The sequence below is a fragment of the Balearica regulorum genome, chromosome 7 (assembly GCF_011004875.1).
Source record: "Balearica regulorum gibbericeps isolate bBalReg1 chromosome 7, bBalReg1.pri, whole genome shotgun sequence".
NCBI classification, from domain to species: Eukaryota; Metazoa; Chordata; class Aves; order Gruiformes; family Gruidae; genus Balearica; species Balearica regulorum.
The window spans coordinates 9,720,457-9,853,168 of NC_046190.1; the positions used below are offsets into that span (position 1 = coordinate 9,720,457).

General features: G+C 39.7%; 3 protein-coding genes and 1 long non-coding RNA gene across 8 annotated transcripts; 2 read left to right on the forward strand and 2 right to left on the reverse strand.

The window, feature by feature from the left end:
- Nucleotides 1-3,901: 3,901 nt before the first annotated feature.
- Nucleotides 3,902-14,798, forward strand: LOC142602561 (uncharacterized). 2 transcript variants are annotated; one of them, XR_012836309.1, is made up of 3 exons: nucleotides 3,902-4,126; nucleotides 5,529-5,880; nucleotides 11,908-14,798. It is a non-coding gene; the product is annotated as an uncharacterized LOC142602561 (long non-coding RNA). The 2 variants fall into 2 exon arrangements; XR_012836310.1 differs by lacking the exon at nucleotides 11,908-14,798 and adding an exon at nucleotides 6,596-7,426.
- Nucleotides 14,799-40,639: 25,841 nt separating this feature from the next.
- Nucleotides 40,640-79,081, reverse strand: NHLRC2 (NHL repeat containing 2). 2 transcript variants are annotated; one of them, XM_075757858.1, is made up of 12 exons: nucleotides 79,067-79,081; nucleotides 78,749-78,960; nucleotides 77,997-78,149; nucleotides 70,734-71,189; nucleotides 67,984-68,105; nucleotides 64,929-65,058; nucleotides 55,783-55,882; nucleotides 55,076-55,307; nucleotides 54,494-54,616; nucleotides 53,214-53,423; nucleotides 51,857-52,082; nucleotides 40,640-49,008 (listed from the first exon to the last, which is right to left on the reverse strand). In XM_075757858.1, the coding sequence occupies exons 2-12, from the start codon at nucleotides 78,909-78,911 to the stop codon at nucleotides 48,743-48,745; spliced, it is 2,181 nt and encodes a 726-aa protein (XP_075613973.1). In that variant the 5' UTR covers nucleotides 78,912-78,960; nucleotides 79,067-79,081; the 3' UTR covers nucleotides 40,640-48,742. The 2 variants fall into 2 exon arrangements, with proteins under 2 accessions (XP_075613973.1, XP_075613971.1); XM_075757856.1 differs by lacking the exon at nucleotides 79,067-79,081 and having other exon boundaries at nucleotides 78,749-79,019.
- Nucleotides 79,082-79,411: 330 nt separating this feature from the next.
- DCLRE1A (DNA cross-link repair 1A) lies at nucleotides 79,412-99,449 on the forward strand. 2 transcript variants are annotated; one of them, XM_010311641.2, is made up of 9 exons: nucleotides 79,413-80,525; nucleotides 82,100-83,650; nucleotides 85,606-85,739; nucleotides 87,253-87,371; nucleotides 89,080-89,223; nucleotides 90,149-90,294; nucleotides 91,608-91,762; nucleotides 97,856-97,997; nucleotides 98,650-99,449. In XM_010311641.2, the coding sequence occupies exons 1-9, from the start codon at nucleotides 80,108-80,110 to the stop codon at nucleotides 98,814-98,816; spliced, it is 2,976 nt and encodes a 991-aa protein (XP_010309943.2). In that variant the 5' UTR covers nucleotides 79,413-80,107; the 3' UTR covers nucleotides 98,817-99,449. The 2 variants fall into 2 exon arrangements, with proteins under 2 accessions (XP_075613970.1, XP_010309943.2); XM_075757855.1 differs by lacking the exon at nucleotides 97,856-97,997 and having other exon boundaries at nucleotides 79,412-80,525.
- An 11,250-nt stretch (nucleotides 99,450-110,699) lies between these two features.
- On the reverse strand, nucleotides 110,700-131,831 carry PLEKHS1 (pleckstrin homology domain containing S1). 2 transcript variants are annotated; one of them, XM_075757864.1, is made up of 15 exons: nucleotides 131,743-131,831; nucleotides 129,351-129,486; nucleotides 128,017-128,108; nucleotides 127,805-127,911; nucleotides 126,300-126,434; nucleotides 124,860-124,935; nucleotides 124,065-124,172; nucleotides 123,288-123,383; nucleotides 119,628-119,738; nucleotides 118,346-118,461; nucleotides 116,859-117,068; nucleotides 116,646-116,747; nucleotides 114,652-114,787; nucleotides 113,694-113,783; nucleotides 110,700-110,839 (listed from the first exon to the last, which is right to left on the reverse strand). In XM_075757864.1, exons 2-14 carry the CDS (start codon nucleotides 129,379-129,381, stop codon nucleotides 113,715-113,717), a joined length of 1,389 nt encoding a protein of 462 aa, XP_075613979.1. In that variant the 5' UTR covers nucleotides 129,382-129,486; nucleotides 131,743-131,831; the 3' UTR covers nucleotides 110,700-110,839; nucleotides 113,694-113,714. The 2 variants fall into 2 exon arrangements, with proteins under 2 accessions (XP_075613979.1, XP_075613980.1); XM_075757865.1 differs by lacking the exon at nucleotides 131,743-131,831 and having other exon boundaries at nucleotides 129,351-129,512.
- Between the last annotated feature and the right edge of the window lie 881 nt (nucleotides 131,832-132,712).

Genomic DNA, 132,712 nt, shown 5'->3' on the forward strand with positions numbered 1-132,712 from the left:
AAGAGCGCTTTTCCAATGATTGATGGTTTTGTTTATTTTTAAAAATTATTAAAATCCCTCCAACTCCCCACCCCACAAGTTTCTGGAATTTGATGTAAAGAAAACATTTCATTTCAGATTCAAGCATTGTAGGATGTTCTAACATCTATTTTCTTGAATAATGGGGAATGAAATTTCTAAATTAAGAGCCATTTCCAACTGGAAACCAAATGTTCTGGCCGGACTTGCCAACATGAAAAATTTCAGCTTTCAGCATTTATTGTGGTTTGTTATTCATGGACATTTGAGCACAACTGAGACAAATTCACAGAACGTTTACATTGCTGGCAAGTCTCCTGATGCTCTGCTGAGTCCCATCATGAGGAGCTCCTCCCACATATGGCCTGCCAGAACAATCTGCTTAACCTACCATTTACCAGTTGGTACCTACCTTACCAATATTATTACCTGTGGGCTATATCACTTGATGTAGTAGCAGCAGAAGACAGGAGCCCCGGTATAGCACCTTTGTAGACCTGAGGGCTCTAGAAACCCAAAGGGTTGTCTGTGTGTGTTCAGTAGGTACGGTCACAGTGTGAGCTTGGGCTGCGGTGTATATACAAATGCAGGGTGCTACAGCATAAGAATGTGTGCACTGCTAGAGTGTCTCAGTCAGAGGTTGCTGTTGTAGGTGAAGCCGATTTGTGGCCAGCTGGAATGTGCAACTCAAGAAAGACCCAGTTTGCTTGACTGAATCATTCCAGGGGTGCCTGCAAGTTGGACGCCCCACAGGCTGGTTTAGCTATGCCAATAATTATTCAGTAGCCAGTGAATCTCTCCTAGGCATTCAAGAAGCCTTCAGCTTCCCTATCCCGGGGAAGGGGAGATTAAACTCTCAGTAACCCATATCTTTATTAGCAAGTTCACGCTCACCTGATTTTTAAAACCGTTTTCATAGATTCATTAGTTAAAGAGAACCTGATTCTTTTTGTCATAGAAATATCACCATAGTGCTAACAGAAGCTTATTAAACTGGATATTTGAGTGGAAAAAATGTTTAGCAGCTGTTTGCAGATGCATGTGGCTTGACAGATATTAAAATGACATAAAACTGTCTCCTCCTTCAGACAAATCTTAAAGCTATTTATAACTATTAGCTATTTATCTATTATGTGTTAGCTCTTCGTAGCTGTTTTCATCATCCTGTAGTGCACCACAGGGACACAGGACTTCAGCACCGCTGGGAGTTACCATGGTGTTTGCAGGGAACAGAACACGAGGACCCGAATTTTGGTACTGTTTTCATTTTGCAACACACGCACACGCACACACGTGCACACACACACGCTTCTGGTGCCAGTTACTTGCTTGTACAAAAGAATGAGGCTCCCTGGTGTGCCTAGAACAGCACCCGTTTATATTAGCAGGGAATTTGGCCTGTGTGTTTTATGTTGTGCTGCCGCAGGCAAGTACTGGTAAGGTATCTGCTGAAGATGGGAATGAAAAAATTTACATGACTCGCAGCAGCTGCAAGAAGATGTAACTAGAGCGCACTAAAGTTTGTATGACTGTTTGAACAGCTTCGCTGTTGAATGGTGCTCTGTACATGCTCCTGGGATTTGTGTCACAAAGAACATCAGAAAATGATGAAACAGAAACCTCCATCTCTGCGTAGAGACCACAAAATCTTGAAAAGAGTGAAAATAAGTTGTATGTCCAAAGTTCAAGCTGCTCTCTGTTCAAGAAGACGAGAAACACAGACTTACGCTTTTTAAACATGGACATTTCCTTTGCTAATGCTTTTTTTTTTCTTTTTCTTTTTTTCCCAAACGCACAAGGACCTCAAAACAGAGAGATTTAACCTGCAATGGTGTCCACTGTTGTTTTCCATCTCAGACCATTTTGGGTAATGACACAGATAAACAGAAGTCACTGGAGCCTGGGTTTAATCTCCTGGCTCGTGTTCACAGGACTGTTGCCAGCTTCATGAACTTTGCCCCAAGTTCTGTTTGGATTTTCACCCACAGTTTGACAAAAAGTGAAAGGTATTAATGATCTGATGATTTAGTGCTTTTCATCTAAGATGCCAATGTTGCATCATAAAGCTTCATAAACAAAGGGCCAGATTCTTATTTATAGTCACGATGCTTTGTGCACAAGTCAGCATGTCATACACAGAAACTGCATGAAGATTGCTGCCGTATTCCTCTGATTTTGTTCCTGCTTAGCACAGGCTAGTTCACCTGTGGTGTCTTTGAACTGTCAGAGCTGCTCCATCTTATATTACCCTTCAATGGCAATAAAAGGCGAGAAACAATTCAGTTGATGAGCGAGCAGAGGAATACTGGACACAGAGTTCCCATAGCCTCCCATAGAATAGAAACACTTGTTTTACCCCTACACAGCTGGGAGATCATCCTTGTCCTGAAGCCTACACCAGGCTGGAATGTTGTGCAGAGAGACTGTGCCTAGCAGTGAGAAACCATGGCTTTGCACAGGAAAATCTAATCCTTGTTCACTGGGCTAATTAAAAAATATATTGATATTTCTATTAAAACTCATAGGGTTTGGTTAAGAAATTAGGCTCATTATTTCTCAGCTTTATGGAAAAGATCATAGGATTGGTTAACCCAAGGAGTAAGCAATCTTGAGTTTACATCTCCTCTGAAATGTGCTATATGTGAGCACTCTTAGAGACTTGTTTTCATGGAGAATACCATGGTCATTTGCCACTTGCTAGAAAAAATTCTCTGTTAACATATAACCAAGAGGGCAAAATCCAGGTTCGTTTCTCTTATAAGGGATGCAGTCACGTTAACTTATTTTTATTGCCCAGTCAGGTAAGGAGTTGGCTTTCTCCTGAACACTAGTCAGAGCTACTTGGGTAACTGTTTTTATTCCCAGACACACTCCTTGGATAATATTGCTATCATTCTTAATAATTAAATACTCTCAAAACTTCTCCTGAGACATGTAACACAGTCACATCCTGCTGTCTGCAATTGTGGATAAAGCTAGGACACATGGAGTTAAAACCTCCTAAATATCTGGAAATTACCACCATAAAACCTTGTCCTACCTTTTGAGTCCAAGGAAATAGGATCAGTAATGGTTAGCAATCTACTCAGGCCATTCAAATCAAAGAGCCTAGCAGGAATGGCACTGCTCTTTCTAAGCAGCAGTGGCATTACAATGACCCAGACATTTATTTTTTACTTTCTTTAGGGTAAGATGATTCAAAGATACCGTGATGTGTGAGACATAGCTGAGAGAAGTGATGGGCCTTCTGTGACATATTGTGGGTGGATGCGAGGAAATTGAAACGCCTAAAATCAGCAAAAGTTGGTGTGACACAAAGCCCGTGCTCCCAGCAAGACTTCCAGCAGCCACGGCAAGCTCTGTGATGGCGATGTCTCTGCGGAGCCCTGGGGACTGATGCTGTCTGCTGCTGCGGGACACGGCTGGAAAGGGAACTGCTGGGAGCCCTTGATGACAGATCATTGATTTCCTGTTTTTTTCCCCAGCTTATCTGAACCTCTGGACTTGCTTGTGTGGAGAAGAAGGGGAAAAAATAGAGTTGGCACTTTCTATTGTGTTTTCCCAGCTTTTTTTTTCAACTGACCTGTGACCAAAAAAAAAAAAAAAAATCCATTTCAGCTTAGAATAGCATAAATGGTATCAGAGAGTTTACAGACAAAAGGAACTATCTGGTTTAGGTGCCATTATATTTAAATGGATTGTTTTCCCTAAAGGAATTCATCCTCCATGTTTCCTTCAAGCTATCTCACAGCAGTAAGTGGAGGTGTTTCCCCTGTGTAACACACGGAGCAGAGGATGCTGAGGCTATGTTAGCCCTAAGTGCCACGTAGCTACCCATCCATCAGTGTGCCAGGTGCTTTTAGTAGAACAACAAAGGAGAAACTAGCAAGTATTCAGAAGGTGAAAAGATAAGGCATTAAATTGGGAGCTGGAATAGGACACAAATGCTTACAGATATAAAGAGGTACAACAGAGATTTGTAGTGTTGGTGAGGACTTTGGTATAGTGTCTCTTTTCACTGTGAAATGGCGCTGTTGTACCTACTGCTCTCTGTGTTGTATGGCGATGTGGACTGCCTGGATGTACCTGCCTTCTTACTGCAGACATGGTAAATTCCATCTTTCAGCACCTTTGCTTCACCTCCGACCTGGGGTCTTGGTAAGCACTCTGAGAATGGCTTGGAAGGTTCTTCCTATTACAAGTCTTCATAGAGCCCAGAAAAATCGAACCACAAGCCCCAGCTGGAGACTGGTGTTGCTAACGTAACTCTTCCAACATATAAAATACAGGGTTTCAAGATTCTTTGTCAATGAGTTATTTCACCTCCAGTCACGCTGTCTTTATGCATACAGCACTTTATGTAAGCAGAGAAGTGTGTGCTTTTATTAATGATTATGTGGGTAGTAGAATTTTCACTAGCACCAAACATCCAAGTCACAAATTCCTCTTTCACAGTTGGTTTCTGCTGCTGGTATCTTAAAATGGTTTTTCACATAACATGAAGCCTTTAATTTCTTTCAAGAACAAAAATTATCCAAATCGATGTTTATGTAGCATCAGCAATTGCAAAGGAGTTAAAGTTTAAAAAGCAGAACTTGGCAGAGAGCTGTGCTTGGTAACCTCCACATCTACCTATATAGATGTCCTATGCAGGCACATATGCTCATACACGTATGTATTTTCCATTCATACAGCATTTTCCATTGAATGCTAAACTTTGTATGACTTCATTCTCTTAATGAAGCATTAATTCCATGCACATATTTAGATTCATATAAGGAAGTTAAAAATAACGAGTAACAGTCAGGCATAGAGACATTAAGCTACATTAGCAAAGGAATAAGACGTTGAGGTCTGTGTTTCTATGCAGGAGGAGTATAATCCCTGACTCTTCTTCTATAGCTCTAGATCCAAGCACCTATAAAGCACCATGGATATTCTTTTGGTTGGTATTTTCCATGGAGAGGAAACAGGTATCACAGTTGCTGGGGGGCTGATGGTTGAGAAGTAGCAGCCTCAGTCTGCATTTTTATTATTAACTGTGCAGTGGAGAACATGCAAGACATTGTTAGCACACCAGAATTAAGAAAAAGTCTGTCCCAAAGAATTTTCTGCCTTAATTCAACTTATAAACAGGAGGAGGAGAGTGAATCGAATTCAGTTGTCACTTTTAGCAAAGTGTAGCTGGCACATGACATCTGGGAACCTTTGGCGTTAAGGATCACAACATTCATTAAAAATTAAGCAATCAGCCCCCTTTCCCACAAGACCATTTATCTAACTTTTGTGATTGCAAAGAAACTTGAAAACATTATCTATGAAGGCAAAATATATAGGTTTTAAAATACTTTTTGATTTTAGTCAAATTTTTGACCTGGAGAAAATATGAGGGAGAATGAATGATGTTCTGTCTGCATGATGTCTGTATACTTATTGTGAAAGTAGGGTTTTTTTTGTGAGAGGAGAATACGAGTCTACATTTTCGTGATTTCTGTTGATATTTTTTTCAGCAGGACTGTGAATTGCGCAATAGAAACTGAGTCCTGTCAACCAGCAGGATCTTTGAAAAGAAGTGTGTTTCTCCTATCCAGTTCTATTTATAAAAATACCCAGCAGCTGGTGAAAAATGAAGCCTGTGTATCTCACACTGCCCCAGAAGTTGCGAACAGCAGCTAAATGCAATCCTGACAGGCCTGGGAGATGCTGTGAGCCCAGAGCTGCATCTGTTCGGTTCCACCCTGGGAAATAGATGAGTATGAAGGCAGAGAGTGGGAAACCTCTTCTGGCCCTTTCTTCACTGCTTGTTCCAAAGAAGGGATGGAGGAAAACACATTTCCTAAAACTTAAGAGGACAATTTGAAGGTAGGATTCCCTACCTTCTAGCTGAGGATTTTGAGATTTTGGAACGCTGCTGCAGTTAGTCCAGGAAGCTAAATTATTTCCACCCTTGCAACACAGAAACAAAATTAGAACATAATTCAGAAGCCTTAATTAGGACCCCAGCTGGCTGTTGCCAGCACAGCTTCTTTGAATTGGCAAAATTCTTAGAAGAGAACAGAAACACAAAGCAACACAGGAAAGCCCGTGAGGTGTCAGGAAGACGCCTCTGGTCTTTGCCTCACCTCCTCCCACTGCAAAAAAAAGAAAGTTAATTTGCAGTTTTACTTTTCATTAGGTAGTCATTATTTACTACACCTAATCTGTAATCGATGGCATAGATTTTGCATTCTGCAAAGTTAAAATATCACTTATTTTCCTAATAACTGGTTTTGTAAAGCTTTATATTGTCACTGCATGTCATTTAAAATATATACAGGATTCCTGAATGCTCCTGCAAACGGAAATCAGAACGCCCGTGTAAAGTAATGTGCTATCACACCTACGTTGCATAATAATATTGCAAACATGATGCTCAAACTGCAAGTCAGAAGCACTAAGTTAGAACCAAAGAATGATGTCCTTCTCCACTTCTAAAAAGTGTTAATCTGAGTATGTCAAATTCTCACGTGCCTTACTGAAGTACAGGGCAAAAATTATATCCTGTGGACAGAATATAACAGAATTCATAATACTGCAGGGAGCTATTTCCATCACATTGATTCTTCTCACCACCTGGGACCCTTTCTGCTGACTTCTGCATTCAAACAGAAGCTTGGGAGCTTGGCACGCTGTCGGTCCGTAGCTGGCTGGGTCCCACAGCCCAGCACGTGGGCACGACGCCCGCCGTGCACCTCGGCTCTCCTGCTGCAGGGGCGCGAAGCTGAAGATCCAAGTCTGAAAGGCAGAGTACCACACAGGAAACACAACTCTCTGTTTCTAGCTTTGAACGTATCTGTTCTTGCGGGACTTTAGCCAGGTCTACAGTGCATCAGGAGGTGCAGTTAGAAGGCTAATTAAATAAATATTAGAAAACTATTACAACTGACACTGTGGTCTTGCTGTATTGTACGGTCCTCATGCCAAATCCCTAGACCACCGTTTTCTTCTCAGTCACCACCACTCAGATAAGTTTTTTATTAACTCACCTCAGCTGTGGATCTAACGCTGACAACTGCTGTGCCAGCTGCAAAGGTTAGAAAAGGCATTTTTAATATCTAGTGCTGGCTAATGCACACAGCACTCGCTGTGCAGCAGTAAAACATCACAGGAGGGTGATATGAAGCCACTCTCTTACGGTTCAAAGCTGTACCGGGGGAGGTTCAGACTGGACATTAGGAAGCATTTCTTTACTGAGAGGGTGGTCAAACACTGGAACAGGCTTCCTAGAGAGGTGGTCGATGCCTCAAGCCTGTCGGTGTTTAAGAGGCATTTGGACAATGCCCTTAACAACATGCTTTAACTTTTGGTCAGCCCTGGAGTGGTCAGGCAGTTGGACTAGATGATCTTTGTAGGTCCCTTTCAATTGAAATAGTCTATTCCTCTTCTCTTCTCTTCTCTTCTCTTCTCTTCTCTTCTCTTCTCTTCTCTTCTCTTCTCTTCTCTTCTCTTCTCTTCTCTTCTCTTCTCTTCTCTTCTCTTCTCTTCTCTTCTCTTCTCTTCTCTTCTCTTCTAATGTCCATAAGCCAATTACAGCTAAAAAAATATAGGCTGTGAATGCACAATTAAATATATGTGGAAAATATGGTTTTACTCATCTACTTACGTCATGTGTGTTGAATAGAGAATTTTCCTCTCATCCCTGGCTACCTGACATCCAAAGTATTCATTTTCCATTTTTCGTTTGCAACATGGAGACTCCCTTCTCTTTCCTTTAATTGTTGTTGGCTTCATGGTGTCTTTTGGCTACCATTACCACAACTGAAACCACATGAAGGTGCACAGCACAATCCTTTCAGCCGACATAAGCTTTTGACAGCTTGTCCCCAAAACACATTTATTACTGAGTCATGCTGTCATGTCATATGACTTCTGCTCTTCAAAGGCATAGACCTCAAGCAACTTCAACATAGATTTTCACACGCATTTCTGATGCATTTAATAGGTGAGAATTCATCACCACAAGCTGTAATTTCAGCCAAGGGTGAGATACGGGACCTGTGATGGATAAACACCACCACCTCAGGCTATACCAATCCTGTACAGCCCCAAGATGCTAGAGGAAATATCAGCTTTCACATTGAGGCAGTGTCACCTCAGATTGTGCCTGAGAGACCTTACCAGAAGGCAGAAGTAACTTCTTCCTAACTTCTGTACTACTGAAAGATCAGTACCAAGTCAGACTGACAGGGTGTTAAGCCTTATGATTTAAGGCTCTGTTTTAAAAAAACGTGCAAATACACTTGTTTTATACACACAAATCCCTAGGAACAAAGAGTCAAATCATCCTCTTCTCCAATGTAAACCTTGCACTATCTGAGGTGCCAGAAGTCCAGTTTCTTCGGATTTGCTGGGTGTTTTCTGCCTGAGATTTATTTCTTTCTCCTGTTTGGTCCATCTCTGATGAGAGTTTAATACAATAAACTGAATTAAAAAAAAAGAAAAATAGCTGCTGCCCAAACTACTCTAAAAACACCAACTTTCCCACTTCACCATCTCACTTACTGTTCCTTGTATGGTAATATTAATAAGGGCAAACTTCTGCAGCCAAGGTTTTAAAAGGCAATCACCTCTATCCAGTTAAAAGAAAATTGTCAAGCAGGCTGACTAGTCAACCCAAGCAGCTGTGTAATCCTACAAGGGCAAGTTCCCAGATCCGTGGCAGCACTAGTAATGTATCTGCTGAGTTGATTACATTTTCTGATATGTCAGACTTAACTAAAGAAGGAAAAGAGAATAGAAATTTATGTTGACATCTGCCTGCTGCAAAGATCAGCGGTAGAGCTTAGGCGTTAAGGAGTAGAAAAGAATAGCAAATAACCCCAAATTGATATTGCCTGGATTGCTCATTATAATTTAAGAAGCTCCCTCTGGTCTCCTTCATCCTCTCCGTAAAAAACCCTACATTGACACATAAAAAGTAACACACCCTTACGGCTACAGATATTAATCTTCTGGCACTGCATTTTACTCCAGAATAAGAAGGAATCAGAGATTGAAGCTTTCTTTGGTATTTAAGTAGGCATTTGAATCATCATGGGACTATCTGTAGATGGCCTTTCTGAGGGCTGCAGCTGAACTTGCTTCTTTAAGGACCTTTTTTAAGGTTTTCTGGACACTTCTTTTGGGTGAGAGTGTCAGTAGACAGTCCTCCTGTGATAAACATCTGAACTCCTCCTATAGTTATTCTCTGATCCCTCTCAGAATTTTTCTCTTTATCCTTCAAGGAGAGTTAAGGCATAGAGGAATGAAGTTACTGCTCTGGATGACCCAAGGAATCCAGGTAGGGGTGGGAATGGACCCCACAATTCACCATTCAGTCCTCTGGTCTGGATATTACTGATTTTTCTGGGACAAACTTTTTTTCATGGTGCAGCAATGGCATCCAAAGGCAGTCCATCACAAATCAGCTACATGACTTGTCTTGGAAGGGAAAGATAGGATTCTTACCTTTGATGACTCTGCCATACATCTAGGTTATTGTTTATATCTTTTCAACATATGTGCCTCAGCCCATGATACTATTTTCAGCCGCAGGAATTTTCTTACCTGAAAGAAAAATTACTTTGAAACTGTACAAAAGTAACCCACCTATAACTAGAAGATACATCACAGAAATTACTTTATTAATATGAGAACCAGATAGGTTCAACAAGAGTTCTAGTATTTCAGCCCTCCACAGAAGATGTCTTGCTTTTAAGAGAAAATTTTACATGTTGTGTTTAAGAGACAATTTACAGCAAGCTTGTGATTTAGTCCTCCCACAGCATTGCATATAACCAGCTGCACATGGGAAAATTCTCCAAAGGGTGACAAATCTTTTCTTGCAGTACCTGGGAAACCTTTAGCTTCTTAGCATTAGAAGCATGGAGAAAAGATCACACAGCAATTAGCTTACTGCTGAAAATTCAACACCTCCTTGATATTTGATGCAATTTTTTGCTTGTCGCTGGATGTTTTGGATGTGGGGAAAAAAAATCACTCCAGAAGCACTACCTAATGTCAATGGGCATATAAAAAGTATTTCAGAACCCTGTTAAGTTTCGGTAGTGCTATATTTCCTGGATGAAGACAATATGTGCAGTGCTGAAGATGATCTATGAGAAGAAACAGAGCCCAAAGAGATCTGAAGATACAAGGCAGAAAGCTTTGGAAGAACAGAAAAGCAGGTATCAAAGCAACCGGCCTTGGAACAGAGAGTCTCATGCTGAACAACTCTTTTATCTGCTTGACTGGCACTGGGGATGTAATCATGCTGTAGCTATACTGACAGTGGCAGTGAACAGAGAAAGGCTTGATATTCATTTTCCTTTAGTGGGAAGGGATACGATGTAAAAATATGGTAAAAAATAAGACTCTAGACAGAAAAGAACAAGCCAAATCCTGAAATATTAAAAACTGTTTCCTACTGAAATTGAAAAAATGTGTACTATAACTGGAAAAATAAGAAAACAACCCTCAACTGATCCAATGAATGATTGAGAGGTAAAGAACTGCAGAGATACCATTAATTTTCCTCCTATGTTTTTTTTAAATATAATTTAAAAATTCACCCATATCTTCAGCATTTGTTGATGAAAGAGATTATAAGTATATCTGATACAGCAATCTTGCTACTTTTAATCATGCTAGAATAAATGCAAGGCTTTGATTCTTGGGGGAAGGTGGACTTCACAAAATCACAGAATGGTTGAGGTTGGAAAGGACCACTGGAGGTCATCTTGTCCAATCCTGCTTAAGCAGAGTCAATTAGTGCAGGTTGTCCAAGACCACATCTAGTAGATAATGTCCACTTCAAATACCATGTGAATTGCTACAATGGGGATCAACACTGGTGTAAGAGTTTTCATCTTGTTTCTCACTTGAGCCTTGTGGTCCATTTGTGTATAAACAGTGCTGAGATAACCAGATATTCTAGATCAGCAGAAGGAACAGGAATGACAACATAAGTGAATGAAGTTCTAGGGCACGAAAGAAAACACAAATCAGCTTTTGAAGTCATTACCTCTGAATTTTCAGCATGTAAAGCAGAGCATGCCAACCCTCAGATAATTTGTTAATTTGTCCTTATAAAAGCATGCAGTACTCTTTATACTGCGTCAGCCAGTCCGGTATGCTCCATTTACAGCATCAAAGGGACGTGAACTTGAACCTCAGCTGAAACAGAGACCATTCTAGATAGTGCCCCAAGATTAAGCAATGTTTTGAAATCAAGTTCAACGTAAGTCTTCTGTCCTCTGTGGAGTAAGTTATCAGTACTTCTGCAAGCAGAAAGAATATCTTATTTTCCCAGAGTAAAAGGGACCCCACAGACTGAGAATCTAGCCAAAATCAGAACAACCTCACTGTATATCATGTTTATTTTAGCTGTATATCTTGGGCTAATGAAGTAATCACTTTTGCAGTGGGCAAAAGGACAATATTTCTAAAGGTTCAGGCAACCAAGCATTTATGATTTTACTGTTGACGCAGTCGAGGCAACAAGCATACAGCAGACTGAATATTTTTTCCCACTTGAAATAGGAGGAAAGCTGAAGAGGCTGAAGAGCCGTTGTGTTTTAAATACTTTGAAATGGATGGCTGCTTTTCATATCTATATTTAGTAATGATAAACATTGCATACACAGATTCATAAACCTAAAGAGGGTATTGAAATGCTCTTGTGCTCTTGTAAGAAATATAGCGATACCTGTTCTCTTAGTGAGGAAAAATGCAGCAACTGTTTAACATGGAGAAGGAGACATAACAGTTCCCCAGGAAACTATCCTGTGGTTAACGCAGGTATTAAAAGACCTTTAATTCATAAATCCTTTTGGAATCATACACCATTCTTCCTTCTTTTTATTCGAAAAGGTGTTGATGGGAGTCAAAGTCACTTCACATTCTCACTCAATCTGAAGAGCCCAGTTGTCTGAAAATTGTGCGTCAGAGGCCCAGGGAAGACGGACCACAAAGCTGCCTACCTCTGACACCTAGCCCAAACCAGATCATTCAAAGTCCTGTGACAAAGTGTGCCATTTACATGACAGCATATTATCTAGGATGCCACATTTCCCACAAACCTCAAAAGGCGGGTGTCCGAAATGTCTCTGTTCTGCATGGGTGCAGATGAGGCACTTCCTTGCATGCCCAAATTGGTTAAAGAATATAGAGTCATACAGGTAAATCAGCACTGGCAGGTGCGGTCACTTGTTTTGCACCTGCAGGTATTCAAGCATGCCACAAAAGACTGGACGTGCCTCCCAACATTGCTGTCAAAGTAAAGGAGTCGATCTGAGTAACAGCCTGAAGTAAAACCTTTTACTAAATTTAACCATGCACGTTATTCAGTATTCTGTCTCCTTTGCCTTTGTACGCATACAGAGGTATGACCAATGTGCCTGGTGACTCATACCAAAAGACAAGAATAGCATCAATGAATTACTTGAGTGTTTACGGCAGGACTTGCCAGAAAGGTGCCTCGTTCACAATTTTAGATAAGACTCCAGCTGCAGTTTGTCATACGAAGTCCAATTGCTCTGAAACCTGAAAAACTGTGACTTTATTAAGCTTGTCTCAGCTAAAAGTTGCTATTACCCTATCTTACATTAGCTGAACTTCCACATGGGTCTTATATTATTGCAAGGCTGTCAGATATCTCTCTCTGGGAGCAGTAAATGCCAGTGAACTGTAAAAGTGAACCATCCATTTCTAATGCCATACTGAAGGAGGGTGATAACTTGTTGAGTAGATTATCAGGAAACTCTTACGTGATAAATCTCTTCAGTCATTCAAAAATACGGAGAGACTGAAAAAAGGTCTGGAGAAAACAACTTATGTAATGCAGATTTTCTCAGAACCATCAGACATTTCAGCAGGATTTTTCCTCAATCCTAGCTTTATTACCAAAGCGTTGCTACAACTCTCCAGTGAAGACTGTGCACACAGTATCTGTGAATAGTGTACTTGTGAAACAAGGGTATCAGGTCAAATGTTTTGCTGTTGTTCCTGGTACTGGAACAGTAAGTTTTCTGCAGAGAATATTCTAGTCAGATGCAAAGACACTTTGATTAAACTTTAATTTTAAAAATGTTTTAAAACAAGTTAAGTTTGGTGGTAATAATCCTCTAAAAAGAAAATGGGTTGCAAATTATTTCATCTGTGTGTATACAACTATGTACAGAGCTTTATCTTTAGGTTGTTTCTTAAGGAGGTAGCACCTGGATCCCTTTTAGAAGGAGAACTAAAACCACAGATGAAAAAGAACCATTGAATTCCTCCAGAAATCTCCAGGAAAAGAGCAAAATATCTATCTGACATTTTAGTGGGTTTAAAATATACAAGCTGCCCTTCTCTTTTTTACTTCCTGTGGGTTATTATGAGAAATAATTCACTTTGAATAAACACTTATGTGTTAGAAAACTCTGAGAACTGCAAAAAGGCTGCTCTGGGACTCTGTTTACAGGCATCTTCATTCAAGGATCTCTAATGTCTCCATGCTCCCACGATCTGAATTGCTCTACACTATTATCTCTACAGACAGAAAAAATTGTTCAGACATAACTATACTGGCTTGTCTATGTCTGCCACGTATAGCTGAGCTCTTCTTTTTCCTTTACCTTTTCTGGTAAGGCCACTGTGGAGTTGCTGTTCCTCGTGACCATTGCATGACTCTTCTGAGGTGGTAGCAAAGCCTACTCATCTGTGAGTCTGCTGTGGAACTTGTGGTTTCATAACTTAGCAACTTCAAACAGAAACAGGTATGATACTGCTCTTCTACCTCTAGAAAAGTAAATATCTACCTCTAGCAAAGTAAATAGCAAGTGCCTGAATGTGCTGTGACTGGGTTGACACAATCGGGTGTTGTGGCAAAAAATAGCCTCTTTGCAGCCTTTCATTTCATTCTTTTATTTCCCAATCCCATCCACTCTTCTATGCTTGTCCAACATCTGATCAGTTTGTTAAAGACAATATTTTAGTTCTTGTGGGTAAACATCTCAGAAAACATGTTTTTTCAGTGCTGTGCAGAATAAGGGTATGGAACAATAGACTCAACATTCCTCACCTTCAGACAGTCCCTAGCTACTTCTTGTCTTTCTAATGTTCCTGTCTGAATACTGGCTTTTAAATCACTTTAATGAAGCTAAAACTCAACTGTCCATGTATTTTCCAGTACTTCACCATTCTTAAATGCACAATCTCTTTTTGCTCACTTTATCTCCTTACTCCTCAGTCACTCCAGGATTATTACTAGACTAGTGAAGACCAGAACCCACTGCAGTGGTACCACACTTACAGCTGTTCAACTGCCCCTTGGAGTTCTTAGCATCTACATACACCAGGGCAGATAAAGGAAAAGAAGTGGACAAACGGTGGGATCCTACTTCTTCCTCTAAAATCCCTTTCCTTTTCCTTTCATGCATCATGTATCTGGAAAGGCTTTATTTAGCTCTGAAGTTTTCAGGTGACAGTAGCTCACTTTGAGTGTCTTTGCAGTAAATTCATCTCAGTTGAGCAAGTGGGAAGATCTAGGCTGAGCTGGGAGAAAACTGTCACCAATGTCTGTGAATCACAGAAACATAATTTGCATTTCAAGCTGACCTGGTTCATCTAGCTGTTTCCTAATGAGAAATTTAGTGAAATGATGCTGTGTTTGCCTACACAGCCCCCCATAGCAAGGCACTGATTGCATTGGGGATCGGAGTGAGCAGCTTTCATCAGCATTTTAAGACACTTGCCAGTTAAAAACGAAAAAGAAAACAAGTTTGGGGGGTTTTTAACTGAAAAATTGTTCCTCAGAGGAAAAGAAGCAGTGTTGCTGATCCTCAGAGTACATTTTGCAATGATACTTACTTATCCTTATCCTGCCCCTCCAGCAACAGTGAAGCAGCAGGTGCTTTTAGTTATGTTAAGAAGGATGGCATTTGGTGGCCATAAAGTCATTATGTATGGGAAACAAGACTCACATTACCCAAAGACTGTGCTGTCAGGGCAGCAGTTTGAATGCCATGCCACTTCCTTATGGTCAACAGTTGTTTTCATCTGAGGCTGCAAACCGGTCATTGAGACTTTTTTGAATTTACACTAATTCTTAATGACCATCTGTCTGTTTTACAGAACATTTTAAACAGGGTTTACTTTTAGCAGAGGGGCTGAAGGAAGAACGGGCAGGAAAACTAAACTGCCCCGTCACCTCCTATAAGCGCTCCCCTCGGCAGACAGAGCTACAAACAGATGAGTGAAGTTTGCACTGATGAGTGGTCCTAGCCAGGTCTAACAGCAACAGACTTGTGCCTCCATGACTGTTAATACAACACTCTTCCATTAACTACAGCCAACCAATTTCCTTCTTCACGCTACAACCCACCGGGGGTGTGAGACGCTGAATTTGCACGTCTGAGCCCTGGTGGCAAAGAGACATGCTAAGTGATGGCAGATGCTTGCTCTGAGTGCACACGTGCAGTGCTTACAAAGGTGTACGAGGAGGGGAAAAAAGAAGAAATAGCACTGGGTGCAGGGATACAGCCTGCCCTTACTTTTGATTTAAAGTTGGGAAAGATATAGAACAAGGTAGCTGGAAAACTTCAGGGGGATGGTGACTGAGGTATCAGTCAGCACCTATTTCTGGATTAGATGACTTTTAGGGGGACTGTAACTTGTGTTGAATTAGATTATACCTTATGGCTGAAAAAGCTGATTGAGGATTTTTTTCTTAAATGTAAACACATTTTCCTTTGACAGTTTTTTAAATGAAATGTTTCCTCTTGGAAACAGTGAAACATTTTTTATTTTGATGTTTTCCAAATGAAACTTACCCTTTGGAAAAGGCACATTTTGCTAAAACTGTATTTAAAACTAAATGTCTCAAAAAAGAGCATGAAATTAAATGAATTCTTCAAAAAGTAGAGCTTGAAAGGGAATGAAATAAAATGTTTGTGTCCCTGAAACATTCCTGCTTTGTTTTGTCCAGAATTAAACCACTTTCCTCTGACTTTTTTTTAGAGTCACTGGGATACCCTGGGTGAAACCCCCCCTATATTTTCCTACAGGAAAGGACATCAATGTTACAGAACATGAGTGGAGGTTAAGCTCTGCAAAGGTTGAGCAGAGACAGATGGCAGCAATAAACCTGTCCAGAGACTACTGCAGAAACATGCCCTTGCCACTCTTAGATCATTTAGTTTGAAGAAACCAAAGTAAAATGGCTTGGAAAGATGATACGTTGTGTGTCATTGGCAGTAGGAGCACGCAGAAGATCAGCGATGGAAAACATTCCCACAGAAGATCTTGTGTCTGCTAGGGCTCTTTTCTCCTCACAAGCTAAGTGTTAATCAACACAGCCAGTGGTAAAGGCTTGACTTTGGGGGTTTCACATAGTTGAAAAACTTATTGTAGCTGTAAAGCTGACTTTGCCTGCATTCTTGATGTACAGTATTTGTGGGGCGATGCAAAAAGCTGCATGTTGTGTTTAGACTTACTGACTAAACAGAAGCTTTCTCCCAGATTTAACTGTGCATTCAGATAGTTGGACCTAAACAGACTTTTTCTTTTAATTAACTCTCATTGGCAATAAATAATATGAACAGAAAACTGGTGTTGCTCTTAAGTTATAGTACACTGCTTGCAAACTCACTGCACTAAGTACACACTAACTTACTATGTTTCGTATGAATTCCCACTCTGCAGAAAAATAAAGCAAGGACGGGGCATGGTGGCTCCCTCGAGATCATTGGAGAAAAGTTCTGGGGTCCCACACTGACACTTTCTGCTTTTTAGCATCTATACCATTAAATGAGAACACTGCATTGGTGTATATCTCCTACATCTGTCTACGTCTTTAGCACAATTCAATCTCTAAGCTGTGTTGCCAGTAAACAAACCACACAACTGATCCACATTCAGGCACCAGGAGTTGTCTGTGGTGTCATTGAATCTGTCCTTCGCTGTGTGTCATGGAACTCCGTGACAAAACAGGTCAATGTCCATCTCTAAGCTAGACAAGCTCTTACACCTCTTAGAAGGCTGTCCCAGTCTCACAGAGCTCTCCTGTGATAGCAGCTGAGGTACCTACACCACTTCTGGTTGTGCTGCGTTATGGAGTATGACTGTCCTGAGACCTTTATGGACAAAGTGATCAACTTTGTAATTTTTACCACCTTATGTGGGGATTTGGAGAACATATGTATAGATGTTAAATGGAGATCAGAAGGTCCTTTTCCTGTCTTGGCTTTTATTGTATAACACAGAGTGGTTTCTCTACATTCCGCTCACCCAATAGTTAAAAGACCACAACATGACATCTATAATATCAATACATTTCTACCTGTCACGAAGCAGAAAAGGTACTTGTTTCTATCAGTCCTCCCTGTACAGACTAGATATCTACAGTTCACCTTAGTAACTTTTTATGCAGCTGAGAAACACAATGCATAAAGAAGTCACAACAGCTTACTCAGCAAATGAGTCAGTGTGGTATTATTTAATATAGATACAGGGGGATCAGGCCATATCTAGAATGCATTGCATTTCATTTTTATTCATCAATCTGAAAACAATTCTAAAACAACACAAAAGCATCTCTGTTTGTTTGTTAGAAGTCTAAAGGAGTACTGAAAAATGTCAGGAGAGTGGTGGTTTTACTAGCAACCTCATATAGTATTTCACAGGTTTATAATTGAGGAGACTGCATATAGTGTTTGTATGTGTGTGTATATGAACACTTAACCTTCTTCCCCATATGCTTAGTGGACAAGCAGTGTAGTAGGATTCTGGAAATCAGTGGCTTTAATTTTTAGCCTCACCGTTGGCCTGGCAGGTTGATTTTGACCAAATCAATTGTCTTCCAGTGCACAGCCCTCAAGTACTTTGATTAAGTTTCAACCTGATTAGGATTTAGATTACCGATAGTGTTGTTGAGTTGTTATGAACACCTGATCTAACTAGTTTAGCATAAAACCTGGAGGAAGCTTGTCTCTGTTTTCTGGGTCCAGCGGAGGTTGGGTTGGGCCAGCTTTGTCATTTGACCCTAGGTCGGTCTGACGCCCCAGTCCTGGGTGTGCACTACAGCACAAACCAGTTCCAGGCAGTGGAGGGGACCTGAGCACGGCCAGGGAAATCCTCAGGAGACAGTCAGCCTGGCTGTGCCATAGCAGTGGGCTGGCTATGCGGGTCACATTTTAGCAAGAACAGTAAGTGATAGACCAGGAAACCTGGGATGGTCCTATAATTAATAGCTTGTGTTTAAAATAAAAAATTAAGCATGGCCAGTGTCCATTATTGTAGGAATATGGATGGTTTAAAACTGTTTGTTTTTCTAAGCAAAGGAATTAAATCACAGTGAGTTGAGCAGTTTGTGGTTACTTGACAGTGTGGTTTTCTCCAACAGAAACCAAAGTCTCTAACTGATGTCTTCCTTCCAGAGAAGAGAGTGCTCTCTCCTAACGCTTGGATCACAGACAGGTCTGAACCAGACCACCAAGCAGCATAAACTTTGGCTGGTGGCTGATGTAAAAGGAGACTCAAATCCAGAAATAGGTCCCACCTCTGTCATTCGTCAAATTCTAGCAATTTGGGAGTGCACATGCTCCAAAACTTGTGAAATCCCATGATTTTCTCTAAAAGGCTTAACAAGAACCTGGAATTCAAACACTGTTCCATGTATATAGACTAATGCAGGAGCAAACTTAGATTTCAGGAAGGTATCTCAGATTGATCCTGAGACAATATAAGGACTTACAGTCCTTATATTGATCTTCTTTGCAACTTGCTTTCTGTAATGGAGGAGAAAAAGAGGGAAAACCTGCCTCTTCTGATCTGAGAACTTCTTTGGAACATAAATGGGGATATAAATGGGGAGATGGGCACAGGTCCATCCTAGCTTGGTTTCTGACATAAATAGTCTGTTCTGCAGCATGTTCGTCAACATGCTAAGTCTTCTGAAATACAATGTCTTCTTTATGCCCCAAATTTCTATTTAGCGGTCAAAATGCAAGGTATTGTATTAAATCAACAGAGGTATATCATGGTCACTGGATAGTATAGACAGTCCTTTCCACCTGTCTCTGAATATGTGGGGAAAAAGCAAGCAGGTTTAGCGAAGCTGCTATTTCTGCAGATCTCCAGCTGTTTCATGAAATAGTCTATCAAAAGGTTGTAAAAAGGAGACTTCTGTCTCTGGTTCCTAAGTCACTGCTGGACACCAACTGTTCCCAGACTTACTGTACAACCTGCCTCCAGCTTGAAAATGAAAAAACCCAGCTTTTTATCACATGAATTTTTATCACATACATCAATTCTAGGCTATTGCTTGGTTTAGAATAACATTATATTATGTTAGATGTTTAATATTAGCATGGCATTAAATCACAGATACAGAGCTGAACCCACAGCAAACATTTTCCAGCCGGGGCAGTCAGGCCAGCAGCTTTGTGAACCTGCATCTTGCTTGACAGCTCTCAGCAGTTCCCTGGCGTGGAGAGTGCTGCGGGGGGCGGGAGGGACAGGCGAGGAGCACCACAAATTCCAGCAGTGGCACTTAGCTACTGGCTGGGGCTAAACCACGTCAAGAGTGAAGGGCAGGAGAAAGGCAGTGGCAGAGGCAGCATGGAAAAAGCCCTACAGAAATCAAGCTAATTCTTACATGAGGTGGAACTTGAGCATTTCTTTCAGCCTCACGCTTTAGAAGTATTATTGTTGGTTATACAATTTTTTTTTGCCAGATAAAAATGGCAAAGAAAACACAGATGATGATCAGATGAGCTCTTCAGCTTTGAAAACACAGGCCCCCAACCCTAGAGCGAGGAGAAGGTCCCACACGTCTGTGGCCAGCACAGTACCCACACACAAAGATGAGTTTTAGCTAGGCTGCTGAATCTGTGCCTGACTGAGATGGAGCGGGACAGTTCATGCTTCTCAAGCTCTGTTTCTTCCTGGCAGAGCTGGAGAAAAGCCATATGAATCCTACACTCTCCAGTGTTTCCACTTAGCTAAAAGCTTGGGGAGAAGGAACCCCCTCCCTTATATTCAAGTTGTCTTTGCAACACAAAAGGATGTGAATAATTACTTCAGTTTTAGACTCTTTGGAAAGTGATTGAGTCACTGGAGAAACTTTGGTAGGAAAGTATCACTTTGATCCAACATGCACACACTGAACACAAATTACCAAAACGAAGTTTAAGCGCCATTTTAAGAGAAAGTTCAGAGAGAACATCAGAGGTGTCACTTCCACAGCAGCTTGAACAAACCTTCAGGCTTAATTGAACTCTCATGTAACAAAGTTCTTGCTAATGCACTTCAACGCCCACAGCCCAGATACTGCATGTGCTTCCTATCCATGTCACTTAGTCTCTTCCCCTTGATTAAAGACAATAGATATTTTTAGAGCCCATTACTTCTTTTCATGCTTGGGGCCCATGTAATTGGTGATGTTGGTTGCGAAGGAGGTGTGAACAGGTTGGTCTCCTGGGACACTCCTTCTTGACTGGGCTTTTTTCCTCAAAACAAAAAAAGGAACAAAAAGATTGCTGAGCACTCACCTAATTATCACAAATATGCACGGCTTATCAGGGTGTTTAAATGTAAGGAACAGTAAAGGGGAATAAGACCTGGCTTTTCAAAAGGATTTAATTCAGCCTGTAATGGTTTGCAGACATATCCAGCAAATCTCCAGATAATTAGGCCTGTTTCTGGCATACCAAAGCAAGTTGTTTAGATATTTTTCCCTTTAAAATCGCATTATCTGGAATGCCCTCATTGATAGCAGAAGGATGAAGCTGAGAGGCATAAAATACTTTGTGCAAGACAACATAGCTGTAATAGTCTTTTCCATTAACTTCCACGAACTTCATTGTTTTTCTTGGACATACTGCCACAAGACAATCAATCAGGCAGCTTTCAGAGCATGTGCTTTACCTACCACTGCCGAACTGGTAACCTGGAGTAACAAGGGGCAGCAGCATCTCCGATGAATGCACAAAGAGCAGCTCAAATGCAACAGTACTGACAGATCTCTGCTCTCTCCCTCTGCCTTCTCAAAGCCCTCTAATGTATTGCCACTTCCATTACTACTGAAATGAAAATGCACAGGGCTTTCCTGCCTATGGAAAATGAATGTATTCCCATCTATCGCATACATGTGAAGCCAAGCCAAAATTAGTAAGAACTTCATTTCAGTACTGTGCTGAGAAGGTTTTATTCACTGAGTCTCCTTGCCTCAAGACATGCTGCTGCCTTAGAGCAGAACTCCCACACGTTCTGGTTAGTTACCAAAGCTCACAATTTATAGGCAATTGTTATTCCTCATGCTATTTTGTTACTCAGACAAATTTATCTAAATCTATCTGCAAATTTTTGCAAATACAGACTGCTGTCTGAGGATGAAGGAGTCTGGGACTAGCTGCATAAGGGAATACAAACATAATGGTTTTCATTTGCTTAGAAGCTGTAAGCCAGGAAGCTCAGCTCCCCTTTGCTGCACTCATAGAGGCAAATGCTGGCAAAACGAGGTGTACGAACCCCACCCCAGTCTAGGAAGTGCTCTAAACTTACAAAAAGGGACTCCTGATGTCTCTTCCCAACCATCACTTTTTAATTTGGGGGGGGGAACTCTGAAAATTCTTTATAACTGATTTTATTATATCTAAAATGATAGATCAATATGCATCTTCACCCTGTACATTGACCTCCTCAGATTGACAGTTGAGTGTATGATTTAGATCTGCTCTTGATATCAGTATCGAATTCTGGCTGATTTTCTCAGTTTACCACAGCTGAGGATCTGCCCAAATAAGTGTCAAAGTTTTTTCATAATAGTTCTTCCTTCACCAGCAATGCATAATTTAAGTGTGTCCTTCTGTTGTCCCTTAAAAAGGTCAAAAATCCTATGCTTCATGGATTCAGAAGGATGTAGGAAAGGGGGTTTTCAAGAACAGATTTGATTTGTTAGCATGCATTTAAAAACTACCTAGAGGTTCTTTGGGGTCTGTCAGAAAGGTTGAAAACTCTGTCAAAGCTTATACAAATATTTTAAGTGGAAGGGTTTCCAACCTAAAGCTAAATAAAATAAAATAGAATATGCAGTGGAGAAAAAGAGAACTAAACCTTTGTTTCACATATTTTTTCTATTTGTGTATTTGTAAAACATTTTCCAATGGATGCATAGATCCATTTATTGCAAATTGAAGCTGACCCACATGAGGCTTAACACTTTCAGAACCCCACATAATGTTCCACCAAACCAAAGGGACCCACGGGTCATTAGGTGGAAACAATTCAACTAGATTTCCAAATATTTCATTATACTCTCACAGATATATTCATCAATCCATTGCACATCCTGCTACAACATAAAGAAATGGACCTGTAATATCCCCTAGTTTACACAGTTTGCATGCTATAATTCAGCGTGGTAGAGAAGAGTGTGATTGGTAGGACAACTCAAGACATCGGGTACTTACTACTTGCCACGAGCAATGGGAAAGAACCAGCTCCCCAGCCGAGTTCTGATTTCAGTCATTCAATGTCAACCTGAAGCAGCTGCTCTGAAATGAATGGATTTGCATCTGCATGGTTGAGAGCAGAATCTAATTCTCAATCTATAATTTAGAGGGGGATCGCCCTGGTACCTTGCTATTTTCCACATTTTGGATTGCTCTAAAGTGCTTGCTGAATCTTTAATGTGCATCATTGATTTGTGGAAAAGGCATCATCATTAAACTAATTTGCTGTAGACAATTCTGTTCACCTGGAAGTTTCTATTCATTCTATTCAATGGAAAGAACAGAAAAGAAAGCAAAAGGAAAGGACAGTCTCTGGAAAAGCAGGGACTTGACTTTAGCCATCACTTAATTATAGTGTTGAACTAAACCATTAGCTTTCCATTTCAGGCTTGTTCAACATTGAAGTTGTAGAACAGTGCTAGGTAGCAGTTATGGTGAGAATTTGGATCTATACTGCAGATACTGTCTTGTAAAGATGTTAAAAAAAACACTTAAGACATGGATTTGTATATAAACTATTAAAAACTGCATAGGGGAAATCTCAGCACTAAGTAAATGACAACACTCTGGGCTCCGAAACGCTCTGAGAGGTATGGCTAGGCTTACAGGAAAGTAAACTTCATTAATTTTCAAATGTGAGACACAGAGGTTAATCAAATGCTGCAGCTTTTAATTTTCCCCTTTTAAATCTCTCTCCAGTACTTGTGATTTGATATTTCATCTCTAACAGTCTGGCAGCTGAGAATGCTGATGCATAATGGGAGGTTGGTTTCTCATTTTCAAACTTTGGAGTAACCAAACATGTACACAGCAAAAAAGCTGTAAAAGGAGAAATAGAATCCATTTGGTGCTGCTGAAGGTTTCCCATTGAAAACTCTATAGAGATGTAGCAAGAATAAAAATAGCATGTAATAACTAGTCCAGACTTTTTAGTGGAAAGAAGGGAGAAAGGCCATGTGAGTACTTGCACTTCTAAAGCCTCAGGGTGAATTGTGATAAACTAGGAACATGCAATTTAACCAACTTCAGTTGAAGTGTGATGGAGAGAGAGGATGCTCTCCTTCCTCCTATTGAACTCTGCTTGCTAGCTTGTCCATTTTGCTGTTGATTTTAGAGATGCATCTTAGTCATAAAATCTTTTGAGCAATCTCCATCTATGAATGCCACAAAGGGTAGCATTTTCCTCACGTGGATTCTTACATTTCTGTTAAGAAGACTGATGTGGCAAAAACATAGAGTCAAGTTGTTCCTAAATATTAGATTATCCTTAACTCTTTTATTTACTGCATGTTGTTCAATGATGGCAACAGAGGGGTTGCTCCTTGAGATGAAGTCTGCCATCCACTTAAACATACAGAGGATGAGCCAAGGAGCCTTGGTGTGGGCATGTGCTGGATGTGCTTCCAGAAAAAGATAAGTAAATTCTGGAAAGTTACAGATGGTTTGAAGATTGAAAACCCATGGAGTGGGTCTGTCCAACTTCCAGAATGAATGTCAATGTTAGGTCTTATAACTGCTGATATTCTCAAATGCTGCTCTAAATTCTGATCTATGTGGAGCGTCTGCGTGTTCTTGTTGGAGCCTCAGTGAGTGCTGGACCACCACCAGTGGCTGGGTACCACCTCCCAGCTGGCCGCTGGAGTGTACCAGCTCCCAGCAATGAAGAGGAGAAAGTATTTTTATTAACAGAAAATAATAAACATGGGGAAAGAGTTCTGTGCAAACAGGCTTCTGGATGCAGCTCTGTAAATGAGCAGATCAGAAGAGCAAACAACCCTTGACACTACTAGTAAGTCACTCCCACTGTGTAAAGGACAGTGATTTTGTGGAGCTGCTATTTCACAGCTACTCTACAGAAGATAAAATCTGCATTAGGCTATATTTCTTTTGTTCCATGATTCAGGAAAACAGAAGGTCCTGCGATAAAAGCACGGGCTGGAAAGGAGATGAGGATTACATTCTGAATTCTGTTAAATTCTTTCTTTTTGTGAGCTGGTTATTTTCTCTCTCCGTATCTCAGTACCTGAGGTACATCCTTCTGAGACAGCTATACCCGTGATACAGCTGAAGTTTGATACATTAATGTTTGAAGAGATATGTTGATAGATATGAAATATAGATCTGAATTTAAATGAAGTTATATCCACATCATTACCACACTGGTTACTATTTTTCATATAGAAACTTCTAATAACACCATTGTGTTTAGTGGGACTATTTTGGACTGTCACTGTCATAAATAAGATTGAGATTCCACCTTGATTAAGAAATGACTAAGTATGAAAGGGTTGGGCAGTCTAATTCTGGTTTACTTGGTAAAGGGATATAGATAAAGCTATGCCTATAGATTAATATCATGAGCAGGAAACCTTTCAAATGCATGGTGCTGGGAGATTTGAACTTCCCTTTGTAGCCATATGAAAGTGTATGATGTCATTCTTTTGGGGGTTTATTAGGAACATAGGTCAGCAACAGGACATGTACATAAAAAGTCTATAGAAATGTTGCTGCTCTTCACGTGACCTGTAGAACTTCAGGTCAAGCCTTAAAGCAGAAATTAATACAGCCAGCTTGCTTTCTTCAGCTCAGTTTCTACTTCTTTAGAAAGCTACTTTAGCTTATTTTTCCTCCCAAGAAAAGTTTAAAGTTTAGGGTTTTTTTTTTGTTTGCTTTGGCTTCCCTTATTTATATTGAAAAAAAATTTGAGAAGAAATCATGGCAAGTTCAAGAAAAGAGGGTAAATTTTGCTCTCTGGGCTGGAGAACCATGGCTTCTGTAGAATTGCTAGCAACAAGCCAGAAAATCCAGAAGCCAGAGAAAAGGCAGCAATTTTAAAATTTCTAAGCATCTCTGACTATCCCTGTGTCGTGGTTTTACCCCAGCCGGCAGCTGAGCACCACGCAGCCGCTCGTTCACTCCCCCCCCATCAGGATGGGGAACAGAATTGGAAGAGTTAAAGTGAGAAAACTCGTGGGTTGAGATAAAGACAGTTTAATAGGTAAAGCAAAAGCCGCGTGCACAAGCAAAGCAAAACAAGGAATTCATTCACCACTTCCCATGGGCAGGCAGGTGTTCAGCCATCTCCAGGAAAGCAGGGCTCTGTCACGTGTAACGGTTACTTGGGAAGACGAACGCCATCGCTCCGAACGCCGCCGCCCCCCCTCCTCTTCCCCCAAGCTCCTTATAAACTGAGCATGACGTCATATAGTATGGAATATCCCTTTGGTCAGTTTGGGTCACCTGTCCTGTCTGTGTCTCCTCCCAACTTCTCGTCCACCCCCAGCCATCCCGCTGGCAGGGCAGTGCAAGAAGCAGAAAAGGCCTTGGCCCCGTGTAAACACTGCTCAACAATAAGTCCATAGAACAAAAACATCTCTATATTATCAATGCTGTCTCCAGCACAAATCCAAAACATATCCCCACACTAGCTACTATGAAGAAAATCAATCCTCTCAGCTGAAACCAGGACACCCTGGTACTCAGCATTGCTCTCAATCAGCTGAGGATGGAGAATAGAGTGACAATTCAACCTGCCTTTTCCCATGGCATTCCAGGCTCCTCTCAAGATGGTAATGACCTCCAAGTAAAGTAAGGATGTAATATTTCAAATGTTACAGCAAGCAGCAAATAGGGCTTTTTAAAGTGCTGATATCATCACTGTGAGGTCCAGATGAGAAAGGAAAGGGAACAAATTGACTGTATAAATATTTCCTTTGTAATTCTAAACAATGCACTGTTAACTTTGATGTGAACTGACTCCTAAAATGTGCACTGATAAATCTTCATTCTTTGAAATACACTGTTATTCAGTGTTTGAACTAAGATCTACCTGGAGAAAAACTAATTTCAGAGGTGCTAGAATTACAGAACTCAGCAATGGAAATGAAGAAGATGTCCCTGCATTGATCAGGATCATATAGGCTCTTGTACCTTTTCCACTCTCTGTTTAGCCTCATTTGAGCAAAGTGAATTTCCACATTACATTCATTCCCCTACACCTCAGAAACAAAATAATTTAAAAGCATGTTCCAATGACAGACAGAAAGAAACATGTAAGTGAAAATGGCTCCAGTGTCTAGAATATTTAAGTAAAATGGCTACATTAGAGAAGTTAGTAAGGTGGTGCTTTCCTGTGCTCAACTATTGTAATGGAAAGTACATTTTAAGGCAGAAAAGAAGGGGGAGATAGATAAAAAAAAAAGGCACAGAGAGAAATAGAAAGCCAAACAGTCATTAAAAAAAAAAAAAAAAATCTATAACTGAGCTGGCAAAGCTACATGCCAAGTTTCAGCTAAGGACATTGAATTTCAGCTGACAGGTTCATCTAATTTACTGCTTTGTTTTGGACATCAGGTTAAAACTCTTTAAAGAAAAGCTGGACCAACACAGCTATATCCTGAGTTTTCCAAGCATGATGAGCTCAGCTTGGAGAAGGAACTGAGTATTTGACCTTACTGTGCAGGACTTGGGTTCTCAATTTTCTTTCTTACTAACTATTTTTTAAAAGGGTTATTAAATCATGTATCTTATCAAGAGAATATGTTTTCAGGGCAAGGATTTAAAAGCTCAAGAAGGACCTCAGACAACACTGGAATAAGGACTTGTGCTTACGGGTGAAATTCAGACTGCTTACTCAGGTGGTGTGTAAGTCTGGTCTTGGAAAGCAATCAGATTGCTGCACTCCACCAGTGCCCAACCCCAGAAGAACCTAACCACCATCTCCATACCTGACTGCTGAAATCTCTACGTTAAGTTTAGGCACCCACATGTGTTTAGGAGGTGCTAGCACTTCCCTTCCCCTGGGACAGCAGTGGCCCAACAGCCCACCCCTGTTCGAGCACTCCTGCCCCATTGCAGGTTTCGTGCGGAGGAGCCCTGGCCGAGTCCATGCTCAGTTAGATGGCTGTCATTTGAGTAAAACCCACTCGTGCTCTGAACCTCAGGTGGACAAATGGATAATGACCGGTCCTGACTGGTGTTCATGGACAAGAGAAGAAAGGGATGTTAGAAAGACTTCCCATGCCAGACATTTTTAAGCACCTAATGTTCCTGTACACTCTGCGAGGAGAGACAAGTGTCCCCCTTAGGTACCGTTGGCCTTTACTACAATTGTATAGAGAAGACCTGGCATTTTGTTTAGGCATTCTCAATCATTTACAGGTGTAGGTATCAGTTACCAGTTCTGGGAAGAGGCATCTCTACAGTTTAGGGATTACTGGTCCCTAAAGTGGGGCGTGTGACAGAACAACTCATGCAATTGAGTCTTCTCAGAGGTCAATTTTGAGCACATGCCTAGCATCTAACCTAACACTGTTACATTAATTATTCCTTTGTCAAATGATACTCCAGTACAAGGCTCTGCTCTTCTGTAGTCATTAAAAAGCCCTTACAATAGGAGTATTATCTCCAGATTCCAGCTAAGGCAGCTACTTTCATTGTACCTGTATTTTCCATGCGATAGTATGTGCAATGATGCACATTGGCAGGGAGCAACACCTTTTAAGTTGTTATGGTTGTCAGATGTATGTATGATGTGCCATAGGATTGTGTTTCCATATGATAAAAATGGTATGTTAATATGCTGGTCTGTATTCGTGTGGCCCTTAAGTGACTTCTCAGATGAAGAGTGCTATGTAAATTCAAGTATACCTTAAAAACCAGCAGACTTGCTTCCACAAAGCCTGGTCTCAGTCAGCTCTGTTCAAAGTTTAGCTTGAAAGTTTAGCTCACAATTGCAATTATTAGTGTCTTACCTCACTTTCCAGACCCTAACAGTAGGAGATACACTTGACATACAGACAAAATTTCCTCTCCCACTTTGCGGTAGATAGGAGAAGTTGCCGCCATTGTGTACTGTGCCTCAAATGAAAATCAGAAGCCCAGGTTGTTACCTCTCTGCTGCTCATTCCCTATCACAGTAGCCAAGATTTTCAGCTTCAAAGGGCGTGCCTGAGCCATAACGAGCTGCAGAACCTTGCAGCTCCCAATGACTTCTCTTTGCAACTGGTGTGCATCTAGCACTGGTTTCTCATTGCATCCTCATTCTAACTTCAAGAGCAGACCACAAAGGCAAATGAAGTTGCTCATCCAATTATATTCTTTGTAGGCACATACCCTTCTTATAAAAAAATTGCCAAACAAAAAACCCAGATGAAAGGTTTTGGAATGCTGCATCATGACTGAAGTGCTCAACCCCAAGGATGTCTAGTAACCAAATAGCAAGCGACGCTGCAGATGATGACTTAGATGAGCTGGCAGAACAGCCTAAGGTCTGTACACTCTGTTGCCTAGCCCATTTTTAAATCATTCTAATTACAAAAATAGTCTAGAAAGTCTGCTCTGTCATTCACCTTCCCAACATAAATAAAGTCATGAACATGTTGGCTGGATTTAATCTGTGTATCTTTGCTTTCTGCACATTCTTTCTGGTTTGGGATAGAGAGGTATAGTCCTCTCATCCACAGAACAGGCCCAGTCCTGGCAGCAACTATCCAAGATTAACCACATCTGTGGATGAAATGTTCTGTGTAAAAATGGCTGTTATTATCTCTTCAGCACTGTGCTTTAGCTCAGTTCTGGAAGGACCTGCTTAAAGGCACTTCTCTTTCCCATTTTTCTCAGTATTTCACCTTTTTGCAGTCAGCCTAATGCCAGCTAGCTGTGATGATATATTTATTCTTGGAGGGTGGCTGCATGACCACTGAGAGTTGACTGACACCACCAATAATAGCTATTACATAGGTGTGAGGTGGGCAACGCTTATTCACTTCCTACTTGGAAGTTCTGGTTTCTCACACGAACAACCAGAATTTTCGTAGATGTAACCTGACTGAAAATTTTACCTATATGAATGAAACCAGCAATATTATGGGTGCCTTCCAACTTGAGCTATTCTATGATTCTAAAATTCTCTGGGTGCTTCTGTCCTCCTTAACACCACATGAACTATCAGAAATCTTGGGTTTACTGTTCATGGATATTGTTGCTTATCTGCTGCATGCTCTTCTGCAAATTTTGCTTGCGTTCCTTCTCTCAGAATTTTAAATCAACTTTACAGGGTCTAAGGATTTGCAAATGTGGTGATTTAATCAGCTCCAGAATGACATGCCCAGGTATGTATTTTCCTACAGTTTCAAAATAAGTCTTTCATAGCTGGATGATTCATTTGCTTTCTCGTCTGATGTATAATTTTAGCAGTGTTACTTGTTGAAGAAGAAAAGCAGCAAAGGTCAAGCTTTAGCTGGAAAGCAATACGCAGTTTTGAGGCACTTGTCATTGTCAGGGGAAGCAATGTCAAAAGAGACAGGGAAGGGAAAATATTTTTTTGGATTCCAAGGTTGTGGAAGCTTTTGTTAAGTATTTGCATTGTGCAAGGTTCATAAAAGTGGCATTCTTCTAGCATTTTTTTTTTTTCCAATGGAAATGAAATGAAAAACAGTTAAATTGCTTAAAATTTCCCAGTGAGTGTCTAGAATTTCCAATACCGTTCAGGTGACTTTGCTTCTGTTATTGCTGCCACCTTGAAGCTGCGGTCTTCAAGTCCACAGCAATTGCAAACTAATCTAAGTTACTGTAGCTTTCACAGTATGGGCTCACTCAAATGACCCTGCTGGTGACATAGGCCATAAATGTCCAACTGATCTTCTTAAGTTGCTGTAACTTGGGGTAAGACATAAAAATATTTAATTTTTTTCAAAACACCCTGATGCCCTGATGTGCCAAGGGCTCCCAGTTAAAGCTTGATCCCCGTGACACTGAGTGAGCAACTTTCTCAACACGCACAAAGCTCCCACTGTCACCTCCAGCACTTCAGTGAGGTTTAGGTGTGACGCCAAGACCCTCATTTGGGGTGGTGACTTCCAGCAGCTCCTGGCACGTTGGTGCTCACTGGAAGATATTTCATTACTGTTGGTGCCCCTTAGTTTGAGTCCGAGCTCTCCAAGGATCCCCCCCCCAAACTGCTGACTTACGGATGTGGAAAGCTGCAGCCATATCCATTCTGGAAAATGTCATCCTGGCTGCCTAAGCAGATTTAAGAAAATCACTGATAATAAATCTTCCAGTAATTCCTCTGTATATAAATTGGTATCTCCATTTCCCATTTTTCCTGATACATTTTATTCTGTGATTTATATCGCACAGAAGCAAAGCTTTTTAAATATAGAAGACCTAATGATGCACAGCTGTTACAAATGTTTTGCAGTTAAATTAAACATATCAAAAATGTGTTCTACACTTTAAAAAAAATGAGTGATCTCTGTTGCCTCAGTTTATAGGTACCAGAAGAAAACCAGCCTGCTGTTCAGAAAGCGTTGAACAGCCATCCTTTGAAAATTAGATCCATTTGAGGGAACATTAAGTTGGGAGTCCCAGAATTGAATGCTTAAGTGCTTAAACCACTTAATATTATTTAGACCAGAGAGCTCACCTGACAGTCTGAGAACACTAGAGTGCTCCCAGGATTTGCAAAGATGAAAGAGTTTATGGTAGACTAGCACTGCATTGCCAGATTCCTGCTTGATATGTAACTTAATTTTGAACTTAAAGCTGCTTAGGTTATTTGATTTTTTATTGTGTTTTTTGAAGGATGTGCTCTGTGAAAGTGTTCGTAGATTTTAAAATCAAAGGAAAAGAAGGATTCCAGGAGATTAAAGATGAGAGTGTGTTAATCCCTCAGATTTAGGATGACAGAGCATTGTACAGTGGACACTATCTTGCTTACAGGATGGAGAATGTGTACTACTGAACTGGCATGCATAAAAAATTTGACAATAGATATTAACCACCTGGCCATACCACCGAAAGAATCTGTTTTAAGAAGTTGTGTAAATAAACCTTCATAGTTTGCATAATAACATGTTCTTATCATCTCTGAAGCTGATGAGTTCAAACAGCAGGACACAGGAGATTAGCGACATGAGCCTTTCTTTGGAAGTGAGATTCAAATTCATCTGTACTTTGAACAGACTGGAACATTTTTTGCCACCACAAGAAACTCTTATGGAAGCATTACAGATTTTTTGGGGTGTTTTTACATAATTATTTTGTATGGTAAATGGTACCTACAGGCTTAATTCAGGGCTTTTAACTCCTTGTTCACACTTCAGAAGGATTTCATTAAGAATGCAGAAAATGCAATGCATCCTTTCAAATATCAGGCTAGGAAAAAAAAACAACCTAGGAAATGCTTTTTATGACAGGGCTATTTAAATATAATCACATATCTGTCATCATACAGGCCTGCTTATAACAGGTTGTCAGTTCTCCTGGAGAGGGGGTGATCTGCAGTCAAAGGTTTTAAGTAAGTAAGAGTGTAGGATTTTAAAAAAGCCTATAATGGGCATCTAAGAAAGAATCCGTAATTTTCATCATTTATTTCTATTAAAGCAACATTCAGCAATCTCAAGTTAGGGCTAGAGCCCCACTGTGCTAAGCACGTGAAAAAATTAGTGTGTGCTTATGTGTTTATTTATGGGCAGACCTCTACTACAGTGAATAAGTCGTCGCCATCAGCAGCAATGTGCCGGGACAATGAAGCATGTACACAGTTTTGAAAAACTGGGAGCCAACAAGTATAGTCTACAAAGATCACAGTCTTCCCAAACAAATCTTTTGTAGAATTTGTCTTCTAGTTGGTCACAGAGACTATGTCAACACTAGCAAATTAAAGCTGTGTGGAACCTTGCCTTGGCACTGAGAGGACCTGGCGTGGAAGAGCACAGATGCTACTAGACTCTCTGCTCGTGAGCTGCCTGGGCCCACCATCAGATCAACCCTACCCTGGAAATTTTGAGAGTGGTGGTACTTGTAGGCATCACGCAGGCCAAGGACTACTCTAACAACTTGCTCTTGCTTAGCGTGCTGATCTGAAATGTCCCACTTTTTTATTTTGTTGCACTCCCTCTGCATGTAATGTCCAGCTCCTGCTTCTTAGTTTATTCTCAGATTGTTGGTTCTTCCGGGCAGGCAGCTCCTGCTATGCACAGTCCTTTGCTGGGCTGAGCTCTGGTGCAGCACCTCTATGTCTGCCACATACAGTTCATCAGGACACACAATTCTGTCTCTGGGGAAATGCTGACACTTAAAAATGAGTTTTCTTTCTCAGCAGGAAAAATAACATGAAAATGGTTTTACTCTGATTTGGAAGTGATTTCATATGTCAAAACTGAGAACACCCCCCAAAACCCCAGATATTTTCAACTGAAGTTAAACATTCGGGGGCAGGGGAAAGAGAAAGTATTCTAGAAAGCCAGCTTAAACACCTTGTTTACATTCTTCTAACTAAAAAAATTGAAATGCCGTTAAAATTGTCAGTTTTGCACATAAATTTGTAGTTTGATGAAACAGTAAGTAGAAAAACTTGTAAAAAATATTAATAAGCTAGTACCAACAAGAACAGTGTTTAATTATGGTCTAGGGGATTATGAAACTGATATATAACCACAGAGAATGGAGTACTCTCAACTCCCACTGCTGTAATGGACAAGAGCCGACTTGGGCTCTGCTGTGTTTTATGACATTTTTGGTTATGCAGCTTTACCTTCTTGACTAAAATATTAATTGCATTAGCTATAAGTTTTTTTAATCTTAAAAGGTATATGTGCGACTCTCTTAGGACAGTAAAATAAATAAACAATGTTAGGGAATTTGGAAAAAAAAAAAGTTCCTAAGATAGTATCTTAGAATTTTTGCTGAATTTTATGTGTCTTAGACACTTATTTCCCAATGTTAATGTCATGTATGAGGTGCTTCACACGTCAAGTCACTCCATTTTACAGAAAAGGGAAAACAGCACATTGTTCCTTCCAATATTTCCCTTAGATACTGTATTATCTTAAAAGGAAAATCAACTACGGGAAAGTGTGAAAGAGTTAAAAAGGCAGCTTTTAGTGAAAAACTAAGCTCAGGATCCCACGCATACCGGAATGAGGCCTTGCAAGTTAGTTCTAATAAAACATGAGAAAATAAGGTTAGAATATCAGACAGGAATTCTTCAGGATTAAAGGTAAAAATAAACCAGGCCAGGCCAGAAGATTTATGTACGATTGCAGAAGTTCCCCCAGAAAAGGCTTCCTGACCATCTATCTGGCCGGGTATTCTCACTGCACCTGGAGCACTCTGGGATTCCTCACTGACACTGAGGTCTTGCACAACTCCATCTCAGGGCAGGGCTTCCTACCTTCTCCGGCTGACCAGGAGATGTTGATCCCATCAGACTACTGGCCTCACTCATAAATGCCTTTCATTACCTCTTGCCGGGAGTGTAGCTGTGTAATACTGAAGATGAAATCATCATTGTTTCATAAACTACAGCAAAGTCACGGTCCAGCAGTATGTCCCAACAGCAAATGAGAGATCATTACATGTCTCCCTCCTCTACTGAGATAGGCTTCCCATGGAAAAGTGCCATCTAACCTGCATTAACAAGACTTAGACCACTGCCTTTCCTCAGAAGAAGTGACTTATGGTCCAAACAGCCAAAAGCCTCCTCCTTGCAGAGGGAACTGACAGCTGCTTAGGAGGATCCACTCCATCCTGTACCACTCTGCAAGTGGCAGTGTGTGTCCCCTAAAGGATACAGGAGTGATGGGAAGTAGCTTCTGATGCTGAGTGTGGAGACGTATGGAGAGAACAGCTTATACAGAAGAGTAGACCTGTGGCTGAGAAGACTGAATCCTTCTGCTCAAAATATCAAGTAAAACCCATGAACTTGTTCACGATCTTCCAGATGCTCAGAAAAAGTCAGGTAGCTGTTAAGAAAGAACATTGATCAGTCACTCAGATCTCTGTTATAAGGGCAACAACCAGCAGTTCAGGAGACATCCTTGTGGCTTGTCCAAAGCTACAGAGTGAACTCCTATGGGAATTAAACTTAGTCACAAACCTCACCTCCTACAGACACTCCAAACACACCTTTTGCAACAGCCCACAATGGGAAGGCCCATCCCTTCACCCACATGTGTGTAGGATCTGTTGTACTTTGGTGGAAGACAGAGGTACTACAGTGCAGGATCAACCCCTATGTCCGATTCTCTTTTGTTTTCCATCCATTCCAATCAATTGTCTTTTTATCCACTAGAAAAAACTGAAAAGGTCAATAAATATTGTGAAGACAGACGCATCTCTAGCCAATTTCAACATTTTTTCAGCATGTGATCAAACATCCCTATAAAAAGTGTGATAAAATCTTTGGACCCTGTAAGACTTGAACTCCATGCACCCTTCCAGAATTCCTGGACTAAGGACATAATCCCCCCCAGTTTAGGAAGGTTTTTAATATATTTGCTTGTACATTGCTGAAGCTTCACTGGGACAAGCAATGGAAGATTTGTCTACAAACAGATAGGCAAGAGCGAGATGTTGGAATGATGGAAGCAGAACGCCAAATTTTGTAGAAGTGATTTATTTTATTTCTCTGGCTTCTGAATATATTTTAATAGCTGTTTTTCTAAGATTAAGAACTGCAAGGGAAATAAACCTGTCATACCAACTGGTATTATAATTTATATTACCATAGTGTCTAGGAGTTTTTTCTCGGGAAAAACGCCATGGCATTAGGTGTTGTGTAAACACATTGGGAGAACAAAGTCCTGTATCCGCTGAGAGCTTACAACCGACGTACAACACCAGGCACCAAACAATACAGTGCAGCCAACAGACAGAGCCTGACAGCGAACAATGAGATATCGTTGGTTTAAGAGTGAGTGATCTTAGTCCAGGAGAGCCTAAATGTTGACAGTATTTCAGTGTTTTAAGAAAGGCTTTGCCAGTGCGGATGAGGAAATCCTTTTGAAAATTAAGGGAAGCCTCAGAGGTACTTTTTTGCAAGATTAATAGTGGATAATGGTGCAGAAAAATGAAAAAAACAGAGGCAGGAGTTGATATCTTGAAAAATTAATAAAACCTCATGGATAGGATAGGACTATGCTGTGAATGGCATATTGAAAGATGCAGAGGTGCAGCATAAGCTTGATAGTAGCAAGTAGGGAGAGCTGGCACTTGGATTCAAGAAAGTAATGTTTCAGTCATCACCCTTCGGGCTACAAACCCAACGCTTAAAATCGCATTTTGGATAGGTAAGAGCAGGACAAGATTCTGTTAACTAACATGGTGTGTTGTAATGATTGAGACATGAGGTAGATAACCCCGAACAAATGTTCAGACTAGAGCGAAGACAAAAGATGGAAAAAAAAATCTTCAAGAATTCAGATACTGTCCAAATGCAATGACCTAGTGAAATGCCAAAATCTGAACGAATGCGAAAGTTCCAAGGCTTGTCTGTAATCAGCAGGACTGCTTGATACAAGAAAGGGGTAACATGAAGAAATAGCAAAGAGATGATTAGGAGTTTTCAGCTATATTAAATTTTATACAGTCAAAGGAAGATAAAGGATGAGACTTAAGTTTGACAGACAGATACCATTCTGGAGGAGAGAGGCAGGACTGTGACTCCTCAGCACAAGCGGTTGCTGAACTTTGTACCATCTGGAGGCAAAGTGTGCAACGGGAAGAAGGAAGGAAGAGTGGCAATCCAGGGGAATTCCAGGGGAAGCTGGAGATGAAGACGACAAGAACTATGCAACCAAGGATATGATGAAGGAGCAGCTTCCAAAGTATGCAGAGAGCTGGAATAAAGGGAAGTACAGAAGCAAACAAAGTAACACTTTCAAAACTGACAGACTGGTTGTATACATTGAAGGCAACTGGAAGGCTGAGAAGATTGAAGAGATTTGGCTAGCAACAGATGATTAGAAACCTTGCTGAGAGCAATTTCAATGGTCAGCATGGGGACAGGCAAATTAGTGGGATGTAACATAGAAGTAAAATAAAGGAAGCAGGAACTCTTGCTAATAGCACATTTCATGAGCATAAAAAGGGAAAGGGATGTACAGGTTAGGAATATTTTTTTCCAGTATGAGAGAAACTAAATTACTTTTCTTTCATGAGTGGAAAGAGCTACAAGCAGATAGTCAATGGGCTGCAAGCTTTGGGACAACAAATTAGACAGATGAAGGTAGAGTGAAAAGGATCAAGTCATAGTCATTAAGAAGAAACTCAGTGGAGATTAACGAGAGGAGTGCAGCAATGTAGGGACAAGGGCATCTATTTGCTGCCTGGGAGAAATGTATAAACTCCACTGTCCAGTTAGAAGCAGGAAAATTTATTCCACCTAAGGGTTCAGCCTTCACATGGCTTATATCATAGAGTCAAACTTACTCCTGAATCTGAGTCTTCTCAAATTGAGGAGAATTCAGCAGACTTTAATGCTGAGATGTACTATTGAAGTGCTGCACTGGAACATAATACAATCCTGATTTCCTTGGCTGACCAAAAAATGGATAGGATATACGATTACTTACAATAGTCCTCAAGTTTGTTAAGCTGACAGGTCAGAATTGCTTCAGAATAACTTGATCAATTTTTCTGAAAATTTCTTTACTTGACTGTAAGCATTTCTCAGTTTAAAATATACACGTTTTCTAGGCTAGCAACATAAACTCATTGGGATTTTTTGCAAATAGCAAATTACCTCTTTTCTGAGACCACTTTAATTATAAATATGAATTTCCTTCAAGACTGCGAGAAGCTTGAACATGGAGTAAATCCAAAAGAATCCCGATCATTTTTTGCTTGCTGCTGTGCAAGATACTCCACAAGCTCTCTGCATGTTAGGAGAAGGTAGAAAACAATTACTCCGACAGGTTCATCTGCACGCTTGCTAGCAGGTACCTATAATAAGGTAGTTTCTCCTACTGTCGAGACCAGAACTGTGATATGAAGAGTCCCAGAGGGCGTCACGGTGATTAGGCTACCACAGGACGTGAAAGCAGGAGGGACCCTGAACTGAGCATGTAAGAAAAATCGATAACCATATGAAAGGGAATACACATACACAGACCAGAAGCAGGTCACAACGTTGCTGAGAATCTCCATCCACTAACATTTAAAAACATGTATTTTTAAAATCAGCAAGCTTACTGTATATTAGAAAAAAAACATGCTTACACTTCTGTATAAAATATAGCATCCATCCTACTTCACTTCTGTTGGTAGTTCTGTGTTTTTCGTGTATTTTATGCATTCCCATGTAACTTAAGCCTATTGGAAAGAGGATCGTTCTGTTCAGCATCCTCAAGTAAATAAAAAATTTTAATCCCCTGCTAGTTTAAATTCGTAACTAATCCTCTTATGATTCAGTAAATGTTTCATTTTACACCAGTGAATTTGTGAGGCAAATTTTGTCACTCTTTATGAGGGACTCCATTTTTGAGTGTCCCAGTACATCCTCTGCACTTTCCTCCATACAGTCTAAGAAGTTCTGCCACATGCACCTCCTTTGATTCGAGTCTGCGGTAACGGCAGCACTTTATAGCACTTCCACTGCTAAGAGCACAGCAAAAAAGCTAATTAAATCCATCTTCTTCACTCAACTGCATAAAGGAGAGAAAAATTTAAATGATGGCTTTCTGAGTAACCCCCAGCAAATTTCTCTTGGATTTAACTACCATTTAGGCATTGATACTCCTACGCGCCGTTTGGTGCATTTCAATTTTATATTCTCTCCTGTGATTCCATTTGCTGAATGTATTAAGATCCTGAAAAAAACCCCAGTTATCTCTCATTCTTAGCAATCTCTGTATTTTAGTATCAACCTCAGACAACAACGTGGAAAACATCAGAGCTTTAGCTCAGTCATGAGTGTGTCAGTGTGCAGAAGGAGAGGGAGGGAAGGTGCAGAGGCCTTGATGTCACGACTGCCGATGCTTGCTGCTGACCACTGAACTGCTGATTCCGCTTTGCTTTGCTTAAGCCACGTCACACGCATGTGCCGTCATCTCAGATGCAGGGTTCAGACCTCTGCTAGGGAAGGGATGTGCTTTCCCAAGCCCTGCTGTATAAAGAAGATACTAAACCTGATGTGCTGCCTTCTCGTTACTAAATAAAGGTGGCGTTAGAACAAATTGGCAGTCCCAAGGACAAGAATTGCAACGATAGCTTCAAAGATGAAAAATAACATTGCGATTCCATGGTGGATGGAATTCACAAGTACAGCACAGGAGTAAAATTGACTAAATATTTGATTTTACTGAAGCAACTTCTTAATATCTAACTACTTAATATTGCAGCTTTGTTCGGTGTTTGGAAAATACACCCACCAATTACAGCCTGTTGTTAGGAGCTCTGAGCACTGGTGAGCCCACATACTCTGCTTATGGGAATGCCTGAGACAGGAAAAATACGGAGAGATTTAACTAAGGTTACAACTTGCTAATGCTTTTCCAAAAAATGAAACAACACGTGCTCCAGTAGCAATACTTTGGAAAGCTATTCTTTTATACTTGAAGGCTGAAATCCTCACTTCTGCTTTGACTTCTGTGCTTAAGAGGACAAAGGAGAAAAAAACAGCTCTAGAAAGCCCAGCTACAGTGGGGATAGAATTTTGCTACAGGCAACAGCACACAAAATAGCCATCAGGTATCATATGCAGTTTCTGGTGGGATTGCGTATGTGAAATACCAGGGTGACAGGCACAAAAGGAAGAAAAAAAAAATCAGATGAGGCAGCAGGGTCATGATTTTGATCAGCCACAGGAAACTACTTCAGATGGGAAGGACAGGGCAGGGAGAGAAGCATTTTAAAGCCCCATCTACCCCATCTCTGGACAAGTTCCTCTTGGCAGGAGACTGCAGAATCCCTTGCCACAAGAAAATATCTTGGCCCCATTGGGGAATGTCAAATGAAAGGCTCCTTTCCTTTGCTTTTAGAAACAACCTAATTGTTTCTTAGAGCAACGACTTTACAAGCACAGAAATCTCTACCGGGCAGTGCCTTCCTGGCTCCTGGCAAAATGCGCAAGTCCAACTCAGTCACACAAATGCCATTATAGACACAGGCATTTCTAAGTTTGCACAGAGAACGTACAAGTCTGTGGACATACAGGCTTATTGTTTTAAGAATACTTAGATAAAAGCAGGGGGTGAAAGTGTCATTTCAGAGATGACGACTGACGGCAAGTAAATTTTGAGCTTTACGGTCTGAGGCAAATGCTCACTAAGATGCTGAGATGATGTGACCCTGCCTAAGAGCTGAGTTAGGCTTGGCAGAAACTTTAGATGCACGTTATAACAAAACATAAAAATTGCAAATAAATTTGTTTAAATGTTTGTCAGATTCAGACTTATTGCAGCAGGCTAAGCTGAATATATTTAATCTGGATGGAAATCAAAGTAAGTTAGCTGAGTTTCATAAGTAGTATGTCTAAATGTTTTAAACATTTGAACAGATGAATAGTCATGAGGAACAATCTCTAGCAAGAGGGGGGAAAAATCCACATAGCTACACTACTGTTGCTAGGGCTCACCTACAGTTAATACGCCAGAATTTTTGGCATACAATGCTTTCATGAACGATAAATCATTGTATCAATAAAAACATGATGAGCAGCATAAATAAGGGATTATCTTTGTAGGTATGTTGGTATTGGTCCTCTGTTGTACTGGTGCACATGAGAAGCCTGTGTTAGTACTCTTCATCCATAGGTTCTGAGTCAAAGCCGCAAAACCGTTATCCAAGAAACACAATTATAACAAAACATATTTTTTTAGATGCTGTTAAAATATGGTTCAACCATAATTACTAAACAGGCACCCACATACTGCAGACTGTGGCACAGTTCAGCCACAGTAATATGGCTAAAGGTGTGTCAAAGCGGAGCTCAATGCAGCAAGATCTGTTCCAGTAGCTAAGCTTGCTCTGGGATCTCTGCAATAAACTGGAGGCTACAAAACAGTCGGTCTCTGACTCATGCAGTACACCATTGCTCATCCTCATCTCTCTTATGTGCAGAAATGGAGTAAAAACAGATCTCCTGTTTCCAGACCGCTGCGTAACATTGAAACTGGGGAGTCCTCATGACTGCACAGTTTTACCAGCCCTTGGGACGCGGAACAGCCGGCTGACACCCGTGACTGCAGAGCCCTGAGGGAGAGAGTGAAACTAATAGCACTTGTTAATGAAAGGATTTAAATCAAGCTGTAACCCCCTACGGCAGACACATTTCATAACTTCCACATCTATGGTGATGTAAAGATTGACAGACAAACCAAGCCTTGAAAGAAAAGATAAAATTTTTAATGTTTATTTTTCCATGAAGAAGCTTTACAAGGAGAAAGAGGTTTAACAGAAGAAAGAGTACATTCTTTAATCACTGTTTATTTGTTGAATTGATATCTGAGGCTGACATTTCTTCTACAGTGTATTTACTTGTATTTGTAATATTACAGGACATTTACCTTTTATTTAAAAAAGATCATAAGGCATGAATATTTCTTAAAATGTTATTAGGCAATGCTGTATGTGAAGAATTTACACAATCTGCATCAGCTGTAGATGAAGTGCCTTCAGTTTTAATTCTTCACATATTTTGTAGCAACAAATATAAAACACACCTTTTAAATGCTCAGATATTTGAAAGGCTTTGCATCACATGTAATGGAAAAACAGGTTTAGTATCTCAAAGAGCAGATAAAAATATTCCAATGTCCACAAAGCAACACTGACATTCTCAAGGAAGAAAAAAAAAATCCCCGTCTTTCCCCTTAAACCATATTTATTAAGGTGTTAAGCACTTGTATGTGACTTTCTTCACTAGTATTATACTGCTGGGATTTTTAGACATCCCAACATCAGAACCTAAATGAAGTTATATGGTTTCACAGTGAGATAACCTGACCCTTCATAGCTGCCTCTACACACAACCCTCTGCCATTTAAAGAATCTTTGCTGACCTGTAGAACAGGAAAAAGCACTCAAACCAAAACCAAACACCAGCCTTCCACATCTCCCAATACCAAGAAGCATCATCCTCACCCTTTTAGATCAATGAATGCTTTGCCCTCCATCCCACTCACAATTTTAGCAAAATGTTTGAAATCTCCTTGCGAAATTTGTTTTGAAATGTACAAGAGGTAACAATAGTTTCAGAAGTGGGTTCACAACATTGAGAAAAAAAAACATTTTAAAGTACTTTGTAAGAAGAGCAGCTGGAAAAAAAAGCACCTTGATGTCAACTTAATTCAAAAACACGAAGGAGAAAGAAAACTCTTCACAGTTTCAGAATTAGTATAGATTTAAAAAAACCCTGAAACTTGCAAATCATGAAGGTCAAATACCTTATTTCAATCAGTACTCCAACATTTCTGTAAAGATACACTTTCAAGTATTTTTATGCAAGGCACTGGTTTTTTCCTTCAGCCATGATGATGTAATGAAAATGCAGAATTTCAGTCACACTGGGCTGAACTACCGGCCCTAAAGATATTTGCTGCTAACCTTGGAGCACCTGGTTTTCACCCAGTAGCAGTTTTACAGCTACTTTATTTTTCTTTAATATTTTTTTTTTATAAAAACACACAGATCCATCACAGGTTTTAATGATACAATGATTAATGGTACACAAATGGTAATGATTTACAGAAGAGACAGTTTTAATTGCACTAATTTTCCTTTAAAAGTGAAATTGGATAGTTTTCAAGTTAAATATTCAAAATATAAAAACATTTAGCAATTCTTCTAGTTCCTCTACTATCAATTCTAAATTTTTAGAATCTGGAAGTCAACTACCTGATACAGGGAACTCTCAGGACAGATTCCTTGAACGTATCGTTCAAAACTAAGTATTAAAATTCAATCAAAAGTTTGAAAAACAAGCTCTTATTTTTAAAAAAAACCATGATTGTAAAATCAAATTGGGAATCTCTATCTTGCTTTCTATGAAGTCTGATAACGGACAGATGGGTTGAGTTCCTACACAGTTAGTCAAAATGGGAAATATGCAGCGTGGAATATTGCTCTTCTTAGGCATGCTGAGTACAGAGCATTAAACGAAAGCAGACATCAACAGGTTTTTACAAGAGGGATTTCTTTAGTTCAAAATTGTCAGTGTTTCAAAGGAACTAGGCAAGACTTGAAAAATACTTGTAATTCTTTTGCTTAGACCTAGGGCCTGCAATTCTCTAGAATACTTGAAAGCAATGGACCAACAAAGAGGTACACTAAGCAATAAGTAATTAAAACTGCACAAACACTCCTCAATTTATATCTAAGGTTTCTAGTTTTTCAGCTGTGACAAAATGTGTTACTCTCTGAAAATAATTAAGAACAATCTGCAACAAGATAGCAAACTGAAGTATCTTTCAAATCACCTAATAGCCAAAGTATTTAATTTGTAGTATCAAAGTTTTCTGAAACTAAGAGCCATCAAAATCCCTGCATAAGCTACTCAAGTTTGATGGGATGCTCTGGGAGATCTAGAAGTGACTTCAGGACCTCACTGGACAGAGCCAGAGGTAAAAGTAAAAATTCTGACAGTAGCTGCATCAGTGTAAAGCTTGATGAAGCTGACCTGAGGACATAATCTTATTCTAATGCTACCGAGAATCATGGGAGAGGGTACAGACAGGTCCTAGAATCCAGTAATTATTATCAGGTTATTTTAAGAGTAATAATGAACCAATTGATTGAAGATTTTTGCAGCAATAACAAGGGCAAAATTCTTGCCTTCTTTACAGAGCAAGATTTTACAGGCCATAAAGAGAAGCAGACCTAGGAAGCAGGAAACCCCAGAAAGCCAGTATGCACTAGGCCTATGCATTTTGAGAATCAGTGTCGTGGTGCAACTTATCCTGTAATCCTCACCTCATCTGCACCCTTTTGGAGTGAGCTGCCACGTAACATTATCGTTATACGTGACAGACCTATTGCACTCGCTGTTTATATCCCTATCCCTAAAGCAGAAGAAGGGCAAGGGGCTGCTGGAGGGAATTATCCTACTTGGATCCCTCCACGGTAACATGATAGTGTCTGCGTTTCATTCTTGGGGAAACTACAGGAGGAAAAGGTAGCCCCAAAAACCTAACCGAAATCCCCCATAATATTACAACAAAGAAACTAAGATAAACCATGGAAACTCAATCATAGGTGTGCTGAATCCTTAGCAAGAATGAATCCTAATCCTTAACAAGAGTAAGTGATTTTACATATGATAATACAAAAACTGTAAGATGTAAAAACAGCTGCTTCTGATGGAAGACAGTAGTCTCATTTGGTTATATGAACATAATGGCATATAAAATATTAGAAATACCATTTCTAAATTCATGATCTGTTGTAGAATACAAAGACAGATATAGTGGTTTAATTAAAAAAATAACCAGGTCTCACATTTCCAACAACTGTCTCCAACTGTCACCATTCCTATACTTTCCCTGCTTGGGAGAGAAGCTCCTCTAATCCCTGACAAACTGATTTCAATGAAAATTATAATGATTAATTCTAAATACTAAATCTTTGCTAACACAAATCAGTAATTTTAACTGATTATACGAACTGAGCTGGCAAATTTGAGTGGAGAGTTACTGTGGGTGGTTGATAAGCTGCTGTGCATGCTAAATTCTCCTCAGGTAGCACAACCGCAGCCTGGAGGACACATATAGACATGTCACAGCAACTCTCACACGTTATACAAGGAAGAAAACTTATTTTTGAGTTGCAATACAAAGTTTATGAACACATTTCTGTGGAATTTTAGCTGCAATGTGTCATTGAGGTAAGTCTTAATGAATAACAGTGATTTTAAAAAACTACAGATCATAAGAATGTACATAAATCTCTGCTATTGTCTGCTAAACCATAAACCATTTTCAACTAGATATATCACTCATAACACTAAAACGTCAGACATTTAAGGCTTCCATGTATGTAGAAAACCTTGTTAGGAATCAAAAACTCAAAGAGAATTTGTGGTTAATAATACAACACTCTTTGCTAAAAGAAATAGTCAATAATTAAAGGAACAGAAGGACATGGCCCTGTACAAGAAGGGAAGTCTCTTCATTCTGATCATCCCCCTCCTCTGAGCAAGAGATATGGAATATGTTTTTCTTGACATTCTCAGGAAAAATAGTTTTACCCATGGTTTGAGCTACAAGATTTGCCCACTGGAATAAAAAAAAGTGCATTAAGAATATATACAATGTACTGGAAGCCATATGCACCGTTTCTGAGGCTAAGCAGATAAAGCATTTACATGATGCTATAAAACTCCTTTCTCATGCGTTACTCATCTGGTCTGTATTTACATTGTATCATGACATTACCACAACATTATACAAACATAATGCTCTACAAGTGGAACACACGAGGGGCAAAACATGTACGATGAAGTGCATTCAGTACAAAAGCCCCAAATGACACGTGAGAACCTAACACAAAAAGGAATCAACTAAAACCATATACATATGTGCCCATCAATAGATTCAAACAGCCAAAATCCCTACCCTTCCTTCAATAGAAGGGAACAAACTATAGAAAGATAATACTGAATCCAAAGAACATGAAAAAGCTATTAAAACATATTACACCCCCTCTTCGAGACCACATTATCTTTTTCCTAGTCTAATGAAGAATATTGTACTGTAATCAAATAAAATTTCTAAAACCATCTCATAGAACTATTAATATATTCATTCAATACCAAAAGCTGTTCCAGAAAAGCAAACACTACAACTAAAAACTGCAAATGCCACTGAACCTGTTTCCTTTATACAATACAATCATGACCAATATTCTTTATAGAGATTTTCTACAGTAATTTATTATTTCATTAAGGTCTGATGCAAAACCTGTTAAAATCAGTAGGGAGACATGTTTTGAAAAGGCCTTGAATTATATACTTTTACTGTAACATACAAATCTGGGAGTGCTGAGCCATACCAACCTGCTCAGAATTTTTATATCAGGAAACACTAACAAACTAAATCACCATACAAAGAGAGAGCAGTCACCGATATAGCTGATTTTTCAGTATTTAGAGTAGTAACATTTTCTATTTTTCTGAATCATATTTTGAAGATGCTTTCTGGTACTTAACTGAAATAAATTTCTGTAGCTTGTACATGCTCTTCTGTTCACCTGTCTGGTTACATTTATGGCACTTGTTACTTTACTGTAAGAGCATCTTGTAAAACCTGGAGGAAGCAATGGAAATAGTATCCCTAAACAGCATAAGCTTTTAAAAGCCATGTTTTTCTAATTATAGAACATTCACATGTCTGTATACCACAAGCGAAACAGAAGGAGTGACTCTGGGAATGTGTGCGCTATTCCTTGGACAAACAAAACGTAGCCTTAGGCTACACGATTAAAGGCCAGTCGCAGTGAACACAGACTGAGTGAGCAAGGAGCTGAAGAACCCCAGTAACCTCATCAGCGAGAACTGGAGCACACTGAGGATCAGCTGCTCCTAAGATGAAGGAGAACAACTACAGCAGCATCCCTGTGTGAAACCCACTAAGATGAGTCAGGAAAAGCAGCTCTCCATTGCAAACTATAAAGGGGTTATTAACTAAAAGGGTTTAGGACTTACAGATTTGGGGGGAAAGCACTTTGGGATGTACAGATTTTCTTTGTAAATAGTGGGTTGTGTGTCTTTTTGAGATGGTATCACATCTTCTGCCTCTCCTCTAGCATAAAGCCATTACAGTGCAGTAGCAAGGAATGCTCTGAGGCTTTGTAGAAAGAGTAATAGTAGGATGGATACAGCATACCAGCCCTCACTCCCCTAGTTTATATAAGATTCAGTCATCTGCCGCAAGACATGGACTTAAGAGATAAAGAAAAAACTGGTTCAAACAGATATATTCCTGTTCTCCACTAGTAAAGCTGTAGCTGTTTTCCTTGAAATACTATTGCTTGAAATTTGGCTACAACTAAATATTTAAAGGTCCTTTACAGTTTGATCCTGGACTTCAGCTTGATGTTTATGCAACAGTTTTCCTACTACCTACTATCACCCTTTCCCAGAAAGCTTATAGTGGTGCTGAGTATTTCTACATGCAATGACTAAAAGTCAAAACTTGAAAAGAAAAAGGATATGACACTTAAACACACATTTATATTTGTACATTTAGATAGAAAACATATCTATATTGATAATACTATATTGAAACATTACACACTATAGTTAAATCGAGTTAGGAATACACAGACTTCTCTCTACAGCAATGCATTAATTAAAAAGTGTCAATAAGAAATACATTTGTTGACCTTTTCTTTTCTTTTGAAGACTGGAATACAGGCAGTATTTGATGATCTCATCCCATTGAAACAGACAAATATAATGTCATTCTAGTTGAAAATGAGAGGAAAAAAAAAATCCATCTGCTGAATTATATGTTCAAGATAACTGTAACAGTTTGGTTCATTATTCTGAACTTCTGAAACTAATGCTTGTTTTTTTCAGTAAGCAACATAAAATTTGTGGGCTGGCTGGAAGCTGATCTAAGGTTTCCTGGCTACTATCCAAAAACAAACGAACAAAAAATTCTGAAGGAGTTGTACTAAAGTGTAAAAAAATGATAAATGCCCAAATCAGTTTCTCCACCTTCATCCTTCCACTAGCACTTGCAATCTGTGAACAAAGTAGCAAAGCCTTCTTCTCCTCCTTCGAAATGGCATGTGAGAATTGAGAGGCTTAACCAAAGGAGCTGAAATACTGAATTAGAAAAGTTGCTTAAAAAACAAACACAAGAAAAATAATAGTTCAGCCCTTGCCTTGCTGACAGGTGACAATAACCATTTCTTGTACTACAGAGAACTTGCAGATAGACTGGCATTTCAATGGACGGAAAAACCACACCAGTCCGGATGGTTCCCTTAAAACAAAAGCTTCTTGGGTTCATGACCAACATTTCAGTCAGCTTTGAAGAAAGAAAGAGCAACAACAAATCATAATGGGGATTTACTGACAGGTGTCAGGAACAATGGTGATTATTTTAGAAAAGACTATATAAAAATTCTTTTACTACTGTACTTTATAATATATGTAAAAATACTATCTTCAAACTTAAACCAAAATCATCTTCTCAGAACTGATTCTCATGACCAGAGCACAGAACCTAATCCAATTATCACGTAAGCACTGTGGAAACTCGTCCAGTTCAAGTAAAAATCTTGCACCCCCTCCTGTATTCCTACTACTTGTTATGGCAAATTGAAGGAATTTTACTTGCAAAACACTTAACTAAAGGCAGAGTTTTGTAATACAGTTTTAAAGCACCTTACTCAAAGATTAGGTTACCATTTTTCTAGCAAAAGCTCAGAACCTCTGCACATGAATGCAAATAATCCATTATTAAATATATTGTTCTGGTTCAGTGGCCACTACTACAAATCGTGGGACTAACAGTGGCTTCAAAAGACTCTGAATCAGACTTCAAGAGTATAATATTCTTCTTAATATTATGTATTTGCAAGATAGAAGTCTTCATACATGTCTTTACAGAAAAATCATAAAGATAGGAAAGTGATTCACTCTGCTTGAAATTGTTGACATTTAATTTTTGCAGTTTAGATATTCAACCATTACCTACCACTTACTATAAAATGTAAATTGGTATGTATCAGAAAAACCTCCAGCATGGTTTTATGTTTGTTTTTTTTCTTTATATATACACACACACAGATTAGAGAGAGGCACATTCTTTGTTAGAAATCAGCATGAAATTCTTCTGTAGGAACTTGAACACTTCCTTTCACAGAAATTTTTCCATGAAACTATGCTCTTCATGTAAGGCAGTCATACCTAGTTAAGCAAAACACTCAGTTTGCATAAAATTAGAGCTGCACCTAGTTTAAGATGTATTTTCAAAATACATGTGTCATAAAAGCTATTACAAAAAAATAAGCAAGATATTTCTTTTACAGCCTAGAGAAAGAAACTTAGTTTTGACATTCCATTAAAATTTAATAAGGGCACAAAAGGAATTTGTAACTGTTAGCCCAAAATGATCTAGCTATTTTAACAGTGTGTACAGTGCAAAGAACTTCTTACAGTAACATCACAAAGTAACACCAGCTCTTTCAAAAGGACTCTAAAAATTGTTGCTCATTGCTTAGAATGGCATACATCCAATATATTCACAATTGGCAGCAGAATCTAGAGTATTACAATATTATTGCTGCTACTGTAATGAAAAGAAATGAGGTCGTGATGATAAATTTTCATGTTAAGCTGTAGGGAACTACTTCATTTTACCAAGTATATTATTTATTAGCTTTGTCATAAGCTCCAGGAAAATGAACAACGGAGAAAGGTTTTTCTCCTTCAGAAATTGTGGAGAGTAAAATCAAGTATGAAATTAGCTGGCTTTGGGTTAGTTAGTTAAAAATGCATGTATCAGTTCAACTTGAGTCGAGCTGCCTTGGTTTGTGCTAGCTATCTGCAGAGGCTGACTGAATGAGATTCCTTTCATCATACAGGCACTGCTACCTTTGCTGCAATAGTAGAGGCATGCTTTGACAGCCAGGATAGCTTCAGTGGACAGACAGCTCCTGGGTAACTGAAAGGGAATGATAGTTTGACATGAAACATCCTTTATTTCTCCAGACAGACACTGTCCTTGAAGCAACCAGGTATTATCTGTAAAATACGAACAAATGTTATCATTAGGATATTTAACACCATGCCTGAAACCTACAGAAAACACTATTTTTTCCTATAGCACAACATGAGGGAAAATTTCCTTCCTGACTTTTCCAGTCGGGGGGCGGGGGAGAAGCCATTTACAAATGCTTCTTTAGCAGTCATTTAAAGAAGAAGCAATCCATGGCTTTGCTTTAGAACTATAGGTATATATACAGTGTATATATATACACACATCTTATTTAAATGAAATGGATCTGCAATCCTATACACCCTTAAGAAGGGTGTTGTGGTTTTTTCCTGAGACACACTAGCAAAACTCCCTAAATTAATGGGCTGCCACACATTTGTATCAGAGGTCTAATACTCCAAGTAAGATATCTGCCGTAAATGCATAAAACTTCAGGTAAATTATGGCATTTCCAAACAGAAGTATTGGCTTTACAAGTGGGTTGCTGCAATTTAACAATGATCAGGCTGACTGCTACAACAGAATTTGAGTTTCATATTTAAATAAATGTTTAAGAGTATGTGAACGAAAAAATGAACTGCACAATAAACGTACATAGCTCACTGCATTCTACTCTGCGTTGCAGTGAGATGGATGAAGTGCTCCTTCTGGCATTTTTCAGAGAATATCTAAAAGTTGGCTCTAGAATTCATGAGCTTGAAATGACTTATTGAGTTTAGGTTGCTTACATTCTCCAATTTTACTAACCCTTGAAGCTATCACATATATCTTTACTTCGACAACATTTGGAGATTCTGTAGGCCAAGAAGTGTGCTGACTCTCCTGGAAATAGTCTATTTGTACTCCAAAAGCACAAACCGGAATGAGAAACTACTTTAAATCATGAGGTATATAAACAAATTGCAGTGCCTGTACAGTATTTGTTGACTGCTTTTAAAAAGCAATCAATTTAATTAAGCTACCACATGGACACTTTGAAAGCTGGCCAACAAAAGAGGATTCTAAAGATAAGGAGATAGTTACTTTCAGCTCAGTTTAACTGCATCTACAAGCAGGGATAACTATTAACAAGTATTTATCATTAAAAAAGCCAATATGGCATGTAAATTCAGCCAGAAAACAATTACTAAAAGTTAGCATAATTTTAAAATCCAGCAGCATTTCTAAAAATAAATGTTTTCCAATGCAGTGCAATAACTGAGTGAACATAACTGAAATATAAATATTCTATTGCTTTCAAAAAAATCTATCAAAGGTGCAAATGATGCAATATCAACATCAAAAACTTAACACAAAAACTAAAGAAAATGACATTCTAGGACATTCTAGCTTTTTTTTTTTTTTTTAAACTGTTCAGCAACTCATTAAACAACCAGTTAAACTTTCCTCTGCTCTAGACTGGCTTTGTAGATAGATAGCTTTTTCACTTCCTCCAAAAGCTAACAGTTCTCTGTACCGTTCATCACTTACTTTGGGGTGCCTAGAGTCTAACAGAAAATGTGTTTTAAAGTTCAGAAGATTTTCAGAGAGCCTGAATGCTAAGTGTCCTCCCTTCACCTTCAAGAACACTAGTTTATGGTAGCAGTTTTACTTAGGCACACAGCACCTACTATAGGATACTTTTTAGAAGTATTGATGTTCCCCTGAGATAAAAGATTTTCTTCTACACTGTGAATGTATTAAACCGAAAGCAAATGAGTCACACCTGAGTAACTCAAAACCAAGGTAAAACTGTTTCAATACACAATGAATGTGAAAACATATGGGTTAATTTTTATATTGGCTTTCATATAGTACTTCCAAGGGCAGGGATAGATTCTCCCTTTTGGGTACAGCTAGACCACTGGAAAGTACTGTCCCCGAACACCCACTAATGGTCAGCCTGTGCAAGAAGGCATTTCAGATAACCTTGCTATTTTTGTACTGAAGAGAATTTTAGGGAACACTCACACGTTCTATGCTACCAGTCATGTTATGGGCATAGTAATCTCCAGCGTAAGGATGGCGACAATGGCTAGAATTAAACCACTCCAGTTGCACATCACACACCACATGAACATGTTCCATGTGCTCTTTTAAAATACTTAAGAGTTGAGAGAGATTAATTTAAGCTCAGGAAACTGACATAACATGAAATAATATTTCCATTAATCCAATATAATAATAACATTCCCATTTCACAGTAACCAAGGTACATAGCAACTGTAAGATTTGTCCAAGGTCACCCAGGAAGTCAGCAAAAGAACTTGCAAGAAAGGCCAATTATTTCTGCTGCCTTGACATACCATAATTTACCTGTTACATAAGAAAGTGTGTGTTATTATAAAAATATTCAAGCAGAAATATGCAAATATTAATTATAACAAAGTAGTTCAAAGCAGTTAAGTATAAATGTACCTCAAATACTTTTTGGAAGAGATAAAAGGAGAAAAAAAAAAAAAAAAGGAATCTCTTTCAGGAATATGCTTCAGCTTCATGGTGAGCTTTCTCCCAGAAATGAATGGTACGGCTGGGATGAGCTGTTCAGACAGAGTGGAGGGCGCTAAGCATCTAAGGGGCATCAGTACCTCTGCAAGCCCTCACTAGCAGCTTGTCCCAAGAAAGTTAAAAATTATATAAATAATGCAGCATATACTAATTCAAGCAAAAAGCAGCCTACCAGGTGGGTTTTTTTTAAATGTTCGCACTCCAACTGTTAAATGCATCAACTCTAAATAACACGTATTGCATCACAAGGTCAAATGGAAACAGGACTGGGAGGGACATTTTGACTCATCAGACTGAGATCCCTTGTATTGCAGGCATGTCATGATATAACCCACTTTGTACCTTATCTGCTCCTGTTCAACTGATAAAACAACTTAGGCACTTTACCTTCTGCTGTGATAAACCAGGAATTGGGTGCTTCTTCGTTCAGTTTTGAATCTGGAGGAAGAGTCAACTTTAATAAAAACTGAATTGTCTCGCCAGGAGCTACAGTTAGTGAAGGAAGCTGAACATTTGGTGCAGATTTAGGCAGTTTTGGAAGGTTTATTGTTTTATCCTTTTGCACAGGCAGGTTATCTGGAACGTCGCATGTTTCTGGATTCAGGATAGGCAACTACGAGTAGAAATGGAACAAAATATTTATTTTTATTTGTACTGAAAGCAAATAGGCTTTCACAATACAATCACAGTTTCAAAGCTGACATGGACAAGGAAAACTAACACATGATAATATGGCTATTGTATTCAAACTTTCTGACAGAGTGCAACAATACTACAGTGACAAATGAAAAGGGAAGGACAAAATTATTTTTTAAAATGAAACAGATAAAACTGATTAATCCACATAAAAAAAATGTTTGCTATTAAAATCATAAAATACGCAACTAATTTAGAGTATCCACTACTTAAAGTGTACTTTAATTTAAAATTTTAACAGTTGCATTATATTTTTACTTTAAATAAAATTTATAGGTATTTTCTTCTAAGCTGGTGGTAAACTGCATACTTTGGTAATAAAATCTAAGATTGTAATAATTCAGATTGCACAGTAAAGGATAATTTCCCAGAAAAGCCACCAACATGTTATATGACATGAGAATTTAAACACACATTAAGATCATGTACTACTGAAATGAAGAAACATACAAGAAGACAGTTGGACCATTATGTCACATATATAGATATGTATATACATATGAAAACATTAAGACATAGTGCCATTGTAGGATGGACAGGAGCATGAATTTGCTTTGCCTTCATGTTTATAAGCAAATACAGCAGTGCTCAATTGACCGTGGTTTTGATTTGACAACCTGGAAGCCTGCTATGTATCCTACTTTAAGCCACTGACCTCCCCAAATCATCTCTTACGGCTTAAGTACAAGACTTGGTAAAATATTTTGACTTCTACTTGTTACAAAGGGAGTTGGCAAGCGTTCATGAAATGCTTTTCATACTGAAAAACTGGGCTGTATTTTTTAATAACTTACATTTCTGTATTGTTCTTTTCTAGAGGATCACAATTTTCTGTTTTCATGCAAAAGTTGCCTTTCCAAAGACTTTTCAGCAACTGTGCTCACAGGCAATGCTTATTTGCCAGATCATCACAAAACATTCTGTGAATATAGCTACTGTACCCAAAAAGTTTATTAGCTATATGATTTTCATATCACTTGCCAAAGTCTGTAATAGTAATTTATATCAAAAAACACCACTATCAGCCTGTTTAATAAGTATTACTTGCCATGGAAAGAATTTTTGTTTCCAAATCCAGCACTTTAATCTGATGATTATTTGTGTCTGCAACATACATCAAGCGACCATTTTCTTCAACACACAGACCTCCTGGTTCATTAAAAGTTGATTGTGTAAAGCTGGAACCAATAACATTGCTGGCTTCTCCTGTGCCTGCCAGGGTAGCACAGTTCTTCATCTTGGGATCTACAACCTTAATCTAATACAAACAAAGACACAAAAAAATTTCTCTGAAAAAAACCCCACCAGGATTTTGAAGTTCTGCATTATCTTATGCCCCACATTTTCAGAAGCCAGCGCTAACTTCAAGCACCTTCTATGTGTGTCATAGAAGCTACGTTATCATACTTTACCAAATGACACCTCCCATCTTTCCCTCCCCCATTCCCTGCTGGACTTTACTTCTCCCTTTGGTCTTCATTCAGTGTTCGCTTTCATAATTTTGAAGGCACCTACCTCTCTGGTATAAAAATATGCTGAGTGGCTTCTTTTTCTAATGTTTGGTGCCCTTCTGGAAACATTTGCAAAATTGTAAGAGCATAACAAAACTGGCAGGCAAACTTCTATCTTTTTTTTCTTTTCTAAAAATAGAGGAGGTGGTTTTTTTCTTAAAGCAATAGCAGAAAACTTTATAGTGTTTTATACAATACCTGAAACAAAATTTCATTTGCCACAGAAATTTCAATAAACATGTAGTGTTATACGCTTTATTCCTAAATTAAAACATATTACTTTTCTTTTAATGCATTTAACCCATGTTAACATCCTTCTAGACATGAAAGCTTACACGACATCACATAAGAACAATCATGCAGAAGAATCTATCTTATCTCAGCATTCTATGCAGACAACCCACAATACTTCTCAAAGCCTGGGTAGATTTTTTAAAGTAAAAGCAAGTCCTCTTGTTCTCCCAGTTTTATCAAACCGGCAGAATTCTAGATGAAGCAATCCTTGCTTTTTTGCTCTAGCTCAGCATCTTTGGAAAGATATAAGGAAAGGGTCTTTACTCTGAACTGTAACTTGGCACTCTGAATTCACCTTCCCCAATGGACCATCATATCAACACAGCAGCATGTGACAACTAAACAATGGCAAGAGAAGGACCCATAAGAGAAGGAAGGAAAGAAAAAGAACCCACAAAGGAACTCATATCATTTGTTTACTCAGCTTAACCGAACTAAGCACAATCTTTGTATGTTCCTAAAATAATTCTTCATAGTAGTAAAGATTACAAAGCCTGTATATAAAAAGCTACTATATGCTTACCTTATGATTATAGGAATCTGCCACATAGAGCAGTTTTCTTTTCTTGTCCCATGTTACTCCTAAGGGATGCTGCAGCTTTGCATTTATGCCCGCTCCATCCACATCACCAAAGGCAAACAAATTCTGAAAAAGTATTTCATTAAATTAATACATTTGATTATTCAATGTTGGCATGAATTTAAATGATTGTAATTAAATGGAAATTCACTGACTTAAAAAAAAAAAAAATCGAGACACCTTCAAAACAAGGATACTGAAAACTGGGAAGTGTGGATGCTAACCATGGAAATGGAAACTCTCACATTTAAGTTATCAATATGAATCCAGCTGGCTTTAATGACCAGACAATGCTGAATCAAGTTGGCTATTTTAAAAATAATGTGAAGTAATTTGTTATCAAAGGAGCAACAATCTGCACTACAACCTGAGAGTCACAACTGGCACACATTTGCATTCCAAGCAGTGAAGTTAAGAAATTGATGGCCACGGAAACTGATTTACCCTCTCACCCCAAAAGTGGTTCCTCCACGTCAGGCTTGAGGAATATTAGTAGGGCAGTGTGGGGAAGTTTGAAGTGATTACCAATGGATCTCTCTCTCCTCCTACAACGTGCTTCACTGCTCCGTCTTTCAGAGAGATGGTTCGCACAGTGCTGCTCTCGCTATCCGCTACAAAAAGGCAGTTCCATGGTTCCTCGGAAGCCAGAGAGAGACCTGAAGGCTGTGCAAAGCCTGCCTTATGTGGGTATGCATTGTTTCTGTTCTCTTCATTTCCACTCCCAGCAAATCGAAGGCAGACTCCTTTCTTTAAATCACTAAAGAGAAATGGTACCCAGGTTCAAAAATGGGTTTGAAATACTTCAGACATTATGCATAAACTGAAGCTACAGGACAAGCACTTTTGAGTTATAAAACCAACTGTACTGCAGCACAAGGAATTATTCAATGCCTTTGTGCTAACTTTTATTTCACATCAGTTTATCATTCATCACTAGATAATTCAGCAAATGCAATGAAAAGTAACATTCAATTATACAAATGTACCATACCAAGTCATAGTTTTATAGCAAAAGTAGCATCTTTCATTTAATCTAACAGTTGTGGGAAAAAGCAGGCAGACTTTAAAGGACACACGCCTTTTAAGTCTGAACAGAAGCAGCAAGCCTCAAGCTAAGTACAGGTTGAGAAAAATTATTTTTAGTGTAATTTGATTATATCTCTCTTTGAGGTTTGAAAGCTCTTTATCAAGATAAACAGCAATATCACATGTCTCTTATTACAGCTGCTTACCTTCCCTTTGGTAGTTTTCCACCTTCCAACATCAGTGCCCATACCTGATGAGTGCCTGCCATTGCTATCCATAAAACATCGTCTTCCTGAGTCCCTGAAACTTTAAAAAATGGATGTGTAAAAACAGATTAAAAAAAATATCTTTGGGAATGTTTTATAAAAGAAAGAAATCAACAAACCAACCCTGCTCCTGCTCACCTTTTGCCATGTGGAAAAAAAACCCCAAACCCACAATGAAAAAACAGAGAAAAAGGAGAGAGAATGTCTATCATCTACCAAGAACTCTGCTATTTTTTCTTCTGTACTCTTCCCAAGAATATAAAATTGTGGTTTTAATATCCCTACCTGGTAGAGGCAATACTTCAAATGGGATTTACTCTTTGCAACACTTTGTATTGGGTCCATGCTACACCTGTTATTTTTGGATTCATACTGGCCAGCAAATATGTACATATCTTTGCTAAGCATGTTTTTTTTGGGCGTAGGGCTTTTTTTACTAAGCTAGTGACAAAATTAGATATTCCAAAAAACTACTGGCAATTGTATACAGGTTTTGAGGGAAATAATAATGGCAGTACCTTTGTTACATTATGTACAGAGTACATAATGTTTTTAAGATAAGGGTAACTGATGCTTGGGTATCATGTAGATTTACTCTCTGGAGAGCAACAACTGCTGTTTATTCAAAGATTAGATGTGATGTGGGCAGCTACTAATTTTCCCCTGTACTAATAATCCATTTTTGAAGTTGTACTCCTTGTGCACATGTACATGTGGTATCACAAATGTGTCATCTCAAAGTGTAACACTGCAATTCACCGAACCAAATCTGTAAAATTACACACTTGCCCAGATAATACTTCACAAATAAAGTGATACAAATGGAAAGAAAAAAAAAAATATAAATGCTCTATAGCTTTAAACGCATCACAGCATAAGAAAGAACACATGAAGACAAGCAGTGAAAGACCATTAAAAAACCCCAAACCAAACCCAATCAAAATTTACTTATCTTAGTCTTTTTGGAAAATGTTAAGGAACAGAAAGTTGACATTTAAAAACTGCATTAAAATAGGGACACTATTATCTTTCTAATTCTGTACTAGTCTATACATAGAATTGTATACAACTGTCCTGTCTAGTCAGAGACAATATTAAAATGTTTTTCTAAATGAATGTATCAGGTATTGGAATCACTATTAGCCAGTCAACAGAAAAATACCTTCAAATTGCTCACAGAAACCTTTTATTCACATGAACTTATAAAACACTACGCAGCTCATAGCTGTTTCTGCAAACAATCTAATTGATACCTCTCCCTTCCTGGCCCTTTTTTGGAGTTCCATAATAAAGCAATTATATACAAAATACTTGCAAGCATTTTACACCTGAGAAGTTAGTCCAAATCAATCTTCCTAAAATGAAACTACCACTAGTCCCCCAACTGAGATCCTGCTGCTGCTGTTTTAATCCTAAACCTGCACACTGAGAGAGGGAAAAAGTAGCATCCTTCTGTCTCCAGAATCAATTTCCTCATATTGTGAGCTCTCTTCAGAGTAGTACAGGTATGATTTTAATGTCATTTATCTTCAGCCTTTTCTGTTTCTTGGATCAAGACAGAAGTTTCCAAGACTGCGATCAAAGGAAGTCTGCTGACTCTCTCCTGCACCTCAACGTGGCTCCATGTTTCGACGCAAACTAGAGCTCCAAGAATAAAAATCAAACTTCCAAAGCACCTAGAAGCTTCTCATTGAGCAGGAAGGTTTGCAAAATGAGTTGGAATACACGTTTTATGAGTCACCAGAGACGTTCCCAAAGTACTGGCCATGCCAAAAACATCCCAATAAAAAAAACCCCAACCAAACCAAACCAAAAAACAACAATCCACAGAATCACCTTTGGTTAGAGCTTGTTTCTGAGAGATTTAAATTGAAAAATGGCCTACAAATTAGTTTCACTGCTTCTGATATAGCATATCTTCAACTTCAGGACTTTATGTTTCTATGATGCCTATCTTGCACTTTTCAGATGCCACTATTCTGAGTGCCCCTGAACAAACAATGCTAAAATCACTGGTTAATTCAGAAAGTGAGCTTATTATCTTGCTATGCTGTGAAGTTCATTCTGAGGGATCTAAGAAGTGCTTTGGATTTAATATTCACTTCATCCACCAATGAAACGAAGGCGTAAGACTAGAACCAAGCACTTTAGAAAAATCTATTCCATTCTTCATCTGTCCAATGCTCTAATTCCATTCACTGAAAACTCCCTTGTGACAGCTCTACATTGAAAAAGTTTCTTACTCTAATTCTACACACTGAAAGGTTTATCAAATATGAGACATAGGAGGAAAGTATCAGTATTAATTTCAAATTATGCTGATTATGTAAGATCAATAGAAAGAAGATCCTCTCCAACTAGAGAACAAGACAGAAAAAATATGCAAGAGCTCCATAACCATCATAAATTTTAATGCAACTTAAATGTTTTCTACTGGATGGCAATTAGAACAAAGAGGATGGACGCAAGCAGTGACACAGCATAAGCATACTGAATTGTGGAAAATACACCAGAACTTTAATAAAAAAAAATTATACAAAACCAGAAAAATAAAAACAATGTCTATAGTTGCACAGCTAAGGTTTTTTAATCACACAATGGTCCTGACACTACAGAGTTTAATGCTTTATGTTCTGAAACACAAGACAGAAAAACCTCTTCTTTAAGGAATGAACAGTTTGAGGACATGTCACCATTGTCATCCTTGTACTGTTCTCGCAGGAGGAGGGCAGCCAGGGAGAACCAGCATGCTAAAATTACGGTAATGCCATCATTATCGTAACTCCTTATCACCCTTGAATGGAAAGAATTTATTTTTAAAGAATTTATTATAAAACAACATAAAAGAACAAAGCAATTCTTTTACATTTATTCAATTAAGCACCACATTCCAACCTATCTTGAGCTGTTTTAAAAATCCAGTGTAGTTTCTCCTTATTAGGGTATGTGCTTTCTTATCTTTAGTGCTGCCTATATCAAAGCAAAGTATGGATTGCAAATGTGATATGCTTATGTTATAAAGCTTCACTAATAATGAACTGGAGCTCTGAATGCACTGGCATTCTGTATTATATGATGCTTCAGTGCTTTTCAAGTTCCTGAATGTGCCTCTGCTGTATATCTGTGTTTTAAGAATTCTCTTTGAACATCTACACAACTTTAAACAGTTCAGTAATACTGCTGACCATTAACTGTGAGTCAATCTGAATGCACAGGAATGACTTTATTTTGTACCAGTCAACAGCAGTATCTGCCTGAAGAGATTCCATTCCCAGGACTACCCACACTTGCAGCTTCCCTGTCTGGGGACCACATGCTTCCAGTCTGGGAATTAAAAGCCTGGGAATCAAAGTTACATTTTATGGCTGGCACCACTGACATTTTCTAAATAGATTGAAGTTTGAAAATATTATTCCTGTCTACTAATTTTATCTTTAAAAAAAGAAATAACAAGGAAGAAGTCTGTTGGTACACTCATCCTCTGCAAAAACACAAGGCAAAATGGGCTATATAAAACGTCCTCCGATTTACAGACAGCACGCTGCTTATGTGCACATGTGAACGCAAGTCTCGTCTTAAGTCAGTGGAAGTTTAGCAAATTAAATCCAAACCTGACTGATGAAACAACTACAATCATTGTTCTTCAGTGAGACAGAGATAGCAAAGCCTCAAAGGAATGCTTTAGCACCCTAAGTCTGGACTGTTACAAGTACACATCATCCTTTTTGGAGGAGTAAAAATTAATTTTCTTCTTTTTTTTTTCTCCCATGCTACCTTCTTTTTTTTTTTCCTGTCACTCTTTCACATAGCGTTGCATCATGCAAACAGCATAACCCTTTATGAAACAAAATGCTTCCGGAATTTTCCTCCTTAGTTAACATACCTGCCCTCTCAAGTGAAATAAATCCTTGGACATAGATACCAATGGGAGATAAACGGGAGCTAAAAATGATGACTATAATCATTTCCCAAGTTTTCTAACTCAGGCCTTGCAACTGTAATGGCAGTAAATACTTAAAAATATCCAAGGTAGAAATGCTAGTGTTTGTTAATATGGAACAACTAATTTAGATTATTTAGTGTTGGGATACATCATTATAGCTATAGAAAAAGTTAAGTCTGGTTATGTGTTTCATTCGTTCCAATTTAGGCACAGCGAATGAATGCACTTGAGGGTATTTCGCACTGCAATCTCCCCTGACCCTGAACACCCACGTTCCATATTCAAAAGCACTTTCAGTGTCAAATGAGAACAGTTAAAAACTATGTCTCATTCTAACCGTAGCATGCCTGACGAAGTCTCTGTAAGACTTGTTAAGGATGTTTATTTTCAGCAATGCTGCATCTGGAATTTTGCATTAAAAACAGTATCTGATACCTGAACCAGTATTTAGAAATCTGTTTTTTAGTTTTAACTTCTTTATCATGAGCATGCATTTAATTCATAGAACAAGACTATAAATTGTGGAACAAAGAGAATAAGAAATTATCATTCTAGGTACAAATACCATATTTTTTTACAGAGGGCATTTCAAGTCATGGATTTCAAAATGTTTAAGTTTGACATCTGTTAAGATGGTAATTCTGCTAATCCAAATGTTTCTTTTTATTGCAGAAAGTCATCATCATCTTCCATTTTGTTAAGATGTAGAGAAGTCCAATTTACTAGAAACGTAGTTTGTCAGACTAAATTGTGTGGGATTACTGTTGGATATTCAGTCACAACTCCCATTACATCCTTATGTTAAGACATGCAGTCATATTACATATGCAACATATGTTTAGAGTAATTCAAGTTTTGAGTTGTCCAGAAAAATGATTCCAAATAAATCTCTGATGATCACAAAAGCAGGCCTTTTATTTTCAGCTATTACTAAGGAAAATTCCTTTCACAGGACAGTGAAGGCCTCAATGCCAGAATGAGACCAGATTAGAAGGAAAAAGAAAAATGACATGTAGAAAGCATACTTTCAAGATACAGACAGTTAAGACATAAACAGTTCAGATATGGTCTGAGCTCACCAGGAAGTACTAATTGCTTATTGCTGAAGTTATTATTGCTTTATTTTTTTGTAAAATTAGGGAAGAATCACCATGAGTGATTCAGAAGAAAAGTGTTTCCTCTGGAATGCAGTGGTACTAAATAATCCTCTACCAGAAACATGGAGAGAGAAAAAAATATTACATATCTTTGCCTTTTAAGGCCTATAAAAATTGTACCAGTATGATAAGGTACTGTACTTTCATTTAAATAATATCTATGTAAGACCTAAATTGACGTACAAATTTCCAACTAGTTTACCAAAAGCATGGTCAATACTGTACTTTGGACTTTCTATAAATAGATTACAATCATGCAATTTAAGACCAGATTTTGGAATGTGAAACACAGAGTTATGTCACCAAGCACAGGTCATTGTCCTGTTCCTTCCTGCAAGAATGCAGCTATCAAGAACATTTCACGCTCAGATCAACTGTGCATTTAAGTACCACTTGCTTTCAACACTCACTGAATAAAAATAGAAGGGGACAACAGAGAAAGCTAAAAAAGCACACAGTAATTTAATAATGTATTTTTAAACTGCTGGCCCTCCCCCTGTATTTCCTGCACAATCTATGTCAATGCAAATTTCAGCACCAACTTCGAGGAAGCCAGAATTTAATCCATGGAGTTCATTCAAGAATTTTAAATGGGGAGGGTAAAATGCAAGCTCAGTGGCCACAACTAAAGAAATAAAAAAGATGACAAGGAAGAATACTGTCTGTCTGAACTCTAGCATATGTTTTGTCTCCATTAACTCCCCTACTTTAAAGGGAGACATTTGTGCCAACTTTCTTTTAAATGGTATTTCACGGTCACTTAATCTCTTTGCCTCAGACTTCAGCATCTGTATAAAATGGGGAAATAAAAGCCTATTGTCTCACGGAAATACTATGAGGATGCTTAAAAGCATGCCACTTAGTAGTATCTGTTCTGAGTATTAACTTATCTGCACCCTCATTAACTTTTTTCCTCAAGATTTTTAATTTCACAACAAACTGTACATGAAAATTTTAAATTAAAATTAATATGTACTCTTTACGTAGGAGTAATCTCAAGAAATATAATCGATAGAGGAAAATTTTTCTCTCAAGAGGTAACGTTTTCCTTGAGACTCTGAAAAAAGTCAGCATAAGCTGTTCAATACTATCTAGTGTAAACAGCTTAAACATTTAAACTTTTTTTCTCCCTTTCATGTTCTGGTTAGCATGGCTTTGGACATTAAGATGAAACTCACAGAAGCATCACTTGTTTAAAAACTACAAAATCCATAAATCTATCTTCTGAAAAGAAAAAATGCCTCTTGTATACAGTTTAAGCTACATAGATCTAAGGAAAAATAGAAAGTACGATGTTATTTCCCATATGCCATGCAACAACACAAAAGTCAAACTTACAAGTTTTGTAATAATGACCCTAAGTTGTTGAAGTGTTCATTACCTCCTGCAACTTGCACAGAGATACATATAAGCATACGTAAAAAATGGGCACTGCTGTATGGATGCAAACAGAAGTAATTTTTGAAACTCTCATCAATTATTTCATCCCTCCAAATGCACAAAGAGACATTGGCATACTAGTTTTAGTATACTGACAAATGAGTATCAACTTGTAGGACAGCACACCGGGAATCACCAACAGAAGGTTGAGTCTCACCGAGGCCAGTGAAGATTTCCTACAAAACCGTGCTTTGCATGCATTTACTGAATCAGAAATGCATCCTATGATATACTGGATAGTAACACAAAATCCTACTAGGCTCAAACAATTTGCAGTAACAGTACAACTTTGTCAAACTCAGCTGCAGTGTTGACAAACTATTTTGATGTCTGGCAACAAACTTAAAGAAGTCACTGCAGCTCGTGACAGTATCTATGCTGTAAGACAAATGCATTACAGACTACAAGACGCGGTCCTGGTTCCTCATGCTCTGGGACAGACTCCTGTCAGCACTCCACTCAATATAACCCCCCCTTTTGACAACTCTCTCTGGTTATAGCTTTCTAAAGAATTTTATATAGCTATTATAGTTATTTAAATTTTTCCTAGCTTACTTTACTCGCACAAAACCGTAGAAAAACATCTTAAGAAGAAACTGAAAGCACTCCCCCCTTCATTTTATCTATTTTGCCCATTACACTCTCAAAGAAGGAATTGAAATTGATTTAATATCTTCTTAACTGACAGGTTATATTCTATTTTGTAGAGAACTAAATAGATAATTGACTAGTAGGTTCTAATTGAATATGAAAAAATCTATACCCATCTGTACAGAGTGCATTCAGAAGATCTGATTTTTATGTAAACACTTATAAAAATTCAACAGTCAGTGTTGAAGAGTGCAGATGACTAATCCTCTACAGGTGACTAATTCAGTGATTACTACGTTCATGTTGATAACAATGATATCAATTAACATTTAACAAGCAGAGCTTTCAAAATTAAGAACTATCAATAGATACTCAACTACTGGCAGAAACAGAAAGCATCATGAAAAATGAAAAGTAAAATTATAGGATATTTTGAATAGTTCTGTTAACCAGCTTAAGTTTCTGAAGCACTGATGATTTGTTGGTCTCCTTTGCTGATCTGTGAAACAGCTCTGCAATAACATCCCACGGAGATCAGCTTGCTGGTTCAAGATACCTTGAAAACTATACCATCTAGTCACACAACAGTCTACACGTTCACAAAAGGAAAATCAGATTGGATTAAATTCAGCAAAACTCGCCTTCATTAATAGCAACCCACATCCAGTAAGATTCTCTTTCTGATACTCCTCCTTTCTCTTGCAAGTAGGATTCCATATGCTTAACACAGATTGTAAGGGTTATTGACAAAGCCTTTGAAAAAAGTGTTTTGTTTTGGTTGTGGGTTTTTTTTTGTAAAAGACATGTTACTAAAAGCGTTAAATCTAAAAATTTATGCCAGTTGCTTATTTAAATAGTCAACGCTGCTGGTGGTATGCTGCCTATACTGACAATATATTTGTACTAGAAAACTTCTATACAATCAACATTTATGAACTAGCTTCATGTTCCCTCAAAGTTAATTTGAGTGTCTCTTCCTCCCTTGTAACTGTCCTAAGGTGGTAACAAATGCTTCCAGGTCAGTAAAATGTTCTAATTCAGTAATCTTGCAAAGCACCTCTATTTTAAAAATATTAGACTTAAATCATGATACTTCCCCACCCCATTCATCTGCAGATTCAAGAAGTCCCAATATTGGAAGTCAATTTTTACGCTTGAAATACTGACCTAAGGGGTTTATGCCACATTAAAGTGTTGTTCTGTCATTGTTAACAAACTGGTACCTTCAACTTCTAAATTATATTGCAATGGAAACATGAGAAAATAGAGTATCAGCTCAGTTAATAACACCTGAAAACATGGCAGTTATGTGATGTCAAGCTCAGGTGTGTTTTAAGTGAATCAGGAAAGAAAGCTACTTAAATCCTCAGAAGCTGACTCTTGCATCCTATTATGCAAAGATTTGACTTTTACCCTCTGATGCTTGCAAGTTTTTTTTCCTGAGGTATTCATCTCCTACCTGATTGACACTACCATGATCTTGAGTCTAATGATTTTATGTCACCTAAACAGGAATAAACAGAGGTCCTCAACTAAAATTATTTTTATTTCTTAAACTCAAATATTTACAAGTGGTCAGACATGTCTGTATAGTCAAGGAAAGGAACTTCTAGACCATGTTCACTTCCTGCAAAATGTAGCTGCTTCTGAAGTGATTCTGGCATAAAGCACTGGCCTAACCAAAGCAATTGCAATTTCCTTCTGTATTTGGACCCAGTAACTATATAACTTGTACAAAAAAATTTTTCTTCCATCAAGTAACAGTTCACTTTTTTTCAGGATCCAAAGCAGAACTGTGCTTATCATTTGCAAATGAAACCACTGTTTTTTAGACTCAGTTGTAAAGTAACTTTTTACTTTTTCATATCTCAGATTATTACCAAAAGAGGGAAACATTTAGCAAAGAGTCACGCATGTGTAAATATGAGATGCTAAAAGCTTAGCTGATATAATACTTGAATTTCCGAAGATGACATCCCATGGAGAGCTGATAGGCTGTTCTTCTCCTTTTGCTCCACCTTCCTTATCAACACCTTGTATTCCAATGCCTGCTACAGTGCTCACCATCTCTAATTCCAGGTCAATCTACAAGAAGCATAATTATACACACTGAACGTACAAAATTAACTTGACCGAAGTTACAAATAATTTGAGCTAGATGTCAAAAACAGAGAGCTTTTGCTGACAAAAAAAAAAAAATCCTAACAAATTTCAGGTATTTGTTTATGTAGGAAAATAATTAATTTTACCACAATGCTTGCTGATGCAGGGGAGGGGAGAAAGGGACGCAGCAGCAGGCAAGCCACACACCTAGTATTCTCCTCCACATGCAATAAAAATTATCACTGCTCTGTCAAGGTTTGCTCAGCAGTTGTAGAAAAAAGCATCAAAGTTTTCTAGAGAAATACTCACACAATGAATGTGGATGTTTTATTTTAAACTTCTATAGGAATATGACATAAAAATTCAGATACTTTAACAGCATCTCCCATCTCTATATAAAATAATCTGTACAAAGCAAGTTATTTTTACAGTTTATTTCATGCCCTAGAGCAAAGAATGTTTTTATTTTATTTCATTTCTGCAACCTAAATACCTTTTTCCTTCACCTTTTGCTTGTTTTCTAAGTGACTTCCAATACCTCTCATGAATTTATCGTGATGATCATGTAAAAAGGGAGTCTTTCACACATAAAGTCTTCTAACTTTTGTAGCAGTAAAGGCACTCTTTTTGCAAGGCCCATGGACTGCACAAACATTTGAAAGCATGTCAGTAGTCGTTGTTTTACTTAAATTCTTGGATACCCTCATGGCACATTTAGATGAAAGGGAACAGCTAATTATAATGAAAAATGCTGAAGCAGTATGATCCAGATCTTCAGATGTTTCTGTGCTGTCTTTGCTACCTGCAACACTTAATTTCCTGTGGTCACCAGGCTACAGTGATGAGGACCCTGGAGCAAATTACTAACTTTTAGTTACAATGTTTATTTACCAACAGCGAGCCTTGGTCCTTTCCAGAATAAAACCTGGTAGCCAACTACAATGAATGCAGGGAGTTTGTGGACTAGTGCTTTGAAATGAAACATAGAGTGAACCTACTTAACAGTACAAAGGCACCCCAAACTAAATAAGGAAGTACCTTCTCTGATCACGAATCAGATGTATTGGTGAGCATCTGAGTACAAGATCTTCCAAGATACACAAAATACTTTTAATAATAAGGTAATATTATACTGCTGCAAACAACTTAACTTCTGATTATTCTAAGTTTGACCTAACCAAATGTAAGATCCAATGGCAATATATGTAAAGAGTAACTCTTACGTGCTTAAAACCTTGTAGGCATTTAATAAAAAAAAAAAATACATATGCAGACAATTCTGATATTAAAACAGTTACCTGTACTTTAGACACCCAAACAGCTAACAGAAGTATAGATATTCACTGAACCATAGTAGTGCAATAACTTTAGATGATCATAGGATCCTTTAGATGATCATAGGATCATAGAATGGTTTGGATTGGAAGGACCTTAAAGATCATCTAGTTCCACCCCCCTCCCACAGGCAGGGACACCCTCCACTAGATCAGGTTGCTCAAAGCCCCGTCCAACCTGGCCTTGAAATAGTCCCTTTCCAGCTTTCCTGTAGGCCCCTTCAGGTCTGGAAGGCTGCTATAAGGTTTCCCTGGAGCTTTCTCTTCTCCAGGCTGAACAATCCCAACTTTCTCAGCCTTTCTCCATAGGAGAGGTGCTCCAGCCCTCTGATCAGCTTCATGGCCTCCTCTGGACTCGCTCCAGCAGCTCCATGTCTGTCTGGTACTGGGGACCCCAGAGCTGGACACAGTACTGCAGGTGGGGTCTCACAAGAGTGGAGTAGAGGGGAGAATCACTTCCCTCGACCTGCTGGTAATGGTGTTTTTGATGCAGCCAGGATCTGGTTGGCTTTCTGGCCTCAAGCACACACTGCCAGCTCATGTTGAGCTTCTCATCAACTAACACTCCCAAGTCATTCTCCTCAGGCCTGCCTTCAATCCATCCTCTATCCACCAGCCTGTATTTATGCTTGGAATTGCCCCGACACACATGCAGGACCTTGCACTTGGCCTTGTTGAACTTCACACGGTTTGCACAGGCCCACAGCTCAAGTCTGTCAAGGTCCCTCTAGATGGCATCCCTTCCCTCCTGCACGTTGACTGCACCACACAGTCCCTCCAACAGATGTCAGAGTGGTTGAAGTCCCCCATGAGGACCAGGGCCTGTGAATGTGAGGTTGCTCCTATCTATCTATAGAGGGCCTCATCCGCTTGGTCTTCCTGGTTGGGTGGCCTTATAGCAGACCACTATAATGTCCCCTGTCCCACCCTCCCTTTAATCCTGACCCATAAGCTGTCCATCAGCTCCTCACCCATCCCCAGGCAGAGGTCCATGCACTCCAGCTGGTCACTGGCATAGAGGCTGACAACCCCTCCTCGTCTCCCCTGCCTGTCCTTCCTAAAGAGCCTGTATGCTTCCATTCCAACACTCCAGTCATAGGAGCCATCCCACCATGTCTCCATGATGCCAATGAGATCATAGCCCTGCAGGCATGCACATTTCCAACTCCTCTCGTTTATTCCCCATACTATGTGTTTGCATAGAGGCATTTAAGTTGGGCCTTAAGAATCTGATAATACTGGAAGTGAAAAAAAGCATTTTTGCTTCCAGCACTAAGAATAGCTGTTTCTCATAATAGGAAAGTAAAAGTCACTAGAAAAAAAAAAAAAAAAAAATCAGCTATGCTAGAACAAGCAGTGCATATCATCTTCATTTGAAAGGAAGCACAAAAGTGTATGTAGCCCTTTAAAAAAACAAAGTGCACAACAGCATTTATTTATAAGATATTGGGTCAAATTTTCTTCCTGATGTCGAGGGTACTCAAGGAGTAATTTGTTTGGTGTAAATTTTCACCTATGTAAGTAGAACAGGGTGTAAGAGATTAAATTTTAAATTTACTTATGGAAAATTTACCTTTCTAATTAGGTGATTTTCTGTATCAGCTACATAAATAACATTATTTTTTATAGCGATCCCTTGTGGTGAGTTGAAAGCTGCCTCTGAAAATCTTCCATCTCTCCTTCCACTGTTTGGACCTATAAATGAAACAAAGCAAACTAAAAAGTAATCTTAGGAAAAAAAACCACCCAAAACCCAACACTTAAAAATAAAGTGTATACATTTAAACCTGTAAGAGAATTACATATGCTAAGAGATGATTTCACAGCACCTGGTACAGTTTACATTATTAATAATTGTGTGGTCTCATTTTAGTCACTGTGCTATGTAATTACAATATCTTGGTGCTATTAAGTTTTGAACTCATTCTCCACAAGTTGTCTGATTCTTTAAGCTCATCTTCCAAACAGAAGTCTTAATAGCGGTCGAAATTGTTCCTGTTCCCTTGCACCAAAGGACAACAGCAACAACAGAAGACAGATATAAAAAACTACATGTTTTTTTATTCCTGATACATCAAAGCAAGCCAACAAGAAAAATTTTATTTTGATAACTCAACTCCTTTTCAATGGTTTAGATTTTGGTGTAATCACGAATGAAACTAATATCTGATTAGCAGCATTTTCTCATTAATAATAATAATTAGGAAGATGATGACACGGAACTAATTACACAAAAGAACAGTGAGAATGATGGAGTGACAGTCTTCTGCAACAATCAATCAACAAATAGAAAGGAACATGACCTGAATATAACAGTATGAAGGTAAGCATCGTGTTTCAGAGGGAGTAACATTTAAAGAGCGTTAGCAGTATGTGTCAGCGGAAGACATTTAATATGAGTTATGTGTGCATCATGATTTATGATGCAAATATAGTAATTTCAACCTTTGTGCATGCCCACATTTATTACTGTATATCAACTTCATTACATTATTTTCTGCCCACTGAATCATTTAACTGAGTCACCAAAATACACAAACTTTTACAACCTACAGTCAGAAGACAATTTAGACCTTAACAGACACAAAGCACCGAGGTGCTGGTGTGTCAGACTCGAGCAGTTCCCCTTGTAAGCGTCAGGTGCACACCCTCAGGAAGGGAATAGCACTGAGTACTGCAGGAAGAAGGGGTACCAGTTCAGAGGTTAGGACACTTCCCTCTGACTTGCAGTTTAATGCAGGTGATCCTGCCCCTCTAATCTGCTCTTGTGAGACCCCACCTGGAGTATCGTGTCCAGCTCTGGGGACCCCAGTACAAGACAGGCATGGAGCTGTTGGAGCGAGTCCAGAGGAGGCCACAAAGCTGACCAGAGGGCTGGAGCACCTCTCCTGTGAGGACAGGCTGAGAGAGTTGGGATTGTTCAGCCTGGAGAAGAGAAGGCTCCAGGGAGACCTTATAGCAGCCTTCCAGTACCTGAAGGGGCCTACAGGAAAGATGGTGAGGGGCTGTTTATCAGGGAGTGTAGTGACAGGACAAGGGGTAATGGGTTTAAGCTGAAGGAGGGTCGATTTAGATTAGATGTTAGAAAGAAATTCATTATTGTTAGAGTGGTGAGGCACTGGAACAGGTTGCCCAGAGAGGTTGTGGACGGCCCCCTCCCTGGAAGTGTTTAAGGCCAGGTTGGATGGGGCTTTGGGCAACGTGGTCTAGTGGGGGGTGTCCCTGCCCATGGCAGGGGGGCTGGTACTAGATGATCTTTGAGGTCTCTTCCAACCCAAACCTTTCTATAATTCTATGACTATCCCAGAGCACTGAAGGGTAGCTTGTGGGCAGAGATCTCATCTCACGTATCAAACAGAAACCCAATTCTCTCACTGTCATCACATGAAATCCTGTTTGTACTTCCCATAGGAGAAGGGTGTTAAGACTACTTTACCTGGCCTTTACCAGGTTAACTTGGATAATTAGTCTGTCTGTCCAATGCTCTGTCACTTCAAATAGCAAGAGATTTTCTTCCTTTCTTTAAACAGCAAGTGCCACTGGTATTTTTATGAGGTTTGTAGGATCAATCCTGCTATGGGACCTGCATTACTCAATACCAGACTAGTAATACAGGACATATCAGCATACAGCATTGAAAACCACCGTTTTCAATGATTTGGGGATTCAACCACTTCCTAAATTTGTCTGTTATGGTTGCTCATAGAAGAACTGTCCTAACAGCTATGTACTTGGTGCATTAAAATGTAACTTTGATCACTGTAACAGATTAAAAAAAAGAACAAGTCTGAATGTTTCATTTATGAAAGAGCAAAGCATACAAAGAGTGTGCAAGTTTTCTTGATTTACAATGTAAAGCAGATAGTAATTTTACAAAAATGGTTACAGAGATTAGTTTTTAAAGGTGAAAAGTTACTAATAAAAACTTTGTAACAAATGTAACTAAAGTTAAAAAACTTAACTTGCACTATTTTCATAGCTCTACCCTCCTCTAAAAACCAGAAGGGGATCCTGTATGGAAATGCTCTTCATTTAAAAAAAGAACCACCACCAAACAAAAAACATCACATGAAAATAAAAACTTTAGTTAATGGAACAAAGAAAAAAGATTAGACATCTCAACCAATTGCATTAACTGACTCTCCCATTGATGGTACTATACTATATCACCCACATCCAGTAAAAGTGATTTTAGTAGAAAAAAAAATTTTGGCAATGCTTATAAACTGCTAGGTCCTCTAAGAAAAGAATCAGTCTAGCAGGCCCTGCAAACATACTCTACTCCTAAACTAAAATTACTGTAATAAACTTATATAGTCTTACCTCCTATAGTGTGTAGAATTTGTCCATTTTTTTGAGTAACCAAAATCCTATGATGTCCAGTGTCTGCTATTACCAGCCTCTCTCCTGAATTATCTACGGTCACTTTGCCAGGAAACAGCAGAGGAGAAGGTGGAAGGGAGTCTCTGTATAGCTTTATTCCAATGTTGTTATCTTTGATTTGTCCTCTCTCCTTGTAGAATTTCAGTGTTATAGAAGTAAATAAAAACAACTTCTCTCTGTGTCCCTCTCCAACAAGTGAAAACAGCATATTTCCACGAGGACCAAGAATGACCAGAGTTGGCCAGCAGGACACTTCTAGTTCATGCCACAGTGTTGCATCTGCATCATTTACTACAGGGTGGACAATATTATACCTCAGAATGGCACTTTTAATGTTATCCAGAACTTTTTCGTTTGGGAATTTCGCTGAATGGACACCAACAATAATAAGACCATCTGAAAGGAAAAATAAAGTCATGCACTGAAACATATTCATATTTGAATAAAAAAAGCAAAAAAGCAGTTATCTCACAACGTGACTGACTGCTTTCCAGAATGAAAGAGGATTTGAACAAACTAAAAGCAATTACATCTCAGTAGGAATATAGATAGCTATGTATACAAAATACTGAAACTCAGAAATAACATTTCAGTAAAATTACTGAACTTTAGGACCATTACTTCTCCAGCTGGTTGACATTTAATATGCCATAAATTGTTCTTAGTTCCTGAACCTCTACATACTAAAGCAGAAATTACTTTCAAAATAATTATGGTTAAGTTGTATCAGTTCAACTGATACTTTGGTTTTTTTCAGATGTTTACAATACCTCTTTGTCTTTGCATTCCCATACATAACTATGGTGTTTTAGAAAATGAATCCATTTCCAGTTACCTAGTAATCACAAATATAACACTGAACTCTGGAAGTCCAAAGTTGCCTTGGCATATCTAATCCTAGATGAACAGCAAAAATAAAAATATGTAAAGACTTCTGAAATCAATACAGTATTCTGTATTTCAAATAAAACCGGTAGCACTGACAACTATGACAAAATGACAAATAGCACTTGTTACAAACCAGGCAGGTTGCCTTAAAAAAAGGGAGAGCGGGGGGGAGGAGGGCAGGGAAGATGATTAAATCATTGATTGTCTCCTTAAAAGGTTTAATTTCTATATTTGGTTAAAATAGACAATGAAGAGTTTAGGTTTTCCCATAACAGGGATAAGTGCACTTGAAATCCTAGCATGAAGGTGCTGCATAAGCATAAAATTATATAATTCAGCTTATATACACTACATACATAATACCAACCCTAAAATCAATCAAAAGCACACAATTAGGAGCTTCCTTGAATTGTTTACTTATTTTCTTAATGAAATTCAAACACAGAAATAAAAATCTATGGCTCAGCCTTCAGCTGCTTTTCCCTGGTGATAAGAAATACACACACTTCCACCCTATTCAGACAATTATGTAAGCAGCCTCAAATTTTCCACTCCCCCTTCCTACCCAACAGAAAAAGAATGAAGAGCCTTCCTTCAGGCAAGTCACTTTTCAGGGAGCAAGAAAAGAGGGGGGGAAAAAAAAAAAAAAAAGACAAAAAAAAAAGACTACATCCTTTTTAAGGGCTCTCAGTTATGTTTTACTAGCATAATCTCTACCAAATGAAGTAAACTGTGTATGTATCAATACCATACTTTGTCTCACTTTGTACTGAAAGAATGCTATTAGCCATAAGCATAATCTTGTTATAATCAAAGTAACTTGTCAATTCTAATTGAAGGATGATGACCACAGTAACCATGCAGTTGTAGAAAATTGTAATATAATAATTTTAAACTGGAACTGTTAATCTAATGGAAATCCTTAGACATTACCCTTACCACTTATCCAAAAATCATTTGTATTTCTGGATAGCGCAAGCATTTTGTAACCACAAATAAAAATTGGGATTTTTCTACTTTTTTGCCCAAGTAAAATTTTAAATTTTCATCTGATCTTTTGAGTTATTTTGAAGAGAGGAGTGAAATCAAATGGGAAAGAAAAATACCTTTAGAGCTGACACCCAACTTGAGTTAATTTTACCACAGTATTAGAAATTATTTTGACAACAACAACAAAAATTACTTCCCCTCCCCACTTAGTCAGGTCTATAAAAACATTTAGCATTTATAAACCCTTTTATCAGTAACATTCAAATATCTGTGGAGTTTCCTTCCTTCCTACAGTCAACAACATCTATAGGTGGATTGTAGTATCATATTTTTTTCAGTAATACAACACCAAAAAGCAAAGAAGACTTGAAGTCTATACAGAGTGGCATGGAGGAAGAACAGCCATTATCCAATCTAATCCAGTTCTGATGATGCTTATACTCTGAAATACAATGACTGTAGATCCTTGAAGGACTTCATAAGGTTCTTAAATCAGACAAAACCATGATCATACAAATATTACAATTGAAAATGCTGTACTGTGCTAGTGCAGACAAAATAGGTATGGTTGAACAGCTATTAAATTTAGATAAGCAGGATACAATTTAACTATACAGGATAGAGGCAGATGTGCAATGTGAATCTCTAAGTAAGCAAGTGCTCTTACTTGGTGTTTACTCCAATATTGTTATGCTTTATCCTAAACAACAGTCAATGGAAATAACCCTCCTGAAAGGACACTCACTTGGAAAAGACAATTTTTTAAATAAATGTTTTCTCAGCAAAGCGCTAAGACGACTTGAGAGTATGAACTGTTTCAGTTACTTGTAGTAGCAGATACTTAATTTTTAGAAGGCAATTTTTTCTCATTCAAATATGACCATTTGTTAGAACAGGAAAGGACTGCATCAGTTTATCAGGAATCTAATCAAAACATAACCTAAATATATTCAATCACCTTGTTAACAAATTTATTTCTCATCTTCTAGCTTCGCATAGTTGCTAGATCAGTACCCCTCTTTTCCCTAGTTTTTCTCTCTTCACTCTTCCAGTTACCAAAATCCAGAGTTAGCTCTCTGAGAAGGAAAACCACACACAAAATAACTTTTCGCAGCTTGCATAATGCACCTTTCTCCTTAAAATAAAAATATTTTCATAAATAAAATTATTTTTCCAAATATTTATTTAGCATTCTAGCATTTTAATTTTTAATCCACAAAAAGTGTACTTTTTTCCCCACAATAACTCACCTATCTTATAGATTTTATTTCATTTAGCATCAATTGTTAAGCATCACACAACAATTCATTCTAAACTGGAAATTTACATATCAGATCATTATTGTTATTTGGCATTTACTACCTAATCCATTAAAGGGCTTCACTATTTGTATTTCACTTCATGCAAATGCATAAAAATAAAATGCTTTTGTAAAACAGTCCTCCAAAAGCCCTGCAGTTACAGCCAGTGGAGTCTGCCCTCTGATCAGAGAGACCCTGAACCAGGGCCCAAAAAGTAATGGCTGTAAACAACTGCATGCAACGACATGGTTTGGAATGAAATGTAGTATTTACTTTTATGCTTTTCTTCTACCTTTACAGTAGAGGTGCAATCTGGCTAGCTAGACATCTTTGTTCTACCCTCACCTCTGGTTTTGTGGTAGAAACGTAAGAAAGGCAATTATTTCAGATCTTAAATAGTTGTATTGAGCTCAGACAAGTTTGCTTCCTTCTAAAAAAACCCTAATTTAATGTCAGGTTGGCTTTTTATTCGGCTTACAGAGAATAGCTCTTCTCCTCAACCATAAAACAACGTTAATGGAGAAGAGCAGCATCTGCAGGAATGGCAATATTTCAATGTGACAACAGGAAAGGGTAAAGTGCTGCACAATAAAAAACTTAGTTGAATATCACAATTTCACAGATACAGAATTAAAATCACTATGACTGATAGTCTTTATCAATCCTATACACACAGCATATTGCAATATCAGACAGCTGAAGTTGTAGTATCATTAACTGCTGAACTCCAAAGTGCAGGTCAAACATTTTAACTGTAATAGGATCAGCAGCAGTGCTTTTATTTGTCCTTCAAAATTATCATTAAAGCTAGAGAGAAAATTCTACACTGAATACCTGAACAGTGCAAGTAAGTTATAACATCCCCTGATGACGAAAATTCTTGCAGAAACTGCCGGACGCTATGCTAAGATATAAGAATATGCCCACCATTTAAAATGCTTTATCTGAAGAATTACACTGCAGTACAATGCTGGACTTATGCCAAGCTATTTCTGAATTAAAAAGTACTCCCTCTTATAGAAGTCATTTCTGGACTGCTGATAACATGAACTGAATATGCACTGGGTTTAAAATAACTTTCTGAATGCCACTTGAAAAACAGAAATAGCACCACTGAAGATAGCAGTGAGAACATATCAGATAAAGATGCTAGTCGACATTTAATCCTATGGAAAGCAGTCTTCATTTTGAAACACATCTCCTGAAGTTCCAGACAACAGAAGCATGTGCATATGTACAATGATATATATAATGGTTTAGGATCACCTTAAACCTACAGCTTCTTGTGTTCAGATTTCTCATGCCTGATGACTACACTGCTGAAGTTTCAACATACTCCACATAAGAGGGCATCTGAACCACATTTAAAAAATTAAAATATCAGAGTATCAAAAATGTATGTACACAACATACAATCAAAAAATACATTGCTGTAAATAACAATATTGAGGTTTGTTCTCAGTTACACAGAAAAATATAGGCAACATTCCTTCAAATATTCAAACAATAGACTAAAGATCCAAATGCATTATGAGATACATGCTTTGTCAGAGTAAGAGGCTGTTTTCATTCTGACTAATACTGTCTGCTATGTCAGTACCCTCTGCCACTTCTATAGCATGGTAAACATATACAGGAGATGTGCAAATAAATGCTATGTTTACAAATCTAAAGTTTAGTAAAGCTATAGTTTCACTACATATTTAATCTCACTTGCTGCTGCCAAAAGAAATCGTGCCACTCATCTTTTGCACCAAAATCAGTTTTTGCAATAACAAGCTGAAAGATTTTGCAACCAACCCAACCCAAAGTGAACCTGTCCCCCATCTCCTGAAGGGAGAAGGGACTTCCATTAACTAAAAAGCAGATTAAAATAGAATGAAACTCCAGAATAAGGCTGAATACCAAAATACCTGCAATAATATATCCAGACATTCTTCAAGCACTTTTGGTATGTCCGACATCCCTTCTACTTTAGTTTTATTCTTCCAACTTTTATCTTTCTCAAGTTTCTCAAATCAACGATTCTCCCCTCCTCTTTCTCCTAGTGATCAGTAAATCATGTTTGCCTTTGTTGAAGAAGATGCACACTGATATAAAACCATCTACTGAAGTATTTCTCTATGGTTTAAAAACCCACAACCCTTACTGCCTCGATATACGTCTTACTATAATGCTAAAATTTACACACTTAGCACAACAAAGATTAAACAATCCTGAAAAGGCTGACAATCAAAACATGAAAACAGCAGAAAACAACCAAAAGGGAGATCTATAGTGAAAAAAAAAAAAAAAATTTGTTTTGAACCATGAAGCACCCTAATCTCTTCCTGAATTCAACTGCTACCCTCTGTTTCCTAACAGGTTAAATTTAAGATTAATGTTCCACACACCCGGTCGTCTTTCCTTTTACCTCTACTTTCATCCCAAGCATCTTTTTTCTCACTCCAGTTCCTGTAGGAACAAGATAGTTCAAATCCAAAAAGAACTTAGTAGGATAGCTCAAATGCAAAAAGAATTTATCACCTATCAAAGTACTTTCTCAAGTAATAACTCCTATGACAGGAAGCTTAATACAAGTCAAACAAAAAAATATGTCTCCAAGTGGACCTCCAGTTCAGTTCAGTTCAGAGTGCTGCAGCCTCTCCTACACCAGTACAGAGATGTTAAAATAAAGAGAAAGCTCGGGGGGGGGGGAGAGGTTGTTAAACTGAGTATTTTGTTATCAACTGATTTAATAGCTTGGTCTTAAAAAACAGATTAAGAATATGACAGCTATATTAATACCATAATCCTATACTACAAAATATTTATCATTTAAAGATATTATTCATTGTATCTCCAATGTAATCTTCTGAAATCTCAATCTAGACCTTCTTCCTTGCATGCCTGATATTTCTCACTTGCTAATCACCTTCCACTTAAAACCGCATCCCTCCCAAAAAATTGCCATGACAAGTTTTCCTTATTAAAGTTCCTTACATCTGAAACAGGATACCAGATGCCAAATTTCTCCAAAGCAAGGAGTTAAGCTTTCCAAGGTAAAAAAATTAGTTTGAGTCTTCTGTAAAGCTCTATGTAAATGTACAATATATAACTGAACTACTTAAAGAATTTGATATTTCAAAGATATTGTAATTTCTCTTTCTAGTGAAAGAAAGTAACACATGAAAAATAAGTGCTGCCAAAATTAAAACAAATCAGAAATGCCAATGGAGAATCAGAGACTTAAAGATTATAAGACAATGTTATTTACTACACATATATTATATTTAATACAGTATTTTTAGGGCTGAAAGTAACACTGTTCTTCATCTCACTGTTCAGTCTATTAAAATATCCAAGACGTGTGAGTAACTGATACATTCTTTGCAAAACCACAGCTTATCTCTGACAAGTCATCATGATGACAAAAGACTGTATTTTAAATAGTAATTACCCTGCATTTTTGTTCACTCAGAGAGACAGATTTCATCTCAGATGTGAATTTAAAGAGCTTAATTCCTTCTCCAGAATACAGGACTACTAATGGTATATAATGTGATGCCAATACCAAACAAATTCTAAACCAAGCTTACAAATTTTGTTATTTCAGTTAGAATGGAAAAAACAAGTAATCTCAACTATATCCATTCTACCACCTTTACTATATTCTTCTCAGTGTTGGTTCCTACGCCAAGTGTAGCAGGTTACATGCGTATAGTAACTTTGAGCTCGTATCTTACATCCTTGTATAGCTTTTTTTCAAATAACGTTATTTATGAGGATATCAGACTTGAGCTTTAAGCACATACCCTGTTTCTTTAATTATGCAGTCACAACAGATACCTTGTTTAACCCCATTTAAAAATGCGATGGGAGTATACACAGTCACCTTTTTTAGGCTACTTAAAAGATTAGAAGACATTTTTAGGCACCCCTGAAATTTTGCCAGCTGTTTAGTAACCAGCAACAAAGTGACTCAGCTACTCCACCTGCAACACTGCCAGGAAATTCTATTCCAAGCCAGCCAAAGCACTTTTACCTTTATCAGAGTACTGGTGCTCTAACGCATGGAGATCAGGCAGCAGGTGCAAGCAATTGATGCAGCAGTAAGTAAAGAAATCCAACACCACAACTTTTCCACAAAGGTCTTTGTGAAGAGAAATAGGACCTTCAGTGTTTAGCCACTGTAGATCTGGAATTCAGAGAACAGAGATACCCAATTAAGGGAAGGGTAGGCAGACAGACACACTAATTTGCACAACACTACACAACATTACTCGGACATTTCATTTTAAAACAATAAAAAATTAATAAAGTTTAACATCGCTTTACACACAGGTAGAAAAGTAAAATGAAAATCTGTTTATGAAACTCACCCATATGTTCCATAATTCTTTGTAGTAAATGAAAAGAAGTATTATTAACAAGATTTAAGGAGAGAAATATCAATCTACTGTACAGAAGGGAAAGGCTTTATTAAAAAAAGTAAATTAATGAAGCTCGTTTAGAAAAGCTTCGTTTTTATTTTTTTTCTTCTCTATTTTCTTGTCCTGTGCTCCTGGTGTTTTCAGGAGTGACATTTCCTGTACCTAGAAGTGTCCGTAAAAAAGCAGCTAACGGGGCCGTAATTACACGGCAGCAGAACTTCAGGAAAACGCCACATCATCAGTGTCAGAGCTCAGCCACCTCCACCGGGGAAGACCCTGCAGCCGCCCGGCGGGCCCGGGACGAGGAACCGCGCTCCGCCGCGCCCTGCCGTGGGGCCTGACCCGCTCGGGCCCCGCCACCCACCTCCGCCGAGCTCGGGCACCGTTAGGTCCCGCTCCCGGCTGTCCATCTTCTTCAGGTACTGGTAGACCAAATTCTCCTTCTCCTGAGGAGTATCGGCGTCGAGCAGGGCGTACTCCAGCTGGGTTTGGGCTGGCAGGAGCCCCGCCAGGCCCCCCGCCGCCATGACGCCTCCTGGGCGAGCCCGCAGCCGGGACGGGCCGTTGTTTACCGGCCTGCCGATTCGGCACCGCCCGCAACGCGAGGGAGGAAAACTGTAATTAAAAAAAAAAAAAAAAAAACCCAAACCAAACAAACAACTCCCCCCCCCAACCAAACAACCTAAGCACAAACACGCAATAACTCGTCTGTCTTAAAGGGGGACCTTCTCATTCATTTCCTGTTTTTACATAGTTTCGATATGCACAGAAGCACATTCGGCGAAGAGAAGCCCAGTGGTGATTCCAGCTCAGCAGATTCAACACAGCCTGCTCTTCCCGCCCAGTTACTTTCTTATTTGTAAGTGGAATAGATGTGAAAATCGAGCAGTACCGGGACAAAGTCCAAAAAAGGCACCAATAATTTAAACGCTGGGATTTTTTTTTTTTTTTTGGGGGGGGGATGCTATGAGAAGCAGAAAGTTGAGCGACAGCCGTGCTGACGAACCTGCGGAAGCGAATGTGTTGCTGCAGCGGCGAACGGCTGAGGAGAGCCGCCCGCCCGCGACACTCGGTGCCCGCGGCGGGAGGCGGCGGGGAGGGAGCCAGCGGCCCTCGGTGCCCGCGGCGGGAGGCGGCGGGGAGGGAGGCAGCGGCCCTCGGTGCCCGCGGCGGGAGGCGGCGGGGGGGGAGCCAGCGGCCCTCGGTGCCCGCGGCAGAGAGCGCGGCCCTTCCCGGTAGGGCCGTGCCGGTGTCGGTCTTCACTGTGTCGTAATTGCCGGCAACGATCCCGTAGCTGAACTCTTCGTTGTTTTCTTTTAAAATCTTCCTGCTTCGGGGCAGCGAGGTGGCAGTCCCGGGAGCGGGGCTAACTGGGCTTCACCTTCCGAGGCCGGGTTAGGTGCTTACGAGAGAGAGGGCTGGAGGTAATGGCTCGCGCTGCAAGTCTTTCTGCGTCCTACAGACTCGGGTTTTGTTTAACAGGAGTAATTACAAATATTCAAAGGGACGCGCATTAAATTATTTTTAGGATAGGATCCACCATGCTTCTGACCCATCATGGACTGCTGTTTGGTTTGTGGCCTAGCGTTGGTTTTTTAGAATGGAGTTCGAGTGCTTTTCTTCAGATAGTGAAGGGGAGAGGGAAGAGAAAACATATTAGTGGAAGGAAAGGTAGATTTGTGACCTGTTGCTTAAAAGCAAAGAGAATATTTAAAGTGTTGCCATGTCTGAAGATGCTTTATTGGAAGAGGACATTTGGGAGTACAAATCCATTAGGAAGAAAAAGCATCAGAGTAGTTCAGAGAACATCTCTACACCTGTGCAGAAAGTAAGTGATGGCAAGTGCAGGCCGAAAATAAAGAGAAATGGAAATAAAAAAAAATCTGTAGAAAAAACTGATACGCCTCAGAAAACCGAGCAGAGCTCAAGGCCAAATGAGGATGTAGATCAATGTAAAGATGACAGTAGCGTGCACTCCCAGGAAAGTGTGAGTAGCCTGACAGAACAGAGCTCCCCAAATGCAAAGCCCATTCATGATGGATACTGTCCGAGCTGCCAGATGCCTTTCTCCTTGCTATTGGTCCAGACACCTCGATGGCATGTTGCTGAATGTTTGGATACTCCAGGATCCATTGAAAAAGGTATGAACAGAGTAAGAAAAAGCAAAAAAGTTAAAGGCTTCTCACATAATGTTGCTGTAAACCTTAGTTTTCATATTTAGTTCAAAATGTGAGATGGTAGTTGGTATGATTTTTAAAATGTTATTACTGATCACTTATCAGTATTGGTTTTGTATGAGATTTTTGGTTCTTTGTGAGGAACATGGAAATCTGACATGAAAATCTTGGAATCTAAGAGCTTTTTAGAATAGCGATAAGGATTCATGTTTTTTTATCAAGCTCCAGTTTTAGTAGTTTGTTGAAGAAATTAAGGGTTCATAATTTACCATTTTAAAATAATGGAACCTGTTTCAATTACTAAGTCAGTGTCAGCAAAAAAACCTCCTTCAGTTAAGAGGGTGCTACTTTTGACACCGAATTTCTTTCTCCTTAGGTAGACATTTTATTATCCTGTATCCATGTTGCTGTGTGACTTGTCAAGTTGTCTGTGGACAGTTGGAAGCTGAAATCAGTCTGTTAGGCTAATTTATTTGAAATGTTAGCCCCTGATCCAGTGTGCTTTAGAAATTTTATGCAGAATTATACATGAACATTCCTGTATTATGAGACAACACAGTTCTGTTTTGAGTTCTGTACAAGAGGAATAAAACTGTCTCATTCCAGTTGCTGGTTTCACATGGGGAAATACCATGTCTGAATAGATGCAGGTATCCAACTGACATTCTTAATACACTTCATAGCTTTTGATAAACAGAAAGTGTAGAGTCAGGAAACTTGAGTAAATACTGTTTAGGTAACACAATCACTTTCCTTTTTATACTTTTGTAACTTACCTTGAAGTTTCTTCTTCAGAATAATGAAATGTGAGCCCCTTAATCCCGATTTTGGCAGTGGTTTTAACTTAAGGCAGATGTGTTAACACCTAATTTCCATCTCTTACTCCTGTAATTATCAGGTGAAAAAATCCTTCTGATTGATTTATGCATTCACCTTAAAATCCTCAAAAGTTAGGCTAGCAAACTCTCAACAGAAAAGGTTTAGGGAACAGTTGCAGATTTTTTTGCTGGCATCTGAATCCTGAACATTTTTTTTCACATAAGTAAATACATGACTTTTATTTTTATTTAGTGTGTAACCCAGCAGACCGTTTGAAATGGAATTGCATGTTAATACAGAACTGAGATTTAGTTTGTTTTGAAATGTGTCTACTGGCCTTTTCTGGTGCTACTGCCCTGAGTTCTTTGCTTGCATGTGAGACAATTCTAAACTAGAAGCCATATGATTACATTAGCACAGTATTGAAACAGGGTTAAGTACTCTTGTTATTAGAGGGCTGTATTAATTCAGGCATAGCACTTTATTAGCAGCAGCTGTTTGGTGTTAGGTTGGAAGCATTCTCATTTCTAGCTAGCACAGGGCAGGCAGCACAAGTAAAAAGTAATTTTCAAGCCACCAAGACCTTCTGCCCTCCAATAGCAGCATTTATAAGAAAAAGCTTTTAAATGGTGTGTCATGTGTAATTTTTATTTTAATAATTATGCAAGCTATATTTGTAAAGATATTAACATTATTTCTGTGTTTAACTGTTTTTATAGAGTGTGCTGATGGTTTACTGTGCACTTCCACTATTCCATCCCACTACAAGCGTTACAGCCATTTTCTACTTGCAGCAAGCAGGGCAGGAGATTATCTTGTAAACTCTTCAGCAAATGCTTTGGAGGGGAAGATGACGTGTTCTACTGCTGCAGAGCCCACCTGTTCCCCAAGTCATGTAGAGGAAATCTCACAGAATGAGAAACCATCTAATAATGTAAAAAATGTCCCAAATGATGACAGTACATTGATAGTACGGAGTTTGCAAATGAAGTCTCTAAATATAACCACTGAAAGTACTTCCTCTCTTGTTCAAAAGCCTCAACAGACATTTCAGCTCACACAGACCACAGATGATAATTGTAAATTTGAATTTTATGACTTTGTATCCTCTCAAGAAAGTGGAACAGGAGAAGACCTATGTAGTCAGAAAGATACAAATCAGCCAAGTCTACTGCAATCAAAAGCGGACTTCAGTGACTGTGAAATTTCTTATTCTCCACTGAGTACTTTTGAGGAAAGTGAAGAGGAAACTGAGGAAGAGAAGAAAGTAAAAATATCACAAAATAAGTTAGTCAAAGTCCAGAACTTTGAAGATGAAGAATCTAATTCTGTCATGTTTAAAACATTTGATGGACTTCTTTCACAGCAGAAGCCTCAGTATGAGCATACTAAAATGGGAAATTTCATAATTAAAAAAAAACACTGTGAGGAAGTAAATACATTGAACCATCTAGATCATAGTGCAGAAACTGTTTCTCAGAGTCGCATGAACAGCAAGTTCTGTAATTCAACATGTGTAGATAATCAGCATCAGCAAGAGGCATCTTGTGGATCCTCTTTTCCTTTTAACTGTGAGGAGGTTGAACAGCCAGAATTGATTTTCTCTGGTGCTAAAGCAGGTACCACAAAGTCAGAAGGTACTGGTGATTTGGATTCTGCATATGTGAGTTTTACTGAGATGTCAACACTACTAGTCAGAGAAGGTGCTGGGTCTCTTCTGACACAGAAAAGTAATGTTTTGAGGGACCCAAGTAACATTTTAACTAATACAGATAAAATAACTCCCAATGCAATTGAAAAAACAGCTTGCCAGGAGAGTTTGCAGTCAGTAGTGGAGAAAGAAGAAAATCTTAATACAGCTGCTTTGTGCTTTCCCAGCCCCATCTCTAAAACAGTGCCATCTCTTTCTTTAGCAAGTAAGAATGCCAAATCCAGTTCTGCCAAAGAACTCAAACAAATGGACATTGGTGTTTTCTTTGGGTTAAAGCCCAAAGTAAAAGAGGAAAGCAAAGGAGAGACTCGTTTGAGTGAGGGAAAGCAGATACCAAGTTCAGTAAGTCCCAATGGAAAGAGGCCCAGACAGGAAAAAAGGAAAGCTGGAGGGTCTGTGGAAGATGTAGAAGCAGTTACAGAAAGTTCAAATAAAAATGGAGCCTTTGCAGATGTAAATTCTCGTGGCCAACGAAGGTGGATAAAAAAATTTAAAGAATTATCTACTACAGCTGAAGGAACAAGAAAAAAACACTGCCCTTTCTACAAGAAAATACCAGGTGAGAGATAACTCTTGCTTTTTATAGAGGTTAACTAATTTTGGCTTGAGTGTTGTATTTTGTTTCCTAACTTTCGGCTTCAGTATTTTTCACTCTTCATAACCGTTTAGACTGCAGCTTGTAATTAATTTTCTTTCTTCCATGTAAGTTGGTAAAGTCTTGTGTAGGTGCTGATCTCCAGAAGAAGGTGATTGCAGAACTAGAGTCAGCAATGGCTTCCTCGATGAAGTACAGTGAAAAAGTTATCTCAGGAGAATTATTTCAAGGACTGACTTTTGCATGTTTTTGGCAGAGTGAAAAATATAAGCAGTATTGAAAGATGCATTTACTTTCTTAAATGATTTTGAATATATCCCTTGGTAACAGTCACTCCTAATTCCTGAATTTAATCTTCTACATTGCTTCAGTTGTGCCTGAAAGTGGGTCTGTCAATAGCAATTATTATCTTACACTAAGTTATAAAAATTGAGTCTAAGTTTGTATTTGAAATTCACGAGTATTAGAAATATGAAGTACTACAACTGTGAAAACAAAGAACTGAAAACCAAGCAGAAGAATTTAGCTAAGGAAACAGCCAAGAATTTCTCAGAATCTCCTCAAGCACTTACATAAAATACAGGATGATGGATCAGTGGCTTAAAAAGCTTCAAATCCTCACAGTTCTGTTTACCGCTAAAGGACTGCCTTAGTCTTAGGTAGGTATTTGAGGAAGCCAAAAAGAAATATATTAGTGATCCTAAGTGCCAAGCTGCTGCCTGAAGACTGACCTGTGTAAGTCTTTGTGGGGTTACACCAGTATCATGGCTTCCATCGGCTGAGAGAATTTTCCATATATAATAAATTTGAAGAGCAGATTCTTATGTCTACAATGCAATTTTAAAGTTGCTTTGCTATTATCTAGATTATCTCTGTTCTGAATTTTGATACTGCATTGGAAGTATATATGACTGTATTTTCTGTGTTGCTAATGATATGTATTTATCCCCATGGCCTTGTATAATGCAGCCTCCTTGAAGCTTTCAGTCTGGTACCTCAAACAGTTGGAGATTTTTTGGTTTGTGATTTTTAATTAGCAGACTCTTGTGTTTTTTTGGAGTTGCAAATACTTGAAATTCTAGCCTCAAGTAAGTAGAACTATTTCTAGTTCTCCTGGAAGATCTGGAAATTTGCTTAACATAAAAAGAAAAGTATTTACGTGCCGCCAGGTGAATTAGTTCTATGCATTATTCGGTGGTTTTAAGAAACTATAACCCAATGTTAAAGGACCATTTGTTGGTATGTTTGCATTTAAAAAAAAAAAAAAACCACAACAAAACATTTGCAGAGAAGGCGGCTATCTTCTCTACAGCTGTCTTTATATAGCATCTGTATACAAACAACACCTCACTGAAAGCATACAATGGCAAATCAGTCACATTTCTTCTCAGCAGATATATTCAAAGACCCTAGATTGCTTGCTTGATAATTATATGGTAGCATGTTTTAAGAGGAATATTAAATGTAGAGTAATTGAAAAATTGTGGTTTGATCGCAAAATGCATTTTGTTAAGCTGTAGTTATCCATCTTATTTTATGTTAACATGTTGGTATTAGATTTTTAGTCTGTGTTAATCTTCAAAAATACCAGCTGGGTGCAAATAGATGTGTTTTATTTACTTAACCAGTTGCCATCTGCGTAGGATGGCAGCTAAACAACAGGTATTTGGGAGGCCTGTGAAAGTATTTTTATGTGGACACTTTTTAAAATTTTTATTTTAATAAGTGAAAATCTTTTTTGTGATTGACTCTTGCACAAACCACACTCATCTTTCAATGGCTCCTTCAACTGTATGCAGTGTAACTGTGTTCCCTTTTAATTTGGAAGAAACAAGAAAGAACAAAAGGAAAATTTAATTAGAAACTGGTTCTGGACTATGCTTGTTTACTGACTGGTTTCTCTTCCATTTTTGCTGTAGGAACTGGTTTTGCAGTTGATGCCTTCCAGTATGGAGAAATCGAAGGTTGTACAGCTTATTTCCTGACACATTTTCACTCTGATCACTACTGTGGGCTAACAAAAAACTTCATGTTTCCAATCTACTGTAATAAGGTAAGGTTTTCCAAGATTGCTATATTCCTTATAGCAGCTTTCCAGTACCTAAAGGGGCCTACAGGAAAGCTGGAGATGGACTGTTTACAAAGACATGTAGTGATAGGACAAGGGGTGATGGCCTTAAGCTGAAGGAGAGGAGAATTAGATTAGATATTAGGAAGAAATTCTTCTGTATGAGAGTGGTGAGGCACTGGAACAGGTTGCCCAGAGAAGCTGTGGATGCTCCCTCCCTGGAAGTGTTCAGGGCCGGGTTGGATGGGGCTTTGGGCAACGTGGTCTAGTGGAGGGTGTCCCTGCCTGTGGCAGAGGGGTGGAACTAGATCATCTTCAACATCCCTTCCAACCCAAACCATTCTACGATTCTATGATATTACCAAACCCATATGCAACTATAATTACTTTTATACTGATGAAAGTAAATGGGAGATCAGATGTTCCATTGCTGGGTCAATTAGGCACAGTGGATATGTATAGGGGAATCTGAGTTTCCCTTGTAAGAAGTTCTTACCCTGATTTAACTGATGATTAGTGAAACTTCCCTGTTTAGATACCATGGAAAAATTCAGGTTTAAAAGGTGCTCTAGAGGTCATATAGTGTGATCTCCTGTGCAATGTGGATCTACCTTCAAAGTTAGATCAGACTGCAGAGAGCCTTTGTCAGTCAAATTTTGAAAATAGGACAGATTCTACTACATCTCCTCGCAACCTGTTGCAGTGCTTACCCTCTCTGAATTTTTTTCCTGATACACAATTGAAAAGTCCTTTTTTGCAACTCGAGACTATAGCTTGTTCTTTTTGTGTGCATCATGGAGAAGAATCTGGCTCTGTCTTCTCTATAACTCTATTCAAGTGATGGAAGTCTGAAATTAGATTCCACTTAAGCCATCTCTTCTCCACATTCAGTAAATTGAGTTGTTTTAGCCTGGTCCTGTGTGTCCTGTGCTTCAGGCTGCTGGATGCCCAAGATTGCCGTTAGGTGTCATATGTCCAGCCAACTCATTACTCATAACATGGTAGGTCACCTTGCCTAATCAACCCATCCAGAACCTGCATCAAAAAACTATTTCTGATTTACTCTGAAAAATCTCCTGGAATGTTTGTGTTCCGTGTTGCCCTTCCAGTAGGTGTTGGGGTGACTGCAGTCCTCCGTGGTAAGATCCAGGGCCTATGACCTGGAAATTTCTTCAGTTGTTTCTTCAGAAGGCTCTGTCCACCTCCTTGTCTTGACTTGGCAGCCTGTAACAGATGTTATTCCCCCTTTTTTGCCTCCTCTCTGATTCCAATCCATAACCTGTTGACAGGCTTTTAAAAGTTTGCTTTTTTTAAGATGGCTTTATTTCGGTTTGCTTTTTGAGAGGTGAAATGCTACTGAAAGGCTTGATTATACGCAGGGTCTCATAGTTTCTCTCAAGCCAGACAGTCTGGCTTTAGAAGTCTTTGTTTCTAAAATAAACATAGGCTTTTTTTAGATTTTGTTCCTATTCCATATTAAATCCTTTCCCTGTTACAGATAACTGGCAACCTGGTGAAGAGCAAACTTCGAGTCAAAGAGCAATACATCCACATGCTGCCAATGGACACAGAATGTATAGTGAATGGGATCAAAGTGTTGTTGCTCGATGCCAATCAGTATGTATCATTTGCTGTGGAATATTTGTATGTATAGAATATTAAAGATGAATAGCTGTACAGATAACAGTTTATGTTATCATGATTTTTAGGTTTCTGAACCTGAAAAAGTAAGGGTAAAAATACTTCAGATACCTGAGTTGGCTTAGTAAGATGCATTTTCACTTCAGAAGTGAACTAGGTGTATAGGAGCCTAAATTTCTTGCGAGTAGTTAGCTTTTGAAATAGGTGAGTTATTTTTGAAAATTAAACTTAAGCTTTTTTGATAATTTTAGCTTTATTTTGTTTGCTCGTAATAAGCTATGTGTGTTAACCATACATAGCTCCATAATTTTTAAGCTCGTTGAGAGGTTGAATGTTTTTTCTAGTGGTCTGGACACTTTAGTTTTTGGTGTCTAGTTAGAAACTTCTTAGATTTGATTATCAGGTATGTTAGGTTTCTGTAGCTTCAACCGAAGATAGTGAAATCTTCAGCTAAAGAAAAATGTGGTGCTTTGGATCCCAGGAGACACAAAACCTAGGCAACATTTTGAAAATTGAACTTTAAAGAAAAGCCTGTTGAAATGTGCAGCAAGACTTCTACTGGATTCGGTGATAAATGGTGAGATTTTTGTCCCATGTTACGCTGGCGCTGTGTGGTAATGCTGGATTTAAAGTTCAGTAGCACCTGACTTCCAGCCCTGTGCTCTTGCCGTTTTGCCTCTTGGTACCTTATTTGGCTATGGGCTAGAGGAAAAGTCCTTTCCCTGAAGTGTATATTGAAACGCAGCGCTGTGTCACAGCTGGTTTGAATATTACTTATCTTAGGATTTGTTTATAGTTGGAGAGATAAGATTCCATGAAGTCCTTTGAGAACCCTTTCTGGGAATGAAGGAAGCCTTGTTGCTTATGTAATTTGGACATTTCTCATTTTTCCTGTTTGTCTCTCTGATCTCCTGCTTTAATTTAAAAGACATATAAACCTTAGGTACAAAGTTCAACTTTTTGGAGAGTTCACCAATTCTGTCATTTTAGCTCTGATTCATGCCAGTTTTTCCTTTTTTGAGATTTCATTTACCCTTTACAGATGATTCATGTCCGAAATAGTCACACTCTGGTTTTCCAGTCTGAGCACTTGCCCTTCAGACAGCTTTGGCGAGGAACTGCAGAAGGTGCAATGGATTCACTGTGGCCAACTAAGAGAATTGTATTTATAACCAGGGAATCCTGGATGGAGGATAATGTTTAAAATCTGCAAATAGAATTTAAAAGGAAATGCTTCAGTAAGTCCTGTGGGAATTAAGATGAACCTCCAATAAGACAATTCTGTTTCTCCTGAATAAGAATGCTGCTTCTCTTTGGTGTGCTGTTTCCCCTTTAAATCAAGTAATGGAACCTCAGAGATTGCAACTGAGGCAGCATCTTTGTCGTACCTAGAAGAAGACAGAGCATCCCAAAAAGGCAGTTAACGCTTGATTGCTGTTGGTGTGGTTTTTTTCTTCCCTCCATCTCAGCTGAGCACTCAAGTCTAGATTGTCTATGGCCATTAGATTAGCTTTAGAATTCCTTTAGAAATCGGGATTTTCTAGCTAAATTATGCTGCATAGTACCTGTGATTTAAAAAGCTGTTCTGCACACCTCCCTGCTACTGAAGGGTGACCTATCTCATAAGGCAGTTGATAAGTATAGAGAACTAACATAATTTGTGTGGTGTTTTTGTTTGTTTCAGTTGTCCAGGCGCAGCAATGATCCTTTTCTATCTGCCAAGTGGAACTGTTATTCTGCACACAGGAGACTTCAGGGCAGATCCTTCCATGGAGCGCTACCCTGCTTTGATTGGTCAACAAGTCCACACCCTTTACCTTGATACCACGTAAGTTGTGTTTAAGTTTTGTGGTTTGTTTTTTTTTTCCAATATAACCCTCTTTTTAGTTTAGTAAGACTTTATATGAACGAAATATATGTTAGTATAAATGACATCATTGTTTTAACATTTGTTAGCTCCATTTAGTGTTGAATAAAATCAGGTGTTTATTGAAAGGCCATGTATGTCTAGCTTGTTCATCTGTTATGCTGTTACATGAAAGAATAAAAGTGAGTGGTGGAAAAAATGCTAAAGTATTTGCTGAGATGATCTTATTATTTGTAATTGGTATTAAATTCTGGGTGTCAAAACTCATACATTGAGCATTCAGCTCTAAAACAAGAGGTTCATGGAACACTGGTTTTATGTAGACTCAACTCTGTTATGAAAAGAGGTGTGGGAGAATTCAAAGAGTGAAAGAATGCTAAATGGTTAAATCAGTTGTCCAGGTTTTCATTAGACCTTTCTCTGACTCATGTATATAAAATTGGTTTTGTGTGTATGATGACTAATGCCCAGCTGCAGTCTTTTATTTCTGTTCCGTATGTTTCTGCGAATGAATAATGCCTTATGTTATGGTTTGTGTGCACGACAAAAAAATAGACATAAGGATGTAATTAGTAAGTGATACAAATATCTAGCTTGAAAGAGCATTTGGTATTTGTAGAGAAAAAACTGCAGAATTGAGTGTCAGTGTCAGACAAGTGAATAGTGGCAGAGAAAAGACTTATACTCAATGTAAATTTTATTGCAACAATTTCATCTGGGCACCTCAGTGCTTTCTAATAAATAGGTTTCAAATAGGCTGAAATTATATGGAAGGATAACATCTTTTTCATTACTTTGTATGCATGCAGTTTTGAGGGCCACCTTGGTAAATTCAGATGGCTTCCATCTTGTGTAACGAAGTGTGTATCTTGTTTCTGTGCCCTAGATACTGTAGTCCTGAATACACTTTTCCTTCTCAACAAGAGGTTATCCAGTTTGCTGTCAATACTGCCTTTGAGACAGTGACTTTAAACCCACGTACTCTAGTTGTCTGTGGCACCTATTCCATTGGAAAAGAAAAAGTTTTTTTAGGTACGTAAGAAAAGTGTACTGGATAGAATTTGCGGCTTACCAGTATCTGAAGGGGACCTACAGGAAAGATGGTGAGGGACTGTTTATCAGGGAGTGTAGTGACAGGACAAGGGGTAATGGGTTTAAGCTGAAGGAGGGTCGATTTAGATTAGATGTTAGAAAGAAATTCTTTACTGTTAGAGTGGTGAGGCACTGGAACACGTTGCCCAAAGAGGTTGTGGAGGCCCCCTCCCTGGAAGTGTTTTAAGACCAGGTTGGATGAAGCTTTGGGCAACGTGGTCTAGTGGAGGGTGTCCCTGCCCATGGCAGGGGGGTTGGAACTAGATGATCTTTGAGGTCCCTTCCAACCCAAACCATTCTATGAAAATAATTAAATAAATATCTAAATAAGTGTTAAAAGACCCTTTTCTTGAAGATATAAAGGGTTGGTTAGTCTTGATGATCAGATATTATGTAAAGAACTTAAATGCCGTGTTTACAAACCTCCCCGAATATACAGAAGGCCAATTGGATAAATGAACGAACCTATTTAATTGACTGTGGTGAGAAAATTGCTAATTGCAATTGAAAAAAAAAAAGACATCTTTATGACATTTTTGGTGTTAATACTTTCATGTTGTCAAAAACCAGCAAAGGGATATAATTATTCTTAAACTTCTATTTTGCTAACAGTTTTTCCTTCCAAGTTTATGTTATGTATTTTCCTAAATATTTATAGTAATCAGTTTTAGTGAAATAAATTTCAACAAGGCATTCCCCAAACCAAAACACATCTTTTCAGATTTAATGAAAATCTTGTGTGCTATGCTTTACTCGGTTACAGCATTAGGAACCAACATGGTAGCCCAAATATATATTCTAGAGCAGGCAGCTGTATACCATTTGTGCTTTTGAGGATATTTAAAATCATAAATACAAGATTTACTTTCACTGAAATTTAGTCTGTCTTTAATGTGGGCTGTTTGTTGCGTGTTCCAGAAGCTGCACGTGTTTCTAGCTGCTTTGAAATAAATACCAGTTCACCTTGGTAACATTCTACCAAAGAACTTATCGCTGTACTTCTATTGTCCTTTTTTTTCCAATTGGCATACACAATTCTGGTGCTAAAATGTAGGAGCCAGGGTTTTTTTAAACAGCCATTACAGGTTTCTCTTCTTAATTTTAGAAGATGCAATACTGTATCCTGTTGAATATGGATTTTTTTTAATAGTAAAAATGATCCAGTGCAATAATTAGGAATATCTGCAAAACAAGCAAAAAAATGAACTCTTATAATTTTCTTTTATCTGATTTCTTCCCAATTAATCCTAAAGCAATTGCTGAAGTTCTGGGCTCAAAAGCAAGTATGTCCCGTGATAAGTACAAAACACTGCAGTGCTTGGAGTCGACAGCTGTTAATTCCCTCATCAGTGTGGACTGGGGTGGTACTTTGCTTCATGTTCTTCCCATGATGCAAATTAATTTTAAGGTAAGTTCAGAAAATGTCCTCATTTGATTAACCTGCTGGCTAGTCTTACTCCTGGCTCCTCCCAACCACTGTTATGTTTGGTGCTTTTAACCTCTTGTCAGATCATGTTTATTTAGTAAAGTTTTGACATGTAGCAATACATTGAAAATCAAATGCAATTAAGCGTTAATAACCATCTCCAAACACGATGCACAGAAAGTGTAATTTCACTTCAGTGCGGTGCTTGTACAGGGTAAGATGAGGTTTGTTCAAAGGCTTGCTCTTTGCAGGCCTTTTTGAAGTAGATTTATGTAATGACTGCAGGATCTGTCCTATTAGCAATTAATATACTGTGAGATGGAGTCCCTGTTTTCGGCCTGTCTTTTACCTGGTATGAGGTAGTGAAAGACTAAAAGGATTTTCTGCCTAGGAGTCTCTGTGTTTTGAGACTGCCCTTGAGCATGGTCAACTTCCATTCTGGTCTTTGATAACAGTTCAATTTCTATGTATTTATAATCGTATTTTCATCTTTTAAAAGAATATTCTCTCTCATGGGGATAAGGATACTTGAAAATCAATGAGAACTCACACATAAACAAATACACACATTGAATGAATGAAGGACATCTCATATATACACGTTTTAGTTTTTCCACACAATCTTCTCTAGTATTTGTAGCAAGAGCAAGTAAAACAGTTTCTTTTAAGACATTGTTTCATCTAAGTTGACTTCAAATGCAGGTTTCAGTTAAGATTTGAGACAGTGGGTTTTTGTTGTTAGAGTTTTTGTGGGAATTTCTTATTTAGGAAAGGTGACTAATTCGGGGCGGGGGGAGGAGTTTTTCAAAATACACTACAAAATGCAGAATGGCATTACGGCAAAGCAGCAGGCTCTAGATTAAAGTTAACCTGGAATAAAGAGAAAAACAGTGGATGCTTATGCCTTATGGACTTGGATTCATTTTCCTGCTTTGCTTCAGGCCTGCTGTGCCATCTCAAGCAAATCCTTCAGAGCAAGATGGTATTTAGCTGCAGGACTAGTCAAGGTCAGAGTTGACCTAAAAAGGAGAAAAAGAGGCTATATGATTTGGATGGTAGCTGCAGGAGATAGAAGTTAATATCTTAATGTTTTAATGTTGTTCTATAATCTTTTCCATGGTGGGGCAGAAAATGAGTAATGGAAATGTTATGGATTTATTTTTAATATGTTGTGTTGTCTTAAACAGTAATATATTTTAGTTTCTTCTGCAGATTTTTGGGTTGTTACGTGATTCTGCTGTCACGTGTCCCGGTGTGTGTGGCGTACTCACTTAGCTGGACTTTCAGGCAGAGGGTGTGATTATACCACAAGGATGTCTAGACAGCCTTACTTCTCAGAGACAAGCAGTTGTGTCATGTGCAGGGTCTCTGAGAACAGGAGTTTCCAGACATGTACAGCGTGCCAGAAGTGATGCCTGGGCCAGGAAAGATTAAAGACGCAGTGATCTAGTGGACAAGAGTCCTGGTGTGACAGCCATGGCCCTCTGTACTGGGGCTTTGACTTCATGTGTGAAGTGTTGGAATGTGCTCTCATGCTATCTTTTGTAATTTTGGGTCCATGTAAGTTAGGCATGCTACGTAGACCTCCAGAGTGCTAAACATCCCATGATGCCAGTAGCTAGATGAACGCCCAGGTGAAATGAAGTATCAGTAAAATGAGGAGAATGTTAAATACTTAAAGGTGATCATTTATGTTCTTTCTGCTCCAGCAGAATCAATAAACATGACCTCAGAAAAGACAGTATTTTTAAGAATAAAGTATCTGTTCACTTGTAGTCTCATTCTAGTTAAAGAATAATGAATGATATCATCCTGTTTTTACAGACCATGTAAATGTTAACGTCGTCATCTCCAGTTGCATGTTTTTGTCTTCTGCTGGATTATACAGGTTTTGTCCTGAATTACTGGCTCATTACTGGGAAAGCCAGAATTTTTCAGTGATCGTTATCACTAAATGCCAATGTCTTTTTTTATCTTCTGGATCTCTCCTACCTCTTCTGTTTTATTTGATCCCTGGCCCTACTCAAAAACACAATCCCACTTCTTAATTTGGGCTAATTTCCTGCTCGTGTAGTTTCAGCTGCAACCTACAAATGTGTTAAGTCCTTAAGGGAGTATTCTCAGTCAAAAGCTCAGATTCAGTCCTTATTTAGTAAATTGAGTACATCTGCGATCTTGTCCATCAGTTGCCTTTTTAGTAGAATGCAAATAGCCAAACCCTGCTGTTATATTATAGTATGTCCTAGAAGGCCCAGTTTTATACCCGTTTTTTTCCTTGTTAATGCTCTGTACTAATAGAAAAAACCCAAACCTGTCTGTGCTCCAGGCTTGATAGTTTTAAGAACTGTAGCATGATTCTTGTATTATTGAAAAACTTCTCTGGTCTGTTTCTAGATAAAGAAGAAAAAAAAAAGCTGCATAAGCTACATGTGCTTACCACAACTTAAGCCTAGTTTGTGGCAACTGTTGGTAAAACTGTACTTGCCCAAGGAAAGTTTCCATGTTTCCATAGCTGACTGCTCCCAAGACTAAATCTGGATGCCCACAGCTTGCCTTTCTACCCCAAACAGAAAGGAAATAGAAAGGAAATGAGTTCATCATTTGAGATGCTCCAGCATATGCTTCCTTGTTCGCAGGCTTTCTGCTGTGATCAGGGACTCCCCCCCCCCCCCCCCCCGATCCATTGAGTCTCCAGATTGCTGGAAAATGTTATAATTTTTTTTTAATAAAATTGATAATTTTTTGTGTGCTTATTCAGGAAGTGTAGAAGTATTTCTGCAGTCTCTGTGTTTTTTCCTTTTGGTGGCATTGTCCAGCTGTTTAATTCCAGTTTTGGGGCTATCTGAAATCTGCTTTTCTCCATGTTGATTTTTCAGGAGTAATGTCAAGCATGCTTTTTCATTTTGGAGTCAGCTGTTTTATTATTTGTGAACAACTAGCTTAGCTGTTGGTGTATGATTTATAAACACTGTATTGATTCAGCAGAGAGCGTCATTCACCTAAAAGCCGCAGGCGCTCAGAAAAGTACGGAAACCTCTCTCTGTCTTTTCCCTAGTTACCAGACTAACGTTGGTACCTTCTGCCTAGAACTGAAGCAAACAAAAATGGATAGTGACCATAACTGTGTTAAATCCACTATGAAAACCAGGTGGATCAGTGAATGGTTTTTTGATACCTTGAAAGATGATTTTTGTAAACCCACAGTATCCTCAGAATATGTGCTATGCCATAGATTTTCACTTGGCTAGACACTTGGTGGCAATAATGTATGGTGTGTTTCCCTTTTTTGCTGAAGCTATGTCAAGATGTCCATGTTTTTATACAGATGCAGCCACAGTAAGGGAAACTGTGCTACCTGGCTTGAATGTTTCAATCACTTTTTATCTTCAAACATACATATTTGAATATTGAATTCTCGGCGATTTTCTATCGCTGCATCAGGAGTTGCATCACTGTCCCAAAAATCTGTTGGAGAAACAAGTTAAAATTTGAGAAGAAAGCTTATCTTTTCCACTTTATAAATTCATATAGATAGTCTTGATCTGTAGTTAGGATGAAAGCAGTTCCAGTCATAATAGTGAATACCTGGCCAGGTATCACCAGACTTGATGTATTTCATCAAGGCCTTATGAGTGCCCCCTTGAAAAGAACCAGTACTTGAAGTGAGAGTTTGGCCAAGATGTGTGAAGTCTGAAGGGTAAAACTAGAAAGAACAAGCCATAGGGGATCAGAAAAAGTACAGTGGCAGACTAAGTTTTTTGTGTTGTCATATTGGTGTTGGATTCAATGGAGTTCTTTCTGCTCATTTGGGTTTTTTTTCCTAGGTATAGCTCTGGCTTTCTTGTGGAGTTTGTTTATTAGTTGAGATCAAATTTTCTTCAGGTGGTGCCTGGGTCAAAAGTGAGATGACATGCTGTAGATTCATGCTCTGAATGTTCTTAATGGATAATGTTTACATGAATTTAAAAATATTTATAATTTTAATATGTATGATTTTTTTATTAGAATGTTTATAAAAATAAAACACTGATTTCTGCAATATTGCAGGTGGACTTGACATATGAAAAGATCTAAAAAAAAACCCAACAACCCCCACCTCAAAGAGATGTGGTATTTCACTGCGATACTTGATTTTACTCCAGTAAAATACAAGGATTACTGTGTGTACTGATGAATAGCTGTTCTTGAATAAGCCACATGAGTTTAAGTGGTGTTAGAGCTGATTGTACATTAACCGTTTAATCATGTTTGAGTCTTCTGTTACCTTATGGGATATGTTTGCATGCACTGCTGACTTGAGCGACACTGTAGATAGCAGGCTGTCATGGTAATTGAAGGAGGTTGATTTAGCAATGAAATACATTTTCCATTTTAAAAGGTCGAAGATTTAGAACAGTGTTGGCTAAAGAAATAAAAGAAGAAGTTGGAATGTGTATTTAAAGTGGATTTGTTATAAATAACCACTGTAGTAATTTGTTTTGTGGAAAGAGGCCATCTTTTCTAACATGCATGCATGGTTCTTTTGCAACAGACATTTTTTCATAACAGTCAAAAATTGAAGCTTCTGCCGTTTGAATATGCAGTGAGAGATTTCCAGAGAACTGGGGTCTGTGCACCTCTTTTATGTTACTTAGCTCAGTAGTGTCTTGTACTAGCATTGAGGGGAGATTTTCAAAAGTGCCTGTGATGGAAATGCACAAATAAATTTTTATGAGATTGAAATTACATCCTTAATGTGAATGTTGCACACTTGATTTATAACAGAATTTGAAAGCAGATTAGCATTGGTTAATATAATAATCACTGCATTTGAAGTACTGTATTTAGATTTCATTAGACCAAGGGGAGCAAATATGTGAATTACTACCTTAAGCTATGTTAATCTTCCTAAAATGAAGTGTGAAGGAGAATTAGACTGGTACAGTTAGATCTTTAATCTAGTGAAGACTGAACATTTGCAGTGTATTAGCAGTCATGGCAGCTAGCCATAATTCCTGTTGCTGAATGAAACGGGTGTTGTGGCAGGGTTTTTTGTTGTTCTTTAATGTGCCCAGTTTGATTGGTTCAGTATGTTGCTACTGGACATTGCACGGAAGGTGCTATTCAATGTGGCAGTGTCACAGGCAGCTTTCCGCTTCCCTGCATAATGATTTTTCAAGTAGCTGACAGGCTGGTTAGTGTTCCGTCACAGCCTATGCCCCTCTCCCCACCTTTTTTTAATCAGTCTCTGTATCAGCAGCAGGAAGAGAAATACAAAATAGTTTGAGTTTTATAGTCTTGTAGGGCTTTCAAATGGAGAATGTGCCTTTAAGATTTTATACAGGATGGGTGAAATTGATTTCCTATTTTTGGTTTGAAATAATACTGGCTACACTTTATCCAGGAATAGGATTGTACATTCCTTATACTTCCCTCTCATTCTTTTCCCAACCTTAGCTTAAACAACATCAAAGGCTGACTTAGCCAACTTGGAAACTTTTTCAAGTAATTTTTTTTTTTTTTTTAGAGTGAAGAGATGAGAGGTGGTTTCCTTCCTATCATGAATGGACATGTGGTAAAACATGGCTTAGTGCTCAGAGCGATAGCCAACTCATGCACTGGCTTGCTGCAATTTTTTGGGTAGTTCACTTAATCTTTGAGCACGTCTGGGCATAAGCAGATGTCAGTGGCACTTTAAATTAACCAGAGGATTTTACACTGAAGCAGGCTTTCACCATCTTTAATCACCACTTGGCTACAAGAGTGCTGACCTCCAGCTGAGAGGAGGAAATGGATGACTTAGGGGACAACATCTATAAGAAGATGTGATTATGCCTTTTGTGTTCTGATCTGTAATGCATAGCTGTTAATAGGTGTTTATTCAGATGAAACAATTGAGGTCCTAAGGTACAAGGAGCGCTGAAATGTAAATATTTATTATTAATAATTTCAAGGCAGATGGTATTTAAAATAAAGAAGTTCATTTAAAAACATGAAAATAAAATTTAGTCTTAAGTTTCTCCATCATGACATCTCCAAGCTTTAGACTAACAAGCTATTTAATAGGATTCAGTATATGCTATATTGCTTTCACAGGGCTTGCAAGATCACTTGAATAAGTTTTCTGAGAATTTTGATCAAGTTCTGGCTTTCAAACCTACTGGGTGGACCTACTCTGATTCATGCCTTTCTCTGGTGGATATCAAACCTCAGACAAGAGGAAAGATCACTATATATGGTATGAGAGTGGTAAAGATTCAGTGCATTTAGTTTTGTGTGGATGGTTTTAATATTTTTATTCTGGAAACTCCTACTGTTTGTCATAACCAGTGCCTTTTCTGATAACTCACTGAGAAAGTAAACAGATGGATCTCTCCAGGAGAGATCGATGAACTCAGTAATTGAGAACACTGTAAATGCAGATTTTTACATACATTTTGCTCCTGTCCTCCTCTTGCAAATAAAGGCTTTTATCTGATATATGTAGAGACTTCAGGGGTAAAGTCTTGGCCGGACTGATGCTGGTGGCAGTGCAGTTCCAGAGCCAAGATTTTATTCCATACTTTACTCATTTGAGAGACTCTGGGTCTTCCTCCTCTTCTCAGTTTTCTTAGTGGGTGGAGTTGAATCTCTTAAAATTACAACATTCATTTAACTAAATGCTTGGTGTCTCTCAGTTTGCACTGATGAATGACTTGGTAACTTCATGCAAGGTAATTTTTCCAGAAGGAATATCTGAGTTTTTGTTTTACCTTAGCTATAAACTTTAGATCTCCAATATGTATTTAAAAAAATATTATCTAAAGCATTTCTTAGCTGGAAGGCTTGCAAAAGTATTTTGGCAAGAAGCTAAGTAGACTGATGGATCGCTGTGATTTGTTTCATTTCAGGGATTCCTTACAGCGAACACAGCAGTTACCTGGAAATGAAGCGTTTTGTTCAATGGTTGAAGCCACAGAAAATCATCCCCACTGTAAATGTTGGTGACTGGAGAGCCAGAAGCTTGATGGAGAAGCATTTTAGAGACTGGATGATTGAGGGCAGTAGGCGTAAATAAATATAAGGAAGAAAGTATATTTCAAAAGAGGTAGGCTGAAGTGGGAATCGAGAGTTCCTGGGAATTTTATTTAACTCCTTTTTCTACAGAGCTTTCTTTAGGGAGGATTAAGCTGCCGTTCTCCTCAGAAAGCTGAATTTGGATGAAAAAAAAAAAAGGAAATAAAAAAGAAGCACATTGCTTTCTCATGTACCTACTACTTATTTTTTCCTGTAACTTAATAACTGTTTTGCAAATGCATATTTCAGATTATTTTTATCTTACTGCTTTTTCTCTGTTCTTAATTTTCCTCAGATTATGGAGATACCCAGAAGTATAATGCTGGGGAAGAAACCTCCTCCAGATTACTCATTTCTGAGAAGAAGTTATTGTAGTAAATGAGGCAATAATAAGCTTATGTCACATGCTGTCAATTCAGGCTTCAGAGAAGCTCATTTCATGAGGCAGAACTGGCTATTGTGATTTAAATCTTGTAAACAAAATTTACCTTATGAGAGAGGATTGGCTCAGGCTCTTGCACTATGTGTACTTTGTAGAGTGATTTTTATAAAAGACATTGCTACATACATTCCACTCAAGATTTTCTGATTATTTTTATTTTTTTTTCTAAATAATAAACCTATATGAAGCCTGTGTGTTCTTTCTGAGTAGAATGCATTTCTTTTCAGTACCACAGTTGCTAATCTGAGAAACCTGTCTGTAATGTCTCTGGTGAATGTGCTGTATATATGGCTTGTGTAAGATTGCTCTTGCGTCCTGGCAGTGCAGATTCTCAGCACACGGTCAAAGCACAGAAGCGGCTCCTCTCCATGTACTCCCCTACAGTGCATTTGCAGGTTTCTATGTACAGGTTTGTTACTTGAATTCTGGAAGAACAAGAAAGGCAAATATTAGTCTTGGCAGCAGCAAAGTACGTTTCATTTTGCGTTTTTTCCCCTGAATCCTACCAGATTATCAGTATCTGCTTGGTATTTATGATACTGAAATATGTGGTTGCATGCAGGCACGCTACTATAATTATAAGCACTAAAATAAAAATCATTTGAAACTTCTAGGACTTAGAAAAGTTGCATCATGCACAAAGAATCATCCTCCAACCCCCTCAGAATAGCTCATCCAAAAACTTCAATGCTGTTTTTTTGTCGGGAAAACATTTCTTCAATGATACATGTAACTATAAACAGATCCTTGTCTCTGAATGACGAGCTCTGTAACGTGAAGTCACTTTGTTTTATTTCTGTCTTCTGAGAGAAATAACTTTGTCAAACTCTGATAGAAAAAGAGTTCTTATACTGATTCACAATTCTTTCAGTACATTCACTGATATATGGTGTTTTTATTTTACATAATGCATTATGATAGGTCTCCTTATCGCAAGAGCTGCTAACTGTCTTGGATTGGCATGTTCATTCCTAAGATTCCACTCCCTTTTGGAGTAGGTGTGTGAAAAAGTATCTTTTACAGCCCTTGCAAATACTGAGCCTGAATTAATGCCTTGTACAAGTCAGAGCAAATTTGAGGACTCTGTTTGGCAGGCAAATGCTTGCAGCAGTCGAATTGTTAAGGAATTACGCATCATTTTTTGGCTTTCTGAGTCTTTTTCCTGACTAATTTTGCACCAGGTATGAGGGGCTGGAGTAAGCACCTCAAAGTCAAGAAGCTTAGTCACAATTCTGACATCCTTTTGCTTCCATAGTTGCATTTCCAAGAATTCCTCCTGTGGCTGAGTGTGTGTGTAGGCTCTCCACATGCTCATGCTGTTATGCTGCAGCTGGTAGGTGTGAGGCACCTGTTGCCTCAGTGGCTCTTTACCTCATGCTATCTGTTTCTACCCTGTTATCCAGAATGAAGGGTTGTTTGTTTCTTTGTTTTCTTTTAAAAGCGAACTGATTTCTGAAACTAACCACAAAAATTATGTATCTTGGAAGACACTGACGTTGGCATCTGCTGGACTGACCCAGGTAATGCTGCCCTGATTTGGATCTGATGGTGGGGACACGCTCGCTTCAGTCAGTAAACAGGGTGGCTTTTGTGCTGGATTCCTTTATCGTCTCTGTGCTGGGGTCTGTTTCCAGTCGCCAGCTCTGCTGTAGGTATTCCTGCGTCAGCCCTCTGGCTGCTTTCATTCCTCCCTCTTTATGGTTTTCATTTGCACTTCTGCTAGCTGTTTTTTGTGAGTAGACTCAAATTCTCCAGCATTTCATCCACCTTCATGTTAAGAGATCTCCATGTTACACAGTTACTTGGCCTCCTTTGTGTGGAAAAAAAGTCTTTTCAGAATCCCAACTCAAGGAGAAATTATTATTTTTGTTCTCCTTATGGTAAAGGAAGAAGATTAATAACAGGATGAGATTGTTTAGATTGCCTAGGACATAAAAGCAGATATGGAAAACCATTTAATTAAAAAATAATTTTGTGGGAAGGTTTTATAGCAAGACCTTTTCCCTTGTCCAGGCTGTTCTGAGGGACGGCTCTGACCACAGCAGGTTGAGTCTGTGGCGAGCACAGACCCATGATAAACCTGATTTCAGCATTATTGCATAGGTCTAATTAATTAGGACTTAGGGAGCGGGTCCTCTTTTCTTAATGAAGGAGTAAATGTTTTTTTCAGTCTTGGTAGTGTTGGCATTACAGATGCGTCAGTGAAATCATTACTTCGGTTTAGAGAGGTGGCTAACTACAGCGAAGGCACTGCTTTGTCAGAGTGCTGGTCCCCGTTAAAGACGGACAGGACCAGAGTCCCCGGGGCGGGGGGGTGGATGGGTCAGTCCGTGTCCTTGCCTCCACATCAAACGAGTCTCGTGTGCTGACACAAATAATACCGGATTTTAGTAAAACAAGATGGGCCTGTGAACATCCCGGAGGCTCTTCCAGTTTCTCTAGTGCTGACAGACTCTGGGCAGAAGGCAAAGCAAACGGAAGGGGCAGCTCTAACGCTTGCTTCATCACTGCCCAGAATGGTTTTCAAAGCCAACCGCTCTAAAGAATCACTTTGTATTTCCCGTCAGGACTCCTGCTCTGATTACATATCGCCCCAAGAGGCAGATAAATGAGCTAAAAGCAACGCTGTTTGGAAAGGGGAGAGGAGGAGAGCAGCTCCTCCTCACTGTGCTCACTGTGCTGACTCCGGCAGTGGGTTGCAGGCTGGCTGGGGTAAATAAAAGCTGCTACGTGCACTCGTGGCTCATGGTTGCCACTGAGAACGCTGCTGGGAAAGCAAGTCCCAGAATTTAATTTTGCAATTATTGCAAAATAAAAGCATATGGACAGTTAAAGGGAGTGTCAAGGTGCTGGGTTTCTTTTTAAACCTTGATGTGAAATAATGATTGATAGTAACGTGGAGTGGAGAAAGGAGCTGGGATGTCATTGGGATGGGTAAAGCTTTTCTCTTACCTGATCAAACCTGTCTACTCATATGTGCTTAGTAAAGGTATTAAGATAAACTGACATTTAACTTTGCTTGGTTTATAAAATAGTGTGACTATACATCCTTCAAGTAACTTGGGATTGATTTTTACTGACACTGTGTTTTTTAGGGGGATTACATGAGAGACTTGTTACCACGTTAGGCTAAAGGTGCAGTTATTGCCTTCATGTGTTTTCTGTCTATTGAAGAATTTTCAGTGAGTTTTCTTTGGTAGGGTACAAAAAGCAGGTGAGCTTTGAGAACAAGAGAATGCAGCTCAAATTTTCCCATCCTCCCTTAGCTACAGCAAACCAGCTGCTTCTCATTTCAGAATCCAAACACATAAAAGAGCATCTCTTTCAAGGGTGGGGCATAGGCTGCTTTATGTCTTCAGGATTTGTAGTGAAATGATGCAATTTGAAATTGTATTCAATTTGTTACCATTCCAGCTCAACTGTGTTTGTAAAAAAACCCCACAGTATTAGCATCTGGGGGAAATAGGACAGGGATGACTGAAATTCACAGGGATCATTGAAAGTTTCTCAGTACAAATATTAGGAATTGGAGCTCTCGGACCTAAGTTTCACATATTGGTTCAGATGATAATGATGCATTTGGAGTGCTGAATTTAATGCTTTCCCCAGAAGTGCATAGAAAAGCTAGAAGGAGCTTACAGCACTAACAGAAACGAAGGGAGAGGAGAGGCTGTCACTGTTTGCAGCTAAGGAAAACAGCACAGAAGAGCTACCTGCCTTCCCACTGAATCTAACCCAGCTCTCCCCGCTCTCTGCAGGCAGGAGCTTCAGCGGAGGAGCGGTAGCCTGCAGCGGCAGGGCCGTGCACCGCCTGGATGTCTTCTCTGGTTCCCCCTTCTACTCTGAACCTTTACCCGCTGTTGTACAACGGCACCTTGTTATCGAATCTCCAGCAAATACTTTGGCAGGGAAGAGGCTTTTCCACTCTGTCACATCTGCTCTGGTATCTCAGAGCAGATAGTGACTTGTTTGTGCCAGTTTCCAATAAGTGCTTACATAAAACAAACAGTTTTTTAAAACTTCTAAGCTTTCCTATTTGGCATTTGAATTTAACTTTATTCACTTTTCCTTCTGTATGTTGTATTGGTTGTTAAGGATGAAAGAGGAAAAAAATTCACCATCTCAGGGAAAAAGATACGAGCAGGAAAAGGTGACCCAAGGCCACAAACACAAACCAGGGTGACTTTGGAACTGAGTTCAGCAAGATTGGGGCTGCCGTGAGGTTCTGCAGGTACCGACTCCTGCAGCCCCCCAACCCATCCCGGCTGCCCACTACCTTCCTCCGTGCAGAGTCACTGATTCCAGTGAACTCTGTTGTGAGAAGCAAAATTTATTTTTTCTGATCGCTCTGGTCATTTGTCAGCTCCTAGCAGAGCCTCCAAACACAGTGTTGCCAGCTGCAGGATCTAACCCACTTTTCAGCTCCTGTTTTAGGGAAGAGATGGATTGGGACATTTATCCCAGCAGGGCTTCCTCAAGCAGAGAAAGACAGGTTGGATTTCACTTGTTACTGAAGCAGTGTTATTTGCTTGGCGCTCTGCCCTGCTCTCGGTCGCATCTATTTCCTGAACAAGGGAGGTAAAGCTGAGATTAAGCTCTTTGTGCTGCTACCCAGCGACCGTCTGAGGAACTGAGCTCTGCAGCACAGCGGGAGCCTGGTTTTTCTCTAACACCCCAGGGTCACCCACAGCTCAGCTCATTCCTCCCAGCTCATTCCTCCCAGCTCTTCTGCCGGGAGAGTGTGAGCGGGGCCCACGGCTGGACGGGGGAGAGCAGCATCCCACGGCATCGCTGGGGCAGGGACCGGCAGCCCTGGGGGGCAGAAATGTGATGCTTCATCAATTAGGGAATTACACAGCGACAGAAGTGAATGGTCAGTGACTTCAGTCACACAGCAGGTGTTTGGGGTCTCATGTCCCAGTCTGGTGCCTTCCAGTTTGCTCCTGAGATGTTCATTCAAACAAGCAGCCTGATTCCTACGCCTGCTGGAGACAGCAAACGTCTTACCTTTGCTGCAGATTTGGCTGTGACCCCGGGCTGTTCGTCAGGAAGCACCAGGAACAAACACGATGGGGCAGAGGCGAGCAGGAGCCCATCGCACAGGGTGGCCACTCACTGAGATGAAGAACTACGTCTCAGATCGCACCACCAGGTACGCCTTGAAGCTGCTACTTTTCTTTTCTTTACCCTTCTTGGACGTTACCACAGGGTGCCACAGCCCCTGGGGATGCAGCAGCACATGGGTCCCCTGCACGGAGAAGAGCGGTAACCACGACCTCCTGCAGGTGCAGTTGTCCTCCCATCATCTCCTTGCTGCAATGCCAAAACACCCCTGCGCTATTCCCAGCCTTGCGATCGCCAGCAGCAACGAGTGCCATTTACAGGACCTGAACAAGACAAAGAGAAATGGATGGGAACCCCCAGGGTGCCCGGACCACAGAGTGGTGGTGGATGTTTCATGATGATGCCAGAGAGAGCGGACACATATTTACTCTGAGTTATTTCAATGCTTTAGCTGGCCTTGACAAGCAGGTGCTACTGCCACTTGTCTGATGCCAGCTGGTTTTCTTTTTTGAATCACCAAATATCACAAAAATGTATTTACAGCACAGAACTCCAGTTTTACTGTCTTTGGCTTGATCTTTTCCTTCCCCCAGTCCCTCTTGCTGTTTATAGCTATTCTCATGACTCAGTTTTCCTTCCTCTCTGTTCTCCCCCCACCCCCAGCTACCTTTCCACAAAGGGGGATTTCTCAGAAACGTTAAGCTGCCAGAATTCACCTTTATTCTTAAAAATAGGAGCACAAGGACATTTGCTTGGAAGCAAAATGAGATCTGTGAAGAATTACATGGGCTTTGGACAGTGAATAAAATAGAAGAGGGGCAAATTGGAGAGCAGAAGGATAGAATTTCCATGGGGTATCTAATCAGTTTAAGGGCATTGATCATGTAAATGAGGTTATCTTGGCAAAACGCATCCTGGTGTGGAGTATGCAACTGATCCATAGGGGCTGCTGAAGAGCAAGTACTTGAAAACATGGGCTCCTCCTAGGTGAAAAAATTGTGCCGCCTTCATGGCAGATGGTGGTAGTATCCTTCCAACAGCCTTTGGGGGGGCCTAAACCATGGCTTTATGCTGTGTTTTATAGGCACAGACAGAAACAGATGTCATGGGAAAACTTAGAGACACAGAAAAAAAATGGATATAGCTTGGTGATGACCACTGTGGTCAGCTGGGTTTCAGGAGGATGTTCTGTGGCATTTTGATGCCCATTCTGCTGTGCAAAACCCATAGCGCTCTTCTGTCCTGCAGCACTGGTGTGAGCAGAGCAGCAGTGGGCATTCGCAGCTGCACTCAGCCAGCCCAGCTGCATGCCATCTGCTTTCCTCTCCATCCCTGCGCGCTCCACCCGCATCGCTGGCCAGTTCCTCAAATGACTGCTTCACCAAATTTACCTCTCGTGTCAGAGACTTGAGAGCTGGGAGTTTCAAATGGGGGTTCCCCAGCCAGGACTATTTGTATGGAAACTGGTCAGTGCACGTGTCCCCGTGCTCACAGCCTGCGGCTGCTGTGCTTTGCTGGTTTTCACGTGTCTGCACAGACCCTCTCTGCAGCACAGGCATGCTGGGACTGATGCTTCACAGAGCACTGGAGCTGGTCCATGCACAGATTTGGGATGGTCAAGTGCCCAGAAATCATGGACAAATGTACAAGATCCTTTCAGTCTGCCAGAACAACGTTTTCAGGTGGGAAAGGACATGTCTGAGAAATGCAAACATGTGGTGGGCCTTTCCAAATGGGTTTCATAGCATACAACTAATAGTTCAGTGCTTCTCACAGAACAGTAAGGGCAGATAAGGTATATGCTCTAACTCTTCCAAGCTTTTTCCCCTTTGTCTCATTTTTCTTCTGGGATTATAAGAGATGGAAGCTTAGATTGATGTGTTTTTCTCTGCTGGAGCAAGGGCTCGAGGATTTCACTTTTACAAGGAACTTCTGCCATGTGGAGAAAGGTCAGAATCCTTTTCGCTTGGGGTTTTTGTTGTGGGTTTGGTTTTTGTGTATGTGCATGTGGTTTTTCCAGGTCCCAGGGCCATTGGAGACAGGCCTGCACCATGCCGTGGTGGTCCCAGACAGATGTTGTCAAGAGCAGAGCTAAAACAGAAGCAGGGTCCTGGAAAGACAGTCTCCATCTCTCGCTATTTGGCCAATACTGCTGAACGAGGTTACAGCATCCTTAGTGTTCATGGCATCAGATGTCTCAGATTTTCAGCTGACAATTAAAAAGGGTGTAATTATTGTACAGTGCTGCCCGGGATTATATACGCTTAAAACTGCATTACGCAGCAGCAGTTTGTCTGGCAGGATCAGCATTGACGGCCTCTGTCACTGCGAGCATCAGGGCCAAAGCGGAGCAGGCGTGCGGGCGGCTCATCAGTTCTCTGGCCACCTGGCAACCGCTTGCCGGACTTGGCTCTTATCTTCTTTAATCAGTTTTGTCAACTCTGTTTCCTCGCCGTGATGGAAGAACTGAACCGAATTGGGGGGGGGGGGGGTATCTAAGGAGACCTTGCAGGCCGAGGCTCTGGTCCCATGCAGAGGATTTGCTCTTTGGTGGCAAAGGTGTTGAGTTCTTTGGGGAAGAGACCCCTGGGCTGGCAGCCTGTGACTAGAGCTCTGGAGCAACTCCTCAGTGATGATAATAGCAACATTCAGCATTTTAAAACACAAGATTAGCACTGCCGATAGGATTTTAGCACTCTCACTGACTGCTTAACTTCTTCACCCTCCGGTGCTGGGTTATAAAGGAAACCAGGTCTCTGTCACAAAGTGGCCCAGGCACCCCAGGACGGAAAATTCAATGTGCCCAGACACTGCTGCAAGTCCAGCCCTGCTCCCACCGCAGTGGCTTGGCGGCCCCAAGAGCTGGTCCTGCTGTAAGATGGAAGTGGGAGGGCTGAGCCCCTGAGCAGCTGTTAGCAGCAAAGGGCTCCTGGCCGCTGAGTGTCCTCGCTGCTACAGTGCGGAGACGCAGTTTCACTTAAGGTGCTTTTGCTGAATGAAAGATTTGCATCAACCTTGGCTGGCCTCTCCTTTTCTTTAAATGATGCAATAAATCAGAAAATGATAAGGGGCCAAAGGGAACATCGGAAATTCCAGTGGCATTTCTAGGAACTGCCCGGCGCACTCCAAGTTCCTCGCAGCAACCTGCTGGCCGGGCTGCAGGAGGGAAGCGGCTGGCTACGGCAAGACACGTACATAGGACGGCTGTTCATCCCTGGGAAACAAACCAAAAAAGCCCTCAGTGCATCTCAGGTTACATTGTCAGCACCCCAAACCTGGAGGCAGACGGTCCTGTGGTTAAGGCCTTCTGCTGAGGATTCAGTACACTCTCTTTCTAGCCCCTGCACTGACAAAGGGAGCACGAGCAAACAAGTACCCTTGTAAATATTAGCATGTCCCCTGATGAGGCCTGAAGTGCTGGATGAATCCATTTGAGGTGGTTTCTGTAGGCCCTGCTCGGTGCAGCTCTCTGTAAGCAGCACACAACTGGGCAGAGCCAGTTCCCCACAGGGAAGGGGGAGCATCACCTAACGTTTCCTCGTGACGGTGCTGTCTGAAGGGCGACTGAGGGCAAGCTGTGTTTCTGCAGGGATGACTTCTCCCTTTTCACGGAATGGGCCCATCAGCATCTCTCCACAGCACGGGGCATTTACAAACCAGCCCCGCACCTGTGGCGTACAGCTCTGATGGAGGTGTTGCCAGCAGATGTTCTGGGAGGGAAAACAATTCATAATATTGAGTGTGATGCTGGAGATCGCATTCATTGTAAGAGATAGCATGAGGCAAGTGTGTCTGGAATCACGTCTTGAATTTTATGGCGTGTGTGCAAGGAAATGGCTCTCCTGAGGTCACCAGAAAATTTGAGGCAAAACATAAACTAAGCATGTGGTGTCCCCAGCTCACCACTGATCCATCCTCTCCCTGGTGTGCAAGGTGACATCGCTTTCCTTTATTGCAGCCGCTCCTCTGCTGACTCCATTTGCTGAAAGTCCAGCCACATTGAAGCATGTCTGCTTGGGTACCCCAGGCTGGAGGGACCCTAAATAACACACTGTGCTACGCAGAACTTGTCTCTGGCCCAGTTCAGGGTGGATGCAGGCAGCACAGATGATACTCTCTCCTGGCAGTACGTGTTCTCCTGCAGGACTTGTGCTCTCTTGATCAACCCCAGTTCTCAGTAGCGTTGCCCTTGAGACAAAGCGTGGGGGTTGTGAGCTCTCGTTCGTGCTTGCTGTACAATGGGCTTTTTGTTTTTCTTCACTTCAATGACCTCACACCAATTTGGAGACTTCTCTTACCATTACTTCACTCTGTTCCAGAACTTGCTTTTCTCCTGGAAAATTGCCATTTTCCTGGTTGAGAAGGGTACTAGAGTGGTAGAAAGAGCATGATTCATATTTGGGAATTCGGGGGGGCGGGGGGGGGGGGATTAGCAGCCACTAATGAGTGAGCGCAGCATGGGAATGTGCCATGAATTAACAGCCAGGGAAATAACCTAAAGGCACTGGCTGTATTCAGTGACAGGAAATAAAATAGCTAGTGAGGAATAGGTTAATCGTTAGCTAATCATGTAATCTGTGTTGCAGTCGGTTGAGTTTTGTCTCTCATACACCCAGTTCGCAGATGCTGAGTGATTCAAAGTGGCATGTGTTGTGGCCAGCACTGGCCCCTGCTCCTGAGCAGGTTACTTCACAGGATTGGTAGTGCAAGAAGATTTCAGGATCTGCAGCCTTCTTCCAGCTGCGTTTTACATCTGCAGATTCACTGAATTTCAGCTCATGTCAATTTAAACACCTGTGTCAGGAACCCTCCATAGCCCAAAATGTACCTGGAGATCAGCTAAGAAAAGATTTTGACAACAGAGCATGTTGCAACAAGAAGCTACACTATCATCTGTTTGCTTACATGACATGTTTAAAATCACTACAGGTGATCTAAAAAATTACCAGTTACCCCTCAGGCAGCACGGGCTTAAAGACATTCCCTTCAGATCTTCCGGGACTAAAAGTGAGCACTGGGTAATACCACAGATGTACGTGTTTCCCTTTGCTGTTGCTTCCAGAAGAAGCCCAGAGATTTAGTAGAATTTGCTCATTTGAAGAAAGGTAAAATGTTCACCTTGGGGAAAAATGTTACAGAATGAGGTTGATGTTTTTTAAGGGTAGCTTTTTTGGAAAGGGCTGTTTGATGACTCAGCTGCAGGTTACTGGGAAGTTACAGGTAGTCTTTGAAGGACGAGGAGGGGCTGTGTCAGGAGGAAATGAGAAAATTTACAATACAATGTGTCGTAAAGTGTTAACACATTTATTAATCACATGTGGGCAGACAACTTCACACACTCTAACAGGATTTACTGTACCGATGTCAACTCCGTATTGTATCTCCGTAAGCATTATGAATCAGCCAATACGTGACATTAATTATCTGCATTTATCATTGTGTAAACTGACGTAATGATCAATTACAGGGTAACACATCAGTAACTGTTTACTGAAGTACAGAAGTAATTCCCCAGTTTTCTGAAATATTCTGGAATTATCTTGTGCATGCTATATCTACCCAAATCTTATTTTTGTCCAAAAGTAACATTCTTCCACGGCCGAGAGGTGCAGTGTGTGTTGCTCAACATCTGCTTCAGCATCAACGCCGCGTGCAGGTTTGACGGTGGCAGCTCTCCTCCCACCACCACCTACGGTTCATAGCTTCTTCAGCTAGTTCACCTCTTTTTGGAAATTTTTCTCTATGAAGTTCCAGGAAATAGTTTTACAGCTGTCTCACCTTCTTTGTTCACCCATAACTGGAAAACAAGGTATTTGTCCCACAGTTCAGTGACATATGACTACTTTCAGGAAATGTTTGAAAAAATGTTGAAAGAATGCAGGATGTTTGGTCTAAAAAAAGAGAAAGGAGAACAGGCAGAACAAACACCTTCTGGAATGAAGATTTCTCTGGAAACAGTGGAATCAAGCATTCCCCGTGCCCACTGAAAACAGGGTAAGAAAAAATCAGTTGTGGTTTGGTTGTTGGGTTTTTTTGCCTAAAAAGATCATCTAGGATAAAATTTGGAAAAAAACCCTTGCTGATTATACAGAGAGATGAGTCTTGGAACAACACGGGAAGGTTTGGACTTTCCTTTTCTGAAGTTCAGAAGAAGAGCTTAGGCAAATCTTGGGCAGCAAAAGTCGAGGGTGACACCCTCAGTGGACACTCTTGACCTAGATGATCTGTGGTTTTAGGATTCAGGCCCAGAGGACCGTCCTAGCAGGCTGACACAGTTCGAGAGCTGGAAGAAGCCCTGCATGGTGATGGCCGGCCATCCCATCCCTCAGAGACTCCTTAGGCAGAAATGGGTTTGTTGCGCTCAAAGAGGCAGTGCAAAGCAAAGGAGTCTCACAGCAGCTTTGGAGAAGAGCTCCCAGGGAATGTCTTTTCTTCCATTTTCAGCCTCTGTAGTTCCAGAACTGGGGTTTCCCTCTGTCTTGATGCAGAATTCAGCACAAACAGACCTTTGAACACCACTGAAACAGAAATACCAAAAAGTGATCCTTTCCCGCCTTGAGAAATAAGCATGTTCCAAACACTCTTATCTCAAAAGCAGAAGACGACAGGCTGTGGGAACATTCAGTCTGGAAATTAATCCTTTGAAAAGGAGCTGAGTCTGAATAAATTGTATAAATGTTTGTGTTTGTTTGTTTTGAGTTACCGATGCTGTTTTCATCTTTGGCTAAATAAAGTTTTATAATGATTTTTTTAAAATTCCAGACTAGATTTTAAAAGAAGTATACAAAGCACATTTGTCAAATTTACTACTGGAGTAAGTGGCACCAATGCTGATTTTAGTGAGTGTAGTTTCTTACTGTAGTAGCTGACTTGACTTAACTCAATTGGAAGGTGGACAAATACCTCCTTCAGGCCAAATCCACCTTGATCAAAGCTTATATAAATCTCATAATAACAATAATCCTATGTCTGCTAAACCCAGTAGTTATTTTGGTTGTATCTGGCAAGATAAAAATATCTGTTTCAAAAACAGTGATTTGGTTTGCTGCTGCATCATTGTATATTGTACATATACAATATATGTATACAATCTGTCTTACAGCAATATATATGTATGTAAATACATGCACACACAAACATGTATATACAAATGTGTACATGTCCATATAGCGAATAGGTATGTATTCTGCATACATGCCATTTCACACCATGTCTCTGTAAGCAACAGAGGTCACTGTAGCACAGTACAAAGCTCCCTTTTGGCACCCTGTGTTGGTTTTGCGTGGCAAGGTTTTGGTAGCGGGGGGGCTACAGGGGTGGCTTCTGTGAGAAGCTGCTAGAAGCTTCCCCTGTGTCTGACAGAGCCAATGCCAGCCGGCTCCAAGACGGACCCGCCGCTGGCCAAGGCCAAGCCAATCAGCGCCTCTCTGATAACATATTTAAGAAAGAGAAAAACAGAGAGCTTTTGCAGCCAGAGAGAGGAGTGAGAAGATGTAAGAACATCTGCAGACACCAAGGTCAGTGCAGAAGGAGGGGGAGGAGGTGCTCCAGGCACCGGAGCAAGATTCCCCTGCAGCCCGTGGTGAAGACCATGGTGAAGCAGGCTGTCCCCCTGCAGCCCATGGAGGGAGGATGAGGGGGTGTAGCGATTCCACCTGCAGCCTGTGGAGGACCCCACGCCAGAGCAGGTGGAGGCACCTGAAGGAGGCTGTGACCCCGTGGGAAGCCCGCGCTGGAGCAAGCTCCTGGCAGGACCTGTGGATCCGTGGAGAGAGGAGCCCACGCCAGAGCAGGTTTGCTGACAGGACTTGTGACCCCGTGGGGGACCCACGCTGGAGCAGTTTGCTCCTGAAGGTCTGCACCCCGTGGAGGAGACTCACATTGGAGAAGTTCATGAAGGACTGTCTCCCGTGAGAGGGACCCCACGCTGGAGCAGGGGAACGATGAGAGGAGTCCTGCCCCTGAGGATGAAGAAGCGGCAGAAACACCGCGTGATGAACTGACCGTAACCCCCACTCCCCGTCCCCCTGTGCCGCTGGGGGGGGCGGAGGTTGAAGCCGGGAGTGAAGTTGAGCCCCGGAAGATGGGAGGGGTGGGGGGAGGTGTTTTAAGATTTGGTTTTATTTCTCATTCCTCTACTCTGTTTTGCTTAGTAATAAATAAGATGAATTCCCTCTCTAAGTTCGGTCTGTTTTGTTCGTGATGATAATTAGAGAATGATCTCTCCCTGTCCTTATCTCGACCCATAAGTTTTCTTTCATTGTACCTTTTCTCCCCTGTCTAATGAAAGAGGGGAGTGATAGAGCGGCTCTGGTGGGCACCTGGCCCCCAGCCAGGGTCAACCCATCACACACCCACTAAAGGCACCCCTGTGGGCAGTTCCACATCAAGCACCAACGTCTTCTGGTGTGATATTAGCTGAAAATCACTCATGTTTTATGACACCAATGGAAGCAGGACATATTCACAAATAAATATTTACAGGAAATGTCCTTGGTTGGGAAACAAATGAGCACTTGCTCTGGAAACGCTGCGGTAGCTGTGACATCCCTATGGTAGTACTCGGTAGCACCAAACTCTTTCAGTGGACTCTGTTTGCATTGGGCTGAGTACACATGCCTTTGTATACATCATTGCTCTCGCTGGCTTTCCCAGCTGTCTTTACCAATAACACTTTCACAGAGCAGGCCAGCCCTCCTCTCTCCCAGATCCATTCATTCATCCTTTGCTTAGGGCTTGTTTCAGCTGCCAGTGAACCCAAGGGTGCTCCAGACACATTCCTTTTTTCCAACTAGCTCTTTTTCCTGTCATCCCTTGAATGTATTTTTGTGGCTTAATGTAAGGGGGGCAAAGCACCAGAGGAGGCCCCACTGAATGACTACACAACACTTTATTTACCAGCCTTCCTTCCAACACTACAGCTCTCAGCTTGCCTTTGCCTTTCTGTAGTTAAGGGGAAATGAGGGAAAACGTGGCTTTGTTCCAAATGTAGGTTGTTTCCACACCCCTAACTGATTAGGAGTTCAGTATAAATCAATGTAACTCAGCGTAAAGAGGCGAGTACAGGCATGAACCAGTACTTTCTACTTAAGTACAAAGTATGCACAGCGCAAAGGTTTCATAAATGATTTGACCCTCAGGTTTTTTCATGTAACGGAAATATTTGCCAACATGAAATACAAGCGAAACACATGCCAGCCACGTCAACAAAACAAGTTATTAGGACATAAAATGAAAATTACATGCACATTCTCTATTCTTTGTACTTCAGCAACAAAAGATGTCTGGCAGCTCTAGAGGATAAAGATCACTTCCATACACTATATATCACATTCCTCTCCCTGATCTTTTCCCTTTAACTTTGACACTTACTTAATCATTGAGGTCTTTTTTTCAGGAACATGAGCAACCTTTAACATGGAAGATATCCGAATGTGGAATCCTACGTACAGTAAGTTTCACCTTAAAAGAGAAAAAAAAAAAAAAACAAAAACCAAACAAGAGAAATTTTTATAGCTTGTTATATCTGATCAACATTTGTGCTTTCTGACTTGTATTTTAACTAGCTAAATAAAAATTTCCTGTTAAGAGAGATGAGGATTTTTTCCTTGCTGAGACTGGCTGGCTTTTCTTTAGATGGCAACAGCATCTGATGACCTCAAATTCCTCAGCAAAATTCAAATATGTATGTGTTCTGGCATGGGTCAGAGAACCTGGATACCGAAATATGACTCCATCTGAGAGAAACATAGGTATCAACATGTAGTAGATTACAGTGATGTTAGGGCACCACTTAGAAATCTCCCACATTTTTCAAAAAAGGTTGTATCACACAAGAAGATGCATAGTGCTTGATAACCAATAGGAAGTAGGAGACCAGAGCTCAATACCCAAAACAACTATGAGCAACTAGGAGTTGGACTCGATGATCCTTATGGGTCCCTTCCAACTCAGGATATTCTATGATTCTAACTCTCTCTGGAGGCAATTGTTTATTTCCCAAAGTTTGTAATTCACGGGCCTTAGCCAAAAAGTACCAAGTAACTCTAATTTATGGTTGCCTGGTAATATCTCTTGGGGTTGCTCAGACTCTTTGAAATCAAGTACTTAAACACAGCAGTGCTGACCTTGCATTCCCCAGATAGCCCAGGAATAAGAGATGCTACATCAGAGTGATGCTGAGGAGCTATTTGGCACTGAAGTTATTCATGCCAAAGGCAGACCAGAGTAAACTAGTTTGAATGAAGCCACCTGAAAGTTGCAAAAAGCAGCTTGCTTTCTCATTTGGCTTGATTCATTTGACTATCACCTTCAGATTAGTCAGGCTTACCTCTTTTCTTGTGGACCTGCTGATGAAGAAGTAAGCCTCCTCCGCATCCTGGGGTTGCAGATCATTCACAGCCACGATGTGGTCTCCGTGATTAAACAAACATCCCAGTCGGCAAGGACCAGTCCACTGTGAGACACTGGGGTATTTGGAGGACAGACAATGAAGGAAACATGCGGGATATCCAGCTACTGCTAACAGAACGGCAATGGCTGAACAGGATTGCATTTATGGTACTGCCCTCTGGAAATAACACACAGGTTATTTTTGATCTGGTTATAGCTGAAACCAAGCTGCTTCATCCATCCCATCAGGTCCCCCTAAAAGCGCACATGACACCGGCATTGCAGCTTGTTAACAAGCAAGACTGGTGCTAACAAGATCACCAGTGAGAGTTGGGGATTCCAGTTCAAAAACAGTCGGCCCAACTCGCTGCAGGTACGTGTATGCTGCTGCACATGTTTCAGCCCTATGTTTGACTGAGATGATTTCCAAAGTCATCCCAAAAGAATGGAATTAAAACTTATTATCATGTGTTTTATCTATGATGTAACCGTGAGGATCAGAAATCCATTGCTGTCCTTATGGAAATTCCAGTATCTCTTAACTGCTGGTCTCTGATGGACTCTCCCTGATGATGAGCTATTTAGAATTAGTTGACCTGACAGTCAGACCTAGTGCTCTGTTCCGAATTCTTTCAATACAAATTTCCACTGAGAAAGCTCTGTAAATTTAGATGTAGACATTATTGAGATGGGGTCCCATTTCCAGTCCCTTTTACAAGGGTATTTTTTCTTCTTGCTGACAGTGGCTGAAACAAAGTGACCTGCTGTGCACACAGTGCTACTGATCAGCGTGAACATGAGAGCAACAGCAAAAGGCAGTGAAAGATCAACCGGTTGCACAGGAGTACATACTGAATGTTTTTTCTCCTCCCTCTTCTTTATCCTAGTCATTGATATTGAAGGTCTAGGGAGAGCACTAACTTCCATCTAAGAAGACGTGTGTTCCCTAGCCCTTAACACCTACTTGTGAAAAACTCTGACTTGCACTCATTTCTACCACTGAACCAGTGCTGGGATTAATTTGGAGATAATTTTATGCTGGCATCCAACTCAAGTCATCTTGATTTCTGTCACATTATTTAAGTTTTCACTTATAGCTCACACGTAACTCAGAAAGCTTTGCAGGTGCTACTACTTAAATTACAAAACGATGTGCTGTAGGTCAATAATATGAGAGACACAGGATAACAGGTTAAAGGGAAAAAAGGATAAGAAAGGATTTGATGAGAGCGAATCACTGAATTTACTAGGTTTGGAAATGATTCCCTCTCTGCCCATAGGTTCCACGTTGTCACCCTTTTCAGTGACAGACAGGTTTTAATGGCTTTCTAAAGGACTGTCACCTCTTTCCACAAATCCCCCTTTTCTTCAAAAGACGTAAGTGTACATAAGGGGGTATAGAAGTCAAATAAATGGGACTTGAAGTCTATCGCTTGTACGTGTTTCCTAATATTACCTTTATCATCAACAACAAAGGTTTATTAGCCACCTATACTAAAGCCCACAAGATTTTTGGTTGAAAGGCCCTATTTACCCTATCACAAGATATATCCCCTCACTATATTTCTGAGACATGCCATCATTGTGGTTCACCAAAGTAGACATAAAACTGACTAGCAGTGATTAGGTGATTTCACACCAACATTAGAAGACTAGCTTTTGGGGTGGGGCTTCATCACTAATTATTACACAGCATGCTAAGGGATCTCGATTCTATATAGCCCTTTTCAACAGCAGTTCAAATAGAAACTCAAGTACATGGAGAGGCAGAAAGAGCAGAAAGGAATCACTGAAGTACAAGAACACACTGACCTTGCCCTGTTCTGCAATGCCAAAACTGTACATGGACGTGTATGTTTGCACACTTCTGTACCTACACTGATTGCCTCATTCACATGTGACAGGCACTGTCACAAGACATCCAGAACTTACCATATTTGTCCTGCTGCTTCGGTAAGTTTTAGGTAATTCTTAATATCAGCCAGGGGGACAAAAATATCCAAATTCTGCAGCTGGGTCTTATCTGTAACTTGACTGTGAGAGAAAACATCAGAGATCAGGCACACTCTACCAGTACCTCAACAGAAATCCATGGAGAAGACCTATCTGTCTTCTCTGCAATGAAAAATGGAGAATACACTTAACCTGAGCAGTATAGACAACTGAATCACTGAAAGTGGTAATGAATTTTGCCTTCTCTGAAGGGTTGGCTGCTGGCTGATGCTGCTTTCTGGGAGTTGTAGGTCTGTGTTTGCTTCCAAGTCTCTTGGACGTGCACTGTTGTCTTGGAGTTTGGGAAGAGACAGGAACCCATCACATCTGCACATGAGCTGGCAACTGTCATCCAGCAACCTACTGATGAGGAACGGTGACAAAAAAATGAACTGGTTTGGCCATTCCACCTACTCTTCCTGTGTTTGAAGCTGTATCAAATAGCCATCAGTGAAGCAAAGAATAACAAGTTCTTGTAGAATATCCAGTGGACAAAAGTACAACTAAGTAAAATAAACTCCTTCTATAAACAGACCATAAATCCCAAAATAAACCTTTTCAGTATTTAAGGACTATTTCTTAAGCCTGAAAACATTCCAGCCAGCAACACGCCTTGACAAAGAAACTGAGTACAGATTGTTGGCCTTGGCTGTACTGGCTTCTGCAGGGATGTAATACTGGCCCTTGGGAGATACTTTAACTCAGACGTGCTTGAATGTTTCTTAGGTTTATTTGATGCGCCTTATAATGCCTGGAGCCAACTCCCCTCCATGCCCCAAACAAGACTCGGGTTACTAGCAAAAGCTGCTCTCGGTATATTTTAACTCAGATGGCATAGGCTTGTGAGGTTTCTATAGTAATTCCTTCCAGGGGCTCTCAAAGACACAGACGAGCCTGAATAAGTCTGTTGAAATAAACTGGTTCGTGGGACTGCATTTCCAACTGCCTCTCACTATGTTGACTGTCTGTAGATGGCAGGCCATAGCTAATGACCAGTCCTCTGGTTTTACTGTGTAGGCACACTTCTCTTCAGTGCTATATTGTGGAGATTGTAAAGTTTCCTTGTGGCACTACAACTGTGACAGAAAGTTCAGGTCTTTCTTTGCCACATGCCAAACACTGTACCCGCAAATTACATAGTATCAGACCCATTCTTTGGATGGGAAAATGGAAGGAAGGAGATGACCTACTCAGGATCATATAACTTCTTACTGGAAAAGCTGGGACCTAATGCCCCATGTCTACCTTTCTCTTTTAACCACTAGATAATTCTTCCTGCTTTGGAGAGTACCTGTCTGAAAGGTTGCTGGAGCTTGGCTGTGGTATCTGAGTAAAGTGGTGGGCAGTTATGTCACAAAAATCTAGAAAAAGTATGAGTCAACAAGAAGTGCTGCATCCTGTACTCAGAGCCTGTCTAAATGCATGAGTTTGCAATGTGAGTTTAAATTTCATGTTGATGAGTTTGAATTTCACTCTGGTATTCCCACAAGTTCTGAACTTTCTGAACCAAGACCAAAGAAAGACTCATTCAAACAAGATGCAGACTCTAGATATTGTTATGCAAATACCATAAATGACAGCTCTATCTTTATGACTATGTCACTTTTAATTTGCAAAACTTTAATGAAGTTGTTACTTACAGTGATTTCATTGACATATAAATGTTCTCCTTTACTGGGTTCTTCTGCACTGGCTTCTCTTGCACAGCGACATCAGACTCAGCTGTAGGGTCAGGCTTTGCTACTTCAGTAGTGCACTGTTGGAAAGACATAACAACAGAAGATGTAAATATCTTAGGAAGAAATTCTTTACTGTGAGGGTGGTGAGGCACTGGAACAGGTTGTCCAAAGAAGCTGTGGATGCCCCATCCCTGGAAGTGTTCAAGGTCAGGTTGGTTGGGGCTTTGGGCAACCTAGTCTCAAACCATTCTGTGATTCTATGATTCTATCCTTGCTCTGCCTGCAGAAAAAAATCTTCTTAATTTCATTATTTTGTTTAGTGCTCATGCTGTTTAAACACACTGGCTAATATAGCTTGGCTTTTCCCAAATAAGTCACTTCCCAGAAACCATGAGCTAGAAAGGCAGTTGAAACTTAGAAGTGAATGTTATTTGGTATTATTAACACTACCATTTGCTTTCCTTTCAGGCTGGGACATAACCAGCTGCATTCTAAAGTACTACCACAAAAATGATGTTACGTTTTAATTTAAGCAGGTTGAAAAAAAGTCTTGTACTTTGGATGTGCTTAACTTAAAGCACTTAGGTTATATGACAAAATTATATTGTTAATGTCCTTCAGTTAGCTGTACAGTCTCTGGAAAGAGGCTGTGACTTCTGCAAAAGACTGACCACATAGCTTCTCCTGACCACTAACTACATGGGAAGCCTAGAGAAATTAGCTCCCAAATTAGGTGCCAAAATTCATTTAAAATTACCAGTACGATTCCTCCTGCACCCTTGTTTCGCAGTGAAATGTAGATACCAAAAGGTTTCACAGCGTTTTTAAAGTACTACTTTGTTTTATGCAGCTTACTGGTGCTTCTATAGAATTACATTTAGAAATATATAAAAATAATATACAGCTACATTTTCTATATGATGTTTTCACTTTTGGAAAAAAAAAAATCCCGTGACACAATATGCAAAAGCCATTTACAATGAAACAAACAATTTGGGGAATTTCAACAAAATCAGCAATGTTTTTGTCAAAATGCCACTTTCTACCAGAAAGATCCTTTGAACGAGTCTAGTGTACTTTTTCTTGTATAAATGGAAGCTCTATTACCTACTGCTTTATCTATGTATTTGTTTTGCAAGGGGCTAATGATTCCTCATATCCATTCCTCTTTTTGGCTTATTAAATGTCTCCTGTCTCCTTGGAGCTATTAACAAACCAGCAGAACTCACAACTGATAAAATACCTTTGCTAAAATACTGCTGGGAGTTTGGTAATAGTCATCTTCGTCCTTTTTGATGTCTTCATCTGTATCTGGCAACAGCAGATTTTCGTCACTTTTTCCAAGATTTTTTTCCTGTTAAAAGAATAGTTTTGTATTTATCAGGTTCAGTTATACAGATTGCTTAACATTTATTTTTCTGTTTACATGGAGAAGTAATAGAGCCAGCAAATACCCACAGAAAACACGGGAAGACATGTTTCTCCTTTAAAAGAGATATGCTCACAGCTAGTCTGTTTTAAGAGCAAGGTTTCTGTAGTTGTGTCCCTACTTACACTTTTGAGATCCACTGCACATGGACAAAGCTCACCACTAATATTTGTACTTCTCATAGATGGATTGTGGCAACCGGGCAGTTGCAATTGACAGTATGTTCACAACCTGTCATTTTGTTTGAAAATCAAGTGGGTTAAACTCTTCATGTATGAATCTGCGTGCATTTAGCATCACTTGTGTGGAAAATATTTTTTTATTTGCATTCAGTTCTAAAATCCTTACACTAGGAAAAAAATCTGTAGGAAATCTAGAAGTGGAGTGGGAGATATTTGTCTTTTTTAAACACCTTTTAACTGCTATCAAGTAAAGAATGAATTTGGGATTTCCCTGACTAATGAGAAGTCTATTAACTCATATTTCTCTGTGAACTAGAAGAGACCCCAGAGGGCTGGAGATCTGACATGGAATCCTTTGTGTCCTGAGTGATACTCTGCCTTCATAAATACCTGAAATACTAAGTTTGCAGCAATTCGGTAAGCCAAGGAGAAATTAATCCCTCAACCAAGTTTATCTTTCTAAGTCACAAAGATAAATTATTTATTTTTATGTCTCCTTGTTGACTTCACTATAATGAAGAGTATGATAATTAGTATTTAGCTGCTTCTCAATACAATTCCCCATGCCATGTTTGTGATGCAACCTTTTTTTATCTCTCCACTTACATCCTTGGTTTCCATGGTGATCATTTCAATAACTGCTAAATATGCCACTGAATATAGTACTGTTTTCAAGTTAAAGTAAATTAAACTAATTACTCTCTTACATGTAAAGAGAAGAAACTGGCATTGAATAGAAATGAAGATGATGAATGTATTTTTGTTCCTTGTTGGTATAAATGACATAAAAAGAACATGTTGTAGGAGTCAGAACAAACCTACAAATGGTTCTTCAAGAAGTGCATAACAAATCCCCAGCAGGAACAAGACTGGCTCTGTGGTCATGATGTAAAGTTATGAATGAGTTTCCTAGTGACTTTTCAGGGGTTTTGGATGAATCAAACAAGTAAACACTTGGGGAAGAGGGGGAAGAGGAGGTGATTTTATGAAGTCTTGAGATCCTCCAGCTCCTAGGAAATTTCAGAGAGCAGACAGCTCTCATCAGCTTCCCAAACTGAGCCTCTGATCACTGACAGTGGCTACCTTTTGCCAAATGCAGCGTTCCCCCTTGGCACCATTGCAGACTATTGGGACAATGGGAAGGAGAGGGTTAAGCTGCAGCAGCGCTGCCTTTCCCTAAAGCAGTTTGGTGACATCTCAGTTCCTCCACATGCTTTACAACCAGAGCAGTGCAGTTAACCTCAGTGTACAATTATTCTCAGACGTACAGCTAAGCAAGTTCTATAAGTCTCTGTTGAACCATAGTGTGGATTTACATGAGAGAGAATGAGATGGTGGAGAAAATTGGCTGTAGATGGAAATGATACCTGGAGAACAACTGAGAAATTGTTAGTTCTAGGCTTCTTAGGGAAAGGGTCAAAAGTTATGTTTTGTCCTTGGACAGAGGAACTTCTCTTTCAAAAAATCAGGTGTGTCTAGCAGATATTGAAGTCAGACTCCTGACAAAGGTGCCTAGGTGCCTGCAATACAGTAACACGCACATCAGGCCTCCTTATTTTGGTGCATTTCAGGTATTGAAAGCTGTGTGTCGAAACGGCTGATGCTAAATCGCTGAGTCAGATGTGGTTTGGTAGCTCCAAAATGTGGATTGAAAGGGAGCCAGGTCCTCAGACCTCTCCTTGGTGGCTGTGTCCCTGCCTGCATGACTCCACTCAACTGACATTGACAGCCCTGTTTGCATGAGTAATAGCTACTGAACAGTTTTCAAGATCTGGGCCTGGATGAGGGAACCACTGATAAAAAGCAAACCAAATCAGGTACTAGAAATGTGGAGTCATACTTCTAATAGGATGTAAATACAAGGGATTAATCGGGAAGTCAGCTGTCTAGACATCACTGAGCAGAGAATAGATCCAGAGATCTCAGTAGATGCTGAACTTATGAGGCAAGTGAAATATTTTTATCAAGTGAACAAACAATTTTGTTTCGTGTTAGCTCTATGGCAAGGTTATTTATCTTCACACATGCTAAAACAGAAATATGAGCTTCCGGCTTCAGGCTGAAAGGGTAAAATCCAAATTCCTTATCTTTTACGCCTCATGGTCAGTCTGTCCTAGTTCGAACAGCTGCATACAATACATGTTCTCTGAGGCACCATAAGTATGAAAGGAATTAATGACTGAGACAGAAAAGGCATGTGTAAGAAAGAGACAGAAAGAGCCTTGGTATGCATCCAGAGCAGCACTGGTTAAATCAGACTAATGATTAACTCAATGCATTTCGGAGCTCAGACTCACAATTGAGTTATTGCAGCTTCATAAAGTCCTGTGCATCAGCTGAGCTGTGCTAACTCACCATGGCATTGCAATGTAGTTTCAACTATTTTCTCTACTTTCCACTAAATTTAGCTGTACTATCTATCTCATACTTGCTGCCAGCCTGTACACATGGATGGTGACTGCAGCACATGATTTACCACCCTGTTAGCTATGATAACAGAACAGATCTTTCCCCTGCATCTCGGCTACTCTAGATCATAGTCCAATGCATAAACTGTTAATAAAGGTGGGTTTAAACTCAGCTGCCAAACCGCATACTGGTGTGGTGGAGCCTTGGTTGTGCCTTCTGTTCTGTTGACTCTGCTGCAAAGGCAGTAATCCAGGGCAGAGGATGGGTGCAAACCATCTGAAACTGCTGCAGGTGTTTGTTTACAGGACACAGGTCAGAAGACTTAGCCAATAATATAGGGTAACATTCATCATTGTCTCTTTTTAAATCATTTGTGCCAGATATGGAAGCTAAATTACTTGAAGTTGTATTTATGCTTACAGAAGGTCAGTCCTGAGGTGTGCCTCAATTTAACAAGCCTTTGTTCTGTAGTTCAATTACATTGATTCAATTGCTACTGGCAGAGCTGCAGAAAGAAACCATTTATGAAGACTGTGGCAGATCTGAGAAATGTGATGGGAGGAGCAAATCCTCAAGTAGTGCAATTTCAGAGCTTTTTGATCAAGTTTGTGAGAGCTGCCACAAGTTGTAATTGCTGCACAGAAGCTCTGAGGATCTGCCTCTAAGAAACAAAGTAAACAAAGGATATTTCAAGCAAGTTCTTAGAATGTTATTTTCAGTGCTAAACAAGACAACAGACTAGCTATATTTAGGAAACTTTCAAACACCAACTCAGTGTGCTGGAAAAGTAGACGAATAATCTATAGTTAGAGATACTCGAGATAAGAGCCAATAGTCACTTCTGACTGAGCAAATCAAGAGCTGTGTGATTTGTTCTGCTCACCAGGCTTGCAAAAACTCCTCTTGGTGAGTCACACCGAGCCTGATGAAGGCCAGGATCTGAATTAGGCCTGTTCTTGTCTTCCGAGGGACCATTCTCCTGTACACAAAAGAAAAGAGTTGACTCCTCCTAGAAGTGCTTCACCTGCATTCAGCTTCCTCCAGCTGGGCTATTTGCATGCAACTTTGTGACTGGAGAAAACCGACATTCCCTTGGCTGATATTCAGCCTGTCACCAGAGGATGGGGACTTCAATTGCTCTGGGACAGCAGCAATGCTTTCCTTCATTTCTACTTAAATATTGAGGGGGAAAATCTGGAAGGCACAGAGGTAACTGCACCTGAACTCCCCTCTAGGCTTCACAGCCTGAAGAAAGAGACAAAGAGAAGTACAATCACAAAACAGGAGGAATGTGGGAGGCAGCTGTCAAAACAATCATCACATGGCTTTGCTAAGGAATGCCAAAGTGAATCTACAGGCGCTTGTTTTATGCCCACTAATCTTTGCCAGTCTGTTGAGACAGCCAATGAATATAATTTCTCATTGCCATCAACACCTGCCTTTACTTACATGCGGACTTTCCTCAAAAGTCTTTCCTCTGAGGACTCTTGATGTTATCCAGATCCTACTCAGGAACCCCACCAGAGAGCAGGACAGACCACCCGGGCACCCATTGCACAAGCTCTGAAGAACTTTTGATGGAAAAAAGCAACTATACAAATGAAATTCCACAGTGACTCCTAGGAGCAAACTCATTACTAAGGATGGCTAATCTGTTTACCTTCCGGTAACTTTGCCCTTCCAGGAAACTGGTTGTATCTGCAGAATTCAAGAATAGTGGCAAAGAGGAGGGCCGGCTTCTGACTTCTGGATTTGGAAGATCTTGGTTCTAGGAATAAGACGACATTAGTGTAAGAAAACAAGCACCTGAAGGACATGGACTACAGTGCACCAACACATCCCACTAGTCCAAATTTTACTTCTAATGGCTCAGAGAGGTTGTCTAGATGGCATTTTTCAGGCAGATAGACATTCGCCCTGCTTGCACTTTGAGCTGAGATGAGGCTGTAGTAGTAGCTGTAGGCTAAGCTGTAAGTAGCTTAGTGCTGAGTCTGAACTAATAGGCCTGGCTGGCTGAGAAGGTGCAGAAACTTGGGCCAGCGTTTGAACCAACAGAGCTTCCAGCTGCTCCTACACTGACAGACTAGATGTGGATCAGTTTGTAAAACAGCATGTAAATATAACCAAAAAGCACACGGTAACAATAACACACATTTTCATTCTGATGCATCAAAGGTGCAATTCATTGCAGCATAATGTCAATCATCTCCTAATTTCCATGTGGCTTACTCTTCAAAGAGATTCCTTCAACGTAAAATCAATCCTAGCGCAGACAGACTGTGCAATGCCTGCTTAATTCATAAAGCCAGGGTACAGGATTTATGGAAAATGGATTTCTGATTAACCAAGGCAAGAGTCAACTTGCAAGGCCAAAATCAGGGAAATTCCTTTGCACAGGTTTCTAATGAAACTACAAACTTCTTTCTTTCTAAAATCAAGTGTAGTGGTATGTCACCTGAGGGCAGCATCCGCCTCTTTTGACCTCCTTGCAGACTGAAGATATTGCAGTGACCCAGTCCTCTGTTTCCTGCCTGTAGGTTAGAACAACAGAAATGAAAACCTGCTCACAGGTAAAGCACAAGGAAAACCCATTTGCCTACCCACTTCTTCCTATGGGGCCCAAACTAACGCTTCCTGAAATCAACGGGGAAGGTCTGCACCTTCCTTTCAAGGGAGAGCGCGCAGGTGGCCATAGCCAGATGGCGAAGTTTGACCTCGGAGAGGTACAGCCTGGGAGCGAAAAGGTATGTGGGGGGGCTCTGTGGGTGTGTGTGTGTGCAAGAGACTTGGAGAGGGAGAGAGAGACGGAGAGCTGGGATGGTGCTTTCTGCTTCATTTTCTGTGTGTAATGCTGCTCTGCTGAGTGCTGCCATAAAGACAGCTAACAAGGGAATGTGTTTGGGAGAACAGGACGAGAAATATGCCATGAGAAGACCCCTGAAGCCCTGTTTCATGCTTGCGGTGGATTTAGTTGGATTAATTCTGGAACGTTTCCCACTGAGCATGGGCTGTGAGAGCAGTGCCCTGGGGAAAGGCGTGGGGTGGCACGCTCAAGTAACACACAGGTATGTGTTTTTCTTCTGCGCTTATCGGCATTTCACACATCAGCTGCTCTTCTGCATAAAGGCAGAAAAATCCCTGACACGCTTGTGCTGGGAAACTGCAGAGGAGAAGCTGGGAAGCAGCAGCAGAGGAGCACTGTGCCAGATGTCCTCCCTCACCTAATCAAGCTTTGGCTGATCACCTCCACAACAGCAGTTTCTGCCCTTTCTGAGGACCAGATTGCAGCCTGGGAGAGCAGGGAGCACACCACCCTGCTGCAGCAAAGGCCCCAGTCATTCCTTTTGGGATCTGTTGTCCCTCAGGGGAATTTTCCCCTTCAATCTGCTTATCTTGATTAACAACCTACTTTCCAGGGCCAGATTATTTCCTGTGGTTAATCCATAAAGAGCAGAAGCTTTCCTAATTCCCAGAAGCTGCTGGGTGAGAAAACAAAGCTCTCTGCTCTTCCTTAACCCTTAACCAGTATAGTTTGTCATGGCACCACTGCACTGATGTACTGCCACTGCCATCCTCGCTCCTAGCCACCTGATCCCACTACTTTCACACACTGGATGTTGTAGCAGTGTGGCTGCGGGGAAGGTTAGCTCACCTGTCTGAATGAGCAAAGATTAACCCGGCCATGGGGGCAAAAAACTGACATAGAAAAGAGCAGTTTTCCATTGGAGCAACCAATGGAATCGTTTCATCCCGGAGCTGTGCCATCAGTAGCTGAGACACAGGAAGGGATGGGAGTGGCTGTGGAGGAGTGGGACCTTGCTTTGGGGCAGTGACTTAGTGTTACATTAGCTTAACTGTAATGTTATCTTGCATTTGCACATCTTTCTGTGCCTACCTGCTGCTCCCAATGAGGTAGTAACATCTGTTTCCAGTACTGATGGACATCACCTGTTCAGGAAGGCATTTAAACATCTTCCTCACCGTTTCCATAATTTCAGGATTGCTTACGCCAACTTCAATATTTATGATTCTGTTAAGATAACCATATGAAACATGCTACATAACTATATGTACATACAAACACACACATCACACACCTATGTATGTGTTTGTGTTTTATGTGTGTATTTTACTCTAAGCACAGCACAGTATGATGAGATCTGCATGGGAAAAGGTAAACATTTTTCCACAAAAAAAATTCTCAAGAAAATAAACACATACATTTAGAACAGATGGTCTTTCAATGAAGAAAACTTCCAAGCAAAAACATAAAATCAACTTTTGCAAAGACTCATGTCCAGATTTTGGATCCTCATTTCTGAAAAAAAGGGGCTGTTGGTCTAATACAGAATCTTGAAAATAAATGATAGTAAGAAAAATTCCTGGCAGATGCTTTTGAACCACTACAGAACAATACATTTAATTTGAAACTAATTGTACATTAACATTGTTTTAATGGAGGGAAAGAGGAACAAACAAGAAGTATTCTTAATGGGTACTTAAATGGAAACACTACTTCTATTAAATTCCTAGAAGTTAAAAATAGTTAAAATAATAGCAATAATGATGGTAATAAAGTAACTTGATACCACTGAGTAAGCTGGAATTTTTCAAAAGCTTCACAATATAAATCCTTTTAATGGAAGAAGTACAACAGCAATGTGAGTCCAGTGACTTCCCTGCCTAACAATTCCAGGAGCCAGGATTATAAAGCTCCAGGTCTGACTGGTAAAATCTTTACATTTCCCTTTACATTTACTGTTTCCCTTCTATGTAGGTCATAGCTCGTGTGACATAGTACAAAGCTGATGACACCCAGCCTTGCTGCAGTGGGCACTGTGCTGAGAGGAATAAAATGACCAACCCAAACGAGCCAAGCAGAGCAAATGCTCAGCAGAGTAAGAGGCAGTGGGGCAGCCAGCATCAGCCCAAAGGGCTACGTGAAAGCCAGGAGACCTTTTCACAACTTGCAAAGCACTTTGCAAAGCTGTAAGGTGGGAAAGGTTGTGTGCCACAGTTAAGAGTGGCATAGCCCATCCTTCTTGCATGTGAGTGAATGCATAGCACTGTCCTCGCAGGAGATAAGGTATCTTCTACTATACAAATACAGCTTTTGGGATAACAGTGCCAAGATGTCTGGTTTGCAGATACCACATCACCACAATCACTCACATAAATGTATCAAATTTCATCAAAGCAATTTAGGATTTTTACTTCTACATATATCATACAGTGTAAGTTGCACCCAAAGCCTACAAAAGGCCAAGGGACTCTTGATGGACTTCAGCAGGATTTGGATCAAGAACCTCAATCAGGAACAAGTGTCTGTACAATCAGTGGCCATTTAAGAGTGTTGATACGTGACTTAAAATAAAAAGGTGATGCATTTGAGTTACATACTGATCAACAGCTATGGAGCCTTTTATGTTCTGGCCTTTTAGATACTTCAGGATATAATTGCCCTTGCTGGATTTGGACAGGATGAAAAAACGCCTTTTCCAGGAACTCTGCCAAAGAGAAAGAAATTTGTCTCCCATTAAAATTCAGGATAGCAGAAGTAACAGATGTTTTTTGAGGGATTGCTGGAAAATGACTAATTTGTGCTACTATACCTGTGAGCCGAAAAGTTGAGGAGGTGGTGATTTGATGAGGAATCCATGCTTGCAGGCTCCACCTTCAGGGCAAAACCTATCCTGAGTTCTCACTAATCAAAGAGAAATGAACGGCACCATCACTTAATTTGTTGCCAATTAATCTCTTACAAAGACCTGCTCGAACTAGAAATTGTTTCCGAGCACTGGGTTTCTATGCTTAAATGGCCATAAAGCACATTAGAATTACAGAAGGAAAACACAAGTTAAGGCTATAAAATATAGGGCCAGGCCATGCTTTCATGATGTTACTGCTAACAGCTGGCCCAAACTGTAAAAACATTAGTAACAAAGTAGGGGGCTTGGAAGATATTGTGAGCCTCTATCATATTTAACTGGTCTTATTTAACTTCTGGAGCCTGCTCTCATTTAACTTCACAATTAGTGATCTGAAAGACAGTAAACAGCTCCCTAATGCAATTTGTAGATGGTATTCAATTTGGATAGGTTGCAAACACAGCTAACAATAGATTATCCTACACCGTGAATCATGATGTGACCACAGAACAAAGTCCTACAAGTAAAACATGAACTAAAGCCTTGGGGGAAAAAATGCCTGCATGTATTTGTTTACGACTCTGCATACTCTCTGGCCAGCTGTAGTTTAAGATTCATATTTTCTAATTATTGGTGGATTTCTGATCAAAATCTCAGTTGTATTAATGCACTTTAATACCCAATGAAAGGAGTGACAATCATCTCATTCAACTTTTTAAGCTATAAACTGTGTATGGGAAATTAATATTTTTTAAGAATCCAGTGACTGAAAGGAGCACAGTCAACCTCATTTTGGATCTTACAGTAATGGACAGTAGAGAGTATACAAACGTTCTGGGAAATGTAACATGACCAAACTTTGTGGTGATGCAAGAAACGCTTGATTCTGAAAGCCCATTTACTACTGACTTCAGAGGATGTCAGGCTTCATCATCAGTGCCTCGGAGATACTGACTGTATCTTCCAGTTCCCAGTTAATATTTAAGGATTTTAATGTTTTTTACAAATGTCAGTTCAACCTCTGTGTTAAGGACAAGAAAAATTCTGCTATAAAGGGAAATGCTGCAGTTAGGACAGATTCTTTAAGGAATGAAGCAGAGGGGCAGAATTAACATACAATGTAAGTCCAGAGGAGATCGCCAAATATTTCAGTATGCTATTTTCCCCTGTTTTTCACCTATTGTTTACCACAGAATCCTTGGCAGGTGGGAGGCAAAGAGAATGGTATCATATATTGATCAGAATGGATTAAAACCTTGTTCAACCACTGACAAATCTTAGTAAATGCAATTTTGTACCTGCAGAATTTCTTTCGCTTGTAGAAGCCATCCGGATTGTTTTTTCCACCCAGATAGTAAAGAGAGCAAAAACCTTGAAGCTAATTCCTTTCACTTTGTTTGCTGCTGAGCAGCATTTCACTGCACGCACAGAGGCCTGAGAAAATAACAAATATCTCACAAGTGTTTATTTTCATAGTGATGGTTAAACTGTATAAAATAAACATAGAAAAATCTATTAAAAACTATATAAATAATTGTAATAGTAATTACTCATTTAAGCATACTATTATACATCATAATATTTTATATAATAAGGTAAATTATACATTATATGCTATAATATTGTATTTATTCTGATATAATTATAAAATTACAATTAATAACAATTATACATTTATACAGGGCAAAGAGATGATTTGCCTAGGAAGTAGTGAGATCTGCCAACAGAACTTAATTTTGCCCCTTCCTTTGCACTAGACACAATACCTGTAACCCAGGAATATTGCATCCCATATATGTTTCTTACACTGCCTTGGCAGTGTGATCAGCTCTGTATAAAATAGGCATAGCTTGGCCTAAAAAGTTTAAAATCTATTTAGAAAATCTAGTCATAATACCATGGTAATCATAATAATTTGCAAGTCTGTAGCATTCTTAATACAGTGCCCTCAGAGCAATTTATAAACAGTGATGAAATAAACTTCATGGCTTTCTAAGTATTATTAGTATTGGATCTAATTACTGGATTAGTATTATGATTTTTCAGAGAGGTAAACAGAGAATATCTGGTTTTATTTACATCAACTTATTTTTGCAATGTCTCCTACAATATTACCAGGGAAATGGGAATCTCACTGTAAACCTGAGGAGTTAAATAACCTGCTTATTGCATAGCTGGGCTGTGGCAGGGATGGGAATAGAGGCTGGCAGGGAGGCAGAATGTGCCGACGCATTTCCATGGACCTCTCCGAAGTTTTGTTAAATAACCTTTTAACAAAACATGCAGGCAGCACTCTGTGGGATTTGATAAGTGCAGGAACACAGAGATGGAGCATTGAGAAGGTAAAAGGTGGGTTTGGTTAATGGGATTCCATTGGGGTGTTTTCTGAGCTAATTTGCCTTTCGGTGCTTTCCTTCGAGAACACGACCATTGGGTGTCTGGATAAGAACCAGATCTCCAAAGCACTGCAATTTCCTTGCAATTTGTATGTGAGTTCTGCACTCCTCCCAGTCGATTGCATGCACGGCACTACCTTTTGCACACTGGACAGCTTTTTATTAATTCACAATTGCTTTCTTCTTTATTTAAAATCAGATCTAGTTTCTCTCACGTACATTTCCAATTTGTAACACCACGTCTGTATGCAACATCATTTAGGAAGCTTTTCAAAAGTTTCCCTTTGCCTTACCCCAAAGCTCCCACTCCTTGCAAAATCAAATCCTTTCCTTTTAGTAACTTGACTTGAAGTTGTCTGTTAGCTACAACGAGGTTACAGAGTCTCCAACATGTGTGCCACCTGAAGCTGCAGAGCCTGTTCTGGGGAAATCTGAAGGGTTGCAAATGCTGTTCTCTAGTTCTTTGCTGAGCTGCAAATGAGAATGACCCACTGCAAATGAGAATGACCCACTGCAAACCTAGGTCCACTGGAGATCTCTGCAGAGCATTTCTGCCTGGTGGGGGTTTTTTTGGTGGTTTGTTTTTTGGTTTTTTTTTTTAAGGAAACCTTTGTGATTTTGCCTTTTTGGGAGAAAGATTTGTTGTACAAATGCTGTGACAGACTGTTATAAAATTCACTGCTAAGGTTTTCATCTATCACCTACCAAAAAAAAAGGACAAAAAAGCAACTTCCAGAACTAAAAATGACTGCACGGAAAGTCAAATTGTTAGTGTCAATAGCAGGGGCACACGCCTGGGGTTGCAATGAAAGGCAATGTAATGTTCTTTTCAACGTGACTGACAGAGTCTCTGTGACTAGCAAACAATGCAATTCTTGTAAAACAATGTTCCAAGAGCCTACGACAGGACAAAAGTCTTTTCTGGGTTTCAGTAAAAGTCAAGATTTGCAGGTGGGAAGACAAAATCCCATGAGATTACAGTTGGGCTACCTCACTCTGTACTTTGGGAAGAAGTTTTCAATTGTTGTGTTTAATTGTCTTTTCAATTGAAAGCAACATTTTAAACAGGTTATGTCTAATTCAGAATAGACAATGCCAAATTCCATTATTATACCCCCTCAGATTTTTGTATGCCTGGCATTAAGAGATTTGATTGCTTTCATCCTTTTGAAATGCAATGAGGCACTTCAGTCAAAATGCAAATAAAATGCTGCAAATGATTAAGATGAAGGCTATTATAAAACTTCAAAAATATAATGCCAAGATAAGGAAAACAAACTGTGTTAATACTTACAGGCAAAATGTCTTCATGGTGTAGAAGGTCTTAGAGAAATACACCTTCAAGGATTTCCAGATTCCTTGTATTGCCTCCAGCAGCAAAACAGAGTATGTCCTTGCCCTGCATTGTGACTGCCGCCTTACAGTCCGTGTATAAATACAAACACCCTGAAATATGACCCACAAGGAAATTCCTACTTCTGCCACAAAACACGTATGAAAGACTGTTCTGAAAGGGGAAATCCAGAAGACTAATACTCACTTACAAGCAATGAAAAGAATAGGCAGTCTTGAGGCAGCCATAAATGTCTTGCATGCAGAAAAAAGCCTGGAAACAGCTTTTGTTGGTTCAGCTTTCTAAAGAGTCCCTTCATTTCCCCTGAGCTAAAATGCAATATCCACTCATGACTGGAAGATAAAGCAACATTAAGAACCGTAAAAGATTGTAAAGTATCATAAAATGTAACCAAGTTCAGATTTAAAGAACAGCATTCACTAAAACATACCATGGTGAAGCAGGATTTCTTACACTACCTATGTAATGGCAAGTACTTTCATTGTAGGGTCCGTGTCTGTCTTGGTTATAGTTGAATTTTTTGGATCCTCTCCAGAAACATCCAGCATATCATTAATGATAATGATTTTACACACTAAACCATTTGACCAATCCTGCAGATGGCAAGGGAATTGCTTTTAGACAGAAAATAGGTATAAATTTGATCAGGAAATAAGCTGAAATGCCCTACAGCTTGTAAGTCACTCTTCAGCTACCCGGCCTTGTTCAGGTGAAGGGGTCAGGCTTCCGTATTCTGAATGGGATCCTGCTGGCACAGCCTTCCGAATGCAAACGTCACCAGTCAAACACGATGTCTGTCGGGGGGGAAATTTTCTTCTGAAATACTACTAATGTTCTTTGGATATGATCTAAAGCAATGGTCCATCTAGCAGAGATACTGGTTCCAACCCAAGGGAATGTTTTTCTCTCT

Coding starts and splice junctions, on each gene's coding strand:
- PLEKHS1 (XM_075757864.1), bottom strand. CDS start 129,381: ATGGCTTCTACAAGCGAAAGAAATTCTGCAG. Junction 128,109..129,350: donor AAGCGAAAGAAATTCTGCAG/GTACAAAATTGC, acceptor CTCTTTGATTAG/TGAGAACTCAGGATAGGTTT. Junction 124,173..124,859: donor GAGGCGGATGCTGCCCTCAG/GTGACATACCAC, acceptor TCTTATTCCTAG/AACCAAGATCTTCCAAATCC.
- DCLRE1A (XM_010311641.2), top strand. CDS start 80,108: ATGTCTGAAGATGCTTTATTGGAAGAGGACATTTGGGAGTACAAATCC. Junction 80,526..82,099: donor TCCAGGATCCATTGAAAAAG/GTATGAACAGAG, acceptor CTGTTTTTATAG/AGTGTGCTGATGGTTTACTG. Junction 91,763..97,855: donor TGATGCAAATTAATTTTAAG/GTAAGTTCAGAA, acceptor TTGCTTTCACAG/GGCTTGCAAGATCACTTGAA.
- NHLRC2 (XM_075757858.1), bottom strand. CDS start 78,911: ATGGCGGCGGGGGGCCTGGCGGGGCTCCTGCCAGCCCAAACCCAGCTG. Junction 71,190..77,996: donor GCACCAGTACTCTGATAAAG/GTAAAAGTGCTT, acceptor TTTTCCTTTCAG/ATGGTCTTATTATTGTTGGT. Junction 53,424..54,493: donor CAGATTCCTATAATCATAAG/GTAAGCATATAG, acceptor TGTTTGTATTAG/ATTAAGGTTGTAGATCCCAA.